This window comes from Oreochromis aureus, linkage group 19, assembly GCF_013358895.1.
Source record: "Oreochromis aureus strain Israel breed Guangdong linkage group 19, ZZ_aureus, whole genome shotgun sequence".
NCBI classification, from domain to species: Eukaryota; Metazoa; Chordata; class Actinopteri; order Cichliformes; family Cichlidae; genus Oreochromis; species Oreochromis aureus.
This window is the reverse complement of record NC_052960.1, coordinates 4,766,458-4,885,020: the sequence shown is the minus strand read 5'-3', so window position 1 is coordinate 4,885,020 and position 118,563 is coordinate 4,766,458. Positions and strand designations below refer to the sequence as shown.

Genomic DNA, 118,563 nt, shown 5'->3' with positions numbered 1-118,563 from the left:
TAAGATATATAAATACAGCCCGTTTACATTAAGTGCATTACTAATCTAATTAATCCACTTCAACCTGGAGGTTGTATCTTCAAATCGCACTTACTTTAAGAAGTTCTCACGCTTTCCTTTTTAATTCACAGCTTCAGTTTTCTTGGGCTGCTGTCATTGGGGATATCATTTGTGTTCCTTTTAAGATCGTTAAAAAATAAACTGTTAACACTAACCTGTATATAATATCGAAAATATTTAGTGTTCTGTTACAACTAGAACATGCTCTGATAGGTATTTGGTGTTTTATATCCCACACAGTTTTTGTTGCATCTGTCCCTGCTGTTTTCTGCATGGTGAGATCCAGCTAGCCTTTCTGCTTTACCAGCTGGAAGCCTTGTATTTACCTTCAACACTAGTTGATGCTGGCTTGTTTGTTATAAATTTCTCTACTAAAAATGTCGTCTCGATGAATTTTAAAAGAGAGATTTTACTGAATTAAGAGGAGGTCTGAAGTCCTGCTGATCCTGCTTTAGGGCAATTTACTGTAGCAATCTTTCTCGGATTGCTGGGTATTGACTAAATTTAAATCACTAGTCCTTATCATCAATCACCAGTTAGCTACAGTGCTAACAAAGTAATATTTCTGTGACCCCAAAATATTTTAAACAAATATACTAAATAAAAGGCTTCAGAAAAAAGTAAATAAAATTCAACTCTGCAATTCACTTTCTTTCTCACATAGTTCACCTTAGAAGTGTTATACTGCAGGATGAATCTGAAGAAACCCCTGCACATGACCATGCTGACATCTGATTGTGTTTTCATATTCAAGCTGATCTGGTTGTGCAGCACACCTCCGTGTGGTCCAGACTGGAGCTGGAAAACTGCGACTCCATGCAGTTATGTTGCTGTTTACACTGATCAGAAAACATTAAAACTGGGCCACATGAAAGAAAAACATCAGAACTGGGACACTTTGAGCTGTAGCGTGTATGTATCCTAAAAAAGCCTGTAAATTCTGGGAACACACCACATTACATGACCTGACTCTAAGGTAAGGCGATAACATACATAAGGTCATATCGCTGCTTTGTTGATAACAACAGCTGACATCTACACATCCTCACAATGACAAATGGGCAAAATGTACAAAGTAATGCCAGTTATGCTGCTCCAATAGAAAGCTTCTAACAGCACTTGATGGTTTGATGCTAATGGTAAAAAGAGCGGCTGTCTCTGTGTGTGAAAGCTCACACAGAATATTCAGGCTGCGCTGAGTCCTTATGAAGGCAGGATCAAAGTCGCTCCAACAGGCTTTCATTGTTTCCATTGGAGTTTTCCTTTCACTGAAGGATTGCTGTAAACAATGCCACGAAAATGCAATAAATCTGTTACTCCTTCCCTCTTTTCTTCTGTTCAGTAGAGGATTTCCAAATCAGTTCTTTAATGATCTGAGCTCATTACGAGCTGTTAACGGTGTAATTTATTTTGTAAAAGATTCTCTTGCGTAGTGATCAGTCAAAGAAACACCATGTTATTAGCTCCGTTTTATGCCTCTGATTAAAACCAGGGCCATCATTTTCTGCAGTAAATGTACGATGTCAGCATTTTAAGTGGAATAAAACACTTACGGAGTGTTTGGTGCCACTCAAGTAGAGGTTTTCACATGCAGAGCCATGGACTCTTAAATGAATAACTTCGCACATCATAAAGGCTCTTTATAAAGAGTGTGTCACCACCTGCAGCTGTACCAAAAAGAATGAATGAAATAGAGGTTTTCAAGAGTGGACGATCCAAATTATTGTACAATCTCTGACCTGTTAGCCAGTAATTGAAATAAAACCATTTGTCCCTCGCTCGTAGCTTTTTTTGAAGCAGATATGGAAGCAGATTGTCAGGCACTTGAAAAATGTTTAATTTAAACTTTCCAAACTTTGTCTTTGTTGCTTATGTAGCTGTGAATGGCTTGAGCTGACTTAATGAGCCATAACTGTGGGGAGAATTGCTTCCACACTCTGAAAAAGTACATTTTGTTTTCATTCAGTTAACTTGTAACCAAACTTGACAGGATACAGATTTTTTTTTACTTATTTATTTTTTAAATTGTCCCTGCCTCGGTTGTGTAACCAATCATTATCCCTGCTACTTTTCACTGTCTGGTTTCTCCAGTCAGTTCCTCCTGTGCCGTCTTGATGCATGCTTCACAGTAACACAGATCAATAAGAAATCTGGAGTTTGGTGCACCAGCTCTACCCAGTGCCCCGAAGCTCGCTGATGATGTACAGACGATAATGAAAGGTCAGCCACTAATCGAGCCAGTCCAAAGAGATGGCAGGTTCGTGCCACGTCGGACCCCAGAGGGCCCTCTGAGACAAAATGTAAAAGTATAACGTTATAGTTTTGATGGGACTAGTGTTGAACTCGTGTAATAGAAGCTAAGCCCTGTAGCTGAAAGAATCCAACTAACACAGCAAAGAAAAAAGAGTTGGAAACGGTTGGAAAACTGATACTTTTCAGGATATTCAGACCAGAAGAAATTGTTCATTTAACTGAGTAAAACTTAGCTACGTAAAACAGATGGAGCCCTAGATTTATAATTGTGTTTACAGCTCCTAAAGCTGTAGCTTGGCATCTTTGAATGAGTTGGCCACGTTTTAATTTGAAGCGTCCATGAATCTCTGCAGAGGAGGATAGCAGAAGGAAGTGAATATTATCTGATAAGAGGATGAAAACATTCACACGCTGTTTCTGTGACCTTTTAAAGAACAAATAACACATTCATATTCTAACAAACTAAACTTAAATTCATAAGATTTGCTTACCTTAATACACTTCAGAGTTTACTACTGCAGCTGCTTGATTGTGTATGACCTGTAATTCACTGGCTAGTGGACCATAATTTTAGTTTATCTTAATGCATTTCTGTTTTGCAGATACTTTTTTGTCAAACGATGTAGTCCTAGACCACATTACACACAAAGACTGTATATAAAACCCTATCTTGATGATTTTGACAAATGCCATGCTGGTATTTTGAAATCTGACTTTACAAGAGAGTGATGGATCTGACAAAGAAATCTGGTTTACTGCACACTCACATGGTTGCAACTTGTTGGTTACAAAGTAGCCAAAACCTAAAGGCTACCTCAAGCTTGCAGTGGGCCTGTAACATTATCCTTACCCTAGTGAGACTAGCCATTCAAGAAGGGTTCAGAGTAGAGTCGCTACTCCTCACCATTGAAAGGAGGCTATTGAGGTGGTTCGGGCATCTGAGTAGGATGCCTCCTGGACCCTCTGGTGTGATGGGAAGCAGGAATGTTCTACCGTGAGAAGGCAGGTAGAACCCAGGTAGACCCAGGATCTGCTGGAGCACATACATCTCTCAGCTGATGTCTCAGTGTGATGTTGTTCCTATATCATCGCAATAATGTTGGCCCCGGATCAACATCGCAACTGGCCGATGACATCTGAGAATTCAGATGCTATTAAAAACTATCCCAGCAAACCCCCATAATACTGAACACACTGAGACATCACTGTGCAGTGCAGGAAACTTTTCCAACAGATCTTTAGATTTGGGTTCAGGTTTATATGTGCACATGTTTTCAGACTCACCATAACAAGGAATATAAGGGAAGGTGTTAGCTCAAAAGCACTGAATCTAAATTATTTTATAAACATCAATACACACATCCTGATTTTTTTTTAATGCTTTACATATCATGTTGCATAAATTATTTTTAAGAGCTCACTCTGAACACTGGAAATTTTTTATGGATATTTTTTTCCACAATTCATGACGAATAATAAGTTGAATTGAAAAACAACTGATAGGTATAGTCCTAGTGCTCAGTTTGGACTCTGTATTTATTTAAAGGGATAATTTAAAATTCATATTTCTTTCAAAACACTTATCGTGGTCATTTTCTTGTGTTAACTATAATAAATACAAAATCAAATGTCTATATATTGTGACAGGTTTAAGTTATTTAACTGGAGAACACATTGAAAATAATAAACTATTACTGGGGTGTTTTATGGGAAATTTACTCAAGTCACAGACTCGCATTCAGCTCCAACAAATGGCCCTTCTGGGTCTTTTGAGTAAAGCACGTAGCAGTAGGAAATTTCAGTAGCAAATTTTTCACAGCTTTCATTTTCCCATATCTTTTAAAAAGTAGAATAACTATCTCTTATTTTATGGTAATTGTCCTGCCTAGAGAGGATGTTTCAAAAGTGGCACACTTGGAAAGTAGTAGAAAGAAAGCGATCTACAAAAGATGTCCAAGTTCTACATTACAGGGCTTTTGTAATATTGTGCACGCTTAAACTGGAAGTGAACAAAAGCTGAACTTGTGTCAAACAGTATTTGCCTGCACATAGAGCTTACATCATTGTCTGTATATGTCATCATTTATTTGGTCAGTAGTAAAGTAACCGAGGTATTTCCCCTTTTTGAAAGAAAAAGTGTGTGGAGCATTTGTTCTTTAGTCCAGGGGTTACCCTGGACTAAAGAACAAATGCTCCAAGTGGGCGAGGTGCTAATGTTCAGATGGCAGGTCTACATCTAGAATCAAAATGAGCACAAACCTCAACAACCAAAGTGAAGCATTAAGACAAAACATAGCAAACAGGATCCACACATTTGGGCCACAAAATAGATGTAAATTGACTAAAGTAAGACACAAATCAGACAAAAATAGATGCAGCATGATCACAAACAGACACATGTTGGCTACATATTGATGCAAAATGACTAAATTCACACGTGCAACACTTTCTACATATTTGACAACAGAAGAAAAAAACAAACACAGTTGGAATGTATTTTTAATTTACATTTTTTTATTTGATGCCAAATTAGATATTTTAAAAATCAAGCGCCAAATCACAAAGTCTCCTCTCTGTTTGTACTGTAAGGTCAAAACCCTACAGTACTACAGAGAACCCCAACAATCAAATGATCCCCTCTGAGCAAGCACTAGGCGACTGTGGGAAGAAAAACTCCCTTTAACAGGAAGAAACTTCCAACGGAACCGGGCTCAGAAGGGGCGGCCATCCGCTGCGACCGGTTGGGGGGGTGGAATTCAAAAAGGAGACGAGATGGCGTGAACTACAGTTGTTAAAATTTGCATTTGGTGCTAAAATTCTGCTTCAAGATGTTAAAAGAAGCAGGGCGGCGGGGAAAAGCCAGGATGGTCATTTTAATCATCTCTGGCTTTAGTGAACCACCTAAAGGGTTTTTGCAGATTTTTTCCCAACGCTGAAAAAAACCTGGAAATTTTGGACTTTTTGGGAGGACTGGGGATGACTCCGAGGAGCATTTTTAGATGCTTTATCAGAGCCTCATCAAAAGACGCATCCTTTGCAATCGCAGCCTTTAACACATTGTCTGGGGAGCCAAACTCCTTGATGAGGCATTTGGCTATTTTCTTGATTAACTTTTGTTTGTCCTTCATCAGACTTGTGGCGGACTGTGTGCTGCTGAGTTCAGGCTGCAGCAGATCTCTCAGACGATCGAGGAGTGCGTCTAGTTCTTTTGTAGTACTTGAGGGGCTGGTATAAAAGGCTCGAGTTTCAGGTTTTGATTTTCTGATGAGTCTCATCGTGAGGATTAAAGCGAGTTCACTGGAAATTCCCTCAGCATCAGAAGATGACACTGATACAGACCTCATCTCTGACATGTCAGAGCAATCCTTGGGAGAGCCTGAAACACTGGCAGAGCGTTTTTGGGGAGAAATGCTCCCAGATTTCGGTGTCTGATCAAGTGCCAGAAAGCATTTTTCTGGGGTACTGCTCCCAGATTCTGGTGGCTGATCAGGTGACTGAAAACATTTTTCTGGGGTACTGCTCCCAGATTCTGGTGGCTGATCAGGTGACTGAAAACATTTTTCTGGGGTACTGCTCCCAGATTCTGGTGGCTGACCAAGTGCCAGAAAGCATTTTTCTGGGGTACTGCTCCCAGATTCTGGTGGCTGATCAGGTGACTGAAAGCATTTTTCTGGGATACTGCTCCCAGATTCTGGTGGCTGATCAAGTGCCAGAAAGCATTTTTCTGGGGTACTGCTCCCAGATTCTGGTGGCTGATCAAGTGCCAGAAAGCATTTTTCTGGGGTACTGCTCCCAGATTCTGGTGGCTGATCAGGTGACTGAAAGCATTTTTCTGGGATACTGCTCCCAGATTCTGGTGGCTGATCAAGTGCCAGAAAGCATTTTTCTGGGGTACTGCTCCCAGATTCTGGTGGCTGATCAAGTGCCAGAAAGCATTTTTCTGGGGTACTGCTCCTAGATTCTGGTGGCTGATCAGGTGACTGAAAACATTTTTCTGGGGTACTGCTCCCAGATTTTGGTGTTACCGGTAATGGAACAGATTCTCTTCCACTGCCATCTGAATCTTTGCTTCTTTCCTTTGTTGGGGTCCTTGTTCTTTTCATAAAGTCCTGGATGTCTTCTACAGCCACAGAAACCTTGTCCTCAATCATTTGGTCTTCGTTCTCCACCCAGAGTAAAAGTGTTTGTACAAACTTTTGTACTGCGTCTTCTACGAGCACATAGAGGACTTCAGCAGAAAAGGGACGCTTTGATCCATGTGCTGGTTGTGGAGTCCTGCAGATGACTGTGTCTGAGAGGGATCTACCCATTACAGGTTCGGGGATTTGATACAGCCGATCCGTCATGAGTAGATCAAACATTTTTGCCGTTAACTCCACAGTAAAATCTCTGATTCCCCCACTAGTTCTAAAGTTTTCCACTGTTTTGTGGACGACTAAGAGTTTTTCTTTGTTTGTTATTTTCTCGAATAACTGATTAACATCTGTTCCAATGCCGTCAAAGTCGACGGGAGAGGAACGTATGTAACGGAACAGTGTGTTTCGAGAAGGGGCTCGATGAGCCTCTGTACTCTGGGACCCTGGGAGGCTGGAAACCATACCTTCATCTGAGGGCACGGTGTCACTCTTGGGGTACTTGCACATGTTTTTTAGACAAACAAAAAAATTTCTGTTTGCCTTTATTAATTTTCTCAGCTCTTTTTTCATTTTTTCAAATTGTTTTCTCGCAAACATGGAAAAGCGGTGTTTGCGTGCTTTGAGCCAGGAGTGAGAGGTGGATGGCAAACATCTGGAGAAAAAGTCTCTCAGCTTGTTGATAATTAATCCTGCATTAAAGGCAGGTTTGGGTAAGCTGCACCTCTCACAGTGCTCTTCACTGCTTAAATCCATGTTGCCAAGTATCTCATTTACGATGTCAGCTGCAACCATTTCTACTGGGGTTGGAGCTCGGATACTTTGGCTTCCTGCAGTTGGTTTGATTTCGTCCTTTTCTGTTGGAGTTTCTTCCTCGTCCTCATCTTTATCTGTCATCTCTCCATCTGAGCTCCTTGATGACAGAATCACAGAAATCTCTGTGATTGCTGATTGCACGAACATCTTTGAATCCGTACTTTCTGTACCGGAATCAGAGCCGCTCGACACGCACCGGCAGCGCGGCTTACGTGCTACGTGCCTTTTAAGGCACGAGGCAGCGTGGCAAACCATGCGGTGCAGCTTTTTAATATTACTACATTTGCCGCTGACATAAACGGCGGGGTCTTGCGGGAGATCGGGGCTTTCTCTAATGAGTTTGACTGTTGAGGTGACCTTTTCGGAGATCTCTTCCTCAACCATCCGTGTCAGCTCGTCAGCGCTCTCATGTCGCTGTTCCGGGACGTTAAGAGCGCTGGCCATGGCGGCTGAGATTGAGTCTCCGAGGGACGGGCTTATTTTCCCCGCACCTAAAGGCTCCGGATCTGCCTTCGTCATGCGCTCCTGAGTAACAGGAAGGGCATTTTTGACGATTCTACTAGAGGCGATCTGAATGATTTCACAAATCATATCAGCGAGCACCGCTATGACGCCCGAGTCGTATGCGCCACTTTCTATCATGCTCCACTGAACTCCAGAGAGCCTTTTGACGCACCTGTTGATAGGTGGCATAATCTGGTCTGGTGTGACCAGGACTGAATTTTCATTTTCGCTGCGTGTTGACATAGTTGTATCGCACATTAGATTTTCTGGGTTTGAGAGAACAGCTGGATAATTTCCTTGTTTTGGAAAACGCGGACTGTTGAACATTTGCAAACAGATGAGCAGTAATGTTTCTATTTGAGGCTTTCCCTGCCTGTGAAGTGGCTCTGACGATCAAAGCAAAAGCTAATCCCTTTGATCTGCCAGTGACGTCACAAAGAACGCACGTGCGCTCATAGATTCGATATGGCTCACCATATCCCAGGATTCACTGCGAGTCAACGGTTGAAGAAAAATGGTGGACGGCCGAAGTGAAGCGGTCCAGAAATAAAGTCTTCAAAGTAAGCGCTGCGCTTTTATCTCACTTCAAATATACCGCGGAACAAAGCATAATGAAAAGTCTTAAAAAGTCACATTTAGCGAACTTTCGGCTAAGTTACGACGGTGGTGATATCGCCGTTTAACGCGGCTCTTTGGTCGGTTAGTTCAGGTTTCTGCCGAAGCTGCGTCTGTTTGTCGGTGTGAAGCCAAACGTACTTAAACGGTTCAGGAAACACCGAGCAGACGGTTGAGCAAATATCTGGCCCGCGAACTGCGGTGAGGACGCAGACTCAACCATGCTGTGCTGCAGTTTGTCCTTAAAGAGCTCTCATCCTGTATAAAGCACTAATAATGAGACAGACAGTAGATGGAGAAGTCCTCCTCCTGTTTCTTTGCTGTTTTTGTCAGGCTTATATCAAACAACCGGAGTCTGTCACCTTTGTTATAAAGACCAACGCTCTGCAGGTTCCTGTCCTGTTTCTCCTTTCTCTGATTAAAACGCATAAAGTGTGTCTTTGTGATTATAAGAGAAAACTGTGTTTTCATCCTGCAAGTTTACAGATATTTGATAAACCTCTGCTGCTTTTGTTGCTAACTGCTGTGGTTGATTTCCTTCTGCAAGTGTCCAGAGTCAGAAGAGACTGAGAAGGTGAGAGGAGACGGAGGCTCTCCACCCCTGACACCAGGACAGATCCAGGACAGTGTGTGAGGAAGAGGAGCCAGCAGCAGCTGAGAGATGCAGAGGAGAACAGACAGCTCTCTGTAGTTGAGGGACTGGTAAAAACATTGAAAACACTTTTATATTTGCTTCCTGTATCTGCAGAAGTATCTCCAACACAAACTATAACAGCTGCATACAGGGAACCACTCACTGCTGTTTATCCTGCAGGATCTGACAGGGAAAGAAGGACAAATAAGGGAACCACGGACAACTTTGATAATGCTTTGATTTATCCAGAATATATTTACTTCAAATATTGTTTTCATCACAGTGGGATTGTGCTGGTTTCAGTGGGAAAAGTATGCAGTTTATTTAAATACAAAGTTGTCTCTTCATAAAGTGTGTCAGTATTTTATAAAGATGTCATGTTTCTGTATCATCTCTCTCCTGTTAGAGCCTCTTACCCAAACATCAGCCTGTTTAATGCTCTCATATCTTCAACATCTTAAGTAAATTATACTGCACAGTTTTCTCATCACTAAAAGAACATTTACATCATCAGTTTGTCTTCATTTCATCTGAAACACACAAGGATCAAATCTCTGACTTTATTTTTGGGATATTGTCCTTAAATATAACTAAAGCTTTAACACAGGGTCATAAATGATATGAAATAGAAATAAATACCTTGAATTTTGACTGAAATGTCATATCTGATTCCACCACTGAGCTTTCTTTTTCCAGAATCAGAATGGGTTTTATTGCCAAATGTTGAGCAGGTTTACAACATTAGGAAATTGCTGCGGTACTTAGTGCAAAACATACTGTCAGACAACGCTGAAATAAACATAAAAATTAAAAAACTAAAAGTGCTAAGTAGATAGATATATACATGATTGCAGGTGGTGATCAGTGCAAACATGGAATGATGCAGTGAACACAGTGTAGGGTCACTGTGTTCTGTGTGTATATAGGAAAATATCAATGATGTCACTCCTGTTACGTTTGTACCATCAAACTGAAATGAGACTAGTGTCTGATTTGTTTTTGAATGTCAGAAATGTATATTTGTGAATGTGGAGATGTTATATTGGTTTCTAGCACACTTTCTCACATTTCCTTAAAATGATATATCTTTTTAACCTCAGCCACAGTAATTATTGCATTCTTTTTTTATTCCATGATTTGATTTTTTCAAAACTCAAATTAAAAACAAGTATGTGATACAAGTGCCACTGTTTTTTGTGAAAATGTAATTATGCTTCATGCTTGAGATGAGTGCATTTTCACTCTAACTGTCAGTGATGGTGAAATCACGCTTAGCACCGGCCTACTCTCGTTTAACCCCGCTCTGGTCAGAGTCGAGCACCACTCATCTCATCTCGGTGGAACTGCCCCATTAAAACGCAGCTTGTGGCAAGTGTCAGCGAGAGGTGCACTGTGAAAGATGAGCGCAATAACAGAAGCACATCACATTGCATCAGTAGTCAACCCTCCAGGGTGTGGACTCGATACGTCGCCCAAAGCTCTGGGGGGTAGGAAATGTTCAGTGTGACGTCATTTAAAAGACTTTTTCCCCTGAGTTGTTTAAAAGTGGGTAGGGGTGCTTATGAATGGGACACCTGCCCTGCAGGATGTTACATGTGTATATAAAAATCACCACTGGGTGCCTGTAGGCATACAATGAGATCTGCGCTGAGGCCATGGAGGATTACAGTCACATTAGAGATGTCCTCTGGGCTTCACTTGTAACCTGTGTGAATACCAGCCCTGTAGGCAGCTACTGTGAGTGCTCGAGTTGGCTTAGTCTGCAGTATTGCAGTAAAGCCTAAGCCATAACTTTATTTCAAAAGATAAAGGATGGTCCAAAAACATGCCATTTACAAATCTTATCAGTGCATGTTCACTTTTTTTTTTTTACTGCAGTTTGCCAGAAAGTGAAACGAATGATTATAAATGATTAATTTGTGAGTTATGACTCTGTGCCCCGCTTCTTCCCGCTGACACTAAATCACAGAGGAAGGAAAGCAAAGCTAGGTGCTGATTAATTCAAACATTAATTCTCCTTTACAACAAGCCTTGCAGTCAGCTTTAAATAGGCCCATTGTTCAACTGAAATCACTCGACACAATTGTCTTTCCATAGCAGCGTGGTTGTCAATGAGTCACCAATTAATTGGGTGCATTCTGGAGGGCTGGCCAGTGGCAGCTAGTTTTACATCACTCACTTGTATTACAGGTCTGTTTAAGCACAAATATGTGGACTACATGCAGGTTACGTGGACTTTTCCTGGGATACTAAGAATAGATCTGATAAGTCATTAATTTTCCTGAGAAAAATCTCTTTAAACTGCAACAAAGATCGGGGGCACGTATTTGCCCAGGAAGCATCCACACTGGTCGGCGCTGGTTGTCAGCCAGCAGTCAAAATGATGAGGCAGAAGTCAGCCTCTTCAGGATGAAGAGGTCACAGCCATGCTTAGAGGTTCAGGAGAGCTAATTAGACTGAATGACTGACAGGGGACCTGAGGGGGTAAATGCAATTATCAATAGATTGGACGACAGAGATTTCTGCTTATAAATGCTAACATTTTATAAACCCTCAGCCACCTGAAGTTAACCTCAAATATATGTGCTTCTTTGTCCGCAGAGTTGAGAAAGCAGGAAGCTTGCAGCACAAACAGCTCTTGGCTCATTACCACACTGCACACGCTCCAATGATAGTTAGTCCATCAGAGTAAGTTGCAGGGATAAATATGCTTCCTTTCTGTCAGGGAATTTATGGACAATATGACAGCTGCAATAACTATGTGAAAATTGCCTGCTTGCTAAATGAAATGATAAGCCAAAAAGCTGAAGTGCATCGGGGTAACAAGGATCACCTGCTCCTAAATATATACAACCCTGCCTCAGCAGGTGCTGCAAGATCAGTCGGACTGTCACTTCAAGCATGTCTGCAGAAACAGTCTGAATGATCATTATAGCCTGTTCAGCTTTTTCCCAGAAAGGGAGCAATAACCAGAAGAGATACCGCTCCCACATGTTTCATGTCTGATTGTTTGATCCGGGATAAAAGACGCACAGGAAACCCAGACGGCTGTCTCCGCTTGGCTTGCTTCCAAAAAAACGGCGTTGTTTGGAATCTACTGGGAGTCCCTTAATGTCTGAGCAGTGTATAGGAAGGATGTCTGGAGGAATTTAAATCTGCAGAAGAGTAGAGCTGGCACTCTAGTGTCTGCAGGCACAATGGTGATAGAAGCAACAGGGCATGAACAAAACCATAAAAAATTACAAAATAAAAATTAAAAACACATAACACACGAATCAGTTTGAAAGCTAAAACACTTGTATAAACACAAGTACGATTAAAGAGTTTGTGATTTAAATTAGTCTGAGATTTATTGCATCATGAAATAAACTGAATAAATCTGTATAGATAGATAGATTCTGCCAGAGGATTCTTCCTGTTAAAAGGGATTTTTTTCTTCCCACTGTAGCCAAGTGCTTGCTCATATGGGGTCATGTGATCATTGGGGTTTTGTCTTTATTACTGTAGGGCTTACTTTAAGCAAGTGTTTTTGTGCTTTATACATATAAACTGAATTTAATTGAACTGATTTGAGGAAAAATCTGTATTTCCCAACCAGTTGGTAGTTGTTCGGCTGCTCAGTGTCTCTTTCTTTCCTCCCCCTGTATTGGTGTGTGTGTGTGCGTGTGTGTGCGTGTCTTGGTGGGTGGGTGTGTTTTTATTTTCCAGAGGCGTAGCATATTTGAGGTCTCCACCCTGCTTATGACACACCTGAGCCGCATACTAAATCACACACCTGTGTGATACAGCAAGCTTGGCACAGGGTGCTGCACTAAAGCCGTTTTTGTGATTGCTATGATTGCATGCAAACCACAGGTGCCTCTAGCTATCTGCTATCATGACCAAAACAACTGCAAGGTTTTTGGTGTTGCACACTTTTTGTGACCCCATTTTTACCAAGGCTACTATTTTTTTTCCAGTAGCTGGTAGTTATTAACCACTCTCCTAGCCTTTTGTGACCAGAATCTGATGTAGGTTCTATCCACATTCACCCCAACTTGACAGCAGAAATGCCTCAATAGCTGATTTGCTATTGCTAAGCCTCAGCTTTGCTAATCCAGGCCACAGAAGTGACGCTCTCAACTGCGTTTCTGGTGGTAAAGTATGTTTAATGCAATTATCTAACAAATAATGTGGCTTGTCATGCACTCAAATGTTCAAGCAATCTGCCCAACCTGCCTTGTATGCTACTTTACCAAGTGTCAGTGTGCAACTGACCCAAGCAGTCGGGGAAGGGACCTTACTAATCATAGGGGCTGGCTTCATAGTCCACCCTCATCCAAATATGGGGGGCTCCTGGATCTAAGAAAGATGTTTGTGAATGCCTTAAATTACAGATTCAATAACAAATAGCTGATGATGAAGTGGTGAAGGGCATTTTTGTTGCCACAGCACATTTATGATCACACACTGGTCTTGCACAGGGTGACTTCGTCTGGAGCAGCTGGGGATGGAACCAAAAACCTTCCCTTTAGCAGGCCGTCTGTTCTACCTGACAGCTAAATTTTAAAGGAAATGACAAATAAACATACAAAAAGGAAGCAACTCTTTTTGTGTTGGGATTGAACACAAATTGAAAGTGAGTTAGGGGATGTATAATTATCCAAAAGAGATGCAATTCTGTGTCTACCTAGTGCATTATACACAACAGTTGAATGCAGCTATTGTTGTCAGTTCTGTTTATGCTCTACTGCTGAGGTCTTCATTCTGAGTAAAGCAACTCCAAGTGCCACTTAGAGGGAATTGGGAACAAGTTCAAAGCCACTGGGGAAGCTTCGGTCTTGACCCCAGAAAATCTACGCGGGACAAACACCCTTGAAAACCAGCAGGGTGCTAGGAGAGGCGGTATATTCAGGAAGGGTGCAGCTAAAATAGATTTTCAAGTATAGACGTGTTGAACTGGGAAACAGTGCTTTGTTATAGAGCTATGGGTGTCACAGGAAGCTATATTAAAAGTAACATGAATGGGAAAACGTTGGTTAAAGTACTGTAGAACACAAAATATTTTCCATTAAATTTTTGGCACTATAATTTTGCAATCCTCATTCATGGCCAGTTTTTTCAAGATTAGAAAGGAGTATTTCAGATGGAAAGTTCAGGTTTATCAGTATGGAGATGTTTGCACATGTGCGAAGGAGGGATCATGGATGTATTTGACAAAGAGTGCAGAATGGCTGCCAACTGAAGGAAAAGAGGAAAACCACAGAGGAGGTTCATGGATGTAATCAAGGAGGACATGCAGACAGGGTGAGATGGAGGCAGATGATCCACTGTGGCAAACCCTAAAGGAACTTGCCACAAGGAGGAGGTTCATTTCCAGTTTCCTATTGGCTGCTGCTGGGTTGAAGATTGACGGTTAGAGAAGCGAGCTTCAAAATCAACCCAAAGAGGCACATACATGTCCTTCACATCATGCATCATCCCACCGCCCAGTGAGACAGAATAAGCATGTAAGCAGCAGTCGGTCAACTCCTACGCAAATGCATGTTTGTAACTGAGGCTGTCCAGAAAACGGTAGTATCAACAAATTGTGTGATCACAGCAAAATGGTAGAGCAAGGGGCAGGTGTTTAAAGGGCTCACAGCTCGCGGCATGACAAATAAAGCTTAATGAGCACATGCGAGGCATGAAATCCCAACACAAACATGGAGAAGAGGAAGCTGCCTTTGAGCCAGACAAAAGTGCAGCTAAGATAAGATTCATAAAAATCTTTCCCCCGCAGTAAACATCGGTGAATACATTTTGAAGCAAATCAATCAAACCTGAAGTGATGCATTTAAAATCAAAGAGGTACACAAGATGTTCAAGGCTTTTAATTTTTACCCCCTGAACTTGCCCGAGACGTCTTAAAGTGTAATTCATCTCACAAGTCGCCATTTAGAGAAACACTTATTGATTTGGTTCTTCTAAATACTTTTCTGGTGCTGGCCTTTGTATTGATCTCATTCAAAGTTTTGGAAGTTCTGGCAGAATATCATGACTGAAATCAAGTTTTTCATAGCAAGATGATGTCAGAAATGAATGCCTGTCAAACCTGCTCTCCATAACTTTTTATATAAATTGCACTTCCAACAACTTTCAGCGTTCACACTTCAGCAAACTTTGGCTGAAATTCTCTTTTATTCACCTGAAGTGGAACAAATTTTCTTTCAAGGCTTTCACATTAACAGAAGCCTTGAGCTCAGATTTATTATCCAGACTTTGTTGATACTTTATCATCTTTGGTCGTTTGAATTTTAAGTAAATATGCCAGTCCTTTTCATTTTTGTTTGAATTTAGCATAACATGATCACTTCAGCGTTTTTTCAGTTTTTCCAGTAATACCAATACTTGATTCATACTAACATTAATTTTATTATTATTAGTAGCAGTGTTCTTGTTGTTTGCACTTAAATTTTAACTGGCAGTTCAACTGCTTTCAATATTTGTCTGTTTAAAGATTTCAGCTGTCTCTCTATTCCCTATTTTCATACTATAATACATGAGCTTTCTGTGTTCCCTTATCTGGACCATCTTAATTTGTCATTTGGTGACTTCCTGTTTTACTCAAAGTTAGTTTTCTAATGAACCTTATTGAGATTTTACTTCCTGCTTTTGTTTCTTTCCTTCCCTTGTAGTGGTGTGCAATACTGCAAATGTTGGTATAGAGCCAATACCAAGTAAATACAGAGACAGTACTGCTGATGCTAACCTATAACCTGCCTTTAACCTATAAAGGCAGCTTATATAGGGGAGAGCTGTATGTCATGACGAGCAATGGCAAGAGATTAATTCAGGGTGGAACGTGCCACCCCATGCCACCAGTAGATCTGCCCCTGTTTACGACTGCATTTAAAAAAAAATATTTTGAACAAGTTATGTTTGTTATTTAATCCAAATAGGTAAATTTTTTTTAATGTATGTGCATTACACATTAAGTGAAATAACTCAAGCTTCGTTTGTTTAATTTTGATTCTTATAACTTATAATTGATGGAAAGTACAATTCAGAGTCTCAAATTATTACCTAAGCTGGATTTACACACAGAAATCTGTAACCTCTGAAAAGTATGTTCATTTATATGTTTATGTTTATTTATACAGTTGGTGCTTGGTTGAGGCTCCCTCATCATGAATTACTGCATCAGTCATGGAGGCATCTTGCAGCAGTGCTGGGGTGTTATTGATTTGATAGTGGTCTTCATCTCATCTGTATTTTGGGGTTGGGAGGTTCTTACCTTCCTCTTGAGAATACCTAATTCCCTGCAGGCTCCAGATCAGGCGAGTTGGCTAGCCAATCAAGCCTAGTAACATTATTAGTTGGTCAAACTATTTGGTGGTAGTGTTGGCAAGCTTTCAGCAGATGGGAGCCTAAAGTGCTCTAAAATCTCCTGGTAGACACTGTGTTGACTTTGTACTTGATAAAACAGTGATGCACCAGCAACACCAGCAGATGACATGGCATCCCAAATCACCGCAGACTGCAGAAACTTCACCCTGGACTTCAAACACCTTGGACTCTGTGCCTCTCCACACTCCAGGACCTTGAGTTCCTAATAAAATGCAAAATTTACTTTCATCTGAAAAAGAACTTTGGACTTGCGATGTTCTCTCTGGCTCAGCAGTGGCTCAATATTAGGAATGTAACAGCTGTAGCATCTTTTGTGTAGGCGTCTTTGCGTGATGGCTCTTGATGCACTGACGCCAGCCTTAGTCCACTCTCGTGAAGCTTCCCAGCAACACATCATCATCTTGTGTTTCTCATGAACGGCTGCGAATCTTCCCAAAGAGACACCAATGGAGCGCTTTCGTATCTTCACACTATGTTAATTTCTCATAAATCAAACATCTTGTTATAACAAGAAAGAACAGAAAAGGTTTTATTTGCAAAAATTGTCCAAACAAGCTCACTTTCTTTAACTGTTAAAAATTTGATGTCCATGTGACATTTAGTAGCCTATTATTAATACAGTTATTACTGGCAGTATTTAAAGCCCCTGTGTTTTGTTCATCATAGCATCTCATGATCAGTTTGAGACACTCTGTACAGTAGCTTGCAGTGCGAGTCTGCCTAGCTGTCTATTCCAAAGTGCTTCTTTTTTTCAGACTCATTATAACGATTGGCCTGTGGCAGCGAGCCACAGTGCAGCTGGGCAAGAGAAAATGAGTCTCTTTGAAGTTCCCTCTTTTGAATGGCAACACAGATCATTGTTGTTGTGTCTTGTTTCAAACCTGGAGCCTGCATTGAAACCATACAAAGAGATTGTGCTTATTATAGCCCAGCGGCCTGTCCATACTTTGCTCTTTTTTTAAAAATTGAAAACTAATATGAATTGACAGGGTCACCCTTTAATAAATATAACAGATCCTCGTGATCAAACTCGTATGATTCATCCCTGTTATTTTTCTTCTTCTGCCCATAGTTGCAATGTCTGTTCGTGTCAGTGTTTCATGTTATCTGATCAGATATATGTCACTGTGCGCAACACAGCATTCACCTAATATGTCTTGGCTTCACTCAATATATTTTTTTCCTTCTTTTTCAGATTTAACCCAGTATGTCTCAGGGAAAGATAGAAGAGCTGGGTTGCAGAATTAGGAAAGCTGGGATTCATGGAGGCCCCAGAGGCTGCTCTGAGGGCAGTTTTGGCCCATTTCTCATGGCCATATAGGTTAGCGAGGAAAGGGCTGATGTTAAACCGATCCTGATGGATGCTGGCAGTCGGCATCAGGCTGCCAGCCCGGACAGCAACAGGAGCCCATCTGTCTGTCTAATGTCAAATGAAAAGAGATGCTGTGCTGTCACTACTCTCAATCACGTCTCCCTGAGCAAAAACAGTGACGCTAATGAAGTGAACCACAGACACAACCACAGACCCCCATAAGCTCAGAGCTTTTAGAACTGATCACTCCTCAGTTATGGTAAGTCCTCAATTAATTGTATTATCAATTCATGAGGTATTTACTGTGCCTAACAGTGACTTACTGAGACGCCATTAAGAGACTAGATTACCTCCATCAAGGCTAGAAAATGAACACTTTTACCTTAAGGCTCACTTGACAGTAAGTAGATGTCATTTGTTTAAATTTAAAATGACAGTGAAAATATAATGCTCTATTTAGTGTTTTCACAAGACCTTTTTAAAGGAGGTTGCAGTTAAAAAGACATCTCAGAGGTGTTCTGTTTGATTGAGATCTGGTGATTGTGGACACCATCTGAACTTTCTGTCATGCTCAATAAACCGGTTTGGTTTTTAAATGGTAAATGGCCTGTATTTATATAGCGCTTTTCTAGTCCCTAAGAACCCCAAAGCGCTTTACATATCCAGTCATTCACCCATTCACACACTGGTGATGGCAAGCTACGTTGTAGCCACAGCCACCCTGGGGGACACTGACAGAGGCGAGGCTGCCGGACACTGGCACCACCGGGCCCTCTGACCACCACCAGTAGGCAACGGGTGAAGTGTCTTGCCCAAGGACACAACGACCGAGACTGTCCGAGCCAGGGCTCGAACCTGCAACCTTCTGATTACAAGGCGAACTCCCAACTCTTGAGCCACGATTGCCCCATATTAATGATGTTTTTTTTAAATATGATTCATTATCTTGCTGAAAGCAACCATCAGAACATGGGCACACTGTGTTCATAAAGGGATGGGCAGGGATAGCCTCAACTGTTGACACGAAGCAGGGTGGATCAGAGCTTTTATTTTGTTTTTACAATTTCCTTTAAAACGTACCAGGAGGCAATTCAAAAAGGCTACTAAGACGAGACATGGTTCTAGAGTACTCTGGCAACTGAAGAGGTCTCTATCACATATATACTGTCTGTCTACTGTTCCCTCTTTTTAAATTCATACAAAGTCATGTCTACAGTTGTACACAGTTACTGGGGATCTAACCACTGCAAAAACTTGGGGGAAAAAACCTAAAATGCTAGTCTTCCTGTCAGACTGAAGTGATTCTCATCCATTACACTCTTTATGAGATCAAATGACCGACTGTTGTGCATGACATCCATTTTTGGTCCCAATCCAAAGCCAGTGCCCTATGTCTTTGAGGTCAGGACAATGTGCAGTCTGAACCTGGCGGGAAGCATCAGTGCAAATCACATTATCACATTTATCAAATTTATTTCCTGATGGGAGTGATCTCGTCCAGGATGACAAGCCCCCATTCACAGCGTGCAAGCTGCCAGTGAGTAGTTCTATAGTACAAAAACGCTGTGATTCACATCCTATGGCCTTTACAGTGACCATATTTTAACTGAGTTGAATTGGAGATTTTGGGCCGGCATGTTAGAGAAACTTTCCACCACCATCGCTGAAGCACAAAAGGAGGAAATATGATTTGAAAAATGGTGTGTAGCTCTCTACTGGTTTTCAGTGACCTTATTTGTTTGTTTTGCCTTCATTTTTTTTTTCACTTGCCTTTATGTTCGTAATGATTAATGTAGTGGCGCTTTATCTTTAAATAAATGTCCGGTCAAATGTGGGATGCTGACACTATCATCAGCACAAGGGTCAGAGCATTTTGAACGGTTGGATACACAACTTTGCTGCTAATAATGTGTGAAACTGTGAAATAGAGTGGTCCGTGTTGTGAGTTTATTATGACACATTTAGATAATTGACTGGTGATTTTTTTTTTTCACACTCGTTAAACTGAGGTGTGATGGAGGGGGAAAGGCATCACAGACACACTTGCCTCTTACTCATTAGGGCACATACGGATCAAATGACAGCTGAAGACGACAGCGCTACTGCTCAAAAAGTCTGCTCGCCAAGTTGAGTGATGAGCTAAGATGAAAGAGGAGGTGTGTAAAATTTCAAATAAAGCCTTTCTACTGTCAAAAGACAACACAGTCTACACTGACAAAGCCCTAGTTCTTGCAAAAGCAGAAAAGCTGAGGAAGAGGGTAAAATGCCGTTTTCATAGACATAAAAGATTGGTTAAGCCCTTGCATGAGACCTAACAAAGTGGTTGTTCAGTAGGTATACAACTGGAAACAATAGAGTGCTGTGGATACAGTATTGACTGCAGGATAAGATTTATATCTACTGGATATGTGGAAAAGAATGAATGTAAGGCAGCACGGTATAGAGCCTGTGATTTCCCAACCATTACCATGTGATTCTTCTGAATTTAGGGCTTCCCAGCTATACTCAAAATATTGATACAAAGTATCCTAACCTTACCTTATTTAATTGTATAGTACACTATTAGAGGTGCAGGCCATATGCTTTTTATTTTATGGATATATTAAAATATTGCCAATCGACAGCTTTAGTGCCAGTTTTGTTAGCATTAGCCTTCAAAAAAAAATTGAATGTCGTTTGAATTTCTCTGGAAAACATCACTCATCTGATCAGATAATAATTATATGTGTAATTTCTACATCTTTCTCTTTTTACAAAGTTAACACCAAAAGTAACGTGTGGGGGGTTTTTTTGGTTTGTTTTTTTTGGTTTTTAACTTTGGCAGGTTTGGCATATATTTGCGACCCAGTGCTATGCTAATGTCTGTTACAAATGTAATGGATTGGTATTAAATCTTCTCAGCTAATTCTGCTCAGGAAACCAATTAATTTTCTAAATCTATTGAAAGGTTTCCTTTAAAGCCCAGCTGACATATAACCAGATCAATGCTTAGACAGAAGGACAAATTTTAACATTAATGGTAATTTAATTTCTTTACAAAATATCGTAGGCAGAGAGTTATTGTCTTACATCTGCACACTTAGTGTAATGAGGATCCAAATGTGAATTCAAGGCTGAATCTGAAGCAGCTGGGATGTAACACCTCCTAGAGGAGCAATGTGGGCGACAAACACGATTTTCCAAACCTTGATTCTGGTGTAAGAAAACCTGCAAGTAGCAAAGTCATATTTTTGGGTAGTTAGAGAGCCTGTTTGCATCACTGCAAGGGCTACAATCATAAAACACATAAAAAGGTAAATCTAATATGTACCATCATCACAGAAGGTGGCTGGCAAGTGGTAATAAGAAAGGCTTTTGTGGGAGACATAAAAAGCCAAACATTTGCTCATTTCCCCAAGAACCTTCACATAGTTTGAAGATTAAAAGAATTATAACATGAAGGGAGAAGATCCTGAGGCTCTTCTATGTAAAGCACGGTGCTGAAGTACAGTGCATTAGCATCCTTTTAATTAGGCATAATTAGGGTCAAAACTGAAGGCGGCTCTTAACCTCACAGGTTCATCATCACAATAGAAATGTTCTGATAACACTAGTTTCATTTATGGACAAAAAAAAGATTTTGTATCAATATTAAAATGACAACTACACATGTACAGCTAATAGTTATTGAGAATTTTGTCTTTGAAGAATGAAAAGAGGGGACTGTTGCTCAGAGTCAGACTATTGCAGGAGCTGTTGCTGCAATGCTTTTCACAGACTGAAATCTCATCAGTAGAGCAGCCAGGGGGGACACAATTTGGAAAGGCTGTTGATGGTCAGTGACCTTGAAAACTTCAGCCAGAGCCAACTTTTTTCTTTTTTTTCCCTTTTTTTTTTCTTAAGCTGACTGGTTGGCTGACTGTCCACACATTGTCCAAGTCCGCTGTTGCTGAGCTCCATAGAAAAAGGGACTCTCAGCTATAGGCTTACTGCACACAGAGAGAAATGCTGTGACGGGACACAACAGAAAGAAACTGACTTCACTGAAATAATATTCAGTGTTATTTAGGGCCAGTTTGCATATATGCTATGCAAATTTATTCCAGCCAGAGGGTAATACAGTCACGACTGTGGGTCTTAACTCTGGCAACATCAGATAAATTGTAACGGAAACAATTCTGTTGACTTCAATCAGCAATAAAATAAAGTGTGCTTTTAGTTTTACCAAATGTTTATTAAAATTCTGTGTAGTGGAAAATAATAGACCAAAATGGCCAAAAACTGTGGCTGCTTTATCCAAATGCTGCTGTAATAGCCTTGTTTTGTGACCACAAGGTTTTCGTTTTATTCAGAAAGAACAAGGAAAATTACAGCTTGAAGACAATGGATCTGTGTGGTTCCACTGACTTCTAGGACATTTAAAAAATGAATAGTGTTAATTGAACTTGAGGAGTTTAGGTTGTACAGGTTTATAAGTACAATTAATTCAAAATTAACATAAGAAAATTTTCTAAAGGGTAATCTAAGATGTTTAGAGAGGGATGTTTGGACTGCAGCAAGGATTTTCATGTTAGGTGATGTTACAACCTAGACTCTTCTTCTTTTCACTGTAACCTTGCAATTATTGGACTGTAATGACTAAACTATTCCCTGTCAAGCTATTCCCTTCTGGAGAGGGAACAGCTTGACTTTGAAAGGTGCGAGCCAGTGCAGAAAAGCTCGATAGACAAACTAGAGCAATTAGAGAGGCCAATGGTTATGAGGTAAAACACTTGAGATCCACTCCTCTATCGATCTGTTGTGACTTAAAATTTATCAGACTGTTTACTTTCGGGTTCTCACTGTGCATTGGGACGCTACAGTATAATGTAAGGGAGGTTTATTATAGGATTAGGCTTGGATGAACACAGCTGCTTACTATTTGTAGTTTGCCTATTACTAGTGTACCCTGTGAGATTTGCACTCCTGAATTGCAACAGAAAACAAGAGGCCACACAAGCAACTGAAAATAGTCTGACTGAGGTGGACACAGAGTATGAAAACTATTACTAGCAGTAAGGTAAGATAGAGCAATGCATGTGGTTAGATGGTGATACAGACATAGCATTTCAATCCTTAGTTGGAATTGTAATTAGTCCTGACTGTTTTCAGGAGCAATTCAGTATCCTAAGAGCCATTTAGAGCCAGCATCAGTTGTCCCATTAGAGTCGTGCTAAGACCATTTGGAATAATATTGTAAATTTGTGTGCTTACAGACAAGGATTAAGTGTGAAGGTATCTTGGTTGTACAGCATTCAAACAGATTCCTGTGATAGAGAGGGGTTGACTGGAAAACGTGGTCGTCTCTGGTTGTTTGAAGAAGAGAACCTCAGATTTTTAGCCTGCTCTGAAAGCGAACAAAGAATGAGGATGTTTAAAATAAATAATACTGTAATGTTAACATCTCCAGTTCAGCTTGTGGGGTTCTGCAGCTAGAAGATATTGTGCAGTTCACACATGTATAATGAAAGGGAGAAAAGAAGGAGTCAGTAACCATTATTTATAGTCAGCATTAGCCTTGGAGGATGAAATTAAAAGGCAAACACAATGTGTGGGGCCCGCAGCTACATCCATTTGTATGACCAGGCTCCATGTAAATGAATTAAAATAACTAATTTTCTGAAGGTGGCAGGCTGGAATAAAAATGACATCATTGACTCGCTGTACACTGCCACGTACCGGTCGCTAGAGGTCGTCGTTTACCCCTACCAATGACGTAAGCCTGACGTAGTAGGAAGTGTGCTAACGATCATAACAAAATTGCAGCCAAGCTGCAACTGGCTAATCGTAGTTACTGTAAGCTATGGCACCAACAGGCAAAAATGCAATGACTTTTCATTAACACCGAACCTCTATCTTCTGGAACCGTTGTGGTGTGACGTTTTCAACATCAAAAACACCGAAGAAGTAAGTTGTATTGATGTCATTGGCTCACGCTAGTTAGCGGGTTAGCTTTAGTTAGCCTGTAATTGAATAAACACTACCTGCATTTCGTTTCTTACTCTTTTTTTCTTAAAGTTACACATATTAACTTCCAGTCAAAATTTACGTGGAGATTACAATAATATGTGCGTCTGAGGTATAAGGTTGTTTGCGTGCTTTTTAAATTGGTGTAACTATTAGACGCCAAACTCTGTTTTAAAAGCTTCTAATTTAAATTTAAATTTGATTGCTGTTGAAATGTACAACTATCTGGCAAAATAATAAGCTCAAGGCTCGAATAAGCTGACATTTCTGGTAAATTCGGCGTGCCTGTAATCAATATATTTCTTTATTTGGTGGGATAAGTTGGCTATATTTCACCTGACCTGTAATCAGTGGGCGATGGGAATAATGACAACGGATGTTTTCTCTGAAATTAAATCCAAGTGTCAGCTGTACAATCCGAACTTCACAGAAGACCAGAAAGACTCAGAGGGGTTTTTTTTGAGTAAGCTTGTAACGTGTGTGTAGTTTTCCAGAAATCTGTCTAATATGAAATGACCCCTTCTTTTTTGTTTTCATTAATGCCTGTAAAAAACATCTTTTTTACTTTCAACATTTGTCAGAGAAGCAGAAGTTGCTTCAGGGCTGGTCTGTGACGTGCAAACAAATCAGTTTCATTTCCACTCACACTTTTTTGTCCTGTACTTGTAACATAAACAAAGTGGTTTCTTTGTTTCAGGTTAATTATAAGTGATCCTTGAAGACCTGTTCAATGTCTTCCGGCTGTCCACCTCAATCACCTGCTGTGGCAAAGTCTGAAGTAGCAGTAGAGGGAGAATGCCCGCTCCTGGCTGCTACCTTTGCCTACTGGGACAATATTCTGGGACCACGGGTGCGCCACATCTGGGTACCAAAGGGTGACCAGTTGATGTTCCTCAGCGATGGAGAAGTAACATTTTTGGCTAATCATACACTCAATGGGGAGATTCTGCGTAGCGCAGAGTGCGGTGCCGTGGACGTGAAGTTCTTTGTACTGGCAGAAAAGGGTGTCATCATTGTGTCTCTCATCTTTGATGGCGAGCTCAAGGGGGATAAGAACACATGTGCCTTGTCCATTATTCTGCCTCAAACAGAGCTGGCCTTCTACCTGCCCCTGCACACCATCTGCGTGGAGAGGCTGAAGCACGTTATCCGCAAGGGACGCATTTGGATGCAGAAGGTAGCCTCGACTTACAGGCATTTGGCCTTAGCGTGCACTGAAGAACAGGCAAATTATTATTCGTTATACTCATAAAACCTGCCTTTCAGGTTTAATTATTACATTTAAAGGAGTATTAACTTATCTGTCACATTTGCTGTACCCATTTGGGATTTCAGCAACATTGCCAGAATAATAAAATTGTATCCTCCGAACACAGAGGGGTTAGTTAGCTAATTAGGTCTGAGGGATCCTACAGGGGAAGCTAGTGAACAAGTAATAATAGCATTGGATAGAATGATTTAACACACCAGTAACTGGGAGAAAAAAACAGCTCTAAAATGCATCACTGGAGTAAACATTCAGTTAGTAGGACCTTTCTTTTGGCTGATGCACTTGCTGTTTTTAGAGCTTTGAGGTTTCCTGGAATACTGAATGCACTGATAAAGTAGTAAAAGCGGTCAACATCTGGTCAGATGTTTCTATGTAGGTTGGATACTACTTGTTCATTTCTCTCCTTTTTTTCTGTTAATTTTAGGGTTACAATATCATCTCAGTGTTGAGCTTAGAAATTGTCCCTATCATGGAGCTGCTGACCTCTATGAAGACACACAGTGTACCAGAAGATATAGATGTAAGTAACAATTTTTCAGTCTATTAATACCAACTGCAAAGTAACTAAGAGACAGTGAAAAAAATCTAATTTATTTTGCATTAGAAAAACTGGTTGGCATTGTTGGCATCATTACATTACATTTAAAATAACAAAATCAGGACAGAGCCAGTAGTATTTTATCCTATATCATGTTGCCAGTGACTGAAAGGAGCTTGAATTTCAACAAGTGAAATTTATTGACAAAACATGAGGAAAGTATTCGTCTTTCTGTGGTTTTTCTTGTTCAAATGGCTTCTTTTTCCAAGAGGTTTAACTAAACAAGGTTCTCTCCCTGCCTAGATTACCACCCAGTGTGATTCAACACATTTGCTCCCTTTTAATATGCAAATGCAGCAAATGCAAAAGTACAAAGAAGCTCCCCAGAATCTTTCACTCTTTTTTTTTTTTTTTTTTTTTTCTCCACTTTCATTACAATGCCTTGCAGATATGCCCGTCAGCACTTTTGTCTTTGTTGTAGGCCAATTTTTAAAATGACTCATTTGTTTCGCTCCTGCTGAGCAGATAAAAGACACGGTGCTAAATGATGATGACATCGGGGACAGCTGCCACGAGGATTTCCTACACAAGTAAGCAATCCGGTACAGGCAAATGGAGACAGATGATGAACAATGCCCATTTAACACCCATCAACCTTCAAATGATGAGTAATGGCTCTCCACTTAGCTGAAGTTATCTCCTGAGAAAGGACGAAAAGCTTAATCGCTGTTTAGTGTCGAGAGTCTACAAAGTCCATTCTGGCAATGAAGCGCCAAATTGCTCAGAGTTGAACAGGATTAGCTCAGTACCCTGTGACGACGACAGAGCATCTGGAAAGTGGAACTTATTTGCTCGGATCTGATATTTATAGCTCAGGCTTTAAGAAAGAACACACTCACTGTGTATTACTTGAAATAATCTCAGGTTTAGAAGTAATCCTTTTTTATGAGCAATCAAACAAGTCAATTCAAAAAGGCTGGAATGTGAGCCAAAGTGATGAGTCAAAAGGTTTAAGGCCTCATATTTTTAGTGGGGAGGGATGCTGTTCTTTTGTCTCAGTTGTTATTCCTAAAAACTTTTCGTTTATAATTAGAAGAATTCTAATGAAGCTAATTGGCGCTAATCTGCATGATGTTGTCTCTGTGTTTCAGGGCCATCAGCTCTCATCTGCAGACGTGTGGCTGTTCAATCGTGGTTGGAAGCAACCCGGAGAAAATAAACAAGGTAAATGTGCTGGATTAGTGGCTGCACACAGACGCAGCATCTACATAATTTTAAATGTTTTGAAGCTTGTTGTTCTGTTTGTTTCTTAATGAGCCCCTCTTGCACTTCTTTTAGTTTTGCATCAGTATTTTGATTGTCAGTCGGGTTACGGCTTCAAGTCTTTGCTCTTTTCAGACTCTTTCAAGTTTTCCTCATCTTCCTGTTTCATACTCATCCGAAAATGAGCCTGCGTTTTATTTTTTCCCCTCGTCAGTCTCTGCAAAACACTTCAAAAACTGTTATTGCGGTGTGACACCTAAAATCTATCAGTCGTCCTTGAGATGCTTTTACAGCTCAATTGGAGTCAAGTAGGGAGGCTCGCAGTTATCTAGAGAGGTCAAGATGATGTGTGAGAAAGCATTGTATCAACTTAGAGATTTTTAGGGGGTACAAGGCTGTTTCTGCAGCATTAAAAGGAACCGAGAGTGCTATCGCTTCTATCATTCTTTTGTTATTCATTGGTAGAGGTTTGTGACCATGACAGTCTTCTCAAATCTGGCCACTGAGCCAAACTGAACTATGAAGAACAAAGGGTCTTGGTCAGAAGGTAACCGAGAAACTAATGATCTCTGTAATTGAGATCCGGGTGTGCTTTGTTGAGAGGAGGGAGCTTTACTGAATAAGAACCATTATTAAGGTAGCACTCAGCTAATACTTGATTCTGAGACCATAAGAAACAAAATCATCTGGTTTAATGAAATGAAGGCTAAACTAGGCAGACGCTGAGCGTTACCTTATTATCGTCAAATGTGGTAGGAGCATCTTATTGTGTGGATGGTTTCTCTATAAATATGGACGGGGAGACTAGTTGGGATAGAGGAAAGACGCAGGCAGACAAATTCAGAGGAACCTGATCCAGAGTTCCCCTCAGGCTGTAGCAGAGGTTTACATTTCAAGACTGACCTGCAGCATAAAAGCATCTCTTGGGAGTGCTGAAAATGGCTGTGCACTCATCATCCAACCTAGGTGAGCTTGAACAATTCTGGCAAGAAGAAGAGTCTTTTTTTGAAGTGAAGTGATTCAAAAGTGAAACAAAGTGTGAAAAACTTTCTCCATACAGTGTGTTTGAAAAACCACTTTAAATCTCCAGGTACCTGATTTAAAGAAAGATTAGTGGTGCGAAAATATAGCAGCTCCAGTTTTTCCCAGTGAATATCAAAAGCACGCACTGCATTAATTTTTAGGTTTCTTGTCTCGAGGCCCAAACTGAACACCAATTAAATAAAGATTGTTTTTTTGCATCAAGCAACCAGCCTCTAGCCTTATGTCAGATTTAGGTGGTTATTAACCAACATGTGGTTTCTTTAGTAAATTTAGTGCTGACGTATAGCTTCTTGAATACCGTGTGCATGAACCCTAACTACCAAAATAAAGTACAAAAAAAAGGCTTTTGTTGCATGAATTCTTCTGTAAATAATCAGACCCGGTTATCTTCAGGCATCTTTAGTTAGAAAGTCAGACTGTGGGCTGATGAATCTGACCGTCTTTTACAGATTGTGCGGACTCTCTGCCTCTTTCTCACTCCTGCTGAGAGGAAGTGCTCTCGCCTCTGCAGGGCCGACGACTCCTTCAAGTATGACACTGGCCTGTTTGTTCAGGGTCTGCTCAAGGTAGCCACCAGCTCCTTCTCATTATACAGTACACTGTGGTTGGAATTAGGATCTGGCTATTGTTTTGTTTTCTCTGCTGATTTGATGTTGCCCTTGTTTGTTGCTCTGACCTAATTTCTTTTTCATATCAGGGACATAATTCAATAAGACCTTTGCTTTACACTGTGTGAGATTCAGATCTGCTTTGAACCATGCAAAGTAAAACATGCTGTAGCTACATATTTGGTCAGAATTGTGACAGACACAGTTTTAGATTATGAAAGAACGTATTCAAAAAGAAGCCTTTACTTAAATATTTCATTTATAATTGAACATTCATTTTTTTTAGACTTTTTCTCTGCTCTTGGAACTGTACGTCATTGACAATTCCAAATATGGTCATCTCAGGTGTACCACCCACCTGCTGTTTCAATTTGTTGTTTTGTGCCAATCAGAAAAAGTTGGCTTTAAAGGAAGGAAGAAGATTTAAGAAGAGCTACGATGGTTTGTTTCTGACAGAGGATGAACTGAGGGACTGCAGAAAGTCTTAGCATAAGATTAATAAGGATTATTTTGAAATGTGAATTGTGCAGAGCTATTCGAGTCCAAAAATAAAAATAAGGACTTGGAAATTAGTGTAATAGATCTGCTTTTATGATAGTCCATGGAAAAGATTAAAGTTAAAGGCGTCTACACATTTTAAAGCCGTTTTGTGGTCATTTTTTAGTGTACAGAAAGTAAAAACAAAAAAACAGCAAAAACCATCATAGTCATAAAGTCATAGAGGGTTGCTGTTGTATATTGAAGAGCAAATGCAAAATCTGCATCTTATACATTTCTGAATCAAATATTAAAGAAACTGACCAAGAGGAAAAATGACTAAAGCTTCTGTGTTTCTAAAAGTAAATTATGTATTAAAGCTCCAAAAGTTGATTCTGTTCATCTGGATGTAGCGTTTTCAGTGGGAGAAACATTTCGTCACTCATCCAAGTGACTTCTTCTGTCTCCGCTGACTGCAGGTTTTCCCAATCTTATAAACAGTACATTTGCAGGCAGCGGAGACTGAAGAAGTCACTTGGATGAGTGACGAAATGTTTCTCCCACTGAAAACGCTACGTTCAGATGAACAGAATCAACCTCTGGAGATTTACTTAACTGGATGATTTAGCATGCATCAAGATATGTATTAAAGCTTATCTGCATATTGTATCCTTTGGATTTGATTGTTCTTTACCAATGTGCTGCATTTTACTTTTATGTGCATCAAAATTTCTAATATAACATTTTTTGCAAGCACCGAGCTTAGCTTTTGTGCTCACAGGTGCAAACACAAGCAACTCTTTCACCTTTTTTTCATTCTTAGGACTCGACCGGCAGCTTTGTTCTGCCCTTCCGTCAGGTACTCTACTCGCCCTACCCAACCACACACATCGACGTGGACATCAACACAGTGAAACAGATGCCGCCGTGCCACGAACACACATACAACCAGCGGCGCTACATACGTTCTGAGCTAAGCGCACTGTGGAAGACGGATAGCGAGGACGACATACCTCCAGATACAGTCATTCACACTGACGAAACCTTTACACCTGACCTGTAAGTGATACTCATATATGTTGTATTTTTACAGATGTACTCAGTAAGGCATCATATAAGCTTTAACCTGCCAGCTCTGTAATATAAAGACAGTTTAATTCCCACTACCATTGCATCACAGATTTGCATTCTTACATGCTCCTTTTGGTGACAGCTATAAATGTTTAGGGCTTGTGTGAAAACAAGGATGTAACATTAAAGTTGGAGCTTCCTTACACTATACTTAAAAACCTCTAAAATGAAAAGCACTAATGCGATAACCTCTGTGCTCTTTTTCTTAGGAATATATTTCAAGATGTCATGCATAAAGACACTTTGGTCAAGTCATTTATAATTGAGGTAAGAATCTAACAAATGAAATCATCTCTTGTTATATATAAACTGCTTTAAGATGAAGAAATTAAAGATGTCAGTCTTCATGACATATTGGTATAGTAGGCCCATTAGTAATGTCATAATTAAATACAGAAAAGCAGTCCTCTCTTTGCTGTCATTTAAAGTAAAATAGAAATAATAATCAAATGGAGAGAGCCATATCTTCTGTGGTGTGAAATGAGAGTTGATGACCATATACATTGCTCTGTGCTTTATCTTTCCTAAGTTGAACTCATTTGTGACTGATTGTTGCTTGAGCCAGTCTGCAAAATCTTTCCTGTAATTGCTTAAATAAATTACATGTTTTTGCAGGTATGTGTCATCTGATTTTTGGCTCACAGTCAGCTCTGACTCAGAGAGATGAAAATTCAGCTTTTACTCTCTAGCTGTTATGTAGGAGATTTGTACATGGCGTCTACTTAAAATATCGGTGTATTTAACATTACACACAGTCTAATTTAAAAAATATATATATATATAAAAAAATATGCAGAAAAAATTGGGTTCAGTTTTAATTAGATTTGAGTCATAGAAATGTTCAAGGATTTCAGTTCATGAGCATGAAAACAGAACAGTTCCTGTCTCACTGAGTCAAACTTATAATTAGCCAAAGCGATGCTGAAGCAGATTTACATAGACAGTAATGTAGTTTAAATCAAATATTTTGCGGCGTATGCTGTTAATTAATACTTGTTTTCTAATCACTGAGTTGCTGGTTTTTAGAGGGTTATTGTCTAATCACCAATTAGAAAATATTTTTGCATTTATGCCACAGCTTCACTCACAGATGGCTGCACGCAACCACCAGAACATAGTTGTAATTTTACTGCTGTGTGTATTATTGTGAAGTTAAAAGTGGTTGAGTCACTTTCATAGCTGGTGAGAAAATCCAGATCAGATTTGTGCCTGGCTTTATGGCAAATATTTGAAGCCAAGTGGTCACACCCCATCATTTGTTCACATGAAAGCGGTCTTAGAGCTGTTGCTGTTGTTAGGATTCTCCCCCCAAGACGGTAGCAACAGCATGATTGTTTCTCAAGGTTAGCACAAAGGAAGGGAGGAGTGTATTATTCTGCTCTTCTTCCAGCAGAGCCGCGGCTCCGACTACTAATTGACATCCTGTCTCGTACCCAGGTGTTCATGCTGAAGCCAGGCCTGTCCCTGCGGAGCACCTATCTGGCCCAGTTTCTGCTGCTGCTCCACAGGAAGGCCCTCACTCTGCTCAAGTACATCGAGGACGAAACGTAAGAGCTGTCACTAATAAGTCTTTAATCCAAATAAGAAAAGAGATTACCGTGTGGCACTCAGAGACACTGCACCACAGGAAGATTCAAGAAAATCCCCAAAAGGAGAGCTGATGATTTCCTTGTTTTCAACCATTGTTTTTGATTCGACTTTGCATTCTAGCTGCTGACCTTGCTTTGACCCAGCATCACCGCTGGGCATCCATAAAGCACACAGCCAGAAGTACCCTAAAGCCCTGTTATCAAAATAGTAGTTTCAGTTATTGTTGTCTCCGGGGTTTTGCTGTGCAGTAGTGAGAGTGCAGCAAGCTTGGAGGGACAAGTTACCAGAAAGTGGATAATTAGGATTTACGAAACATTTGATGAGTTTGAGTGAGCGCCCAGATGAAACCAGTCTCAGACATGATCGGGTAGATGGACAGTGGGAGAGGAGAGACGGTACCACGATAAGCCCACACCCTCAGAGTACTAACCCAAAACTATACAGGAGGAGAAGTGTCCCTTTATCGGTGATGTTAGATTGAAAAACACAGGAATATAGACAGCTCAGATTCAGCTGACTGCAGGTGTAAGCCTACACTTAAATCAAGATGAAGAGGAGTGTGTCAAGAAACGCGCAGAGTGGAACATAAGGTCAGGGGAACATGGGGGTTGGCTCTTTGCAGGAGAAGTAGTGCAAAGAATACAGACACTGTTCTGCTGAGCAGGAGGCAAAAAAACTCCTGTGATCAGATGAGTCATCCTTCACACTGGTCTCAACAAGCAGGCTGTGATGCATTTCCCAAGGAATCTATAGGTCTGAGTGCTTGTTTTCCCCAAAGTGCTGCTTTTGGAGGGAATTTTTCTACTATGCATTACGTTCACCCTTTTGCCCATGAGCAGAAAGCGCAAACATTGCTGCTGTTGGCTTAAGCGATTACATCTAGAACTCATCTGCATATTGTTATTCTACAACAGGCAGCGATGTATATCCCCAGCTTTCAGGGGATACCAGATGCTAGTCAAAATAATGTATTTCGCAACCTTCTACCTAAGAGTGCTTATCTTCCTAATGTGTATTCGCAATGTCTAACACATATAAAGCTGTACTAGTGACATCAGAAAACCTTCTTTAACAGCTGCTATCCTTTCCCCAGGACTGATAGAACATGGAGATTACGTTTTAATAACATAGTCACTAGTAATCTGTTTTCATAATCTGCCGTTCTTGTCTGCGGACTGGAAACTTATGAGTTGTGCCATATCGGCAACCAACGCACAAGTTTTACTTTGCAGGCAAATGTTTTCTGTTTCCAGTGTGCGTGGCACTTTTTCCAAGATTAACTGCAGCTAAATGATGCGAGTATATGACTAGTGTTTGCAGACAAGTCAGCGTCTTGCCTGTAAACTACTGGCGACTATGGCCACCTGCTAGCAACCAAAGCCAGGGGATCACTGACTGGTCTCTAGGCCTAGTAATTCGTTTCATTGCATTTACTTTGCGACCAATCGCCAACCACTCAAGGAATAATGATTTTTGCCTCTCGACCAGTAGTTGCTAGATGGTTGCTGACCAGTCTGTTGGCCCGTGTGTCTTGGGTCTGAGCATCCACAAACCGTATGTGTGCACAGCAATGACGCAGACACCTGTTAATTGATCAAATACTAAAATTTTGCTCAACAAACACAGAGCACAGACTTTTTGGACTAAGAAATAGGCAACATTATTTGTCTTATAGTTGGTTAAAAATGCTCCAAAAGATGCCACGAATACAACTGTGGGCAGCCTACCTGCTCCGCAAAGCTTTCAGGCCTCCTAATACTGTAATCTTTAAGCCTTGCAATTTTAAGCTAACCCCCTGTATAGTTGTCATATAAAGGCCGTTATTGTTATTTTTATTTATGTATTTTTGTACCATGCTATAAACCCACCTATTTCTGCCTCATAAAGTTTGGCATTTAAATATGGAAAGATGGTATAAAAGATGGACGTATCCACTGTCGCCATCTTGTTTGTGAGACGAGTTTGAAAAACTAAGGATGCATCTGCATGTGAAAATGCGCTCTTATTGGCTAATGACTTGTGACAAGTTGCTACTCTGGATAACCCTACATTGCTAATAAGAGGAAATGTGATAAGACTTTTACTCATCCTGAGGACAATTTTTGTGCCTTTTTAAATAAAAGCTGTAAAATATAAATAGAAAGGATGATTAAAAGCAAGAGGCAGATTAAAGAAAAGGTGGAAATATAAAAATGTGCTGTATCTCAAATGCGTGACTTGTGGTGTAAATGGGCAGAAAGTGACAAAATTTTCATAATATTGATGCTGTTAGCAGCAGATGGAGGTAAGAGATGGCAAAAAGCAGAAAAAATGAGATAATGGTGTAATCCACCTATCCAGTAAAGAACAGATGAAATGGTCTAAAAAGTGTAAAGTACTGTTGAGCACATGATGAGTTTCAAAATGTTTATAAATGTCCCTCCTACAGGATGGGGAGGAGCTAAGTAGTCTTAATAGCCACAGGCTGAAAAGATCTCCTGTAGCACTCGGTCCTGCACCTCGGGGCAATGAGCCTTTTATTGCTGTGCTTCTGACACTTCTGATGACTGTAATTTACTAAATGAACTTCATCTTTTATTCAGTCTGACCTGAAACAACTAACTGAGTGCGTAAAGTCATCAGGAAAATATTTAAAGAGGAAAGGAGCTCAAGGATGTTTTCTGATTTTTATACAGTTTGAAGTTTTATTTTGGGGGGCGCTGTTTTTGGAAACCAGAGGGGGTCACCCTCTATTGGCCTGAAAAAATGCAGGTTTAAGGCAGTTTTCAGACCCAGAACTTCGTACTACATAGTTTGTACTGTCTATGATAGAAGTCTGTGAGGACTGGGCGCCACTTTAGCTCACAGCATGAGCCGGCGACCATATGCCACAAAAGCCAAATGCAGTGGCCTGGCCTTGATTTCAACCCGCGGACCTTTGCTACATGTCTTCCCCCGCCCTCTTTCCCCACCTTTCCAGTCAGCTCGCCACTGTGTTATCTGTTAGAGGCAAAAAATGAAGTGCATGATTGTTAATCATGGGCCCAGCTTTAAAACAGCAGACACTTATTGCTTTACATAAAACATTATTATCAGTGTTGAATTAGACATTTCTCATCTTTTCCAGTTATTTTCCAGAAAAGTTGGAAAGTTGTTCCGTATAACTGGTACCTTCACATTTACTTCACTCCGTTTATATTTAAACAGTGGCCCAACTTTTTGAAAATTAGGTTATTTGGAAGCTGCTGAACACTGATGAGTTTGAATAACTTCCCCTCTTCCATTTTTACCCCATATCTTCAGATAGTGTGCCTGTATGCAGTGGAGAGCACAAAATGTTTGTCCTGTAGTTAAGCAGCAGTAAAATGTGTTTACATTGTGATAGCTCAGCTGAAGGGAAAAAAAGATTGATTCACTTTTGAGGCAATTTGTGCCCTTCCTTGAATATAGTGCATCAGAGCTTTAATGCAGATCCAGCAAACTGTGAAAAAGAGGGCTAAAACATGAATAGAATACATCTTATGCATTTAGAAACCAAAGATTCCTGCGGTGTACTATTCTTTACAGCCCTGAAAACATAAATAGTTTAAGTGCTACCACACAAGAGTGCGAAAAATGGTGAATGGAAAAATTTTTATGACATCTGCACATATGTATCTGCTGGGGGCGGTTAGTAGAGATATGTGTGCGGATCTTTTTTCTTCTGCTGAAGAAGTAATTTATCAGAAAGAATACTGAATGCTTGCTTGTGCCAGCTTTTCCAATATTAGCATTGGATTTTCTCTGCAGAATGTGTTTTAAAAGAACATGATTTATTAATAAAGAGAGGAAAATAATTTCAGCTCTAATATGTGTAAGGTGTAAGGAGGAAACTGGGGAGAGGCCGACTTTGTAGCCACACAGGGTGATAAATCTTCAGCATCCTCCCAGAAGGACAGCTTCCCCATCTATGTAGTGCATGAATAATGTTTTTGAGAGGAAATGGTGCACAGACATTGCATTACCTTCACAGGTTACCACAGCTAAACTTCTGAAAGGGCTCTGGAAATTGCATTTTCCTCTCATCATCATCAAAACACTAAATTATGTTTTTATGATCGCCATTTGATCCCTGAAAATAATTTCTCATATCTCTGTTATCTCCCGGGCACAGAAATGTGACACTAGTCCAGGTTGCAAGGTGACCTGGTGGCTTATGGTGGCCTGATTCCATACTAAAGCTTTAATTAAGGCAGCGCGTGTTTGAAACCAGTACTGAAGCTTTATGCTTCACTATATGCTTTAATTACCTCCCCCTTTTGCTTGGTTAAGAAAATAAATAAATAAAGGGGGACATAATTGTATGACCAGTCACACTCTGATCCCATCAGGCTTATTTTACCCATCTCTGGTCCGTGTCCAGAAGCGCCTTCTTAAGCCCTTCAATTCATCTGAGACTCTAAAGTCCACCATATTCCTCAGGCTCGCTGAATTGTTTCATGCCTCCCACCCGGTGGTGACCCGGTCATCGCTCCATCTGGGCTTGACTCATCTCCTTCTGTGCTCCACAACAGTTGACTGACCTTCCCCAACTCCCGTTGCTTCTACAAATCATTACTTTGATTTTTGCTCCCCTCCTGTCCAAAATGTTTAAACTGAGTCCAAATGAATTATTTTGAAGACTACTCTTTCCAATGCATAAAAACCACCCAAACATATCTCACTCCAGAGACAACACTAACTACACAAGCAAAACCATTATTTGTGGGCTCGTGTGAAAGCATAAAACCGGTCTTGTTTATGGTGCCGTCGACAGCCTGAGGTCTAAGGGCATACTATTTTACAGGTGCCTTGACAAGGCTGTTTATGCTCAGGTAGCGTGCTTTAGCAGCATACATAATTCATCATGGCATGGCATTCCTGTGCACAGCTGCAGCCCGACTAAATGCTAATGCAAGTCCCCCGACCCTGAGTTTTATAGGTTAACGGTTGCATTACACTTCAACGTGTCCACGTCTTTCTCCACAGGCAAAAAGGGAAGAAGCCATTTCGGTCTTTGCGCAACTTAAAGACGGATCTGGATCTGATGGTGGAGGGAGACCTGAACATCGTGATGGCCTTCGCTGAGAAGCTGAGGGCCGGACTTCACTCGTTTGTGTTCGGGAAACCGTTCTACACGAGCATGCAGGAGCGAGATGTACTCACGAGCTTTTAACTTTCACTCGCACTTTGTATCGTTTTAGGTTGGTGACATTGTTGCATGAAAGCATGCGCGTTGATGCAAGGCTACCATCATGTGCTGTGTCTGTTTCTGCTTGACTGAAAGTAGTCGTCTTCGCCTTCCTTTTACACCTTTATCACACTGATTGTTGCTGCTGTTATGAGCCATCACAATTAAACTTTTGTTATATTATCAAGAATACTGTCAGTATGTTTTCTGTAGGCTTATTCTCTGAGGGATGGAGTATTAGTGTTTTCTCATCCTTCTGTTAATAGAGAATATGCATTAAGTTATTGTTAGAATTGGCTTAGGTGTCCACCGGGATGTTTGCAATCTAATTTAAAATGATATTTATTCAAACATGAGTTATTCGTTTCCTCCCTGCCTGCATCGTGCAACAACCTCTGCTGGCCTTTGAACCTCTGACACTTGCCTTTTTTCTTTTTTTAATTGTCTTTGTTCAATTAATGTGAGCGGTGTTGATTGCCTGACTTTACAGAAAGGTTATGTAATGAAGGCGCCCATATTTCAGTATGGACAAAGACAAAAGCACTGTAAATTAAATCTCCTCGTAATCCCTCCTGACAGACTCGATATGTGTGTTTAGTTGCCATTACTGAATGCATTTCCCAGTTGTATGTAAAATGGATTTTTTTCCTTCCACAGTAACTGCCTAGTTATTGGATTGTTGGAAATGCCCAGCTTTACTGCAAGCCTGAATTTGCTGTGGTCTTAAAATCTTGTTTGTGTGGCTCTGTAATAAGCTTACTTGATGTTGCGCCATATTACATTTTTATTATATTTTTAATCTTAAACTTTCTTTGTACTTGCAAATTGGAATTCTTTTTTTTACTTGTCTAATTGTACATTAGCTCATGAATAATAAATGGTAAATGGTAAATTTACCATGAATAATAAAGACAGTAATAACAAACAAAGACGTATCCGGTTGTAAATGTTTGCCCTTCCAAGCTCCGAAAAAAATTAAGGTCTGAAAGCTGAAGGTCCCTGATAGGAGAGGCTGATTCAAGGTCATATTTTAGGCAACAGCATAAGGTTTAAAATGAGATGTTTCAGGTAGTCACAAGTCAAATTATACATATATAGTTTTTCATGCTTCTTAACAAAAACGGCATTAATAAGTTTCAGCAGTTTTTATTTCTATACTTGTGGTTCATTTTGCAAATGTTTATTTATGTCCAAATGTATTTAACAATGATAAGCTTATCGATATATTTTAATTTTCTGTTTGCCTCTTTAAATTTTAATATCAAAGAATTAGACTCTTCTACAACTGACTGGGTAAAAATCTGAAGCTGAAGCTTTTTAAGGTGTCTGTTCACGCAGAGGACCTCAGCTTCTCATCATAAGCTCGATACTTCTCTTAGCCATGCCGTGCCTAGTAGGGCAACTACTAATATCTGCCAGACATATATATCCCATAAGCTTTAGTGTGGAATTTCACGAAATGGTGTGCAAACATTCGGTGTTCCCAGGAGATGAAGCTGGTGCATGTGCAGAGTCAGTTCTGTTTTGGCAGGATAGTGTGCAGCAGCAGACGTAGTAATTTAAAAAAAAAAAAAAATCTGCAGGGTCCATTCGGTACCTTTCTTAACCACGTATCAGTTTCAGGGACAAGGGGGGTGGGGGCCTTCAGTCTATCACAGCTTTGGGCGCGAGGCAGGCTACACCCTGAAGAGTTTGCCAGTCAATCACAGGGCCAATACAGAGCGACCAAAACCATTAATGATCATATTCACACCTTCAGCCAATGTAGATTCAGCAGTTAACCAAACATGTCTTTGGACTGTGGGAGGAAGCTCAAGTACGCAGAAAGAACCCACACAGACATAAAACGAACGTGCAAACTCAACATAGAAAGCCCCCAGCTGACCTGCAGATTCAAACCCAGGACCGTGAGGCGACAGTGCTGTCTACTGCAGGAGGTAGCTTTCCTGCAGGAGCCTCTTCCACTTTGGGCCCTTCTGTGGCACTTTTTGTTTACTTTGCATTTATTAACTTTGCCTCAGTTTCTGCTGGAAAGTAGAACATTTGTAGTTGTTGGCATTATTGGATGGATAGTAATGAAATGTCTTACAAAGTATTATGGCCCCCGATATGCTGGCACCATTAAAATATTGGATTATGACCAATGAACTTGCAGCTGTACTTGTTTTTAGATCGTTTCCAAATATGTGCATCATTGTTTTGTTTAAAGCAAAGCTGAATATAGCTGAGAATGCAATCCCAACTATCGGGAATGTATATGCACCACTGATAGCTGGGGCCTCTCTCTCATCAGCAAGTTTTAGAACTGTGCTTTTGGAAGTGCTCCCAAACATCACTATGATTTTTACTGGCAAGCTCAGTTTGACTGGCTGATGAACACGAGAGTCCTCGATGTAACTGAGTGTGCCAAATGTACTTTAGCCAGTCAGTAATTGATTTCCTGAGATGAAGTGGTTAATAAATCCAAGTTATAATATCAGGCAAAGTGTTCACAATGAAATCTGATACCCTGATGAGACCGAGTGGAGGTCTTCAGTATGCAAAGAGAGCCGCACCGGACCTAAGACCCTGAGAATACACATAGCTGATCAATCAAGCGGATACAGTAAACACCAGTGGGCCAGTGTGAGAGCTGCCTCTGTGTGTTTCAAGATGTTTTTGCTGAATAACATTAATGACATTTGAATAATGCAGAACTGCTCAATGGTGTCAGAGAATGAGGCCTGAAGTGGAGGCCTTCGTAAGCTAACTGCAGCTTCTTTTAGATTGGACCGTCTTTAAAAATAAAAAACCTGCTTTCTGTAAACCATTGGAGAGAAAAAAAGACAATTTTGAAGTTCATAGCCCTTCTGTAATTGCCTCATACAAGAAAAGTCTAATTACGTGTCCTCTGGAGAGCCTTGAACTGCTGCATATTTAAAAACAGGAGGGTAATGAAGCAAAAGTGAAGGAGCTGTTAATTACTAATAGAGTATTTGTAGCTGCTACGCCACGGACATCCTTCAGGAATTCAGGTAAAATAACACTCACAAGACAGGAAAAAGGATTTGTGTGAGATGCGGGTTCCCTTAAAGCTACGGCGAAAAATAGGCTGGTCTTGTGGGAAAGGCTTGATTGGCAGGGAAGAGCTTTGAACCTGATGTTTGCAAGCTTTGCGGTAAAGCGACTCCCACGTGTTCTTTGGGGAGGCTTTGTTGTTGTGACTGGAGGAGGGCTTGACAACATCCTCTTACATTAAACAATACCCAAGAGTTCTGGCAATTCCTGGAGATAACAAAGAGTTGTGGCCTGTACTGTTTTCTGGTGTTTTTGAAATTTTTTTTAATATAACAGAAATCAAACTGCTTCTTGTTCTTCTCTTTTGGTATTATTATTTTTATTATTATTATTGTTATGGCTTCCAGGCTAGAAGCATTTTCATCAACTTAAGGTTCAAATATTATTAACAATTTCACAATATTGGTTAAAATGGAGGAAGCAATTCTCTAAAAACCATAGCAGAAGAAGTGAAGAGCAGCATGGTTTAGTTATGGGAACGGAAACTGTGGATATTTCAAAACACTTTGCTACAAAATGATTTAATTTTGCCATGAAATTTTGAATAATATTCATGGTCCCTACAGAAGCAAATGTATTTGAGCAAAGTGGCTTAATTTTGAATCGTTCTAATTTATATTATAACTACTTTATAAACAATCTGCTAAACACATAGATAGACTGACACATAACGAACATCTGTATAAAAATCTACCATGTGAACATGGCACATTTTTTCAGACCTTCTAATTCACATTCAGAGTCCCTGGACAGGGTACATAAAGCTATACAATATAAGAAAGGCTACATACATAAAAACATAAATACAAAAATTCATCACACTAAGTTGAATTCTCCCTTTTCAGAATTCAAGGATACAGAGGTCAGAGATCAGAATACTTTTCATTTCTTTCATTCTCTTATAGTGTCTACAGTTTAGCTTTTGAGCTCTTGACTGCAGATACAGAGAAGGGGAAACAGTATAACCATTTAAACTAGCTCTTCATCATGTGAACTACCTGCTGCTTGCTTTTGCAATATTTTTCTTACAAGATCCCAAAAATGCGCAAATGTCAGTCATTTTCCACTGTACAGATATTGCCATAGTCTATGAGAGCAAAAATATCCAAAGTTAATATAACAACTTGGCAGAAAATTACATATATTCTTAGAGAAGGTCTTATTTTAAACATTCTTTGCAAGTTTGTAACAGAAAAATGTTATAAAACCATCTTGGGACCATTTACAAATCTAACAAAGAGAATTGTTTGAAAGGTCTAGAAGAATAAATATGAGGTTGTTATAATTCTTTTGACTAAAATATTTCACCATCCCCAAGACACAGAATTAGCATAGAGGAGCTCTGCTGCTCAACACACTGTAATATAATTTAGAAAGAATTTCTTCAACCAGAACATCAAATTAAGATTGTGAGGCAGGCTGAATGTATAGTGTTGAAGTCTTGACGTGATCAGCCTACACATTACACTTTCTGTTTTGATGAGATGCCAGGAAATAAAGTATTAGTTTACTTCTCTGGAATAGCCTCCACTCAGCTGGCAGTGCACTACCTATTTATAACCATCTAACAATGTTCAAATGTTTTAGTCATAATAATGGCTAAAAGCACAAGCAATGCTGTTAAAGGTAAATTCAAGTTGATTGTAGTCATGTCAATAACACAGCTGATAGGAAATTGTCTTGATGCAGCCAGCAACACACAACAAAACGTGTAACACATCAGCCCCTTGAAGCAGTGCGGTGTATCAGTGTACCTAACTTTAAAGTGCTTTTTAGTGCAAGAAGGTAGAGCCCAAATTACAGGAGGAAACATGTTTCATGGCATTCTGAAGCAATATGTGCCGCTAAACTGAATTAGCAGGAGGTTCAGTGCATATTTAAATGCACTGAACAGCTTGAAGGTAGGTACCATCCCTGAAGAGTGATGTTCAAGTTATAGTTCACTAAAATAGAGGACTAGTCAACTGGAAAAATAAAAATACATTAAATTCAATATTGTATTATTATTATTATTATTATTATTATTATTATTATTATTATTATTATTATTATTATTATTATTATTATTATTATTTGTTGTTGTTGTTGTTGATGTTGTTGTAGTGATTAAAAAATGAAGAACAAATTCAAGATAATGAAAACTAATCCGAAACCGACAAAAATAAAGTCATCATTTATGAAAAATATAAGCATCTCTGTTCAGTATGTGCTCTTTGTTTAACACTCTGGCAACTTACAGAGTAATGTCTGTATTATTTTAATGCATGAAGTAATTTTTATGTTATGGTAAATAGATTTTATGCACCCAATACGACGTCAAACACCATTGTCACAAAAACAATCACGCTGGGAGGCAGGAAGAATATCTGTCAGCTGTGTGTCACGCTCTCATCTAATTGGTCAGAAGCTGCCTTGGCTCTTTTTTCCTATTGGTCGTTTTTGTGGCCGGCCTCGTCACAACAGGAAGAGATGCTAACTGGTCGTCTGCCTGGCAGGTAAATATTACACACCGGGCATGCTAGCTGTGGCCATCTCCGACACGACTAAAGGACAGAAACTCCGGACTAACTGGAGCAAAGATGAAACCCCATGCTTTACTGAGAATATTAAGGTATGTAAGGAGCACCAGCTGTTTTGTTTTCACAATTCAGAAAAGGAGAAGTTGGAGGGCGCGGCCTGCTGTCATTAGCATGCTAGCTAACCTCAGTGCTAACGTTATGATACTGAGCGGCTCTTAAATTAATGGCTTAATACGTCATTAGCGAAGAAGCAGGCTGATCGCAGAGGACAAAACAGTAACTCGGCCTTTTGCTACGAATGTCTAAAAAGAAGAGAAGTTAAATTCAACAACAGTTTTTTGTTGTTGTAGGTAACGCTCAGGAAATTGCTCAAGACTTGGGATTAGCTAGGTGTGTGGTTAGTTTCAGGTGTCTCTGGATTCCAGATTACACTGAGCTGGAGTGAGTAATCGTTTCACTCCTGACCTTGTTTATCTTTTCCCTCCAATTCATAGCCTTCTATAAAATGATGCAGCGATGTCCTTTTATGTATGTCATTACCTCTGTCAACAAAGACAAACTGCCAGACAACTTCCCCATTTTTTTTGCCACATTCGGATCATCTTGCAGTCCCACATTTATTTGGGTTAAACGTTAAAACGTTTTAATTGCTCTTTTGGTTACCTGTTTGCGCGAATATAATGCTAATAATCAAATTAATGGACATATTTTGGGGCTTTTAATCTGCCAGTCATCTTAGCTATTGATTCTCTGTATATTCTTTTTCAATTATAGCAATGGGACAGTGCGCCTCGATTGTTTGTGTACCTTTGTTTTTTTTGTTGTCAGAATCCCATAAGCTATAATTTATAATCCCTCCTAAATAAAAATATCGATGTTATGAACAGGTGCATTGGTGGTTGATAAATGATGTCCTCATACTTATGAGTTACTTTTATCAGTAAGTAAGTGACTAATGAATTAGACATAAAACAGTACTGTTTAGTTATAACAGGGTTTTGTACCTGCATATATCTACTAGGATCTGAAATTGTAATGAATGCTCAATGACAGTAGACTCACTAAGTATAGGAAGAGACTTCAATTGGACTTTTTTCTGACATCCCAGCGTATTGTTCATCTGCTTGTTGTGTGAAAATGTGGATACTTTTATAATGCATCTCTTTAATGAAGAATAGAGGGGTGTGTGTCCCCCCCATGTACTGAATTATGCAGTAGTTCTGCTCAGTGTGCCCATTGAATGGTCGTTGGCATGAAAAAGTTAGTTACCATAATTGTTGTATACAAACTAAAGACTGATGGGTGTTTACTTCAGGTGATGGCTTCTTGCTCTAATCTAGTCACCATTATGAACCTAAAGTGAAAACACTGAGCTTGCAGAGAACAATTATGAGTCACTGATTGCCAGCGCTGATATTTCCTGAAGGCCAGCATCTCATATCTTATGCTAGATTGTAAAACCTGAACTTGCCCTACAGGAATGGATGGGTAGTCTGTGTATTTCCAGAATACAGTTTTCTTTAAACATATGATTTAAACATCATACTTTGTTTTGTATGAATGTGGGTAATGTGTTTGTCAGTAAGAATATTTTAAAGGTGATGATCATTGAGATTTCTTTGTTAAATTAATGGTTCAGGCAACCATGCACAATGTGATTTACTCTTAACAGATAGAGTCTATGTTTTAGCTTTGGCAAGTGGTTATATGTTCTGTGGTTTATCAAGTGAAGTTGATCCCTTCTTTTTCATTTGATTTTAAAAATAGCAGCAGAAGTCGTAGTTGTAGTAGCTGGAAATGCATGTCAGAATATATGGTGTGAGTTACAGTGAAGTATTTTAGAGAGGTTGCCGTTTTAATGCGTTGCTTTAACATGAGAGTGTAAATCTCACATCAGGAGTGATATGAAAAGATGAGAGGGGAGAAGAAATGCTGAGTGCATCATCATAATGTAATGCTATGATGACTTTAATGTGATGGGAACATGATCATTGAGGAAATTGTATGTTAGAAGAAAAATTTTTAATATCACTTCTCGATTTAATAGGGAGCTGATGAAGAGAAGATAATATGAGAGAAATATAATCTCTCTTTCTGTTTGCTGTTAGTACTCTTTCTGTGTGTTTTGGATATACAGAAGAGTGAAGTAAGCTTTATGATAAGGAATCATGGTAGGCTAGCCAGGAAGTAAGATTCTGGAATGTGGGCAGGTTTGAACACAATGACCTAAAGGATCTTTTGCCCATTTCCTTATCATTTGCTTCAGAAAAGAAACCGACAGCCACAGCTGGATTCGCATCTAGCAGGTAGCTGATTTAAAGTCCATGTGGGATCAGGAACTTCTGTTAATTTAAAGTTTGTCAAATGTGACAAGCAAACACATGTAGTTACATGTAGTATCTGTCAGAAAGAAACTTTTAGAAACTGTGTTTTCTGTTGGAATAGTGCTGGGATTGTTTTCATCTCACTGGTTTTACAGCCAACAATGTTTGGGGTGGATTAGATGAGGATTTGTGTTTGTGTGTACAGTACTGAAGCCTTTAAGCATGGGGTGACTGAGATCACAGCATACACGGGCACACATGAGCTTTTCACCAGCGTCCTCTCACTAATAATCCTTGAAGCAAAATACAAATCACTGAATGAGCCACAGCATGCAAAGTAGTTACACATTTAGCTAATTATGATTGTGCATCGTGTTATCCATACTGTACTGTAATGTACTGGAAATATGCATCATGTAACTGGTTTGAAGTCTTAAAGAAAACTTCACAGTAAGTTAACTATATACTAATAACTAATGCTAATTGTATTATTTTCATGCTTTGGGCTTGCCTGTCTGTACATGAGTCCATTGGGACTCACGGATGAACTGATTAGATTTTAGGAGCCAAGGTTCACGGGCATTGTGACCCGACACAAACACAGTTTTGGAAAATCTACGTGCTGACTGTTAAGTTCTAATGTGTGACAATGTCTACGTGATGTGAACTATAACTTGGAGGGATATGACCACAGGATATAAGATGAAATAAGTAATGATCCTTTTGCCCACCATTCTTCCTTCATCTCGTTTATTATTTTTCTTCTCTTACAGAATTATATTTGCAAATTAATCTGGCAGATTTTATGTGATGCAAGTGTAGACATAGTGTAGTTCTAACATGTAACTTGCAGTGTGGATGCAGCAGTTTTGATAACGCACATTGTTTATCATTATGTATGACACAGTTTGCGAAATAGTTAAGACACCGTAAAATGTAAATAAAAGCAGAAAAGCAAAAAATTGTGACTTATTTAAACTCTATATTAAAGAATTTTAAAGGAAAATATATTAGAGCTAGAAACTTAATTATTATTGTTATTATTATCATCTTTTTTTTTTTTTTAATGAGTCATTTTGAGTGTGGTGCAGTTGTGACTAAGACATATTTAGTTTTTTGCATTATTGCTGATTTTAGCAAGACTGGAAACAGGACCTTAGTTGCCTAGCTCTTCAGGACTTCCTTTGTTGTTTTTTCACAATGAGTCTAAACTTTTCAGCTCTTAACAAGTCTAGACATCCAGTTCAGACTTATAACGTCCAGGATATAGTTTGAACAAGTTTCAAGCCATTGCCTACAAAAGACATCTGGATGCCAGAATTTCTTTAAAACTTCCAAAGCTTGTTCAGAATTTATTCTTCATGGATGTGCAAAATGTTCATGTAGTGACCACTAATACCATCCCGTGCTTCCACGGATGCTGGCTTTCAAATTGTGCTCTGAGAAAGTGGAAGGCCCCTCTGGAAATCTGGAACTCTATGTACCAAAACAGTTCCTGTAATTTCCAAGAATAATTTTAAGTTGTTGACTCACCCCCCTGAGGAGGCAGCTGTGTTGTTTTGTGGATGCAGAGACGTTTCTAAAGGGAAAAAAAAGTTTAATCTTGTATTTATCTGCATGATGGTTGTAACAAGTCACTTTTGATAGTATTTGTCTTTTTCTACAGTAATGTAGTTCATTGCATACTTAAACATGTTCATGTGCCAGTGAAAGTAATCTGACATTTGATCATTTCAGTTTTAGACATCAGACTGTGAGCCTGTAGCCATGGATGGACATGCTGCCAAAACCAATGAAAGCACCTTCCCCAGCTTTGTGGATCTGGATAATTTCCTTACCAAGCATGATTCCAACTTCATCTGGCTTCTTGTTGGTCAGTAGTAAAATTTTTATGGAGACACTTAATTTGTATGTGTAGCTTTGTTAAATTCAGTGTTGGTTAACCTGCCAGTTGCAAATATTGGCTTTGCAGCAGTAATATTATTTCAATCGATGCACCTTTATGAGAGTGCAATTTAATTCAATTCACTGCACACAAAGGGCATTTTTTTGGCCTTTATACTCAGCGTTGAATGCATAGCAATGACTCAGCAATGATTCAGCTCAGTTTACAGTAAGTTTATGTGTTCTCTTGACATGTTGGACGTTTTGCTGTACTGAGCTCTAGGACTGAGTATAGTCCTAGATCAACTTTTTAAAAGCAGGTGTCCTTTGAGTTTAAGCTTTCAGTCACTAATGAATATATATATATATGTATATGTATATATGTTAAATAATTTATTAAACCTATTTCTTTGTCATGTTTGATAGTGGAGCCCCATCTTTTTATAGAGAAGAGCAGGTTCACCTGAATTTGCACTAAAGCAGGTGAAATGGAGTGTATATGAATTCCATCTGCATTACTATTATAATCCCTAAGGAAACAGAGTACTTTCAGGTGGGGTTCCTAATGTGTTACTAGTACTCATGCTGTGCTGCTGCAGAATTTGACCCAACAGAAATTAATCAAGCATTGTGATTATATTTGAAAGTGTTGGCCTACTAAATTTTTATGTTTACAAGCAGACAGAACCTTCTGTTACCCTTAAAATTAATTTTACTGACTGAAATCATGTTCTTTCTTTCCTCTTTCAGCCACCATTCTGTCCTGTGGATGGATTATCTATTTAACTTATTACAACTCACGCAACATTGGCCTCATTCTCACCCTCATCATCAACAGACTCTACAAGGATGGCTACATTCACATCGGTGTGTTCACCAGGAGCTCTGTGGCACAGTGATGAATAGGGAGGAGGAAGCTTTCAGTTGAAGGCGTTAACTCAATCTGCTGAATATTTCATGATGAGCCAGGTTCTCTCAGTGATTATATCCACAGAGTCTGAGCAAACAAAACCAGACTGAGTTTCTAAACGTGGGTGACACAATCCACAATCCAGTGAAACCTCACTTAGTTTTTAGGATGTGAGCTTCTCTTTCAAAAACGCATATCAATTAAACACAAACACAAAATTGAACCTGACTGACTGCATGAATGAGAAGTGCAAAATGACAACAAAGACAGCATGAAAGTTTAATGAGAAGAGCAAAGCGTAGTTGACATCTCTTTGTCAACATATGCTGGTACAAACTGAGCAGTCACCCTTTTGTTTGCGATTGTCTTTTCTATCCAGATAAAGAGAATGTACACTTTTTACTGACATATTTGTGGCAGGTGTTAAGCAGGTTCAAACATGCCTCGGGTGTGTTTCGCCATCATTTGGCTTCAGTTCAATCCTGCATGAATTTACAGGAAGGCATTAGCCTTTGTGGTTCTGTGTGGATTTTTGGAGCAAGTTAGACATTGTCTCGTCAGTCAGTGGAAAGAAATTCCACCAGTGTGAGGAAGTGTTACCTTGAATGATAATGCATGAAGCACTCAGATGCTGTCGCTCTGTTTGCATGAAGTAATTGAAACTGAGAAAGACATGTTATGAGCCAAAAGAGATTATTAACAGGAAATCATGTTCGAGCTTTCAAATTCATCTTTCTCACTCAGTGACAGACTCTGACCCACTTGCTGATTTAGATCGTAATTAAAATTGTTTTTTGGGGTTTTTTTTCTCTCTCTTTGATAAGAGTGAAAGTGCGATTAAATATCCCAGCAACACCCATGCTCCTGTTATTGTACCAGAGCTTTTATAATTCTTTAATTGCAGTTTTGTAGTGTTTCATTTAACTGGTTAGGCATGAATTGAAGACATTGCAATCAAATCCAAAGAATTTTGCAGGATGTTACTAGTACGGTTTAATAGTAAAACCAACACTTTATATTGCCATTGTTAAAACATGCTAACACTGTTGAACTTTGCCTTTGTGCACAGGCTCCTTCTCCTTCTCTGTGCTGTCAGGGAAGGTCATGTTCAGAGATGTCTACTACATCAACCAAGACATGTCTATCAGGTAATCTGACCGATGTTTCTGTTGTTGCTTCTCCTCCATCCGTCCCACTCTTATCTTATAATTTTCATGCTGATTGTTGTTTGTGTGTGTTACAGGATACAGGACGGCTTTCTCATATTTCGTTGGTGGAAAATGTATAATCCAAAACAGAAACAACATGGTGAGTAGGGAAGTATTTGATGACTGCTTAGATTAAACTTTTAAATGCATATGTTAGTCCACCACAGAAAAAATATATTTATATATTGGAATTCTTAGCTTATCTATGTTTGACTATCAAGATGCAACTTTTCTAACTGAGCTAGTTTCTATTTACAACTAGCAATGACTAGTGTGGAAACATCACCTTGAGTTCTGAGTTGTCTGTCTTTTTGCATCAGATCCCAAGGCAGAGACGAGGCTTTACGTGACTGTCAATGGCTTTGAGTTCCATGTCTATAACCGGACTGACCTCTACGCACGACTGCAGGAGACCTTTGGACTGGAACCCACGCTTCAAAGGCCCAAAAAAGATGAAGAGAGGGGGCGAGAGGACAGAAACAAGACACTGGAAAGGTATAACTATGGCATCATCAGGCAGCTTTGCTATTTATCCAGTGTTAATATTATTTGGAAATGAGTCTTATTTGAAGTTTCTAAGTTGTTGATTGGTAAACGCTAACTTCTCTAGTTGTGTTACCTTAAAATCAAATAAAAATGTCTTTGGATGACTTGTCAGTTTTTGGCTATAGCTGAAACAAAAAGAACACATGCAACAGTCTAAATCAGGGGTGGGCAATCTCAGTCCACGAGCGCCGGTGTCCCTGCAGGTTTTAGAACCAACACAGCTGATTTAAATGGCTAAATTAGCTCCTCAACATGTCCTGAAGTTCTCCAGAGGCCTGGTAAGGAACTAATCATGTGTTTCAGGTGTGTTGACCCAAGGTGAGATCTAAAACCTGCAGGGACACCGGCCCTCGTGGACTGAGATTGCCCACCCCTGGTCTAAATGCTTGTTTACAATTTTTAAAAAAGTGTATATTTTGTTTTTTAACTGTGATAACATTGTTAGGAGTACAGCTTTATATATTTTCTCACCAGCATGTCTCTATGGTTTCAGTTCAGCAGAACAGAAATGAGTGCGAGAGCATATTTAGTGCTGTGGTTGTGAATGATAAACAGCTGCTGAAAAAGCTGCATAATCTCACACCCTTTTCTATCTGTTGTTACCAAGTGGATTAGGAGTGCAGACAGAACAGAGCTGTTGTCGTTTCCTGCTGACAGTCAAATGAAGTGAGCTGACTAGAATCACACCTCTACTTAAAGATCGTGAAACTGTCTTCCGTTTCTTGTGTAGTGTCAACATTAAAGCTGAAAGTCAGGATCCGTCATCATCTTGGCGGTCCCTCATTCCCGTCATCAAAGTTAACATCAGCACTGTAAGTACCTAAGAATGTCTCAAAACCTTTTAGGGGCATGTATTACCATTTGTGAAAGAAATAATGTGTGTTTGCTGTCTTGTAGGGTCGCTTGGCATTTGGGAACCACTACCTCCCACAGACTCTGTGCATGAACTTTGAGGACGCCTGCCTGACGTATGCCACCAAACCTCCCTCCAGCCACTTGGACCAGTACATGCACATTGTCAAAGGCTCACTGGAGAATGTGCGGGTCATGCTGGTTCCCAGTCCTCGCTACCTGGGCATGCAGAATGATGAGTGAGTTCAAGTCATCTAACAAAGATAAGCACATAAACAGTATTTCAACAGTGTTGTTGATAATAAAACTTTTTACCTCAAAGCATTTTTAGAGGAGTTGTAGCCCAAAAAATAACTCGGCTTGAAGAATATCCTATTTCTTTATTTCCACTTGTTTCTTTAAGCATATTATAATGACTGCAAAAGATTGGCTCATTATGCGGCGCTCTTTCCGTAGTGCTTCTCATTTATCCTGCAGCATGCATATATATGGTGTGAATGTTAAGCACAGACAGGATGAGACAGGGTTTATATTTTTCTGCTGGTTTGTACAAAACACAAGTAGAAGATTTTTGTTACCTTAGAACAATTTTATTTTAATTACTCTTGTTTTTTACTCAATTATGCTGCCAAGTGAATGTCTCTCTTTCAACTATGCTGAGACTGAATTGCATTGCATTGCATTGCATTAAAAGATCATGGGTTCACAGTATAGTAGAATAGGCCACAGAGTTCTGAGTCTGTTTAACATATTTGTCCCTGAATTGTCATTTTGTGAATTTCTCATCTAGACCCCCCAGACTGATGGGAGAGGGCTTTGTTGTGATGCAGTCCAATGATGTTGACATCTACTATTACCAAGATGAACCAGGTAAGCTCATGCTTGCACACATCCACTGAGATTTCTGTGCTAACACAGAAACATGAATAACTAATAGCTGCTGACACTAAATGTAAAATTTCCCAGCCAGTATGCTGTCTCTATTAAAGCATATTCATGATTGTTTTTAGTGCAGTTGTGTATTTTTGTTCAGCCTTCTGCTGATACCCAGGTTTTGACGTTTTCACTGTGTATGTGTCCAGGTCTGGTTCCTGTGGAGCAGGAGAGTGGCGAGGAAGCAGAGACGAGCAGTGAGGATGATAAGCTGCAGGACCTGCCTCCTTGCTGGGGTCTGGACATCGTCTGTGGGAAAGGAACTGACTTCAACTATGGGCCCTGGGCAGACCGCCAGAGGTGAGTACAGATGGACAAAACAAAATCAGCAAGATGAAACCTGAGCTAATAGGTTTTTAGAGTACAAGCTGACAGTTGGAGGTATTAGTTTTAAAGATATCTCTGTTTTTAATTGTAGTTCGTAGAGGTCCTCCTCAGGATTTTGCCACTGTAATACCACAAACTTATTATTGCACACACAGAATTTCCTTGGGTGAGCTGCCCAAACATATTAGCCCTGGCCCAGTTATACTTTCAAGCATATTTACAGTGATGTGGTATGAACTGGAGAACTGGAGCGTAACTCCTTTTCATGTGTTGTTGAGCTCACCAAGGCTACCGAGTAAAAGCGTCATCAGCTGCACTCCATGAAGTTGGAGATTGTCTGCGGAGGCCATCACAAAGTACTAGGCATTAAAAACTTCTGCAAACAGTAGGCTGCGCACTGATGCTGTGTCCATCTCTTTATTGCCTTAAATCTCTGAACATTGTGTGAAATTCTTACTCACTGAATAGACTGTGTTCCTGTGTTCACATAAAAAGCTGTTTGTTGCCTGCTTGCTGAAGTTGTTTTCAGGGTCATTATGCACTTCCATATTTTGGATTTCATTCCAACTAAAACATGAGTGAATGTGTTTGAGATGGTGACCTATTGCTCATGAACCAGGAAAGAAATTAAATCCGGCTCCAGTATTTGCTGAGGGCTGGCTTCTGGAAGGCAGCCAATCGAAACTGATGGGGTTTCGTTTTGATTGATGACTGAAAGAAAACTCCTGATTTACTGGCCAGTTTAGCTCAGAGATGTGCCAGTAGAAACTGGCTGAAAGGGGGTGGGGGTCATCAAGTCTTTAATTGTAACACCCCGATGGTATGATTGGTTCACACTTGTAAGTCTTTAGACTTGGCTCTATAATATGATTTTACCTTTCTCAGGGACTGTCTGTGGAAGTTCTTCCTGCCTGCAGACTACCAGGCCATGAAGGCAACTGAGGTTGCACAGCCAGGAAAACCCAGGCAGATCCAGGCCTTCGAGCTTCGCATGAACATCATTGCTGACGCCACCATCGATCTGCTTTTCACCAAAAACAGGGTGACTCTTGCTCTCTCTCCTGTCTGCTTTTTTTCCCCTGCCAAACTCTTTGATCTTTACTCCTCTCCCTGCTGCTCTCCTCATCTTTGTCTTTATATCTCACCATGTTTGAGCTATTGATATTGGTTCATGTTTTATGCTTTTTCATATTTTCTTCCTGGAGCAGTGCAGGGATCTTCACAAAGCATGTGAAGTGCATACTAAATAACACCATTAATACATGTTGAATAAAAACCTAAAATTGCTCGAGTCAGGAAAGATTGTCATTTTATTACATCTTTTGAACACGTTTCTCTTCAGATTAGGTGATTTTTTTTTCTTTCTTGTATTTTTATTCTCTGAAGCGCCCACTCATAATTTGACAGCATGTATGATATTGCTGCTTGCTTTCTCTCTCTTCTGATACATCTTCATCCCTGTTACTAGGAAACCAATGCCATTCATGTGAATGTAGGTGCAGGCTCTTACCTGGAAGTCAACATCCCCATGACTGTGGGAGAGAATGGTAAGTGTGTGTTTCATTCAAATACCAGCAGTAGACCAAAATATGAGTGTTCACATCAGCAAATATCCCCCTGGCTCAAGGTCAGTTCTGGTTAATGTAGGCGCACGCAGCAGTTTTCTCATCATGTAGTAATAATCTTTTACACTTAATAATGGCTGAACTGCTCGTATGATAAGCAGCTTTATCAGATCTCACTATAAGTTCATTTAAGTGTTCAGCGATGGATTCTTCAACCTGCTTATAGTATGGCTAATGATGAAGATGAGGGTATCTCTGTTTTTATTATTATTCCAGATATTTATTACCATTGATATTCATCAAATTCATTTCTCAATAATGTTTAAGTGTGCTAAATTTAATTTTGCAGTTTATTCAGTTATTTAATGAATCATAATTCACTCTTCTTTTTTTTTTTTCCTAAAAATGATTTTTTTTCTTAAAGTGAACCAATGTAAATTGTGCAACATCCTCCATTCAAGTTAAATTCAAATTAGGGGCTGTAATGAATTTAAACTATTAAAATATTTGGTACGTTAGTGTGTAGAGTGTAGGTTTACTATTATGGAAATCATTCTTATATATTGCACTGTAAAAATTCTAAAATTACATTACATGCACTTTTGTTTTGTGATATTACTCAGTGAGCCAGCCACCTGCCAGGCCCAAGACCTGGAGATTGTTTTCTTTTCCTTTTTTCTGTAACTAAACTTTTAAATACAGTTTAGTTACATAATGCATCTTATCACAACACTGTTCTTATGAATGATTTCACAAATATAAAAATAGTTTGAAAAATAAACTGAAGACATTTAAACAAGAGTTTTAACTTAACTCCTGCTTCCTTATTTAGTAAATGACTAATCGCTTATTAAAGATTGCTGAATGATTGCCGAAAGTAATCACTCATTGGTCTATGTGATTGAGGTTAACCGTGCAATGCTAAGCTGCAGCTTAAGCTGCAACTACTCAGCTCCTCTCTTCTGTGTGCTGCACACAGACTGAGGTTTGTCAGCATTTGTTAAGTCATGGCCTGTAAGGAACTTTGTTAACAACTTTTGACTTCAGGAACTCTGATAATTAAGTATTTTCATAAGTAAGAAGTCAGTGAACTTGTGTAACTGTAAAGTGAAGATTTTATCATTTCATCAGAATCATTATTTTGTCCTCAGTAAAAAGGACAACCAGACCTGGCCACGTTGAAATCATAGAGTTGACCATGAACTCCTCTGTATACCAAAGTATTCTAGAGTCAAATGTGAGGCCATGAAACAGCTAACACCTGGGTCATGCAACAGGACAGTCATTCCCATCACAGTTGCAAAACTACAAGTTAAAAAAAGAAAAGAATCAAGGTTGCAACGGCCCAGTCAAAGTTCAGACCTCAGCATGACTGAAAAGCTGTGCATAAACAAATGACTGCAAACCTCAATGAACTAAAGCAACATTATAAAACTGCTCCACAGCCAAACCTTTGTCTCACCTTGAAAGCACCCATAGTTTTTGAGATCTAACGATTTGTCACACAGAGCAGATGAAATTATGTCAGTGCTCACCTCTGTTCCCAGAAGTTAACATAAGCAGCTTTGGTAAATGACAATATTTCCAAGAACTTAACCGTAGCTCTAGCTTTTGAAAGATGATTGCTTTTCTGCTTGTGCCCTCAGGCTACTCTCCCACCATCAAAGGTCAGCTGCTTCATGTGGACACCACCAGCAGCATGCAGTACAGGACCCTTCTGGAGGCTGAGATGTTGGCTGTAAGTAGCAGGCAATCAGCAACGAGGCTTTTCACTTGACGTTTTGGAGAGATACTCGAAAGTTATTACATTTCAGCTCCCTCAGCATTCAAGGAGAGAGGAGCCAAAGCAGAGACTAATGTTGCATACGCACAAGGTGTCTCAAAGGTTAACATTTGTTTTGTCTTTGCCATTTTTTTTAGTTCCATGTGATAGCCAGCTACCCCCGGGTATGGAACATGCCCCAGTCGTGGCAGTGTGAGATTGAAGTGTACAAAGCCACGTACCATTTCATCTACGCCCAGAAAAGCTTCTTCACTGGTGAGCAAAATTTCCGATTCTTTTATTTGGCCATGTGTGACACATCAGGAAATCCCAGACAATCTTGAAAGAAATGTGTCTGAGAGAGTCACTTTTTCTTTTCCCTTTCTTTTTTAGATTTGATCCAGGATTGGGCGAGTGACAGCGCCCCTGACATCTACTCGTTCGTGCCGTATTCCTGGAAGTTCAAGATCCTTTTCCACCAGTTTGAGATGATCTGGGCAGCAAACCAACACAACTGGATTGACTGTTCCACCAAACAGCAGGAGAATGGTAAGAAAGATCTACCGAACAGCTGATGTTCATTTTAAATGAAATGTTTTCATGAAATCACTTTAATGTGTTTAAAAAACATCTTGAGTAGGTGTGCTCTCTGAGTAACTGTCACTTTACCGGTCGAGCATTCATTCTCGGCAAGTTAAACTAGTAATTGAAATGAAGGGACTGTAAGGTTATAAAAAGATTAGATTGATAGGATGTTAATTAGATAAGCCTAGAAGTTTAAAAGCCTCATACTGAATATTTACTGCAAATGTGTTTAACGATGTCCTGATTTGTTAGGACGTACCTTGCTGCATGTGTCATTTTAAAGGAAGTTATGTGTATGTGAAATAACACAGAGCCTTTGTAATAATAGTGATACAGTTCTACAGTGTGTCAAATAAACCTGCTGTTTATGCTTGTTATGTATACACTGTGAGATAAAAGTATAAGAAAAACATCCAGTTAGAGCCACGAAGGCAATCGATGCTTTAATACCTCTTTAACGTTGGCAGCTAATGTCCAAGGCATTTTAACTCTATTAAGTCATGATACATCTTACAGTATATGTATACTCTACTTAATCCTAGGAGGACAGCAATCTAATCAATTGCATTATTGATCTTCTATAGTCTACCTAGCAGCCTGCGGCGAGACGCTCAATATAGACTTCACTTTGCCTTTCAATGAGTTTGTTCCAACCACCTGCCATACCCGCTTCAGCTTAAAGGTGAGTGAATCGGTTTATAGTTTATTCCAAAAATAAATATCCATATTTTTTATGTAGTTGTAAAGGATTTTCTTGTTTAAAAAACATTTCAAAGCAGTATTTTATAGATACAGATTTATTTGCTATGTACTCACAAATGTGACTCCAGAACGCGGGTGCGGGTGCAGGTGCGTTAATGTTCACGTACTTTGTCCTCCTCAGGCGGAAGATACAGACATGCGACTTTCCCTGCCAGAGTGCCATCCGAGCCGCTGCCCCCTCCTCACCCTGGCCAAAGACTACCAGAACATGAAGCTGCCGCCAGACATGTTCATGCCAGGGGAGAATCAAGGAGCTCCCCCTCCGAAACCCGCCAAGTCGAGGTGGAGGAACATCACCCGTGCAGAGTGAGTTAAGGCCGGGAATCGTTTCTCTCTAGTTGTGGGGGAACAAAGTGAGTGCGTTAGCAAAGAGCATGATGACTCACCACCGTAACACTGACTCACATCTCTTACTTCTGAGGTAAAAAGATACTAGGTGGTAATTTCAAGTAAGAGTAGCACTAACCTGCACTTTTCATGCTGTGGTCTGATCAGTTGTTGCTGCCATGTTGGTTTGAAGTGACATGAAGAAGACTTTTTTTTAATGGAGCTCGTTTCTGCTCAGGAAAGGGACCTTTTGAATTGCATGAATACATCTTATGCAAGATGAAGCTGCAGTTGTGTGCCATTTAAGTCAAAAGCAGTAAATACAGACATTAAAAATGAAAAATAAGCCTTGCACTGTTGCAGTCATATCTTGTTATTTCATGAACAGTAATTGTAAAAGCGTGGATAGCTTACAGATATCACATCTCACAAACCCTCCTTTTTGTTTTTTGTTTTAACCCCCGAGGGTGTTTCTATTCTCGATTTAGGAAATGTCAGCCACTCTTACTTGCATGTCTCTGTGTTCTGAGATATTTTAGGGTGTCTTGCACGCACATGTTTAAGGGCTGCACATCAAATTTTTAGTGATGTTCAGAGCAGAGTAATGCGCGGGCTGTTCCAAAAGCTTCAGTTTGTATTTCTTGAAGTAGGTGATGGGGGATTTTGAGGTCTCCTTTTTTTCTTTACGCCATTTCTTTTTTTCTTTTTTCTTTTTTTTTTTTAGTTTATTCACTGCATGAATTAAAATTTGAATCCAGAAATGGCGTGATACATGCTTTCCTTTTTGTTTTGTTTGCTGTGGAACAACCTCAAAGATTTTATACCCACATTTTAAAAAAGGCACCAAACTGTTCTTCTCATCAGCTGTTATCTTTTTCTCTCCCCACGGAGCTTTGTTTTAATACAGTGCCGTAATTTTTACCTGCATCTGGTCACAGCACTTGTTTCCAGAATGATTCTACCTTCTGTGCAGATGTTGTTTTCCTCTGATGACATAAAGAAGTGGTGTGCTGCTGCTGTACTATCTAAATGTTCTTATATGTGTAAGCCTTACCCAAGCATTGTACTGGTCTGAGGTGGAGAGGAGAGAGCGGAGCGTGAAAAGAGAAGCTGTGATTAATGGTCAATCTATTTTTCCATGTACGGCCACAAGCTGTGGGTAGTGACCGAAAGAAAGAAATTGCTGAAATGAGCTTCCACCAAAGGATGTCTGTGGCTCTCGGTTAGCGATAGGGTGAAGAGCTCGGTCATTCGAGAGGAGCTCAGAGTAGAGCAGCTACTCCTCCACATCAAAAGGAGGCAGCTGAGGTGCTTCAGGTGTCTGAGTGCTATGCCCCCCAGATGAGGTATTTCAGTCATGGCGAACTTTCCCAGGATACACTGGAGATATTGTCTTTTGGCTGTCATCAAGTCTCTGTGTCTAATTAGAGGGGTTGGTGCAGGTGACTGAGGAGAAAGAGGTCTGGTTAGACTCCTAGCCCCACAAAGATGTATGTATGGATGTGTAGCAAGGTTTAAAAGCTAACTTACCTATTTATCAAGCTCCGAAATTATCTTGTATTGTGATATTTCTTACAGATGCTAACAAATCACTGATGAATCCTCAAATTTATTTTCAGTTCTGTGAACTTGAGAATATAGAAGAAAATAAATTACATTTTAAGAGAAGGACATTTTTTGAAATGCTTTTCTTGTCAGAACTCAGCAGGTTATGTGTTTTGCTCACATTAGAGCTATGTGAGATCAGTGTTGACAAACTAGGAATTGAACCGGGGCTTGTTATGCAAATGTGTAAACCACTCAGTCAGTGGGAGTTTAAAGAGATTGTAAAGATCCTTTGCTATTTAGGCAGCACATGCACATGCCTTGTGCACTGGGTACATGATAACCAACATCCAGATCATTTATTATACATGACCCACAGGCGCAGCACTGTCAGACACCCACTAACCCCCTGGGAGGTTACGATCGAATACTTTCTGGGCCAGCACGCTGTGTGCTACGGAGAAATCAGGCGTGACCTATTTGCTGCGTCTGCTGTGTCCTCGGATGAACGGGTCATGAAGCAAACGATAAAGTGTAAAATCCATCTGAAATGGTGATAAAGCATTATGACTGTGCTGTGAGTGTCCATGTTTCTCGTCCTTGCATCAGATCTGGTTGGGTAGATTGCTGGAGTGTGCCCAACTTTTTGCTTATCATTGACTACACCTGGCACCCCATTTATCCCCAGAAGGCTGATGAGCAACTCAAACAGTCATGTAAGCTAACTGCTCAGTATGAGTTCTTTAAAATCTGTCATCATTTTTTACATTCATGTTTAGATACTGTTGTTTTACCTCGCTCTGATTATTTCCCCAGTTTCTGAGATGGAGGAATCCATGCTATCGGCCTTGCGGCCCCCAGAACACACCTCAGTGGCTCACACATCTGCTTCAGCTGCCCACAGTCGGGCAACCACTGACCCCTCAGAGCTGCCCCCTGACAGACTTCATGTGGAAATGGAAATGTCACCAGATTCTCAAATAATTCTCTATGGGCCTTTGCTCCGAGCTCTGATTTCCATCAAGGTACTGAAATCCTACAGTCAGTAATACAGCTGCTATGACTTACTATGTAGTCACTGAACCAATTTATTAATAGACACTTCATAACATAAGCACCAAATAAGCATAAGTGGAATGTAATCATGAAAAAGTTGCCCTTTTTTAACAACTTTCTAATCTCCCTCATATTTTGTTCTCACAGGAAAATTATTTTGGCGAGGATGACATGTACACAGACTTCGAGGAAGCCGTGTCGAGCCCTGTGTTGTCCACTTCTACTTCCTCGGGCCTTGGCTGGTCTCCTCTGGGAATGGAGGACAGCGAACATAAAGAAACCTCAGACATCCATCCCCTTGACCTGCGGCCCTGGGACATCACCGTGCTCATTAACCTCTACAAAGTTCACGGCCGGCTGCCAGTGGTAAGACTGATGACACAAGTAGTTGAGAACGAGGGGTGGGGAGCAGAGTTAGTGCACAGAATATGGTTATGAAGCATTTACTCACTGCAGTTGGAAACAGTCAAGTGTAAGACGAACAAAATAACCCATACTTTTAAAGTACAGTAATCAGTTACTAAATATTGTTTTAATTGGTAAAAGAAAAATGAAAGAATGTAAATTTACATCATGTAGATAGATTGTATACATTCAATTATATATATTCATTATCTTTGGTCAGTAGGTTTCCATCAGTGTGTGTCTGTGCTGATGACTCAGTATGTTTGCTTGCTGTCTCTGGGCTCTACAGCACTGCAGCAGCGAGGGTCCCGAAGCTCCATCCGGCTTCTTGGAGCGGCTGTGTTTTGAGATGAAAAAGGGCTACAAGGAGACAAAGCTTCAGCTGCTCCTGTCCCCCGTTCACATCTTTGTCAGTGACAACTACCAGGTATTAGACTCACCTACCTGCTGATGTAGGGCTCCTGTGATTTAGTAGGGTGCCTGGAAGTTCTTAAATATGTAAGTATTAGACTAGATCTGATTGGTTTTGTTTTAGATGCTTTTAGTCCCGTCTCTGTGTATTTCCAGCAAACAATGCTTCTATTTCACTCCCTCTATGCCTTTCAGTGACTCAAGGCACCTGCATCTTAGTGCTACACTATTTTTGGACTCCCAAACCACATTCCTGTTCAGAGGGCTGTCCTGCAGGAGAGCACAGAGTTACACTTTACCATGTTAATGCAGTTGTGTGATTTAGCCAGCTATACAGGGAGTGCAGAATTATTAGGCAAGTTGTATTTTTGAGGAATAATTTTATTATTGAACAACAACCATGTTCTCAGTGAACCCAAAAGACACATTAATATCAAAGCTGAATGTTTTTGGAAGTAGTTTTTAGTTTTAGGTATTTTAGGGGGATATCTGTGTGTGCAGGTGACTATTACTGTGCATAATTATTAGGCAACTTAACAAAAAACAAATATATACCCATGTCAATTATTTATTTTTACCAGTGAGACCAATATAACATCTCCACATTCACAAATATACATTTCTGACATTCAAAAACAAAACAAAAACAAATCAGTGACCAATATAGCCACCTTTCTTTGCAAGGACACTCAAAAGCCTGCCATCCATGGATTCTGTCAGTGTTTTGATCTGTTCACCATCAACATTGCGTGCAGCAGCAACCACAGCCTCCCAGACACTGTTCAGAGAGGTGTACTGTTTTCCCTCCTTGTAAATCTCACATTTGATGATGGACCACAGGTTCTCAATGGGGTTCAGATCAGGTGAACAAGGAGGCCATGTCATTAGTTTTTCTTCTTTTATACCCTTTCTTGCCAGCCACGCTGTGGAGTACTTGGACGCGCGTGATGGAGCATTGTCCTGCATGAAAATCGTGTTTTTCTTGAAGGATGCAGACTTCTTCCTGTACCACTACTTGAAGAAGGTGTCTTCCAGAAACTGGCAGTAGGACTGGGAGTTGAGCTTGACTCCATCCTCAACCCGAAAAGGCCCCACAAGCTCATCTTTGATGATACCAGCCCAAACCAGTACTCCACCTCCACCTTGCTGGTGTCTGAGTCGGACTGGAGCTCTCTGCCCTTTACCAATCCAGCCACGGGCCCATCCATCTGGCCCATCAAGACTCACTCTCATTTCATCAGTCCATAAAACCTTAGAAAAATCAGTCTTGAGATATTTCTTGGCCCAGTCTTGACGTTTCAGCTTGTGTGTCTTGTTCAGTGGTGGTCGCTTTCAGCCTTTCTTACCTCGGCCATGTCTCTGAGTATTGCACACCTTGTGCTTTTGGGCACTCCAGTGATGTTGCAGCTCTGAAATATGGCCAAACTGGTGGCAAGTGGCATCTTGGCAGCTGCACGCTTGACTTTTCTCAGTTCATGGGCAGTTATTTTGCGCCTTGGTTTTCCACACGCTTCTTGCGACCCTGTTGACTATTTTGAATGTAACGCTTGATTGTTCGATGATCACGCTTCAGAAGCTTTGCAATTTTAAGACTGCTGCATCCCTCTGCAAGATATCTCACTATTTTTGACTTTTCTGAGCCTGTCAAGTCCTTTCTTTTTTGACCCATTTTGCCAAAGGAAAGGAAGTTGCCTAATAATTATGCACACCTGATATAGGGTGTTGATGTCATTAGACCACACCCCTTCTCATTACAGAGATGCACATCACCTAATATGCTTAATTGGTAGTAGGCTTTCGAGCCTATACAGCTTGGAGTGAGACAACATGCATGAAGAGGATGATGTGGACAAAATACTCATTTGCCTAATAATTCTGCACTCCCTGTACTGAGTAAACATAAATGAATAACTGAAGTTAAAACAGCATTAGACCACATCTGCACAACTTCTCAGTATTTCAGTTGAACCTTCAGATTGTTTTTATACAAGCTAAGATTAAGTATCGTGACAGCAGGCTAATTCGGTACATTAAGTAGATTTTAATCACTGGTTGATGACTACTATGCAACTCATGTCTACCTTTGTGGTTTTTAAAATATATGCCAATAAAAAACTGTTAGAAACACACACCCAAAAAAGCAACCAATCCTTAGGCCCAGCTGGGTCCAGTTTAGGCTGCATCCACACACATATATGGATTTTCTTTTTCTTTTTTTTCTTGTCTTTTTTAAAAAAAAAATATAGATATACTGCTTTAGTTTAAGAATCTCTGTCTCCATGAAAATGCAAACACCTATGTCAAGGAAGCAACAGGTGATGATATAACCCCTGAGAAATGTTGGCCTATTAGCAGCCTGATGGACCAGTAACACAGTGCACAGTCTGATGTCAGATAAGGAGAGGTGTAAGTCTTTGTTTGTCATGTCCACATGTAAATGCAGAAACTGAGTTTGTGAAAATCTCCAGACTGGAAGGTGTTTTTCAAAAGCTGTTTACCCAAATGTGGACAATAACCTTAGACCTCCAGGGTGCTGGTGTATTTTTCTTTTCTTTTCACATACTAATCACATTTGGCAAGTGTTCTTTAACTTAAGCAAATTCTGCCATTTCTTTACTCTTTCTTTTGAACTGACAGCAGTTGTGTTTAGTAGGAGTATTTTCAGTGCAATTTTGCTATTAGCTTGAATTTATTCGGATATTACTTGAAACCACTTAAGTCAAGCAACTATGTGGCTTCACATTTTAATTGAGTCAGCAATAAAAAAACAAACAATGACTTTTTTAAAACTTAGCCTGAAAGGGCAATTCAGTCCTTCAAAAACCATAAAACCTGCTGTAGATGTTGCATAATGTGAATCACGCTTGCAATTGCCACATGTTTGCATAAGCAGCTGCATATTGTGCAACTGCACAGAATTTGTAATCTTTAGCTGTGTTAGATCCTATTTGCTGCTGAGTTAATAACTTTCACTAATCCTCAACAGAGAATGTGTCTTCATCTCCCTCCCTTGGCTAGATAATATGCACTCTTTAAATCTGGAATACGGAAAATCTGGAGGCTTATTAAAGAACGTGGTCACAGGTTACACGTTAGGGGAAAAAAGCATCATGTCATATCAATTTATGTTGGTTTGTGCAAATCCTTTCTTTTGTGACAGCGTCCCACAGCTGATGGGGTGTTGAGAGACGGCCACCTGAGTCTGTCTGGCCTGCAGATGAGGGCCCACGCCATGTTCTCCGCTCAGGGCCTTCCTCTGGGCAGTGACACACTGGAGTATGCCTGGCTTATTGATATGCAGGCTGGGGGTCTCACCGGCAGGGTCACTGTTCCACAGGTGTGTGAGTCTGTTTTATTAGCTGGAATTAAACACCAGTACAGTAGAAATCAAACCTGCGTTTGCAAATTTTGAAGAAATGTGCAAATTGCTTTAATGTTTTTCATGCTTCAAACCCCCATAATGACTGTATCTATTTTTTTTTTTTTCAATGTGACTGTTTTTCTCGATTATTTAGGTGGCCAGCATTATTGAGTGGGCAAAGACTTTCCTTTTCCACGTGTTCTCCCGAGAGTTCCAGCTAGAACAACCCAAGCCCTCTGTCATCTGCCAGCACGGTGTTGATCGTCGCATCTGCGATGCCAAGGTGCAGCCAGACAGCATACAATGAAATACTGCGTGATATTTGAGACTTATTTCTACACACATTTTCACTTTCTCTGCTGTAGCTGTCAAGCTCCGGTTTGAACTAGTTAGCAGTCGTGTGTCTGAATCTCTTACTGGAAGCTGCTAAATTAGATCATTATGGCTGAAGGCTGCTTTTTGTGAGATTTGAATGCTGGTCAGAGCTGTCCTTTGTGAAATGAAATGTTCAAATGAGACCAGAAAATAAACGGAGACCACTTTGAGCCTTTCTTTAATGATGCATGACTCAGAAAGTGCACTTTTTCTCACAGAAAAACAAAGTCTGAGAAAAAAGTCTCACCCGTATCTATTTATCTGCTTGGAACAGCTGTACATACACAGCACCATGATGTATAAAATGATGGAACATGTCTCACAAAATGTCTTGTCTGTGTTTGAATACTAACAAGGATATTTTTGAAAACGCTGCCTAAAAGCCCTCATTAGTGTCTAAGCCACTGTGTCTGCAAGCTGTGCAGCAGTATTTAAAGCACAGTCTAACACTAAACAGGAGCTCGGCTTTTAGTAAAGGTTCAAAAGTTTCTGCTACTAAATGATGGTCGTCTTTCAGTTGAGCTGCCTCCCTGGTCACTGTCGCACATCCGAGGACCTGAAGTACACCATGACACGCCTGGCCATGGATGGAGTTGACCTCTTCATTGTGGAGCATGGCTGTGCTGCTAGTATCAAGGTAATAAGCGTTAAAAAAACTAAACTAAACTCTGAAGCTATAACTGTTTAACTTCAGAATGTTTCTTTTTCTATACTTTTTGAGGATCTTCTCTGTTTTCTCTCTTCTTCCCCACCTCCAGACGGGCATTATTCGTGTAGCCAACTGTAACCTGCACAACCAGGCAGTGGGCGAGGGCATCAGCGCCGTGGTGCAGGATGTAAACATCCGGCAGTACATTGAACAACAGCACGCTGAAGTGACCAGGCTGCAGCCGGCTGGACAGGGTCAAGGTCCGGGTCAGCCGTTAGGTCTCGGTCAGCCACCTTTGCTGCGACGTTCTGTCTGGCTGGAGGCGGGTGCAGTCAACCTGAACCTCATCACGGCAGATATTGCCCTGGCTGCTGACCACCCAGCCAAATGTGAAGTGCAGAGGCAATTTCTGGAACTGCACGATGCTCAGACCAAAAGGTAGAAAAAAAAATCTAAACGTTTTGTTTTCCAAGCAACTATTTAAAAAAAGAAAAATAAGAAAAAAAAAAGTTTAATTTGTTTTTTTATCTCAACTTTCCAGCAGTGTGCTCACTAGCACCCATGAGACAAATCATGGGAGACCAGTAATAATTGCACGTTTTGGAGAATGTAAAAGCTGACGCTTCCTTTTAGAGGAGGACTGACTCACACTTTGAATCACACTCCTCTAGTATGTGTCACTGAGACAGTCGTGAAGCTATTCAACTCATTTACATGTCATTCATTCTATTTCGTCATTTACAGTAACCTGACTCATTAAACATGATATCAGACTAGAGTATTGATCACCTGCTGTGATTGTAAATGGAATAATTCAGAGTTTGTTAAGGAACCAGTGCTAGTGAAGTGCTTTGTTTTCAGTCCTTTATTCCAGCATGTGTATTATTACTGTAGGTAAATGTTACAGGTACGTTTTATTGACAAGGTCTCTGTATGAGTGACTGGACAAAATCAGGCATACAGCAGGGAAGGAAAAAGCTTTTTTCCAGCTGAGGAATAGAGCCCAAATACTTTCTTTTTCTTACTTACTCTATTCCTCTTATTTTATTCACTCCTCTTTTCCTCAGACTCTGGTTCCTGTGGCCAGAGGATGCCAGCATTCGGAACAAGCGAAGCAGGAACCGCTGTGGCTGCCTCGGTGGCTGCAGGTTCTTTGGAGGTACCAACATGGGGCTGGACTTCTTCAAGCTAGAAGATCTGACGCCCTCCTCCTCAGCTGCGTTCTCTTCATCCAGCGCCGAGTCAGACATGTGTTATGGCCAATCTTTGCTACAGCCTGGGGAGTGTATCATTGCAAAGGAAACACCCAAAGTGGATGGTAAGATTTATTCTTTATTTTCTACTATCAACAAGAGTGACTCTCGTTTTAAGGAAAAAATAAAGAATAAGATGTGATCTTTTTATAATTCATAAGCAAAAGAAAAGGAACCTCTCTGACTAAACAAGACCCTGCAGGAAGAATGCGTGTCCTTTTCTGTCCACGGTTTGATGACTGAGAATGTTTTAGATAAACAATATGTTGATGTATATACATTTTTGAATCCCTCTCATATAGGAGGGAAGGCTGTAGGACTGAAAACAGACACACACTCCCCTTGTCTGCCTCCTGAGCTGCCTGAGAGACATGGTCAGCAACACCTGAGTCTCCAGGTGCCCCAACGATCCCACAGCTCGGCCTCTTCCTCTGAAGAAAACAGCTCCTCCAGTGCTGCCTTACCCTTACTTGCAGGAGAGAGAGATTCCCCCTCGCCAAGCACAGAGGAACGCGTGTTCCCCATGAATGGCAAAAGCCCTGCTGAGTGAGTAGCACATTCATGTAATTTACTATGGTCCCAAAGTTCTGAACCCCAAATATTGAACTCTTCTAGTTTAGTTGATTTATTAGATATAAAATGTTGAAGTTTTCCCTCTATACATTTCCTCTCATGCCTGCTAAATGTTGCATTTTCCCCGGTTTCTTTGCAGCACCCTAGGGGAAGTCCCAGAAGTATCACCGGTCTCACCCAACAGCTCCCAGGACCGCTCCTCAGTGCGCTCACCCCTCTGCTCTCCTCTCAAGCGTCAGTCCTCTGTGCACTCTGGTCGGCTGGGCAGCACCAAGAGCCTGTCGGCGGCCGTTTTCACAGATAAGCCGCCACCGGTGTTGTCTGGAGGCGTGCAGTTCAGCAGCGAGGTTTCCCGCAGTGATGAGAACGTCTTGGATTCCCCCCATCAGCGTAGAAGCTACGGCTCCTTTCCCTTCACGCCATCAGCAGACTCGAACACCTTCCATCAGTACCGCTCTGCCGACTCCAGCATGTCAGTGGCCGACAGCGAGGCCTACTTCTCCGCTGCTGAGGACTTTGAGCCAATCAGCAGCGCTGACGAGGGACCGGGGACTTACCCAGGACGCAAAAAAAAGAGGAGGCAGCAGATGCAGCAGCCTCAGCAGCCACCGTATCACATGGAGAACTACAGGTCAGATGAGATGATAACATACTTTAGAAAATGGAGCGTGCAATATTCTCCAAATGTCGCTAAGCCCCAGGGAAGCTTGCAAAAGTTCTCAAAGTTAAAGAGTTTGAAAATTTGAGAGCGAGAGCATGGTCAGATCAAGTACAAGGTTAAGCATGGGGATTAAGGTGATGGTAGACTGAAGACAGCTCACAGTAACATCAAAGAGTCTCTCATTTCTCCTCTCTAAGAGCAGATGAATTAATGACCTGTCTAGAAAAGTTCTGACCTTGCTGCATTTCCTTCAAAGTGTTGCCCCTTTTAAATAATATTAATGAGCAGTTGTAAAGAATTTTTTTTAATATATATTGTACATGTTAAGATTCAAACTCTGTTTAAATACACCAAGAGAATGAGTGGTTTCACTTGAAGTTTGAAGGTAGCTGCAGTTGGAAGCAAATTCAGAGACCTTTTAAAAACAAGTAACAAGACGACCTTCAATCTTTACAATGATTGTAAAATGGCTCAATTCAGCTATGAGTTACAATACTTGAACTGTGTTATGCAATTTTTATGTTTAATACCAAACTAGTTGCAAATATCAATGTGTAAAGCAGTTTGGCCTGAAGCTAAATACGGTGCAGCTTTATTTTATTTCTCCGATTCAATCATGCATGCACGGCTGAACGTCATGTAGGGGATTTGAACAAATGAGATGTTTGATCCACGGCAGCCACTCACTGCAGGTATGTTTCACAAATTGGATTTCGCTCTCGTTCTGAAACTACCTCCTCATTTCTCTGCTGCCATAAATTGCCCTCGCATTGATTTCAGCACGCTTTTTTGATTGATACAGCGTCCACGAAAACATAAATAATCGATTCGCTCTCGTGAAAAGTTTCATTTTCAGTCGTGGAAACTGTGAAAGCATAGAGCTGAATTCAAGAGCATAAAACTGAACACGGACGTTCTCAACATTTTGGTTCACAACTAAGCTTTCAAAAGATTTTTGCTTTTAGATGCAATAAAAGACCATTTTGCACCAAAACACTGACATTATTTTAATACCTTGACAAATTAATTTGAGTCCTTTTTATTCACATTTTGTCCTCCCACAGCCGAAGCTCCATCTACCACAGTGTTGAGGGTCCCCTCACGTACGTTCTCAATGGGGAGCTGATCACTGAACCACGTCCTCTGCCGCTGCCTCCTACACTACCTCCACTGCCGCCTCAGCCCCTGCCCAGCCACACATCTCAGGCCTCCTTTGTCTCAGCCCTGGCAATGGAGGAGGAGAGCTCAGTGGAGGCAGAAAAGTTGGCGGAACCGGGCCCAGTAACTCGACAGCCTCACGTCATGGCGTGTTACCAGAACTACCTGGCCCACTACCAGGTAAATTCTTTGGCATTACACCCCTGATGGAAAATTAGTTCATCTATAGTCTGACATTATGATACGATTATTATCCCTATATTTAACTTTACCTCTGCTAGGTCTCAAATTGGTCTGTCAAACAACCCACCAATAAAAGAACCTCCAAGTCTTCGCTGCATCGCCCCCTTGATCTGGACACGCCTACCAGCGAGGAGAGCTCTGGCTCTTTTGACCAGCTCTCCGTCCCAAGCTTTAAGGTCTTTATCTTAACAGTATTAGTCTTCATGTAGTGAGATAACTGACTCAGCCCACATGTATCATTTCCTCTGTAATGCTGTTAATGCTGGCATCGTGCCTCTATGTCCATTATTCACTCAGACCATCAGTTTAAGAATGGGCCTGTTTCTTATACATTACAGGTAATAAAGCACGGCCTCTCAGCCAGCTCCCTGTTAGACAGAGGTGTTCAGCTGATGGGTGAGAACAACAGGTATTTGACCTTCATCTTTATAACTTCCAGTTGAAACATTCTCATAGGAACGTGTGCTTTTTTTGCTTTAAAATCATAGATTTTTCCAATAACTTATATTGCCGCTCAGCTTCATGGCATTGTTTTCTTTTTATCAGCCAGTAATGTGTCAACCACCATTACTAATTATACTCTGCACCACACGAGTTACAGTCCTTTGAGGCTGCAACTTCTTCTTTGTTTGCTTTAAGCCTATGAATGTGTCTTCATGTCTACAGTACCCCGTATACACCCCTGGATAAGAGGGCCATGGAGAACACAGATGAGGACACAACCACAGATGACTGGTCTCTGGAGCAGCCCCTAGCTCAGACCAGAACCACTGCCATTGTGGAGGTGAAAGGAGCCATCAACGTGGTGCTCACACCTCTTGTGGCTGAATCCCTGGACAGGTAGTTACGAGGCTTATCAGACAGAGTTAGCTGGCCTGGAACATTTGTGTTGTCAGGCTGCCTCATTAGCCACATCTCCTTTAGAAATAGGTTTTTAATACTGGTCTGAAAAACCAGATTATAAAGATAATCTCATGACTGCCAAAAAACTCTTTCTCACACTGCACTTTCTTAGTTTCCGGTTATTTTTAGCCTGAGGCTAAGATTTGACCTTAAGCCAGTTTAATCCCTCTGCACACTGAAACTTGGATCTAAAATTCTGCTGACAGAGCTTCAGAGTCTGGTCCTTTTCTTGATTGTTTAGCAGTGGGAATCTCTAGTTTGCCAGAGGCCAGCAGCACTGGGTTGGAAATGTTCTAAAAGACATTAATCACTTGTTCAATTTGGAGCCTTTACAGTTTTTTGCAGATAGGTAAAACTTGTATCAACTCTTTTTATAAAACTTAAAGTTTTCTAATAGCTCTGTGTATTTGGTTTGTTTCAGATACATCGAGTCCATGGCCCACTTTGCAAGTATCCGACACCCAGCAGCGATTCTGGATGACCTGCATGGGAAAGTCCTCAATGAAGCCTATCAGATCAGCAAATCTACAGTCACTGAGTCTGTAAGTACAGCAAGTCACAGCGCAGAGCTGCAACAGCTTAACATTTAAATGTTGAGAGATTTAATAAAATCTCCACCTTAGCTTAAAAGTGAGTAGAAGCGGGGTTTATTGCCTGTTGACTCTTGTCCCTCTATTTTGGGTCTGGATCCGCACAGAGCCAAACAGGCAAGCAGGAGCATAAGCTGTCCAAGACAGAGGGCACGACCCCTGGCTCCCTCAACATCTCCCATGGCCAGACAGACCTGTCCGTCAAACCAGATAATGTGAAAATCAAGGGCCTCCAAGCCAACGTGTCCATCCCCAAGGTGAGACCTGTGACCCAGAATAATGAGAGGCCAGTGGCTTTCCTAAAAAATATGCTCTAGCCACAAGGGGTTTGGGAGCAAGCACAGAATCATGAGCACTGCTGTAGATCCCTTTATACTGAAACAATGAATATGCAATAGTTTCTGATTTAGTGTGGAATATTTTAATAACAGCTTAGTGTTATTTAGCTGCTTATTTATTATTTTTATTTTACTGTGGAAGCGTGGCCCTTTCCGAAGTTTCAGACCCCTTTAGATTATACAAGCATTTTTAATTCCTCTGAATGGAATGTGTATGACTACCTAAATGACTACTATCATACTCTTTCTTGTTATTCTGGACATGAGTATTTCTGAATGTTTTATTTTGAAGAGCAATGTGTTTCCCCCACACAGCATTTAACTTCAAGTTGGATTTGTGTTTCTTTCTCTTGTTGTCTTTTATGTGCAGGTGAACCTTTGCCTCCTGCAGGCCTCTGTAGAGGAAGGGTCACCATCTTGCTCCAGTAAGAGTGTCACACATGTGTCTCTGGTGGCACTGTGCTTTGACAGGATTGCCACCCAGTTCAGGATGAACAGGTAATGCCTCCAGCTCTTGTCATGACATTGTATGTGTTTGTGTGCTTACAGTGACTAAGCTTTTTGGAGTGAATATGCCCGGGGCAGATATCCCCGTTTGACACACTCGGTTTGACACACTCCATCACGTTTGGTTGTTGGATTGCATTTTATTTATTTATTTTTTTTAGGAGTACTTTTCAGTAGGATTTAAGCATTCAGCCTAATTCAGATTTTTATTGTTTGATTGAAAAGGAGATATGGAGAGTATGAAATCAACTAAATTTACATTATAAAGATTTTTACATGCACATTTTCCGCTGCTGCTTTCAGGGGTATTGTAGAAGAGACTCCCAACACCACAGAGCATGGCCGACCTTCGGTCATGTTTGAGAAGTATGCTTCAGCCACTAAGATGCAGCCTCAGTCTTCGGGCTCTTTGCGCTCCAACGCCGGCATCGAGAAAGGCAAAGAGATTGCTGCAAGACTCAACATCCACCGAATCCACAGCCAGCTGCGAGGCCTGGACTCCACAGGTTGGCTTTGGGAACAGTAGTCTTATTTGAACTTCACTCCAACCTCTTTGTTACAATGCTGTGTGTAACAATGTGGAAAGATCTGCTCTTATTTGACCTTCACTATCAAGACTTGTTGGATTTTAGCACATGTTGTTTTTATAAGGTATGTAGCATTTTCTAATAGTTGTGTTACTTCTTCTTCATCTGTAGATATTGGCACATGTGCTATCACAGCAATTCCTTTTGAGAAGTCCAAAGTTCTCTTTGGCCTGGAGGAAATGGAGGAGTTTTCACTGGTGGATGAAACTGATGCCCAGGGAACAGCAGGCGATCTGGGCCGTTCTGCTGCATCTCTGGAGAAATGGGGCTGGATCATGTTTGAATGTGGCATTGAGAATCTCACAGTCAAAGGTAAGTCAATGCAGGCTCCTTAAACATGTATCCTGACTAAGTTTGCTCCTGGAAATGTGAATATTCTGATTTAGATGAGGGGTTTTTTGTACCCATTTATAAATGTGTTACACTTGTTTTGCAGGGGGCCGTCAGTCAGGAGCTGTTCTTTACAATGCGTTCGGTGTGATGGGGCGCTCAGACGCAGGAGGGAAGGCAGGAATGTCAAAGTCCAACGGTTCAACCGGCTCTCAGACAGGAAGCGGTTATAGTACTGATATGTCTGATGACAACCTCCCACATGATGCTGTCAGTCCAGCCTCTGATGCTAATGAGCACTCAGACTCAGACGACCAGGTGAGAAATCTCTCCTGTGAAGTGGCTAAAAAAATGAACATAACTCTGATGGCTTTTTGGTTAGGGTGAAACAGCTAATTACCATGACAGTAAGATATAGGCCACTGCACAATAAAGAGTGATGCGAAGTGGTCCTGGTAATAAACAGCATAACAGGAGGTTTAACCAAAATCATAAACTGTAACAGTAATGGATTTGTAAGGGGGGTGAAGGGCAGCCGGACTGAAAAGATGAGGTTACTGAAGAAGTGAGATATTCATCTAATAGGCAGAAGTGTGAGAAACAGCAAGACACAACATGTTCATCTTGCTTGAGCAGGCAGGCAGTAGGGCTGCTCGATTATGGCAAAAATGATAATCACGATTATTTTCACTGAAATTGAGATCTCGATTATTTGACGATATTTATTTAACAATAACAATGTATTGAATAATGGCTTTAAAGATTGTCATAAAATAGTGTGCAAATACTGATTACAGTGGAAATGTTTGCAATATAAAAAATAAATGAAAAATGTAAACATCTATGTTCAGTGAACTTCAAAATACTGCACAATATTTGATCCACGTCTGACTCCGCGAACCCATAATGTTTGCACACCACTGAAGTCGTTTTACCTCTCTTTTCAACCAACAGCATTCTTTCTTCAGCAGCCATTATCCTCTCCTCTCCAAATAACTTCTGCTTAGCTTCCCGAGCTTCCCTCGGGTCCTCTTAATTGTTGTGACGCGTGTTCGAAACGCAGAGAGGTGCGCTCGATTTGCCACACGGAGCAGCGCGAGAGTAAAGCACGAGGGAGGTGCTAATAATCGGCTCAGTCATTTTTAATGATCGTTGAAAGCTCAGATTGTAATCTAGATTAAAATTAGATTAATTGAGCAGCCCTAGCAGGCAGAATTTTCACAGCCGACAGGTGTTTCCAGATGTGATGCTTAAATGTTTCTGCAGAAGCATGAAACAGCCCGAGGACTGAAAATCGAGTGAAGCTGGCAAAAGACGCATCAGTCTGACTTTGCTTCAGAATCAAACGATGTTTTGCTGTGCCATCAGCTCCGATCTGGCAAAAAAATAAACCAAAAAAAGCAAACAGCAGGACCCCGGTGCACCATTTCTTATGGAAGACTCGCAGGAACAAACAAATGCTGTGAAAAGCATGGATCTACAGTTTGTCCCCCACACGCTTGATGAAGATGAGTGTCTACAAGAGGGAGTGGAGCACTGTGCAGGTTCCTCACGGGGGCTTTATTTCTGAAAATAGATTTCAGTCAGAATTAGTTATTTTAATGCTGCGAATCAGCATTAAAAGTCAGATTAGTGTTCATTTCCATATTCCTCGCAGGATATGTCTCATCACTATATAATTTATCCTGAACAACTAGGCAACAAGCTAACAGTGTCATAAAAACGTGCAAAACCTCTGCCGCACTCATTTCAAACTGAACATTGTCTTTAATGCACAACAGTCATTATCTGGGACCATTATTTGATTCAGATTTGTTTTGCTCACATGAAATTTAAAACAATAAAATTAATGTTCAGATATGTGTAAAAAAAAAAAAGACCCCAAACTTATTTCTCACCCATGAGAAAAAAAGATGCAACAGCCTTGCATACATTTTATTGAATCTGAAAAATGATCTGTGATGGGAAATGGAGCTCCACACAGAGGAGAGCCATAAATTCGTTACCTCCTGTTAAATCCTCTTCGCTTCTGCTCTGCAGGATGAAGGGGTCGAATCAGACGACCTGAAGAAAGACCTTCCTCTCATGCCCCCACCGCCTGACTCCAGCAGCATGAAACTGACCATTAGAGAGATCTGGTTCAGTTTTGCTGCTCCCACCAATGTGCGGTCCGCCTCACAGGCCATCTCCAGGTAGGGCTGTGATGACTGTATGACTATACACTGTACAGAAAAGCTGTATTATAATCATACCAACTCTTTTCTTTATGTCAGTCGCTTTTCATCATCGTCTGTCTGAAGCACAATAAGATGATTAGTCATTCTCTTTTAGTTTTAAGTTGAGTTGTGAATTTCCTCATTATTCAGCCTACTGTGGCTGGCATCTGCACTAGAAAATAAAGAAACAAAGCAATTCTTAACCACTTGCAGTTGCAGGCATATTAATTTAAATGCAGCGCCTTTTAACCTATAAACTTTGCAGAGGTCTTATTATATTGTTGGTTGTAATGACCAGTAGTTATTAGGTGAGTAATAATTGTCTGACTGTTGTGTATGTGTGTGTTTATAGGCAGTTGAATCTTCTCAGCACAGCCACACCTGCCATTGGAGCCTGGTTGGTTCCCATTGACCAGCTCAAATCGTCACTTCGGAAACTGGACATGGAGGGCACGCTGCGTGTTTGTGCAGTCATGGGCTGCATCATGACCGAGGCTCTGGAGGTTAGGAGCATATATGTGTCTGCATGAGGAGTGTATGGGTCTCCTGGTTGAATTATTATTTCAAAACATTTTCTTAAATGAGCTTAATATAATGGAAAAACCATTTAAAACTGTTAAAATTCCCAGCAACAGATGGCTTTATTTTTTTATTTATTTATTTATTTATTTCTCAATCCCCAACAGAAAAAGAGCATCCACATCCCGATCAGGAGCAAGTACAACCGCGTGACCAAACGAGCCCGCTACCTCCACGAGAACCCCTCCTGCATGCTTTGTAACATCCTGCACCGCTACCTGCAACAAGCTGACTACTCTGTCATAGAGGAGGCTACTATGGTTAGTGCGAGCCCTTTGACTCTCTTCACTGCTGCAGGATCATAACATGATCATGTGTACTTTTATGACTGATAAAATTAAAAGAGATTCAAACGTCTCTTTTCTCTTGTCTTCTCTGCATTATTTAAATTAATCTGTTATCAGTGTGAAACGGTGGCGCTAATCCGGTTCTCTCCTCTCCTTTTACCCCAGAATGATGGGGTTCCAGCCCTGGTCACTCTAAAGAAAGGTTTGGTAGCATTGGCCAGGCAGTGGATGAAATTCATTGTGGTAACTCAGGGTTTCAAGGCTATTGGCCTGATGAGGCCCAACCAACTTACCAAACCCAAGGAGCCTCAGCAGAACCAGGGTGACACAATTTTGGGACTGGACAATGGAGCTGCTCTGCAGAGTGACACCAGCGCGGATGGGGCTGAATTTGAATTCGATGCAGGTGGGAAACTACAGCTTTCACAGTGCTAATAATATTGTGAGGCACCCATCTGTTGCCACAGATGGGCTGTGAAACTCTTGACCTTTACTTTGTCAGTGTTTGCAAAGATCTGTTACAGACTGATACCACTAGTTTGCTGAAAGGAGCTCTGGGGTTGAGTGACAGACTGTTCAACCTCTTTTAAGGATTTTTTTTTCAGAGTTTTATTTTGTGTTGTTATTTTTAAGCCACAGTGAGTGAACACACGATGTTGCTGGAGGTAGCATGCAGCCGCCCCCCACCGAAAGAAGCCAACTCTGGTCCTGTGAGCGGAGTGGAGATCATGAGGAAACTTTCCAAGTCACACACACACAACGAGTCTGTGCTCAGAATAAAGGTAAGCGTTTTGGTTTTATGTCATGCATTCATATGCAAACTAGGCTGTAAAGATGGCACAACAGATGGACGTACTTTCTTGTAATGAAAAAAATCTTCAGAGATTGTGGATTTCATACATTTGGTTTGTCGGTTGGATGAAATGAGGAATTTTAGGTTGTCGTGAGAGATAGTCATTGTTTTTTTTTTTTTGTTTTATCTTTTCTGGCATTTCAAAACCCAAGGTTGCATAATGATAGTCTGGTTTACATAAACACTTTGCAAAGGTAGGCGCTCTCCACTGCAGACTGATTGTGCTGTCTTGGCTGTGGTATGAAGGTGATTCTGCTTTTGGAAAGCCAGGAGGGATTAGAGCTTTACACTGAGTGACGAGATGACATTTTCCTCTCTCCGAAATTAAAGTGTGATGTGTTTATACAATATTTTTTTTTAGACAACTCGGCTCTTTTGTCTAAAAAAGTATTACCTCAGCTTTAGGTTCAGCCGTGTTCATAATGTTGCCAGACAAAATTTATCCCACCTGTCGCTGAACTAGAACAGGCTCTGGCAGCTTGAGAAAAAAATTATATAGTGTGAACACAAACTCCTCTCAGCAATCTGTACATTTGTCATACCCAGGGCTCGCATCCCTACCAGTCGCTGAGCTACACCAGCGGTGACACAGCAGCTGACTCACCCGCCCATGTGAGCCGCGCAGGCCTGCCAGCCAAGGACAGCCCCAGGAAGGAGAGCCTTCTGAGCAACCTGACGGGCAGCTTTCGGAGTTTGCACAATCTGCTGGAGGGCACGCCCCAGAGGAACGAGCCGTCTGCCGCCACCGCAACCAAGAGCAGCTCACTCACTCGCACAGGTGCTCACACTCGGCCGCTGTTTTGTTGCACTGCTGCTAACTGCAGTATGGGGAAGGTTCTGGTAAAAGTCGATCATGAGTTTGAACTTGATTTTCATCACAGCTTCAAACAATCTAGTTGCATTTCTGTTCCAACACTGACCTCTGCTGTTCAGCAATGTCAGTAATGAATAGGGATGGGTATCGTTTAGGTTTTATCCGATACCAGTACCAAACTGGTACTTTTGAAATGGTGCCGGTGCTTAAACGGTGCTCAAACCGGTGCTTAAAGAATGGAGAACACAAACTTTGTCCAAAAACCTCTCATGTTCAGCTGTTTTTTTTGTAAAAAGATAACAATGTTAGCCTTTTCTGCAGCTATAGGGCATATATGGTCTCACTCTTGGCTGGAAGCAGTGCTTAAACAATGGAAAAAACACAAACTTTGTCCAAAAACCTCTCATGTTTAACTGTTTTTTTGTAAAAAGATAACAATGTTAGCCTTTTCTGCAGCTATAGGGCATATATGGTATCACTCTTGGCTGGAAGCAGTGCTTAAACAATGGAAAAAACACAAACTTTGTCCAAAAACCTCTCATGTTTAACTGTTTTCCACTTTTTCTTTGGTCATTTTAGCCTTTTTGGCCAGGGTGAAGGGAGTATCTGCCATCAAACAAGAAGACAGCCGCATGTAACTACGACGGTGTTTGCTAGTTCACCTTACATGCATTAATTTAATAATGTGGTTAGCATACTCAATGTTAATTACACACGAACAACATGAAGCTACTCCCCCAGAGAAGAACGGCTGCTGCTGCCATCATCATCCTCATCATTTCTGCTACGCTGACAGGGCTAGGGGCCAGGACTCTACTCTTCGGGTTGTTGGGGGATGTTGCTAACTCCGGGTCCGATAACAGGCACCACACCCGCAGTAGATGTGCTCGGTGTGAGGTCTCGCAGCAAGCTATCAAACACGGCGCATTTCTCCGCTTTTAAAAAAACGCTATGCGTCGCCAGGTGTTTCATCAGATTCGAGGTGTTACCTCCTTTGCACAGTATCAGCTTAAAGCACTTGTTGCAGGCTGCTGAGTTTGCATCTTTTGCTGTGAAGTACAGCCAGACTTTTGACCGTTTCGCCTTGGGCATTTTTAATCTGTAGCTCTGCTCTAAAAGAACGTACGTACCTGGCCCCGCCTACTATCCTCGGAAACGTAAAATGATTGGCTAGAATCTAAAGTGTATCCCATCTCAGGGAAAAAAAAAAAGCACTGAAATAAAGCACCGAAATGTGCGCTGCTTTTCGGTCTGGTTACTACCGTTTATGTCAGAACCGGTACCATGATACCGGTACCCATCCCTAGCAATGAATAAACTGCAGCGTGCTCTTAAATCAGCCACCAGCTCACTGTGAACAAATATGTAGACAGAGAGAATTGCACTCAGATCCAAGAAGGACAAACATGAGAAATAAAAGCTGTAAAAAAAAATAGAGTAGAATATGTTTTTAAGGTGTGAAAGTGGGAACATTGTGGAAACATCTCCTTATACGCATTATGCACGTGCTGACTGTAAAAGATGAATTATGCATGAACAGCAGTCAATCCAAGTGTGATATCGAGGTTTTTGTAGTCTGTTCCATGATGCAATATACACTCAATCTCTCCTTGTTTAGGCACAGACATGCTGACTGAGCACCCGCTGCTGTCGGAGCCCTCCTCTGTCAGCTTTTACAACTGGATGTCCAACGCTGTGAGCAACAGGACAGGGGCTGGAGTCCAGGAGTCTCCGGTCAACCGCTCCCAGCACAACAGTCTACAGACAGGTGAGACACCATGAGCTTAATAGAGCTATATAATGCTCTATTTTATGCATTTTTGTTTTAAGCATTCCAGCTGTTTTGTTATGATAATGATGGAATAGATAAAAAATTATTAACATATTCACTCTTTCGGTAACAGTTCAAAGTTTTCTGTAATGTTGTTTCAGTAGCCTCACTGGGTTCTTCTGTCAACCCCTGCTACCAGTACCAACCACTGCCAGATAACAGTCCAGAAGGAGGTCAGGCCTAAATAGTCACTGAGTGCTGTGCTGATGGTGTTGTTGAACTAATTAGCTGACTAGCAGCTAGTTTGTGATTTCCCCCATTAGTTTGTTAGCCATCCAGAACACCTTCGTATATACTAGAGAGATATTTTTGATTTATTGCAATGGAAGAAATTAGAAATTGGATAACAAGCCTTTTTGTTTTGCATGTTTTGCAAAATTAGCACAAAACTCTTTAAAATTGTAAAAGAAGACAGAAACCAATTTGTTTTACAAAAATATTGCAAGCTATTCCAGACTAAAATGAAATGAGAAAAGGCTCTACACAGTATCTGAAGCCTCAGCTTTGAATTTCTGGCTGGTTGTTTTTTGTTTGTTTTGTTTTGCTTTTTAGTTTTTTTAAACCAGATATGGCCTATATTTGGATGAGAGAGTGGAAGACATGGCATCCATGATCTTATATGAACGAGTCATTGTTCTCTTAAAGGCTCCATCAGGCTTTACTGTCTTCTTGCCTCTCCAAAGTTGTGAATTCCCACCAATTAGAATGATTAACTTAAAAAAAATTTGCTACAGAGCTTCACAGCCTTGCAAAGCTGGTACCATGATCGCTAACTCTTAAGCTTCACTTTCATATAAAGCGAGTCACTCATCACCTTTCTCTCTGCAGCTGACAGTTGATCACTAGTGGACATTTCAGGCTCTGGTATATTTCCCACCACCACAGATGTCAGTCCTCATTAGGCCTTTTCATTTGTAGCCACTTAAATGAGTTTTCCTCAACACTGGGACTAGTATAGCTCTGCATCATCAACTTAACGCTACCAGCAGTTACTTCAGTTCAGTTCAGTTCAGTTCATTTTTATTTCAAACATTTCAAACATGTGTCTTCGCAATCATTATAAAATATCATTTCATTATTTGTTTGAAAAGGAGTAGGCAGAAGTATTTACTTATTTGTCCCTACCCCCTCAAGTTTTACCTCTCATTCATTTAATTTTCTTTTAGTCTTAAATTAAACAATCAACATATGATCTATTTGTCAAACTCCCATTGTGGTGCTAGTCTCTTCTTGTGTTTAGTCTTGTTCTTATAAGCCTCTCAAACTGTTCTCACACGTGAATTCTGGATCGTGTCAGAAAAACAAGTCGGGGCCCCTGTTGCCTTTTCTTACATGTAGCACACAACAGATAGTCCAAGTCAGTTGTGTTGTCACTACTGGAAATGCTCTGTGTGGTTTCGATTAAAATGCTGCCTGGGCACGCAACATCCACTTGGTCAGTGTGAATTCATGGTTGTCTAAAAGTGCAGAACACATGTAGGACTGAAATGTCAGTGATGCGACTAAGAAAGCGTCCTTGGATGGGCTTAAAAGCATTTAGAATTACATTTACAACGTAGTAGGAGCCGGCGTAAAGATTCTGACTGAGGAAGGATGTAACGATGCCTCTGTTCAGGTAGATACGGAGCTGTAATCCAGGTGTGCCAAGATGAACCCGTATAACAGTTATATATAAGATACAGACAGACGCTTTGCCTCCAGTGTGTCTTCTCTTTTTAGCTGTAGCACTGGTGCCATTTCAGGTATTTTCAAAACCTTCACATTGCAAAGATCAAATTTTATGTGGTACTAGGACTCCTTTTTGTTTTGTGAGTCTTGAAATCTATACACCTCAAGTCATGTGGTAGCCTGTTAGCCTCTCTCAGCTTGAAGCTGTGTAAGAAAAGCTCATGTTGTTTCCTCACTGGTGCTTTCCTGCTCAACACACTCTCAGTTTAGTGACCTGAAATTTCTCTTATTCCTCACAACACCACTCTATCCCTCGCTCTGTTAGCCTGTACTCCCACTCATCTTCTAAGCTACAAACTGCGGCACCCTGCATTTTGTTTCATTCTCTCTTAACACCAGTTTATTACTTGGAATCAGCCATGCAAATGACTGAAAAACATTTGTTACCTTCGCAATTGTGGATACATTTGTAAGTGTGTAATGATCGGATTTGTGCCAAAGATGATTAAGTTCGTCGTTATGTAGTCACCCGAGTGTGAGCCAATGACAGCACAGCAAATTAGCTGCAGCAGTTTCTCACAAACAAATTAAGTAAGTGTGATGTGGCTGTTTACAGTTGCAAATTGTGCATTAAATGGCTGTAAAGTTCCCCTTAACGTTCCCTCTTGCTGTCTGTGTAATTCATTCCAACATGTTTTTTATGAGGAGCTGGAGTGGTAAAGTGCTCTGCTCTCTCACTGCTGCTTGTACGTGTGCTGCCTTTTCTTACACCACGTGGATCCTAAACCTGTGTTAAACACCCTCAGGTGGGACGTGTAACCTGCCCACCATCCCTTCGGCCTCAGACTTCAACACAGTGCTGTCCAGTGACCAGAACACCCTCGACGGGACCCACTCGCAGCATTCCCAGCACAGCACGAGCCAGGACGACATGGCCGACATTGAAGAGGGGAACCAGTGTCCAGCTGCTGTTCAGCTGGCTGATGCTCAGGTTTGTCTCTAAATCTGTTTTTACACTTTGTAATTAGACATTAATTAGTCAGGTAGTTTGTGTGATATCTGCTGCTCACTGATAAGTTTTAGAACTGGTTCAGAAATTGGTTTTTAAATTAGGTTTTTTTTATGTTGATGCCATTGAAGCAGATAAAAGCTAATGCAGGCTTAATTCACACTGATTTGCAATTAGTCCGATTTGTTTATCGAGTTAGAAAAAGCTGAATATCCAGCAGGTCTGTTGATAAGGAATCATTCTGTGTTAATATAAATGTCACCTGTCTCATACCGCTCGGCATTCATTGGGCTTTCCATTTCCTTATTTCACCGTTTTATTTTAATTTCATACGCAGATGTCAGACGGATAGAAAGCTTTTAGTTAAGCCTCTACAAAAATATCTTCTTTTCTGTGCCTTGATCGTCTGTTTTCATCCCCTCAGGTTGTTTTCAAGCCTTTACTGAGCTACACAGGCATCCAGGCCCAAGATACCACTCCGCTTAGCTATAAGATGTATTTTGGAGAGCACCTGTCTTTTTCCGGCAACCTCGAGTGCCTCAGAGCAGACATTGCCGACTCTGATACCACCAAGGAGCGCAAAAACAAGCGATCCAGGAGGTAAAACTGTCCTAAAACACGGCAGGCCCGTGTTGCATTACCCATCCCTGCTTCTTGGCTTTTTAAGCCTTTTCCTTGGTTTCTTCTCTTAATGAAATTATCTGCTAACACTTTTTGCTCCTTCTATATTAAGGCAAGGCATGGTGAACCTGCCTCCCCTTGAGTTCAAGCCAGCGTTGCTGATTGAGACTTTCAGTGTGAATGCCGTGGTGATGGAGAAGTCAACCAGCGCTCCTCAGGGCCCCACCGCAGCCCCGCTCTCCTTCCACGACCTCAACCGCCGCCACTACAATACATTCCACTGTGACTTCACTACAGCCTGCCAGGCCATCAGCCAGCGCGTCGACATGGCCCTGGTGCGCCTCATCCATCAGTTCAGCACCATGATCGATGATATCAAGGCCACGCAGACTGACATCAAGCTGAGCCGCTACACCGCCGGCTCGGCCTCCCCGACACCCACCTTCAAGGCCCGGCCGTATCGCTACTTCAGGTCATCGGACTTCAGCCGCAGCTCCCGTGGAAGCCTGAATGGGGCGGGCCGCAGTGGAACCCAAACTCTAAAGAGCAAGAGAGGAGTGGGTGGAGGGGGAGGATCAGGAGGGGGAGGTGCAAATGCTGGTGGTTTACCTCCAAACGGACCTCCATCAGGCATGGACACGCTGGGAAGAAGGGAGCCGAGAGGACGCAGCTCCCTCGGACGCTCGGAAAGACGCACCTCCAAGGTAACGATGATAATGACAGAACAAGATGGGAAAATAGCACCATGGATAGAAAGTAATGTGTATTTTGAGGAGCCAAACGTAATAAAGACTTAACTGTAAATGGCTCTGATCAGATTTGATAGGAGTATGAGCTCAAACGGAAACTTCCAAAGTCTTGTAGTTCCTTTGTGCCTGTTCAACGGTTTTGTGAGGCACACCTGTCCAGACCTTTTAGTAGAATCACTAAATTCATTCAGCAGCTGACATTTCCTCCACACAAACCCTAGAGGGAGCCAGTAGATTATAAGAATTTCTCAGAACAGACAGTAGTATCTTAAACACATCTGTGATGTTTCAGTAAGAAATATTTTGTTGCTCGGCTCTGAGTTTTCAACTTTAGAAATCTTCTCGCAAACATGTTTGACTTGGTGAAAGTTCTGTTGTTTCAGAAGTTCGAATATGAGCTTTGAAGTTTGAGGCGCTAAGCACTTTCTAAATGAGATTTTTATTAAAGTAAATGATGTATGAGAGAGGCCCATGATACATTTGAAGTATTTTCCACTCTTAGGAAACTCTCCTGAAATAACTGAGTCACCTCCCTGTATACCAAAGTTCATTTCACAAGTGTCTGTTTTTAGCTTCCATTAAGTGGCTCTGTCGTGACAGCTTACTGCATCATAACTATACTGTCAGAGTAAACAACGGGGTAATAAAATAAGGAATGAGTCAGCAGGCCTGTTTATTTACCCTTCAGCCCCATGATGCATATTGTGGCACGTCTACTTTCTGTTTCATAATGTGGAATATTGCGTAATGCCCTCAGGTGTCACGGAAAGGGTCTCGTGACGTGGCCGACCACATGGCGATCCAGATGGATGACTCGGACTCCATCACGGTGTCAGAGCAGAGCGAGCCATCAGCAGAATGTTGGCAGAACATGTACAAGCTGCTCAACTTCTACTCCCTCATCTCCGATCCCACTGGCATCCTGGAGAAAAGCTCCCCCGAGAACTGCCTTTCAGGTGGAGAAAAGCTTCCAGCACGCATCCAATTCCACATTTCAGTTGTTTAGCTTAACTGTGCCTTTTTCATTCCGCTTTACTCTTCACTCGTACCTTTTCGTACATTTGTTGCAGACTTTATTTTTAGAAGTTGTTACTGTCTTATAATCTGCACACTATGCTCTGCAAATCTGACTTCCTTCATGATCACTGTTTTATAAACACCTTTTCATTAATTTCTCCTGTTTGTGACACACCTATTTCAGTTCATGCTACTAGAATATTTTGCTGCTGTAACAGAGGAGGCTATGACGTTGTGACCATTCCTCAGGAGTGGGAGGATAAACTTTGCCATTTAAAAAAAAAAAAAAAGTGGTGCATCTGTCATCACCGTTTTTATAAATGAAAGTACAGAAACAGTTTTTAATGTAACGTGTAAATCTAAATCCCCTCCAATCATTCATATCCACAGAGACAGGACGTCACACCTCGGAGCCGTTCTGTAAAGTGATATTTGAGAATGAGCAGCAGGATCCCAACACGCCCAGCAAGCCTCCCGGTGCAGGTGGAAGGCGACGCAGCCTTGTGAGCTCCGAGCCTCAGCACGTCACGCTCATCGTGTTCGGCATTGGCATGGTGAACCGCACACACCTGGAGGCAGACATCGGCGGGCTGACCATGGAAGCAGAACTGAAGAAGATACATGGAAGTTTCACCCTGAAGGAGAAGATGAAAGGTTAGGCAGGGATATTGACAGAGATAATGATTTTTCCATCTTTTTTTATGGTAGGAAAGATCCGATATGAAACTTTGGAAAGTCCCAAAGTAGATCGATGCAGGTGTGCAAAAAAAGGGAAGTTCCTGGTCAGTAGAAGTTTGTTTTGTTTGATCTGATCTCTTTTTTGGTGTCGTTGTGCCTGCAGATATTCTGCACCAGAAAATGACAGAGACGTGCGCATCGGCTCACATAGGAGGGGTAAACATCGTTCTGCTGGAGGGGATAACTCCTGACATTCAGTACGTGCAAACTCTCCTTCTGTTCAGCCTGTCGATTAAATATTTTAGCAGCTATTTAAAAAGAAACAAAGCATTTTAATCGAAGCGCTTTGTTCCCGTCTAATCTTAACTGTATTGATCCTCCCTCTCTCTCATTGTAATGTTTTTCTTTCTTTTTTAATAATTCAGCAGGTGGTAGTGTTTTTCTTTTCTATTAGTTTGAATGTTTTCTTTAAAAAAGTGTCTTTTTTTATTTCTTAATCACAATTTTGTAAAGTAAACAACTTTTGCAAAATGTAGTTTACTCTTATCAAAAAAAGTTGATTGAGTGTTTAAGTGTAAACTCCATAAACACCTTTAAAAGCCCACTAAAACATGGTTGTGTTAGTGCTCAGTGAGAACTATTTACAGGCTCCTATCCAGCCAGGTAATTTTATTATGTTTTCTTTTTACTGCAAGCAATTTCCTCAAAAGGTAGCCAACCTAATCAGGTTGCAAGCCTTGTATTTATGCTTTTAGACAGGCCAGTGTGTCTCCACAGTTTTGATTCAGTTTATTACATAAATACATGGCTTACTTAAGAAATCCTCCCACTGTGAAAAGAAAACTGAGCCCTAATACTGTTTCCATAATGTACCTGCACACTCTGCCTGTTTTTAGATTTATGTGGCCAAGACAGTAGCATTCTCGAGTTGTTACTGTGATTGCTTATTTTGGCTCTTGTCCTTTTGACTCAAGTAAAAACAGTGTGCAAAGACAGCAGGTCCCAGTGCAGAAGTAAAACAAAACGATGGTGTCTGACATACCAGTGGGTTGTCAGAAGTTGTTTTAGTGTTGCCTTCTAGATGCAGATTAATTAAGAATATGTTCAACTGTGGTTCTCTGAGCTGCCTGAGCTCATCTTTGTGTTTTAACTGCTTTGTTAATCCAGAGCCTTATCGTAAATAAAGCCTGAACTTCTAAAACATTTTAACAGTACATTTAATGTGAAAAATTGTTCTGACCTTCAAGTTTCTCAAAGTATTTTACACTTTCTTCTTCTTCTTCTTTTTTTTTTTTTAATTTGCTTTCTCTTCCAACTACTTGCCTAGACTGGAGGATTTCCCAACATCTCCCACCAGCACTGCTAAACAAGAGTTTCTGTATGTTTATGCTGCCTTTTAGGGGACTCATTAAACCAAAAGCATTACTTCCTTAAATGTACATCCATCATTTGTTTCAGTCACCTGTTTACCACATCTGTTTTCAGTGAGCATTTACACAGCTCTGTCCCCATGAAGTTTGTGTAAATGGAGCAACTGCCACTGGCTAAAGACCTGTGGATTGTTGTTGCTGACTTTTTTTTCTTCCCCAAAACATAAAATCATTCGATTTCTTTCTCATGTCACTTTTTTCTATAAGATGTCAGAAAAATAAAAGTGAGTCAGTGCAGTATCTCGTTGTGCCAGTGAGAAGCAGAAAACCTGGAGGCACTGAAGCCAAAAAATGGTGTCTCATTATCTATTCAGCTTTCTTGTATTTGTTTACAGCATTCATGTTCTCTTCTAATGTCATCAGTCTGATAAAACACTGCAGTGTATTCATATTTAGTCCACGCGATATCATTTTCCGTTAGCTGAGCCAGCCAGGCTTGCAGACCATGCATTCTTTGTTATTCATTCATAGCGTCACTACCATAACCGCTCATTATGTCCCTAAAAAAACAAAAAACAAAGACGCACACACAAATAATTGCAGTCCTGAATCTGCATGGTGTTTCACTGTTTGGTGTCTAACCCCACCTTCATTCATGCGTCCACGTCTTCTCTATGATTGCATCTTTTTTTGTCCCGCTGCTTATTCCGGTTTCCTCTGTGTTTACAGAACGGTGGTCAAATGCAACATCGCCAAGTCTCAGGCCTTGTACAGTGCCCAGCGGGGCCTGAAGACCAACAACGCTGCTGTCTTCAAAGTGGGGGCCATCCTGATCAACATTCCCCAACACCCAGCTACGCTGCACAGCATGATGGTCCGCAGCTCCCATCAGCTCTCCAAGCAGATCTCCGACCTCATCCGCCAGCCTTCTAATGCGTACGTCTGCTTCACCTATTCAGCCTTTCTCTCAGCTTTTTTCCCCCACTTCAAAGTAATCAGTTTCAAAATGTGCTCAACTTGAAACCATAAATGAATCCACCATCCAACACGTGCTGTCTCTGAATTGTAATGTTTACTCATTCAGTTCTTAATGTCTACTAAACTGACACGTTACTACAGCAGGTCCACACTGTCGCCTGCCTTTAAAACCTGCGTGTGGTCTGTTTCCATGGTAATATGCTGAATTATGTTAATATATTTATAGAGTTGTAGGTGTGCTTTGGGTATTAAAGAACTTGTCTATAATTTGATTTTCGCTGGAATGGAAGTCAGTATCTGCAGAGTTCTGAATAATAACACACACATAACTGAGCAGCGACTTTTCCGAGTGTAGCTTCCTTCAACGCAGTTTACCTCATAACGCTGGGTTGGAAAAATCGGAGGCACTGCTTCCCAAATCCCGTCCAGACATTAACATATTACATCATCACTTGAACATGTAACTATGTAGCACTTTTCTACTCTCACTGACCAATCAGAGTGATTTCCACACACATTTATAAAACACTTTACTTTCTACTTAAGCACTTTATCTACCCACACACTGGCAGCCAATTTAGAATCATCAGTTTAAATTAACATGGACGTTTCTGACTGTGGGAGGAAACCCACGCAGCCAGCCACCCTCCTGACGATACAACACACACAGTAATAAACATAAACTTTATCAATATAGCACTTTAGAACAAAGTCTCATCCTATGGAAGTAATTAAATCATCTGAAAGAAACACAGAAATATTAACAAGAGGAGATTATAAAAAAGAATCAAACACGCCATTGGGGAACAAGGCGGCATTTATAAACACATATCAAACATTCATTAACGCCTCGGAGTAAAAGAATGGATTTAAAAGGCGGTAAAGAAGTTGATGGATCGAAGTGGGATTAAGGCTATGTAATACTTTAAAAGCCAAAGTTGTGGCTAAAGTAGAAAGTCATGCAATCCTGACCTCATGAGTAATTGTTTTTATGTTTTTTAACAGCCAACCTCCTAATAGGGAGGACACCCCCACCCCACAACCCTCTGACAAAGCATCCAGCATCAACCAGACCCCCGTTGAGGCCAACGAGTTCCCTCAGCTTCCCGAAGGCCTGGAGAAGAAGCCCATTGTCCTCAAGTTTAGCGCCATGATGGATGGCATCACCATTGGCGCAGCCCTGCTCCCATCACTGAAAGCAGAGTACAAGATGGGCCGCATGAAGAGCCACGGCATGACGGGTGTGTGAAAATATATCTGATACTACCTTCTGCAATGATATTTATTTAAAATAATTGTTTTCCTCCCAGCCTTTTGTACCAATTTGCTGAGGTTAATGAGTCATGATATTCCTTCTCTCACCATCTTGTCTTTAGGAGCACAAACCAGTTTCACGTTTGAGTTGCCGAACCACAAACTTTGCTTTCAGTCAAAAGTGTCCCCGGTGGACATGTCCCAGCACACTATGTCGCCATCAGCCAGCCTCACGCTGCCGCCGGTTACAATGTCGGGAGAGTACATCATGGAGGATCACGATAGTCACTCAGACCAGGGCTGGGTGCAAGACGACTTCCCAGCAAAACAAGGAAACTACCTGCAGGGCAACTACCTGCGATGTGTAGCTGAGGTAAAAAGCTATAGCAGCAGGTGCTTCACCTAAAGGCCTGTTGATTCACAATCTGCATTTTAAATCTTTAAAGTTTTGTTATTTTTAATAACTAACTGATCTTTGTGTTCGCTGTCCTCTCTCATGCACAGATTGGCTCTTTTGAGCACAACCTGACCACAGACCTGCTCAACCACCTGGTCTTTCTGCAAAAGGTTTTCATGAAGGAAGTGAACGAGGTCATTCAGAAAGTGTCAGGTACTGTAACCTAAACCTTCTGTTTTTTAAAATTCTTATTCTAATTATTATTTTTTAACATTTTTACAGACTTAACAGAATCACGTTCCAGTACTGTATCCTTTATGTGCTGCTGCAGCAGCCGAGCTTTCCTCTTGGATCAATAAAGTTAATCTAATCTCAGACATCTGGCTTTTCCCCACAGCATTCTGTATCCTGCAGCTGCTGCTTCAGTTGCTAAAAAAATCGTTTTCCCTCAAATATCAATGCCCGATGCACTGCTACAAATCCACCCTTGTTTATTTCCACAACATTATTGATAGTAATTTGTTAAGCTCACCAGGCTTGATTGATATAATTGCCCAACAGAGAGAGTAGTGGTAGTTTTTTGCCATTTTAGAGAAAAGAATAACGATGGAGGCACATTAAGGAGGAAAAGCTGCAATTGAACACTACAGCAGATTAATACTTGGACATCTGCCCACCGTCCACATTGCCACACTGTAGCTATGTTTTATCCAGCTTGTGTGTGACCTGAAGTGACCTGTAAGGTGTGTTTGTTCTGTTCTGACAGGAGGAGAACAACCCATCCCACTCTGGAATGAGCATGACACCTCAACAGATGCAGACAAGCCCAAAATCCTGCTTTATTCTCTCAGCCTCAGGTTCAAGGTATGTGATGTTCGGTTGGTTTCAGAAATGCAAAATTATTCTCTTTGGGAGAAGCTTTGTGTTGTTTTGAAGGGATGAAACCAGTTAAAGGTTTCTCTGTGGAGATTTTATTGTTGTCTTCGTGTTCACAGGGAATCCAGATGACAGCAACCACTCCCTCCATGCGAGCCGTGCGCTTTGAGACAGGCCTGATTGAGCTCGAGCTGTCCAACAGAATCCAGTGCAAGGCTCACTCTGGAGGCAGCAGCAGTTACCTGAAACTCTTTGGAAAATGTCAAGTTGACCTCAACCTAGCCCTTGGACAGATTGTCAAGCACCAGGTATAAATGAAATCCTGCACTTTCTTGAGCAGTGTGTCTTACTCAACATACAGACACAGAAACCTCACTTCTTAACAGGTCCTGTTCGTCCCGTGCTTTATCGTATCAGATGACTATTTGATTCCTTTTCTCACTTTCACTTTAAAGGTGTATGAAGAAGCTGGCTCAGATTTCCACCAGGTGGCATACTTCCAAACTCGGATTGGTCTGCGGAACGCTCTGCAGGAGGAAATCAGTGGATCCACTGACAAAGAGGCCGTTCTCATCACACTCAACAGGCCAGTTGTTTTCGCTCAGCCCGTGGCATTCGACAGAGGTTAGGTTTGCTTTTTTTCTGTCTTTGGTGTATAGGTCTTTTAAAACATGGGCTGCATGATATTTAATCTGTATTTTAAGGTGATGATTTTTCTGACGTTCAAAGTTTCTTATGCTTTCTTGACTGAACCAGGATCAGAAGCCTCATTATGTATAATGCAGTACAGCAAACATACGTTATCCTTGAAGTCAGACTTTTCTTTACGTGGCAGCTTTATTGTTAAAGTTACTTTGGTAATTAGAGTGGGCATGTCCTTTATGAAATTATGGGGCGGTATATATACACGTGTAATAAAGTGTAGTAAATGGATGTGACAGCTTAAAAGCTGTGACTGTGTGAGGAAAGTACACAGTGTAATTTGTTGTTGGATCCTTATCAAATCTGTCTGGGATAATTTGTTCCAAGCGATTAAGTTTTTGCTTTTTTGCCATGTGTTTAAAAGTCGCTGCTACTAACTGATGTTGCAGTTAATGTAATAAACTGAAAACATCTACAGCTGGAAGCAACTGCCGAACTTCAGCTCCTGTTAACATTTTTTCAAACTCCCATTATACATTATTCATTGTTACTGTGTCTCAATAATCCGACCCATCAAACACTTTGTAGAAATTTTAGAAACATGTCTGTCTGTTAAGATGACTCCATCGGTCTTACTTAGTCTGGTTTAATAAGACTCAGATATGTAGCTGACATATTTAGGTGACATTACTGGAGAAAGACTTTCTGGTTTGCATAAATTAGGATGCTGTTCAAGTAATTTTGTTTGGAGAAAAGTCCTATTAATGTTGTTGGGTAACACTGAAGAATCAACAGTATAAAGTATAGGTTTCATATTTTGATACTGTGTAACATTATTTCACACTTTGATGCCAATTCCAACACTGGTGGATAAAGTGTGTGTGATTTATTCATGCTCTGGGAAAAACTGATTTTCCTTATTTAGATCCGTATTTGGAGTTTTTGGTTCCTTAATGTCTCAAAATTTGATATAAATTACTTAAATGACATTTGAGATCTTATTTAATGTTTATTCATCCCACCACTGTGCTCTCCTGCAGCTGTGCTCTTCTGGCTGAACTACAAAGCAGCATATGACAACTGGAATGAGCAGCGTATGGCCCTCAACAAGGACATCCACGTGGCCACAAAAGAAGTGGTGGATAAGCTGCCAGGCATTCAACAGACCTCCGCCCAGGCATTCAGCACCCTCTTTCTCCAACTGACTGTCAATGACCTGGGTATTTGCCTGCCAATTACCAACACATCTCAGGTAATATGCTATGACTGAGTCTGCCAAGTGTCATTGGTCAGTCCCTTTGAGTGTTAGAATGTTTTCTTATAAATAATCTTATATATTTTTAAGCAGCAGTACAAAGTTTAAAGTCTGTTCTCTAAGTATCCTTTGAAAGCAGGTTTAGGATATAAAGTGCACCACTTATTTTGTTTTGTAAATAGTTTTAATATATGCTGACTTGAAATACACACTTTCAAAAGTTATAAAAAACAAAAATCACCAACAAGGTGTTCTGCTTGTGGCTCTATGGCTTGCTTCCATCACTGCTGCTCATATCAGATCAGCCAAATTTGAATGTGCTGATGAATCTACTAGTGCACTGATCACGAGTAGATGCCACAATCTGCAGTCGTTTTCATGGAAGACATTGATTTCCTATGTCTGCAAGTGCTCACCTAGTGTAGCAGTAGGTAAACTGGAAATGCAGACTGCTTGCCTTCAAAGTAAAAGTAGTTTATGCTGAAACATGTTGGTTACAGTCATAAGACACTATCTTTACTTAGAAGGCAATTTCCAGTTTGTATCACAATTTACAATATTTAACTGCTGCTTGCCTAGTAGTTGGTCGCAGTCTGCTGTACTTGCAGCTCATTCCACCGAGCAGCAGCCAGCAACTTGCAGCAAAAACACTAACTAACTGGTTAGAGAATCCACATTTTTCCCTGGCTTTTGGAAATTTCCAGCTCATCACCAACCAGTCTGCAGGCATGTTAGACTGATACCAAGAACCATTCAGTAATGTTGAGCTACTCCTATCATATCTGATGTCAGTGCTTCCTCAATAATCGCTGTAAATCTGTATACAGTCCCAACAGACAGGCTTCCTCACAGTTATTTTAAGTCAGCATGTGCATATTGGGTGTCCTATATTTTACTGTACTCATTCATTATAGTTTGAATTATGCTTATTCTACTTTGCATGCTAGGATTGGAAAGATTTGAGACACAGACAGTTATGTTACACTTATTTCCATAGAGAGGACAAGAACCAGTTACGGAGGGCACAAACTCTGAAGCTGGGGCCAGCTCATCAGCAGGCCAGCAAAGAAATGCACGAAAAGTAACCAAAAGTTTATTACATCTCTTGGGATGGCTTGGTGTGAGGTGTTGACTGATACTGAGTGACGCTCTTCTATAAAACCTGTCACACTGCAGTATACTGCATCATAGGTGCTTTGTGGTTTAAAAAAAATGCTTCTCTAACGGCAGCATAACAAGTAGTGAAGCTTGGGCTGGTGTTTGAGGTGTGTTTTCATCATAAAAGTTATGCCTGTTGGTATTGAGTATTGATTATGTGAGTGCCTTTAAGTTACGTACATTTCTATATGCGAGACTAATCAAGAATATAGTTAGGTGCAGTGTTGCACATGGTGGGCTCTCTCTACGCTTGTATGCATGTGGTATTTTGCATTGGTTTATATCTGGAATCTTGTAATAGCTGCCCCAAAATTGTGGTCTGATTATTTTCATCCAGCTGATTAAAAATGGGTTAGTAAATAGTTCAGATACAGTTATATGTATTTTCCTAATGATGATGATCAGACTGCTATTCTGGGACTAATGTCAGGTTAATCAAATTCATGTAATTTGGATGTGTGGGTTTTTGTTTGTTTGTTTTTTCTTCTTTAATCACTGATTTTCTGTGTTTGAACTTGAAATGTACTGAAGAGCTTGGTAACACTTCACTCAGAGATATATTTATGTCAGTAGCACTTAAACTTGTTCCCTTGAAGGTTTTAAAGTGGACCTCTCTTGTTAAGCTTTTGACTTATTTTCAGGTGGACTTTAATATTAAACATGCTAAAATAACAAACAAAAAAGTTTCAGACTTTTTGGATCTTTATGATGCTAATGAGAACTGATATGCTGACCTGGTAAGGTACACAGTTCTGGCTCCACTCTTTCACCTGCCATTCAAACCTTCTGTTGGTGATTTTTCGGCCATAAGAGTAAAGATGCGTTAAAGAGGCGGTGCAAAGGGTGTTAAACCACCTTGTGTGGAGACAGACTATACAGAGGCCCGAAAGATGTAAAAAGGATTATTTGTTTTGTACTGTGAATCATGTATAATCTAGAGTCCAAGCTAAAATGTATAAAGCTGGAAATAAGCATAGCAAATCCCCTTTAATGTGCAATAATTTGCCGTTGTGCTATTGTTCTTAATATTTAGTTAAGTTGATGACGGCTGTACAGAATGAAGTGTTGCCAGCGCTTCCTTTTCCAAACAAATGGAGGTGGTTTGTCTTTCCTTGTACTCTCCCCCCTTCTCCTCTGTCCCTTGAGGCCAGAGTAACCTTTCTCCCTGCCATTCCACCAGGCCAATCACAGCATAGATTTTGACACGGGCTCTGCACTGGTCCTGACCATCGAGAGCACACTGATCACCGCCTGCTCCTCCGAGTCCCTGGTGAGTAAAGGACACTTCAAAAATTTCTGCATCCGCTTCGCCGAGGGCTTCGAGACCTCCTGGGACGACTGGAAGCCTGAAGTCCGGGGAGAAATCGTCATGAATGCCTGTGAGTGACACAGTTTATGCAAATGTTTTTATCTAAGTGTTGCAGAAAGCCATTTCAAGTACAAATTGTGTACTGTGTGAGCCCGTTCACATTTGATTTGAGAGCTAGTGGGCAGAAGAAGACTATGTCAGTGTGTCTCTATAGAGATCATAAAAGATATTTGTTTGTATGTACCTGTGTGCAGGTGTAGTCCCTGACGGTACATATGAAGTGTGTTCCAGGACTACAGGGCAGCCCTCTGCAGGCAAGTTCTTTTAACTATGCTCTGGTCTATTAAATATAGATCACACCCTAGAGCTGCACAATGATATTGAGACTGTGTGGAAAATTTTATTATTTATTGCATTAATTTTGCCCACATCATCCACTGTTTTCCCTCTCACTCCTGGCTTCCTTTTCACCAAAACAGAAAGCAGCAGCGCTGGTACCTGGACTCTCAATGTGCTTTGGAAGATGTGTGGAATCGACGTTCACATGGACCCCAACATCGGCAAGCGCCTCAACGCTCTGGGTAACACCCTGACGTCCCTGACGGGCGAGGAGGACATAGACGACATCGCTGATCTGAACTCTGTGAACATGGCAGACCTTTCAGATGAGGACGAAACCGACTCCATGTCACCCACCACGCACATGGTCAGATACCCCTCAGTTTGTTTTTATTACAGTTTAGTTTGAATTCGGAAGATTGCTAAAGAGTAATTGTGTATTTCCGCCACAGCTGGATTCAGTCGTTCTTTCACAGCTTGACTTTAACGAGACACGAGCAGCTGTTACATCAGTCAGATCAGATGGTCTCCTTTAAGTTAGAAAGTTCTCAGGAAATATCTAAAAAAAAAATATTTCCAGTGTTGAAAGTTGTGAAAAGAAAAACTCTAAACTGAAGTGGGGATATTCAGCTGTCGAGCTTACTACTAGTCAGTATCACAGGTTGAAGAAGAAGTTCAACATTCAGGGAAATGCATCTATTCTCTTATTTTGCATCTGGTAATATGAGAAGATAAGTACCACTGTGGTGTATGTAAATGAGATAACAGACTGCAGCAGCAGCTGTTACCTTAGTTTGATGCAAAGACTGGAAACAGGGAATGTGTTGATAACTAAAGCTGCCTCTAAAACAAATTGGTTTGGGTTGTCTGGGGGGCTGTTATGATTTTCTGCTGGTTTCCAGCAGCCTCACAAGATTGAGGCCACAGCTCCCAGCTAGGAAACACTCAGGCACGTAACCCTTCAGTAAAACAGCAAATTGCTGGGTTTTTTTCTCTTTGGTTTTTGCACAGATTAAGCAAACTGATAAAATGTGTTAGTTTGGGTTCTTTAGGACTGCCTATATTCTCTTTTCACAAAGCTAACCAGCTGCTGTTCATTGTGGTGTCGCAGGTAAGATCTACGATATCTTCTCATCGTGCTGTCGACAGGATAGTGTTTGTGGATTTCTAAAATGTTGAACTATTCCTTTAATAATGCATCAGTCCGTTTGAACAAATCCTACCTGGCTTGCATTTAAAAAAAGCTTCAGAAGGCGAAGTCTGACCCAGGCTGTCCGTTGTTCCACCTTTCCATTCACCTGTCCCTGCTGTTATTTACAGACTCCAGAGTTCAGCCCTCGGCTGACCTTAAGGAAGCGTCTGGTAAACCACATCCTGGGCCTCAGCCCCAGGCCTCAGAGTGTATCTGTCCCCGCCGACTACTTAAACTGCGCATCTCCTTGCCTACCAGGCAGTGGCAGAACCCAAAGACCCCTCTCCTGGGCTTGTGTATGTAGCCGCCCGCAGTGTTAAACTTTTCTCCTGGCTGGTTGAATCACTTACAAGGTCACATTTCAGGCACCTGCACTTAAGAGATGAAGGCTGTGGATTCCAAGATTCTGAGCGGTGTTATTTGCTTCCACTGCCCTCCTCATTAAGCTTCAATGATGGGTGAAAAGAAGTAGATTAGTGGCCCATAATTCCCTTTGGCAATAAAGCTTTGTTTCCTTCTTTCACTAGGAGTTGTGGTGGTGGTGGTGGTGTCTCTTGTTTTGTGACATGGCTCCTGGTGTGTGGATAATTCTACAGATAAACTTCTAATGATTGAATCACAAAAATGCACCTTTTAATCAGACACGGGGACATCGGGATGATGGATTCTTAATTGCACCATCAGTTGATCAGAAAGTTTGTCACAGTTGTCAATCAGTTTTACCACATCTGTGTGTTTCCGTGTGTGTTTGGTTTCCTGCTTTGGTGCGACAGGAGACGGTTGACCCCAGAAGGCCGATGGCGACGGGAAACCAGATAATTGATGCTCGTGGGAGGAAGTTCACAAAAAGGGTTGTTGACATCCGAGAACTGAATGAGCAAGCCAAAGTCATCGATGACCTCAAGTAAGACTCCAGCTTTTTGTAACTGTTCTGTTTAAAGAGTTGCAACAACTAAGTGACTAGCCATGTCCTCTTCTTACGAACGCAGGAAACTGGGGGCCAGCGAAGGGACTATCAACCAAGAGATCCAGCGCTATCAACAGCTGGAGTCTGTGGCCGTCAAAGACATCAGGAGAGATGTCAGAAAGAAGCTGCGTCGCTCCAGCATGAGGGTGAATCCCCCGTCTCTCTACCTTCCCCGAGTAGAAGTGCATTCGCCACAGCACCTTAACTTAAAATAGCATGAAATAATGCTAGAGTGTTGGTCATATTTATCCTTTTATGGACCCGTTTCTAGCTGTGTTTGTTCTTTCCCAGGCGGCCTCTCTAAAGGATAAGTGGGGTCTTGGCTACAAACCAAGCTACAACCGCTCCAAAAGCATCTCGGCGGCAGCGGGCCGGCCACCTCTAAAAAGGATGGACAGACAAAGGTAACAAAGGAGGGCAGCAGGAGGCACCTTCCCTGGTGTCAGATTATCATAGAAATGACACCATTAAGGGAGCTTCACTGTAAACAAACAGGACCGTGTGACCTCTGTCTCACATCGCTGCTGCCGCCGCCGCCATTATGTTTTTCAAACATTTTCCCATTATCTTGCTGACAAAGAGGGACGGAGTGACTCACAAATTAGAATGTAGTGAAGAGGAAGTGCTCATTGCATTTGTTTATAGTAATTATGCAGATTATCTCAGGATTAATGTAGTATTGATATTCAGGCAGTTCACAGACCTTTCACAGGAGAAAAATATTTACTCTGGAGGGGTCAACAAATGCTCAACAATGACTTGAAATGAATCGTACTAATAACAGGCCGGGCTTTGAGAAGTGTTGGCTGCCATATGTTCTGAAACAAAATCAAATAAGAATGAGATTCTCACAATGTTGGCTTCAGTTCCAGAATCGGAGATGTGGATGCAGATTTCCCTGATATCCGTGTGGACGTGTCCTCTCCGGCACCACGGGTCACCTTCAACATCCAGGACACGGTAAGCCTGCCTTCTTCATGTGTCAGATATGCTGTAGCACACTGATAGATTGCATTGTACCTCTTAATTGATTTATTTATTAATTAAAGCAGTTCCAAATAAATCAATATTTTATATAATGTTTTTTTAGTTTTGTGCAATTTTATATGCGATCATCTGCATCTCATCCACCATTTACATGTTTGTTTGTTTGTTACCATAACTGATCTCTGTAAAAGCTGATTTGTACAGTATGTTGCAGTAGAAACAGAGGGATGAACTCGTTTTAAAAATAACTCTTCTGTCCAATTAAAGATTAATAATCAGGCTTTGGAGTCTTCACCTGTCAGTCCAGGAGATATATTCAAGGTATATGGTCCAAGAATAAAATTTAAAAAATGAAAATACATAACCAACGCTGATCAAAAACTTCTGTTTCCTCTTCTCCTCTGTGATTACCTTGACAGTGCTGACGGGATTTTGAATATGCAAAATCAAAACAGGATGATAAGATGGGAACTTTCGGCTATATGCAGTAGACCTGCAGCAGCGCGTTCATTTGCATAATAACTTACACTTTTGTGTCCACAGTTAGATTTTGGTTTATTACTGGTGCATAAGGATCATCTGGATTTATAATAAAATCTACTATTCCCTTAGCTGCTGAGTGTGAGAGTCAGCAATTTATCCCTGCTTTTATTTAGATGACCTCAGCCCAAGAAAGTTCTCAGAAAATCAATTGTTTGCAGAATAAAAACACTTTACAGTTGAATTGCTGCTTAATGAATTATAGTTTCACACCCCACACACACTCATCCTGTCTTGAAGCCGCATAAAATAATCCATCAGCTTTTTTTTAACCTTAGTATATTGAGTGATTTCTAACAACTATGCATGGGTGGCCACTGAGTCACAGTCTGTCGGCTTTTGTTTGTCACAACAGCAGGTCCTTAATCGCCCCCGACAATACCAAAAACTTCACAAGGATAAAATAAATAATACGTTTAATATAAAGTCACCAGTTTACCTTTTAAAATGCCACAATCACAAATAATAACTCTGCCAATACCCGGGGAAAAGAATCAGTTCTCTTTAACCCCACATCCCTGAAGCAGCATTAACTTTGTGGCTCATACTGTGAAGACTGCAGTCATGTGTGTTGAGGAGAATTATAACTATATAAGAAAACTTTCTTATTATTCATGACTGCAAACATAAACTGCAAACAACTTTCATAACTGTGGCTCCCAAACCTTTTTCAGACAATCCTCTCTCTTCAGAAGCCACAAGAAAGTTCCCTCCCCCTACCCCACAGTTTTAGTTACTTATTAACAATTAACAAGTCCAAGTGAAATTTTAGAAAAAGGCTGGAATCCGGGTTAAACAGGTGGTCACAGGCATGTGTGAACGTAACATAATCCATCATGAAAGATGATTTTTTTAAAAATCATTTATTTTTGCTTAATTTTAACCAAAGCAAGAGATTGAAGTCTTAAAATGAAGTGGTGACCTTATTATGTAGTTGCCAAGCAACCTGTAGCCACTTAAAATATACGTCAATAGCATAATCAAAATTCCTTTGATGACATGAGTTATTTAATCTCTCAGTTAGTTATTTAAGCTTTTGTTGGGTTTATTTGCTCAGCGCTGTAACTGAATGGTGATGAATCTGTTGTGCAGTTGTTATTTTCTTGGTGAGTGTACATTAAATCTTTTTTTTTCAATAAAATAATTAATGATGAAAGTGATAACAATAATCCTAATATTGATTAAAAAAAAAATCTCTAACTCTTTGATGAAAGAACAAGATTTGCTCAATAAATCAATACCACATTTATATAAAACTCTATATTGTAAATATGTCCTATAAGGAGTATTTGTGTCGCAGACGGATTATTTCTAATTTAACTGATGCTCAGCCTCTGTCACTATGTTTGGGTTCTGTCACTATGTTTGTTCCTACACAAATGGGCTTTTTCCCTGGCTGTCATAAGGATACTTCTACACTTTCTTGGGCATTTTTCTGTTGTCACCATCTTGAGACGGGGTGTGTCATCTTCTCATCCTCATCTTCTTCCTTTGTTTCAAGTTGTCATCCCTCCTCACAGAAAGTGCATGACCTCTGAGCTCCTCGGGTGAACAGTTGCAGGCAGTAGTGTTCTGCCTCTGGGCGTGTAGCCATAAAAGATTAAATTTGATTTGAGCAGTAAAGACAAATTTCAGAACTGATCAGTTAAACTAATTAATAAGGTCCAGTCTACAGAACACTGCTTCCTTTTTTGGACGAATTTCTGCTGAAGACATCAGGTCCAGCTCTCAGATTCCCTGGATCGATGTCTCCACGTAGGAACAAATTTAGACAGACATTAAACCATTTCCTGTGTGAGTCTGACCTTTTGTCCTTTTCTAAAGTTCCCTGAGGAGTCAGAGGGGGACCTGTCGACAATCTCCATTGACGATTCATCCCATCCTCATCACCTCCATCCCCTATCTGTTGTCGACGGTCATCACTCAGTTTTCAGTGCCCCCGCCACCCCTGCTGTCTTCTCACCCACACTTCCCTTCCAGCATGACGACATAAGGCGCGATGACCTGTCCTCTTCCTCCTCGGAAGACTCGGACAAGGAAGACTTCGAGCATGACAGACAGCAGAGCTATCGAAGGCCTGTGTGAGTTGTCTTATTGCGTTTGTCAGTGCAGGCGTACTTGTTATGACAGTTCGGAAAAGAAAGCGCCATTAATTTATTTTTTGTCTAAAAAAGAAAAGCTTTTCAATTTTCAGCATTCACTAAACGGTGCTGTCCTCCTTGATTCTCAGCCAAACGTCTCAGAGAAAGTCCTCGGGCTTTTCTGCTGTGAGTCAGTTGTTCAGTGAGCGCTGGCCAAGCACTCCTGCCAACCGCAGCTTCAGTGGCCCAACGACGGAAAGAAACATCGACTTTGAGCTGGATGTCCGTGTGGAAATCGACAGCGGGAAGTGCGTCCTTCACCCTACTACTCAACAGCCCGAGCACGAGGATGTTTCTTTGAGGAGGTGCAGTAAAAAGTTCATTTGTCAATCTGGGAACTACAAACTCATATTAAAAGTTGGTCTCACATTTCCTCCTAAATGTAGTATTAAGCGTAGATTAAATCAGACTCTATATTAGCAGAAGTACCTGAACAGCTGTGATGGTTTATCCTCACTGGACAGAAGAAATGAGACATTCTATATTCAGTAAAGTAATTTGGGTTTTATAGGAGTTGTGAGCGCAGCCTCCGAAACCTGGACCAAGAATCTCCTCCCAAGAAGAAGAAGCTCCAGCCCAACTACCCCTCATCCAGCCATCTCCTAGCTGGAAAGAAATGTCCCTCCACTCTGCCGACCAAATCCAATGACATGGAGACTACAGTTTTCTACATTCCAGGAGTGGACGTTAAGGTCAGCTTCTTCTACATCATCCAAACTGCCAAGTTTTTTTTTTTTTTGTGCTTTAAATAATTATTTTTTCCTTTATTTTTCCCTGCAGTTGCACTACAACTCCAAGACCCTGAAGACGGAGTCACCCAACGCCTCGCGTGGATCCTCTCTCCCCCGCACTCTCTCCAAAGAGTCGAAGCTGTATGGTATGAAAGATAGCGGCCCTCCAAATCCTCCCAATGCTGTCCAAAGCAAGACTAACTCGCTCCTACCTCCCCCGCCCCCACCTATTCCATCAGGTACTGAGCATTCCCTCATTTAATTGCATGCCCTTCTACCATCCATAATCACTGACACTAGAGTGCCACGCCTCTTCGATCTGATGACTTAAATCTACACATGGACCGACCAAATCAAATGCATGCGATTCCATCCCTTTTTTTTTTTTTCTTACGGCATGGATCTAGAGGGCACCCTTTGATCAAACGGGTTCATGCATATTGATGCGCCCCACAGAGGGAGAGACTCAAAAAGACAGTTTAAAAGAACCTCTGTTAATATGATTCCAGTTTATTTAAAGTTCAAGAAACAAACTTCTGAAAGTGCTGTCAGTGTATAGTTAGAGTGTGGAGATGACTTTAACTTTCATGTGTTTTTGCAGCTAAAGGTAAGAGCAGTGGAGGGGTAAAGACGGCCAAGCTGTATGCCTGGGTGGCCCTCCAGACCCTGCCAGAGGAGATGGTGATCAGCCCCTGCCTGCTGGACTTTCTGGAAAAAGCACTTGAGACAATTCCTATCACTCCAGTGGACAGGAACTACACAGGTGTGTTTTTAAATCCAGTCCTTTGGGACCGTGTTCTTGGAGGACTCCTTGATATTCATAGTAAACTTCTTCTTCTGATGTCTTTACATCAGCTGTGGCCTCCCAGGAGGAAGACATGGGTCAGTTTGATACAGTGGAACAGCTCGAGGAATCCACCACCTCCCTGGTTTCCTCTTCAACGTCAGCATACTCCTCCTTCCCCGTGGATGTGGTTGTCTACGTCAGAGTCCAGGTACTGATGAGCTGTAATTCGTGCAATTTCTTCAGAGCTGCTTTGGAATTTAAGTCGACTGTTTACATAAATAATAATTAATGTGTCATATGTAAGAAAAAACTAAAAGCACAAGGAAAGTATTATGACAAATAACAATTACAAGTCATACATTTACACTAAAATAAGAATTTTAGTGTATAAAAACATCTGCCGTCTTCTGTTTCCAGCCCTCTCAGATCCGCTTCAGCTGCCTGCCAATGTCCAGGGTGGAGTGTATGCTCAAACTGCCCTCGTTAGACTTGGTCTTCTCCTCTAACCGTGGAGAACTGGAGACCCCGACAGGAGCCCATGTGACAGACGGGTCACACCAGCCGTCCTCAACTCCACCCGGGCAGCATATCCCCAAACCACCTCCCAGCAAAGGTATCTAGAGCATGACTTCAGTTTATTTTGGCAGAATAATGGCGCTCTAATGTGTGCAGAGATACGTGAACGAAACAGTCTTTTAAAGTCTTTCGCACACCGTGAGAATATCTATTAGCTGCCACTCCATGGCATGTCTGGGCCCTGTGTGAGTTAATGTTGCTCGCAGCATGTTCTCCTGCATTCATTACTCTTCTCTCCAGTCTGTCTTTATGCCAGATGATGCATGTTAAGATGCATCTCAGGTCTTGGAAATCCGCGAGTCACTAAATGCACAGTTTGGATATCTGGTAGCTCACTCCTTTCCATCCAGAAATTGTGTTATTGCTAATGCATTCTAAGAATTAGACTTAAATATATCACAAGTGTATAGTGCTGTTAATGAGTGTGTGACTGGATGTTTTTCTGTCTCTCCTGCCCCCTTCCAGCATCTCCATTGCTGGGGAGCCCTCTGGGCAGAAGCCGTCACAGCAGCAGCCAGTCCGACCTCACCGGGCCCCCGAGTAACTCCTCGGGCCTCAGCTTTACAGCCTGCATGTCTGACTTCTCCCTCTACGTCTTCCACCCCTATGGCGCCGGAAAGCAAAAATCTGCAGTCACGGGGTTGCCTCCGGGGCCAGGGCCGTTAGGTATGCTAAACTTTTGTGTTATTCTTATCTGTTAAAGATACAGGACTGCATTTTATCCACTAATACATGCACCTCGTGTAGATAGGATTCATGTAAAATAATTACATGCCAGCTGATCCCATCACCCATAATTTTTTTCCCCCCTCCTGAAGGTACCGTGGATGAGGAGTCGACTTCAGTGACAGGAAGGAAAGACTCTCTGAGCATCAACCTGGAGTTTGTGAAGGTCAGCTTATCGAGGATGAGGCGAACAGGAGGCCCCACTTTCATTGAGAGCTTTATTCCTCCTAAAGGGGGTAAAATGGACACCACCCTCATCAACATCTCAGGTACACAGTCGTCTCCAGAGAAAAACACCTATCCACTAGACAGATAATAACAATATTGGGAATTTGACACAATTCCTGCAAAAGTTAAGGTATATTTATCAAATATATGCTTTCTCTTATGCAGCACAAAGTTATACAAAGTAGGAAGTTGTCAGTTTATTCTTGGGTTTATAGAAGAGTTTGCAACAGCAAAGGAAGGTGTTTGTCAAAGTGCAATGTTCAGGGGGGAAAAACGTCTTAAAAATGGATTTTAGGGCAGAATTATCAAAAGCTGATTTGACTGGTGATTATTTTCAGCATATCTATGTTCTCGTGACTGCCCACATAAATACACTGAGCCATTTTAAGATGGCTCCTGAGTCGTGAGGCTTGCTTCTGGAAGGACTTTGCTCCAGCATGGTGCAGTGTTGATTCTGCTTTGATACTGAACCACGCAGAGCTTTGAAGATCCATATCTTCATGTTGTATCTGTCGTCCGCTAACGTGGGGGGACTGTCAAACATACTGTATGTTGAACTACTGGAACTGAACAGTGCTGAAGCTGAGGTTTTGCTGTGTGTTTAAAAATGATTCACTCTTTGCATTCTGCTTTTCATCAGTGCTTCTTCTTTGTTGTTGTGAACTCTGCTTTTTATCATTTTTTTTGTTACTTTTTAAGCCCCGATTTTCAGCCAGTCACCTTTTCTTCTACGTCACACTGTTGGTTTGGACTGGACGAGGCGCAAGCGCGTCAGTGTTGCTAATCTGCTGGTTAAAATTCCCACAATCCTTCTGTGTGCGACCATAAATCACCTTTTAAGTGCTTCACTTAAATTGCTTTTAAGGTAAAACATCAATCATGCAGTTGGGGCTGACATTTGGTAGCAGCTTCAGTTTTTGATAAGGGTTAACTAAACCTAAATTAAATTCTGAACATAGGCGTAATTCGGTCGCATGTGTCAGCACGCACAGCCTGAGGAGTCCTGGGCAGATGTGCTTAACAAGACTGGGACTCAGTGTTTTTGTTGGCCATCCTTTTTGTGAACTGTCTCAAAGTTTGTCCCAGCTCAGCAGGAACTTTCACAACGTTGTGTTTTTTTGGAACTCCTGCATAGTGCTAAATATTTCATGTTCACTAAAAGTGGGAATCAAGAAGCGTGCCCCTTTCTTTCTCTCTGTAAAGCAGTCAGAAGTACAGCCAGAATATATGAAGTGGAAGTGATGTACAACAGATGTGAACCCTTTCAGAGAAGCATCTTTAAGGGATATGAAACTCTGTGTTGAGTACTCAATCATATCAGCAGCACCGTGGGAATGTACTCCAGCACAGAAGCAGGCTGTTGCGACCCCAGCTCATCGGGGGGTAACGGCAGTAACACAAACAACCAGATGGAAACGGCTGAAGGCAAAAATGTTATCTTTTTATGAAAGTGTTGAATACAAACAGTGAAGCCAAGCAAAGCACAAAGTAACAAAAGAAGTAGTGAAAGAGCCATGGGCATATGGATGCTCCTCAGAACAAAGAAATAAAGGGCTCCGACTTGCATTCGAATTAAAATTTACTGATTAAAAAGAAAATTGGAAAAATAGCAAAAGAGCTTTACTCCATTAACCAGCCAGATTAAACCCAAACAGTTAGGACAAGCAACCTTAAAATCTGAGTGTCACTTTACAATAAAGTTATTCAACAAACCCTCTCCAGTCTCCAGTGCACAACCTCTGCAACACGCAGCTGCAGGTATGCATGATAAGGTGTCTGCAAACTAGTACAGAGAAAATGAGTGTGTGGAAGCACAAACCGCTAACAAGCAAGTTAATAAAAAGAGAGACAATGACGATCTGCTCATACCAAATCAGCCTCCCTGACTGACAGATCACAGCCACTTTTCAGAGCAGGTGTTGGAAGGGTTGGTGCACAGGCCTGGGCACCAGTCCAGTCATTCAGAGGCGGGCCAGAAGCAGCAGAAAGGCAGGATGTATGGTGAGTGTAGGCACCGATCCTGGAGAGCCTGCGTGTTCAAAAAGAAACACTCCAAAATGGTTAGCCACACTGTAAAAAGAGAGTGGGAACATCAAGAGCTCTAACGCAGGGTTTGAAATAGGCATCTCACAGTGAGTGCTTGAGCTGCTGAATGGGACATTTTACAAGCACATAAATGAGACTGAAGAATACGTCTTTCCAATCTGTGAGAGTAAGTGCATACTTTTCCCCCTGTAGCTTTTAGAACTGTGGCCTTATCCTGTGCAATCTTATAAAGAAGTCTTTCACATGCTCACTAATGTGATATTCTTCCGTCAGCTGTGTGTGACATCGGCTCAGCTTCCTTCAAGTACGACATGAGAAGACTGAGCGAGATCCTGGCCTTCCCGAGAGCCTGGTATCGTCGAAGTATCGCCAGACGCCTCTTCCTGGGGGACCAAACCATCAACCTCCCACGTGAGTGCTCAGCGGCTGCACTCGGGTGTTGTGATGGCCGTGTGTTGTTTACGTTGTTGGCTTTCAAGTTGTTGTAGAATTTCAGCTTTTATGTGGCATCTGACACAGGGAACAGTGAGCTTTTCCAGGCTTCTGGCAGTGCTGATCTTTATTTGAAATGATCATAGTGTAACTGATGTGCTTTTACTAAAGCGAGATATTGTTGGCTTCTATATAAATCTCTGCACTGCCTTTCAGATGGGTTTCTAAAAACAAAATCTTTAACTCGGTGCAGAAATGAGTGAACATTTCTCCCCCAAAATTCTAATATGAGCACTAATATCCACCTTCTAACCTCTGTGCATTTAGCCTTTTTTCATTTTTAATATCCTGTCTCACTGGCAGTCCTTTAGCAAACATTTCCTGCAGTCACTTTACGTTGACATTTACAAGGGTGTCCTTTACTTACCTCTTTGAACCTTTACTTCGCTTCAGCTTCCGGCCCCGCCACTCCCGACTCAGCTGAAAACGTCACCCATCACCTGTCCCCCGAGTCCAGCCGGAAAGCTTACTGGAGGACGTGGGACGGCAGCACCGGGACGCAGCATGTGCCCCAGTCCCCCAACGTCTTTTCGGAGCACTCCACCGGAAGCAACATGTCCCCAGGCAGCCTGGGCCACCTCAAGTCCCCTGCACCTGGTCGCACCAGGAGCGTCTCTGACTCCTCCGCTCCAAGGAGAGGTAACGGGGAACATTAAATGCCTTTTGTTACCCGAGCATGAATCTTCACACACACCCCAAAATCCAGATAAAGAAGAAAGAATAACTGCAATTGCTTTTTTCCTATTTTTTCCTTGTTTTTTTTTTTTTTAGATTCAGTCACAAAAACATCGACTCCTTCATTTGGTAAAAATGTGAAGGCAGCAGGTCAGCAGGGGTCGCCGTGGGAGACGCTGGTGGTTTTTGCCATCAACCTAAAGCTGCTCACCGTCCAAATGAACATGAGCAACGTGATGGGAAACAATACGTAAGTGCACCCACCGCTGTGCAAACACGTGCTAATAATTAGGATTGAATTCTTACTCTGGTAACTCAAACACAGAAGCGATTTAAAATTATTGACTATATTTTCATTTATAGAATATCTTAGCCACACTTGTCCAGTTTCGCAAATCATGAAAAAAAAACCCATTAAAATCAAAAGAACATAAAAGAAACTTTAGGAAAACAAACACAAAATATCATTAAAAATGAATTAGCAGGGGGATTATGCACTAAAGGAAAAAAAACACTAATTAAATGGATGAGAGATAAAAATCTTTCATCTGAAAGTATCTCATGATTTTCAATCAAAGTTTATTCTTTGGCTGCCCCACTTTAACGCTTGTTGATGGCTACAACAGACTCTCGTCTCACAACAAGAATCAATTGCCAACAACATATTTTTAATAAGTACCTCAGAAAAGCCAGGCGTTTTCACAGCCACACATCAGACAAAATCAAGCCTGTTTACAAGTGTCTGTATTTTCTTTAGTTTATTCTAAAGTATCCTAACAGGTGATGCAATCATTGAAACCAGCCTTAAACTTAAAGTTGCTTTCAATATAATCCTTAGTTATCCTATACCCGGCCCTGTTGCAGTCCCTCAGGTCATATGTGGTTTGAAACCAGCTGATTTAGTTCCCTCCTCAGAGCCTGAGATGTCCACATTATATTATCCTTTCCTATTATGATATCATTAAGATCCAAGAGGAGAAAAGCTGTTGGAAGCTCTCTTATAGATTGGTCTGAATCCTTAAGTTTTTTGCTCACATGCTGGTCTAATTGTTGCAATTTTTGCTACTGTAACATATATCAAGTCACTTTAAAAGCTATAATAACTTAAGTGAAAGATTCCACGCTTGAACAGTAAATTACTGACTGGAAAGCACTCTTCATTATTCATTGTAGCTCTAAAAGTAAAACTAAAGTTATAAATTTAGCTTAAGAACGTTACTGTCTAAATAAAACATAGCCAACATTGTTTATTTACCTTTTTACTGCAGTAAACAGCTGTTAAACTGGCGTACAGATGCCTCTGGGGTGCTTCTCCTGCACTTCTTATCACCCTTTATCATCCACTCTTATGGGTTCGGTTTAACTCTACTGCACTGCTGGATTTTACTGTTCACCACAATATGGTGTCAGTACACCCCTGATCTCTACGGTTGAGGCTGAAGTGCAGAAAATGATGCTGAAGCAGTGGCAAACACAGCACCCTCATAACTAAGGCTGTACTGTTTTATGAGCTCTGTGTCTCCATAACGTTAAAAAAATAACCCTCTTCCACAGTGGAAGTGTGTGGGCTCCACAAACAACACACACCTTCTGCTTCTTTCTCACCAAGGCCAGACGGTACACTTCTCCAGCTCTAATTAAATCATTTATGAGCTCAGGATATTCTTCCTTCATAAAAACTTTTATGCAAGGGTGCAGCCTGGATTTAAAGCAAGAATTGTATTGTCAAAATAGCTACGCTTGGATATAAGCAAAAAGGCAATAACACATCAAACTGCTGAAGGTGAAACGCACAACGACACGTTAGAAAACACAGTTGACATGTTGACTTGTGAAAATGGGTTTAGCGCTCAGAACTGGCTGTTCATTTCTTCCTCTGTTACCTGTGTTTATTCCTTGGAAACTTCTTGTGATGAGTCATTTATGTTTCATAGAGAAGCCTTCTACATTATTCAGCAGCATTTCAGGAGCCTCACAGTTGTGTTTGTCCCTGCAGCTGGACGACCAGCGGGCTGAAAAGTCAGGGCCGACTTTCTGTCGGAAGCAACCGAGACCGAGAGATCAGCATGTCTGTCGGCCTCGGCCGATCCAAGCTCGACTCCAAGGGCGGGGTAGTGGGTGGCAATATAGACGTGAACACCCTGGAGATGGTCTGTAAGTAAACAAGGCATCAGCTTTCCGACATCTGGTGTTTTTCTCCAACTCGTTAGCAGCTTTTATTCTAACAGAGTGTAAAGTGTGGATGTGGAGCTGAGCCAAAGTTCAGTGCTAGAGTTCTTAAAACACTGGGAGCAGTAATGTAATATTATGCACATACAAAAATGTTTACTCTGCTAAATAGGCATAAAATGCATTTTATTTTATATCTTACATTTGATGTTTTAATAGGCTAATATATAGATTCAGCAGCCACTTGGAAGCTGGAAGCAACTCAGTGCATTTAGGCATGCAGACATAGTTAAGACGACCTGCTGAAGTTGAAACTGAGCATCAGAATGAGGATAAAAAGGGGATTTAAGTGACTTTGATCGTGGCTGGAGCATGGCTGTTGGTGTCAGGCGGCCTGGTGTGAGTATTTCAGAAAAGGCTGATCTGCTGGGATTTTCCTAAAAACCATGTCTAAAGTTTAGAAAGGCTGGTCTGAAAAAAAGAGAAAATATCAAATGATGAACATTTCTTTCAACAGGTCAGAGGAGAATAATAATAATAATAATAATAATAATAATAATAATGGATTGGATTTCATTAGTCAGACTGTATCAAGCTGACAGGAAAGCAACAGTATCTCAAATAAGCTTTGTTAAAAAATCTAAATGTGCAGATGAGCATCTATCCTTAAAGCACATGGAGTGCAGCAGCAGAAGACCACACTGGGTGCGACTTCTTTCTGTTAAGAACAGTAAACTGAGACTAAAATCCACTTTTGCACAATAGACGATTGGGAAAATGTTGTCTGGTGTGACCAGTCTCGATTTCTGGGATAAAATCATAAAACGACAGTTTTAAAAACAACAGTTGCGGCTGCTGGCGTAATGATGTGCAGGATATTTTGCCGGCACGCCGTGGGCCCCTTAATACAGACTAAGCATCATTTAAATAACACAGCCTGCCTGAGTGACCACACTGTGCCCATCTTCTGATGGCTATATCCAGCAGAATATTACAAAGTGTTACGAAAAGCAGCTCTAACTCATTCTAAACATGATGATAAATTTGTTGTACTCTAAACTGGAACACCTTTGGGATGTGGAGATTGAAATCATGGATGTAAAGCTGACAAATCTGCAGCAACTGTCTGACTCTCTGAGGGTCCAACATAGTCCTAGCAAAGTGTAACTAATGAAGTGATCAGTGATTGCATATTACAGGTTCACATGTAGCACTGATCACTGATGCTTCTGCTTGAGATGCAGGCAGCTAAACAAATTACTTGTTGGCTGAAATCGTCCCTATTTGTTGTCCTCTCTAGATGAACTAAATCTGCCACAGTGTGTGTGAAGAACACATCACCTTCACCTGTTCACCTTCAATAGTTTATAAATAGACACAAAAGTGAATATTTACAGCAAAATGAATCATTTTAACTTTGGTATTTTCGACTAAAAACATAAGAACAAGGTGCTGAGCCATTTTTATCTGAGAGGAGGCTTCACAGTCAGTCTCAGCATGTATTTAAAGACACTGAAGCCATGAAGCTGTGGCTGGATGTGCGTGACTTTATAAAACTATTATTAGACCAAACATATTGACATGTACCAGTTGTGGTTTATACCTACCAAAAGCCTAAAGCGTTTTCATGAATGCCAGTTGAATATCTTAACACAAGTTAGCTTACCATTTTTAGATGATATGCCTTGTTGGTTGTGGAGCTGTGAATTTAAGCTTACAGGGCTGGGGAGGAGGGCAGTCATGCTCAGACAGATACAAAGCAGCCATGTGTAGTGTGAGTTCTGCTGTGTAGGGTTGCCCCGTTGCTGTTGTGGTTCGGCAGCAATAAACAGAAAGGTAAACTAGAAAGAAGTCAGTCCTTACTTACTAGAATCCACTGATTTTGATGTTGAGAGGTATGAGATTGCTTGTGGGCTCTCATTGGTAACTATTATCGTGTAATTCGCAGCCCACATCTCAGAACATCCAAACCAGCAGCCCAGCCACAAGATCCAGATTACCATGGGCTCCACGGAGGCGCGAGTGGACTACATGGGCTCCAGCATCCTGATGGGAGTGTTTAGTAATGCTGACCTGCAGCTGCAGGATGAATGGAAGGTCAACCTGTGTACAGTGGACACCAGCCTATCAGAGAAAAGGTGTGGTATGATGTCAGCGTGACTGCACCGTTCAGCACAACACGATCAATACAGCACTTTCAGATGAGTCATGTTTAGTGCCATTTATTCATTTCATTCTTGTGGCCATCAGAGATTAGCCTGCTTCACGTCTCCATGTCTCTGTACTTTGAAATGCAGATGTTTTCTCTACAAAGAGGTTTGTATTCAGTTTCTGAAGTGTTGAAACACAAAGCACACTAACCAGAGAGCACAATTTCAAAGCATCGCGGGTTATGAAGAAAAACAGACAATTTGCTGACATTTATTGCCCACGTTTCAGAATGCTCGGCAAGCCGAACAACATTATGTCTGGACTCGAGGGTTTGTGTTTATATCTAGTTTGAACACAAGAATACAGGAATTACACGACATTATGTCGAGAATATATGCCATTTTCTTTCATCTGCGAGCCATTTATGCCTGCTTTCCTTTCCTTTGTTTCTTGCAACAACCTTTTTCAGTCATCTGCTCCGTTTCCCTGCCCGTCTTTTCTCCTTCCAGTGAGATCTTCATCCACGGAGACCTGCAGTGGGACATTTTCCAGGTGATCATTTCACGGTCCACCACACCAGACCTCATCAAGATCGGCATGAAGCTGCAGGAGTTTTTCACTCAGCAATTCGACACCAGCAAGCGGGCCCTCTCCACCTGGGGCCCTGGCCCCTACCTGCCCCCCAAAACCCCCGTCGTCAACACTGACAAAGGAGCTGCAGAGCTTTGTAAGCATGCCTCGTTCCATACTGCTGGGTGAATGTTGAGCACAGTCTGTAGCATAATAAGGCGCGCACAGCAAGCGTCTTAGGCGGCTGTGCTGCTTACAGGAAGTGAAATGATTTGTAATTCTAATAAGCCTAATTTGTAAACAACTTTTTCAAACAGTTGAAAAGGTTGTTTAGCAACTGAATGTAATCAGCCTCACTCATGAGATAATCAGAAACGAGACAGGCAGCTACATTTTAAAGATCGAGGGCTTTATAAGGACAAAAACAACATGACACACTAAATCTGATCCTGTTAGCGCCAGCAACAAGCCTCGTGTTCCAGTCAGAATTCATTTGTCCGCCTGCTTCTCATTTTCCCTCCTAACCGTCTTTGTCACGCAGACATGGATGCAGCCCATCACCGCCACTGGCCCGGGGTGCTGAAGGTAATCGCCGGCTGCCACATCTCCCTCTTCCAGACGCCCTTGCCTGAGGATGCCGTGCAGCTTGGCGGGTCGATGAGCCTCCATGGCAATCACATGACTCTGGCCTGCTTCCACGGGCCAAACTTCCGCTCCAAGTCGTGGGCCTTGTTCCACCTGGAAGAGCCCAACATCGCCTTCTGGACAGAGGCACAGAAAATCTGGGAGGATGGTGAGACTAAATGTTCTTTTTAGGGACTCGTGAATATCATTATTATTCAGTCAAGATGATGCTCGCTCCTGATAAATGCCATAACTAAATATATAAAGGTGCATCTCTTTATGAATTGTTCCTGTTACACACAGGCTCCAAAGACGACTCTACCTACATCGTGCAGACACTGGATTTCCATCTCGGCCACAACACGATGGTCACGAAGCCGTGTGGTGCTCTCGAAAGCCCAATGGCCACCATAACCAAAATCACACGACGGCGACATGAAAACCCTCCACATGGTGTCGCTACTGTCAAAGAATGGTTCAACTACGTCACTGCAATGAGAAATGAAGGTAAACATTTCAGCAAAATCGTTTCATTCATGTGTGCCCATTTGTTTAGTGCAAAGCCTCCTCAGTGGGCCGTTGATGCTCGCTTATTTGGGATCGAAAGGCTTGAACGTGTATTTAAAAAGAAAATATTTGGGACTGGAAAATACAGGAAAAAAGTGCAATCTAATTACTGTGATTTGTTTTTGGAGCTGTCCAATCAGTCAGTGTGGGCTGATGGGGGACCTTAAATAGCCTGAGGCTGAACTTACTTAAACTATAGGATCAATTTGGATCTGTAAATCATGTTGATTAATGCCAAGAAACCCCCAGATTTAAAATAACGACCTGGAAATGTGCAGGATATGTCCGCTTCAACTCTGTCATCAACTTGGCTCACGCTGTCCTTGGAATCTGATTATTCCATGAATATGGGAGCAGTTTTCGGTTGGATATAATTGTGCGTTCTGTCTGTAGTAGCCAAGATGAGATCCCTCCAAACTCAGTCATGACAATAGAAGAAAAGGGGAATAGAATCCAGAGTCATTGTTCTGTGCAAAAATGCATTCAGGTGTCTCTAAAACGAAGCTTTCACACTCTGAGTGAACCAAATCAAATGGGAATTTTCCAGGATCGCACCCTTTTTCTCACAAAGTTGATGTGTTTGTGTTTATCTGTTTTAGTTCTGCAGGGGAACACAGTCTGGGTAAACAAAGCGAGAATCTCACTTCATGCTTGGACTATAAGTTTAGAATATATTCACTTGATTTGTCTCACATTAAGTTCAGCTGCACAGAATTCATTTTTAGCCATCGGTCACATTAGGACTCTTGAGACCGAGTGAGAACAAAAAGATCAATTAATGGGACCAAATGCTGCTTTAATGTCATACGAGCATGCCGATATGTGGGTGCGGGGGGGCAAAGTAGCAACCACTTCAAATGTTGATAAAAGCCAGTTTGGGACTGTTGCAAATCAAACATCCTGCATTCTTTAATCAGTGACACAAACTTTGTAGAAGATAAACAGAAAGGAAGGAAAAATGAATTTCCTAGCCTTAAGTAGCTTCAGAACTGATTTACTAGACTATAAGTGTTAACTGGGGGTATCTGGGGAAGAAAAGATTGCTTCAGACTTTAACCTTTTCTTCACTTGAGACAGCTCAGACTAAAAGGAGATATTTTCTCTTCTCTCCACCGCGCAGCAGCTGCGTCTTATCTTAAATGTAAAATAGGTGGAGATAGCATTTAACAAAGCGGAAAAGCAGAGCGTGAGCGTGACCTTAAACTCAGGAAAAGAGTTCCCACGTGTTTTATCTCCTGTCGCAGAGCTGAACTTGCTCAGGAACGTCGAGGCCAACAACCAAGAGAGCGGATCGACTGCTAAGAGCTCCAGTCTGCTGAGCAGCTTCCGCAGCACATCCAGCTACAACCACGAAACAGAGACCATCTTTGCACTACCCAGAATGCAGCTGGACTTTAAGTCAATTCACGTACAAGATCCGGATGAGCCTTCTCTAACGGGTAGGTGACAGTAACACCATAAAAACAATCTGCTAATGAATGAGCTTTTTGTGATGTTCTAGTTCACACAAGTCTGTAAATGAACTGTTGGGATCACACTCGGCGTATGAGAGTGTCATAAAATTACCTGCGCTTCCTTAAATAAATTAACAAATGAACGAATAATCAGCTCGTCTTGTTTGGAGCATCTGCATCCCAGCCCCGTCTCGCACTGCAGGAAGTGACGGCAGCCCTTTGCTTTGCTCCGTGAGCCTCAGATTTCTGTGACTGTGAACCAGTTCTCGCCCCGCTGCAGGTTCTTGTTAGTGCCCGTCTAGCTTGCAAAGCAATTTCAGAGCAAAACCAACGCAGTCTTGTGGCAGTTTTTTTTTAAATAGTTGCAGCCCGAATCTGTTTGTTCGTATTTCTGAACAAGAACTTAATAATTTCATCGTGTCTCATAATTTGTACTCATTTCATTTTTGTCCATATCCACATTTGGAGGTCGGAGGGATTCATACCCGACTCAGTTATTAATTCTAAATGAATTACTTGGTTCAATTTAGACATTAAAACTTACTTGGTTGAGATTAAGGATTAAAACCTCCCAGGTTAGGTTCAGGGGAAAACAATCAAGGTTTAGGTTCAAATACAACAGTTGCTGCTGCTTTTTACACATCTGGTTTTTGTAGTTGCTATGGTGACGTATCCCCCACTTTGCCTGGACAACACAAATTATACTCCCTACTGAAAAATATTACGTACAAATTCATGCTGACACAAAAAAAATCATAATTTTCTTTGTCAAAGAACAAAGAGTCAATCTGAGTAACACAGAGGACTCACACAGTCAGCAGCAATGGAAACTTCAAAATAAGAGCGAGGAGATAATCCCATTGAGTTGCATAATATTCTTGAGTATGTAGGAAACCAAAGGTCATACTAACTCTACATCGATGTCTTTGCTGAAATTGATTTTCTGTTTTTTTTGTTTGTTTTTTTTAAATATCACCTTACAAATCCAATCCCTTTGTTTTCATTTGTTCCAGACTCCAGCAGCAAACCCAAAGTGGAGTGCAGCGTGGTGACAGAGTTCACCGACCACATCTGCGTCACCATGGACGCTGAGCTCATCATGTTCCTGCACGACCTGGTGTCAGCCTATCTAAAAGAGAAAGAGAAAGGTTTTGTCTTTTCCATGTTACTCATCGATGTTAGTCTGTCAGTCAATAGAAAAAAAACCCAACAACAATGTTTATTCATTTCAACTGCCCACAAATTTATGACTCATCTAGTCAGTCAAAACACCCTCCAGAGTTCCAAGCATTGTACAGTCTGTCAAGAATATGAGTCATCAAGCCATCGGAGGAGAAGACCACAAGATTAAGCACATCTGTCTGTCTCTGTACCTGTGAAGCTGTTCATGTGCTGTGGGACAGATTTTTGGGAGCAGCGTGACACGCAGCCGTCTGACTGTCACTTTCACACACAGCAGGCAGGTCAGGGAGCCCGACGCGCACCGCATCCTAATGGGTTTCAAGTCGTCACAAAGGAACAAATTAGCACTCTTTATGCCGGCGACCTCGCTTTCATCACCACAATTAAAACAGCCGCGACTTTGTTCTGTTGATTCTGCAGCAAAGTAGAAAGAGAAGCACTGCGAGCGCTTCAGATTTTCACACGTTTCATTTATTCTGATTAATTGAAGTAGGACACATCTATGTTGTGCTCTGATGTTGTTGTTCACAAATGTGTTAAAAGAGAAAACTGGAGCGTTTCAAAGCAGAGACCTGATTGCCTCTCTCCCTCGGTGTCCTCAGCTCTTTTTGCCCCGCGGATGTTCGCACCTCGGCCCGGCCAGAAGAGCCCCACCGCCCTGCACGATGAAAGCTCCGCGGATAAAGACAAGGACGACAGCATCAACTACACCACGGTGGACTGGAGGGAGTTCATGTGCAACACGTGGCACCTGGAGCCGACTCTCAGGTCAGCTCAGCATCTGTTTCTTATTATAAGACGCACACTTTCACATGATGAGCAGGAGTCCTAAAGCTCACTCAGAAATGTTACAGGAGAAAATAAAAAGCATCATTCTCTACGACTTTGTTCTCAACGCAACCGTGATTGCACAAACCAACAAAAACAAACAATGCAGCAAAGGTTTAAAATAAAATTGCTTAAATTTTTGTTTAGTTGGTGAAACAGCACAACCATTTCTTCTTTCTAGCACAAACACTAAGATGTGGGTCTTTTGGAACAGCTGAGCCCCAATTATGGCCTAATTTTGTTCTGTTTGTTGGATTTTTGTGGGTTTTATCATCTCTTAAAGAGTCTTTGAATATTTTCGATTCCACAGAGATGCAGATGAGCTATTTAATGAGCTGCGTTGTAAAAAGTAAAAGTGCAATTAGCCCATTAAAAATGTAAGTTTTGAAATGAACAGAAAGATGCGCTGTCAGTGCTGGGTTATCTAAATGTTATATTTCGATTTTTACTAATATTAGTAACTCTTTTATATGTGAGAAGCAATTTGTGAAGCTAGTTTAGGTGGAGCCTGTTAAAAATTAGATTCACATCAATGTATTTATAGCTGTATGATTTATAGCCCTAGTAATACAGTGAGAAAAAAACAGTATCATAGAAAGAACCCAACTCACGAACAGACGACCTCCTATGAGAAGGTACTTGCAGGTGATTGCAGGAAGGAAGAACTCCTTTATCACAGGAAGAAATGTCCCGCAGAGGCAGGCTCAGGCAAGAAGAGGAAAAAATGATGACTAAACTCAAACTACAGGAGAGAGAAGACCGAAGTTAATGACCTGCAACAGTAGAGAAGAAATGCTCAGTGCATCTTGGGAAGTCTCCCAGCAGCCTGAGCCTGTAGCAGCGTAACTGAGGGATGGTTAAGGGTCACCCGATCAGCCCTAATGATAACCTTTATCAAAAAATAATGAACAGAGGTATAATTTAACAAATTGCCTGTAAAGGATGAGCAATAACTTTGCAGTGTTGTATCGCTTATTAACCCCCTTAGTCTTTTTCGGATACTAGTTCATAATTACTAATCGTTAGTCTTTTGTGAGTTTGTACAAATGCAGCACAAACACTAAATAAATAAAGCATCTTAGTCCCTTTACAAAGACTTTGCTTCATTAATCCCAGGAAAGAACAAAGATTTTAATTAAAAAAAAGAATATTTTTGAATCTTTATATGAAATATCTTTGTACAAAGCACCAGCTTCTCCCCTGAGATTCAAAAGGAAGAAGCAAATCCTTTAATGGAGAAAGACGTGCAGCAACAAGGACTCTTTTCATGCACCTTTAGCAATGCTTAAACTTCACCTCTACCTTCAGGCTCATCTCCTGGACGGGTCGGAAAATCGACCCAGTCGGCGTGGACTACATCTTACAGAAACTGGGCTTCCACCATGCCAGGACTACAATTCCCAAATGGCTGCAGAGAGGTGTGATGGACCCACTGGACAAGGTGCTGTCAGTACTCATCAAGAAGCTGGGCACCGCTCTGCAGGACGAAAAGGAAAAGAGAGGCCGAGACAAAGAAGAACACTGAGGAACTCAGACAGTCATGCCACTGGAATCAAAGCTGTGCAAAATGTTTCAACACTAGTTTTCTGTATTTAAAAGGCCACTACTTTACGATGTCCAGCATTCTGCATAGTTGTTTACTGTGGTGCTTGCCTCTAGGGGTTCTGACTGAAGCATTTTGCACTGCTGTTTGTCTTTTTCTGTACATTTTGAACAAATTAGCAAATGCTAGCGTTATTTGATTGCTTTAAAGGTAAAACCCTGCCTCTCTTACCTGTTGTAAATGACCTTACTGAAACTGCTTCAAAGTTTATTTTAAGGCTTACCAGTCGTTCATGAGAAATGATTTCTTAAACCATTGCCTTTTTCTCTGTTTCCCATGGAACACATGGTAGGTATGCTTGATGTAATTTATAGCGCAGCTTCGCGATATTTAAGAGAAATTCGGTGACGCGTTCCTCATTCTTGACACGAACAAATAAATCCTGGGAGATTTTTCTTAAAATCATCCCCTCACTTGTGAGGATGATATAAGCTTGTAATTATAATTTGATCATTATTTATGACTTTGTGAAATTCAGCGTCTGTATGATGTATTAGCTTGATGTGTCAAGCTTCTTTTTGTCTTTTTTTTAATCCACACATTAGAACCAATGTATATAGTTAAATTTCTTAAATGTGTTGATTTCATAACTTAATAAAACTATTGCCATGAAGTTTTAAAAGATAAAGCTCACGTCTGTTAATTTTACACAGCCTAAAGGTAGGTTACCTGTTCCATGAGCTTTAGCAGTTTTGTTGTAAATCTAAAACAGCCCTCATGTCCTCATTATGAGGTCACCCATGAAGCCAACATGGAAGACAGTTAGTGTAGTTTTACATGAATTAGACCCCCCCCATCTCACAAACCTTGAGCTCTGCCTACGATCAACTGGCAACCACCAGTCCTGAGAGAAAAAAGTGAGTTTTCCCCGACTGGTTATGAGTGGTAGCTGGGAAACTGATAATGTGCTACTGAATGTCCCAGTAATCCAGGCCTACAGACCGCTCAGTGATTCCCTGTTTAAACATCTGTCATTGTATCCTCCATCCAATGTCCACATAATGTCACATGAGGCAGCTTAATAGGAGTCCATGGGAAAATGTCCCTCAGCACTAACAACTTTAAACACTTTCCAGATGATTTTATGGGTTCAGTCACCGATATTTCATATCTTGTTTCAAAACACCAAGATGCCAACAGGACTTGACGGAGGGATGTCATTTCTACTGTCTTTGGTGTCTAGACTTGCCTCTAGATGGACTGGTTCACAATTGGATCCAGTTTAAAAGCCCTTTTTTTTTTTCTTTTTTGTTTTACCCTTTAAATAAAAGGGCAGCACTCTTTTTTTTTCTTGTCTAAAAGCCACTGACTCACGAGCAGTTCTTTCTCAGATCTATGAAATGCATCTTTTGTGTTGATACTTTTCCAGGAAATGTCAGTCAGGTGTTACAGGAGCAATGTCTGATGCTTTTAAGTGCTTCAGATGGTTTAAATCAGAGCTGTAATGGTATCTGCATTAATACATTTCCTTTCTTGAGGCAGTAATTTGCTTCACCTCTGGATTTTTGGAGGAGGTAATGAGTGCTCCTGTAAGACTCTTTGTAATTTAACTCCTACTAGTTTCCACTGATGTCTGTGAGGGGAAAAAAAAACCTCCCCACATGTCACCGGCTTTGCTCACCGCGGGGTTTTGTTAATACATTACTCTGACTGTAAGACCCCCTTCCCCACCTCCCCAGCTCTCCAGTGCTAATCTCTTCCTCCGTGCCTTCCCCCCCTCACCATGAGCCATGTTCCACTTTTGGTTCCATGCCATGCTTTTTGAATTTTTGATGGTGCGTTGGCGGGTGGAGCAGGGCACGCGGCAGCACAGCAAAGGGGGAAGAGAACTGCTGCGTTTCCTCTGTGATGTCTGCTGTGAGACTGCAGAAGTGTCACCTGAGGAAAGGCAGACAGCTCAGTGTGAGAGCACACTCGTCTTTGGTCTCGCTCGCCAGGACCGGACATTATTTTTGATTTTTTATTCTGCCTACTCCACGCGCTCTCCTTTGAAGTGATTTCCGATTTGCATATCGTTACAGCATATTTCTTTTATTTCCTTCATTTCCTGGAGCTACAGTATATACATATAAACATGAGAGCCAAGCAAATGACCAGTAGATGGAGTCAAAAGCCAGTCGTCCTACAAGCTG

At 41.1% G+C, this 118,563-nt stretch overlaps 3 protein-coding genes across 10 annotated transcripts; 2 read left to right on the top strand and 1 right to left on the bottom strand.

The window, feature by feature from the left end:
- Positions 1-4,988: 4,988 nt before the first annotated feature.
- On the bottom strand, positions 4,989-8,117 carry LOC120434691. Its single transcript, XM_039602955.1, has 2 exons — positions 6,304-8,117; positions 4,989-5,871 (listed from the first exon to the last, which is right to left on the bottom strand). Exons 1-2 carry the CDS (start codon positions 8,091-8,093, stop codon positions 5,187-5,189), a joined length of 2,475 nt encoding a protein of 824 aa, XP_039458889.1. The 5' UTR covers positions 8,094-8,117; the 3' UTR covers positions 4,989-5,186.
- A 15,309-nt stretch (positions 8,118-23,426) lies between these two features.
- On the top strand, positions 23,427-37,712 carry c9orf72 (C9orf72-SMCR8 complex subunit). Its single transcript, XM_031732040.2, has 10 exons — positions 23,427-23,620; positions 24,378-24,857; positions 25,375-25,470; positions 26,014-26,078; positions 26,640-26,712; positions 28,245-28,361; positions 29,704-29,939; positions 30,221-30,278; positions 31,449-31,558; positions 36,588-37,712. The coding sequence occupies exons 2-10, from the start codon at positions 24,411-24,413 to the stop codon at positions 36,772-36,774; spliced, it is 1,389 nt and encodes a 462-aa protein (XP_031587900.1). The 5' UTR covers positions 23,427-23,620; positions 24,378-24,410; the 3' UTR covers positions 36,775-37,712.
- A 4,607-nt stretch (positions 37,713-42,319) lies between these two features.
- kiaa1109 (KIAA1109 ortholog) lies at positions 42,320-117,059 on the top strand. Of its 8 annotated transcripts, none has more exons than XM_039603697.1 (90): positions 42,320-42,457; positions 46,427-46,562; positions 47,324-47,440; positions 48,553-48,631; positions 48,727-48,791; positions 49,012-49,186; positions 49,968-50,049; positions 50,135-50,328; positions 50,880-50,959; positions 51,172-51,322; positions 52,235-52,391; positions 52,818-52,896; positions 54,561-54,652; positions 54,835-54,952; positions 55,070-55,225; positions 55,846-55,943; positions 56,145-56,329; positions 58,505-58,611; positions 58,712-58,920; positions 59,099-59,317; positions 59,646-59,783; positions 62,928-63,104; positions 63,283-63,411; positions 64,021-64,140; positions 64,262-64,590; positions 65,220-65,470; positions 65,708-65,951; positions 66,118-66,609; positions 67,704-67,977; positions 68,079-68,216; positions 68,379-68,449; positions 68,707-68,880; positions 69,365-69,485; positions 69,641-69,790; positions 70,242-70,369; positions 70,682-70,884; positions 71,077-71,277; positions 71,402-71,613; positions 73,336-73,487; positions 73,864-74,014; positions 74,198-74,350; positions 74,543-74,783; positions 75,017-75,159; positions 75,777-76,008; positions 77,663-77,812; positions 80,350-80,534; positions 80,977-81,152; positions 81,286-81,877; positions 82,680-82,878; positions 83,330-83,593; positions 83,781-83,874; positions 85,717-85,923; positions 86,971-87,206; positions 87,342-87,592; positions 87,724-87,829; positions 88,383-88,480; positions 88,612-88,800; positions 88,948-89,116; positions 90,175-90,386; positions 91,387-91,470; positions 92,728-92,926; positions 93,111-93,170; positions 93,336-93,562; positions 94,516-94,683; positions 95,161-95,291; positions 95,377-95,500; positions 95,646-95,758; positions 96,221-96,314; positions 96,609-96,662; positions 98,706-98,962; positions 99,112-99,327; positions 99,534-99,714; positions 99,803-99,992; positions 100,355-100,516; positions 100,609-100,748; positions 100,958-101,153; positions 101,582-101,782; positions 101,935-102,111; positions 104,390-104,527; positions 105,002-105,247; positions 105,380-105,533; positions 107,280-107,437; positions 109,401-109,590; positions 110,113-110,330; positions 110,715-110,966; positions 111,101-111,304; positions 112,609-112,803; positions 113,832-113,966; positions 114,603-114,768; positions 116,137-117,059. In XM_039603697.1, the coding sequence occupies exons 2-90, from the start codon at positions 46,457-46,459 to the stop codon at positions 116,351-116,353; spliced, it is 15,468 nt and encodes a 5,155-aa protein (XP_039459631.1). In that variant the 5' UTR covers positions 42,320-42,457; positions 46,427-46,456; the 3' UTR covers positions 116,354-117,059. The 8 variants fall into 8 exon arrangements, with proteins under 8 accessions (XP_039459631.1, XP_039459634.1, XP_031587891.1 ...); XM_039603700.1 differs by having other exon boundaries at positions 75,011-75,159; positions 99,803-99,899; XM_031732031.2 differs by having other exon boundaries at positions 75,011-75,159.
- Positions 117,060-118,563: the final 1,504 nt, after the last annotated feature.

Excerpts from the sequence above, each read along its gene's own strand:
- LOC120434691 (XM_039602955.1), bottom strand. The coding sequence starts at position 8,093 with ATGTTCAACAGTCCGCGTTTTCCAAAACAAGGAAATTATCCAGCTGTT. Across the intron at positions 5,872-6,303 it reads GGGAGCAGTACCCCAGAAAA|ATGTTTTCAGTCACCTGATC; the intron begins ATGTTTTCAGTC and ends TACCCCAGAAAA.
- c9orf72 (XM_031732040.2), top strand. The coding sequence starts at position 24,411 with ATGTCTTCCGGCTGTCCACCTCAATCACCTGCTGTGGCAAAGTCTGAA. Across the intron at positions 26,079-26,639 it reads CACGAGGATTTCCTACACAA|GGCCATCAGCTCTCATCTGC; the intron begins GTAAGCAATCCG and ends TCTGTGTTTCAG. Across the intron at positions 29,940-30,220 it reads GAAACCTTTACACCTGACCT|GAATATATTTCAAGATGTCA; the intron begins GTAAGTGATACT and ends TCTTTTTCTTAG.
- kiaa1109 (XM_031732031.2), top strand. The coding sequence starts at position 46,457 with ATGGATGGACATGCTGCCAAAACCAATGAAAGCACCTTCCCCAGCTTT. Across the intron at positions 70,370-70,681 it reads ACCCAGTTCAGGATGAACAG|GGGTATTGTAGAAGAGACTC; the intron begins GTAATGCCTCCA and ends TGCTGCTTTCAG. Across the intron at positions 93,563-94,515 it reads TGTCACCCACCACGCACATG|ACTCCAGAGTTCAGCCCTCG; the intron begins GTCAGATACCCC and ends TGTTATTTACAG.